We start from the raw sequence: 144,179 nt of genomic DNA, 5'->3' as shown, positions 1-144,179 counted from the left end.
ACTCATTTTTCTCAAGATGTGAACTCTTCATTTTAGATAAACCAAATAAAAACATCAAGGTTTTAAGATTTTTGGGTTACATATGCTACCTTTTACTGTTATGATGACATTAAGAAAATTTTTGTAACAGAGCAAAGACTTGCCCTTCTATATTTCAAAGTGTGCTATTAAGTTTCATTTGCTAAAAGATGAGAAGACAGATAAATGTGTGGAACAGAATAAAAAATGCACAAACACTGAACTATATGTAAAATTTTAGAAACTGATCCTGATGACATTTCATATGTGTATGAAAAGATGAATTATTTGTAAATGAAATGTCTGTCAACTGGAGAAAACTAGCTAGATTTGTATGTTACAAAAATAAGTTATTGATAGAATATGCATAAAAACTTAAATATACAAAATTAGAAAATACCAGAAGAAAACACGAATGCCTATTTATACAGATACATTTTTATGTTGACAAAGACCTTCCTATGAATGCATTGTGCAGATTGATTTAGAAAACAAAAATTAAAACTCCCCTTACATCAGAAAAAAATTAACAAAAGACAACATACTTGCAAAATATTCACATTATATACATAAATATAGACATATATTATTTGCAATGAAAAATGTATTTTCCTTTTACAGAGAACTTTTTTAAAGAAGTAGGAACTATAATTTAAAATTGGTCAAAGTACTTTTTCCAGATCTACTAGTGATCTGGAAAATCAGTAGTACTTATACCAGTGCTTAAAGTTTAAGTTGCTGTTAACTTTTTAAATAAGCAATTTGGTGGTGAACATCACTCTGAAAAAGGTATGTATTCTTCACTCATTAATTCCATTATACTAAAATATTTTCGGAAATAATTAGAGATGCATACAATTCATTTTCCTCAGCACTGCTTCCAATAGCAATGTATTAAGGAGAGGGCAAATAAAGAATTTTATAAATAAATTTCAGTGCATCCATAGGATGAAATTATATGTAACTACTGAAGGTGTCAATAGACATGGATGTATGTTGACATGGGAAGATGTACTTTGGTATATGAGGTGAGAAAAAATCCATTTGATTCTACAAACACACAAACAGAATGGTCTTGTGGTAGCTGAAAGCATACACAAAATGTGATAAAATTTTGTTATTTTGGGACATTTGTATTATAGGTGATTTATTTTCCTTTTTCTTATTGTGATATCCACAATGAGCATGTATAACAGGTTTAATGAAAGTTTATTATTACTGAAATAATCCTAGGTAAGAACAGGAATATGAATCTTGAACAGATCAAAATAAGTTCTTGCTTTCTATTAATTTTTTTTTGTGGATTGGTATCTTCTTCCAAGGTTTAGCCTCTTCAGAAATAGAGGGAATCTTTTAATCTGTGCTGGTAGATTGTACTGTGTATAGTCTTTATCATATACATGTCTTTTATTATGGATAGATTTATTACATACATGCAAACAATTATAATTTAATAATTTTATTTTAGTGGTGTCCTTATGAAAATAAAAAATAGCAAATATAAATAATTTCTATTGCACAAATGTTACTTATCTTTATGAGTTTTCTGTAAAAATATTGAACTCCTCAAATATATTTATGCAGTCTTTTAATCCATTTATTCATCAAATGTGACCTGAATACCCACTGTGTATTCTACTCTCTCTCAGGACCTTTCCAAGCTTAAAAACTTTATGTTTACGTGCCCAGTCTGAGCAAGTTGAGAGAATTAAAATTGGACTATTAGGACTTAATCTAAGTTGAAGCTTTTCCTCCCTCCTTTCAAACAAAAGCATTTCTGAAGGTAGAAAGTTGTAAAAGATAACCTTTAAACTACCCTTTTGAAAATTTATAACAGTGTTTTTCTTTTCTTAATTTCAACTTTTATTTGAGATACAGAGGGCACATATGCAGATATCATACATGGGAACACTGAATGATGGTGAAGTTTGGAGGACAGATCGCATCACTCTCGCCATGAGCATAGTACCTGATAGTAGTAATTTAACCCACTCCCTTATAACAGTCTTAAAGACTAATATTAATCATTGATAATATCTGATTTACATATATCATATAAATCAAAATATTGAATAAAATGAGCCATGCTTATTCATTTGAATTTTGATGTTTCTTTGGCTTAAAGTTTTCTGAAATCCAAGTAAGAATAGTTTTTTGGTAAAAATATGTCATTGTTATCTCAGCCGTTTTTTTTCGCTGTTCTTTTTTGGGTTGTCTTCCTATTTTTTATTTCTATGGGTACATAGCAAGTGTACATAATATATTTATGGGTACATGAGGTATTTTGATACAGGTATACAATGCATAATTATCATATCAGGGTAAATGGGTATATCTGTCCCCTCAAGCAGTTACCGTTCTTTGTGTTACAACATTCCAAATATACTTTTTGGCTATTTTAACATGTACAATAAATTATTATTATTATTATTATTATTATTATTATTATTTTGAGATGGAGTCTCGCTCTGTCGCCCAGGCTGGAGTGCAGTGGCGCCATGTCGGCTCACTGCAAGCTCCGCCTCCCAGGTTCCCGCCACTCTCCTGCCTCAGCCTCCCGATTAACTGGGACTACAGGCGCCTACCCCAATGTCCGGCTAATTTTTTGTATTTTTTAGTAGAGACGGGATTTCACCGTATTGGGCAGGATGGTCTCTATCTCCTGACCTCATGATCTGCCCACCTTGGCCTCCCAAAGTGCTGGGATTACAGGCCTGAGCCACCGCGCCCGGCCAATAAATTATTGTTGACTGTAGTTTCCCTGTTGTGCCATCCATCGCTAAATCTTATTAATCCTATCTAAATATTTTTGTACCAGTTAACCATCCCCGCTTCCATCCTCCCCCAATCTCAATACCTTTCCCAGCCTCTCTTAAGTATTGTTCTACTGTCTATCTCCCTTAGTTCAATTGTTTCCATTTGTATCTTCCACAAACGACTGAGAACGTGCAAACTTTGTTCTTCTGTGGCTGGCTTATTTCACTTAACATAATGTCCTTCATTTCCATCCATGTTGTTGTAAATGTCAAGATCTCATTTTTTTATGCCTGAACAGTACTCCACTGTGTCTATGTAACACTTTTTCTTTACCCTTTCATCTATGGATGAACAGTTAGTTATTTCCCAAATCTTGGCTATTGGGAATAATTCTTCAATAAATATGAATATGCTCATAGTTCTTCAATATACTGATTGCCTTTCTTTGAGGTTTATACCTAGCAGTGGGATTGCTAGATCATATGGTAATTCTATTCTTAGTCTTCAGGAACTTCAAAACTATTCTCCAAGGTGGTTGTACTAATTCACTTGGGTGGTCGGGAACGTGTCTGTACTGGGGACAGATGACTGAGACTACAGGTAGTTTGTTTACCAGAAGGAGGGAAATAGCTCCTACTCTTGATCATTTGAACCCATTTTTTGGAATGGGTGCTTTCATACACGGAAGATTTCAATGTTGGAGACTGTCATTGAGTCCTAGAGGGATCTGTAAGTAGGAGCCCATAGGAAGGAAAATATTGAGATAGCAATTGGGAAAAACAGAGATACAGCTTTCAGGACTCTATTTTTCCAGCAGTCTCTCTCCTTGGGTATCAGAGCATCTGTGAAGATTCTCAAGGGCTTGCTAGTTGATGTGGACCTGAAATAGGCAGGACTTATGCAGGGAATATAATTAAAGTTTATCTTTGTTAAGGTTTTAATCTTTCTGCAAAGCATATTTCCAATAATGACATAGACACTTGTTCCTTTAACTTTTGTACATTAAGCTGTCAAGCATTTCAGACATTTCAGGGAACTGCCTACACTGTTTTAGGGTAAAGGGCAGCAATAGGGCCTACTTAAGTGGTTTCCATGCTGAAGAACCAAGACTGCCATTTTTGAGTGGCACAGATTAGCCTTTGAACAAGAGACAGGTAATGGAGAAGACACAGTGTCTCTTTCTACCTTGTTTTAAGTGATCAGTTGGTTCCAATTCAGGTAACAAAGGTTATGTCACTCATTAATTGGATATTGAATTCAGCCTTCAGGACAGACACTTCTGAAGACAAATTATTCTCAGGCTCTGCCAATATATTGCCGGTCACTATTTGTTAAGGAACTAAGGGTGAGTCTTCATTGAACATTTCACAGGTTGGGAAAGGTGAAGGCAGAAATAGGTAACTAAAATCTTTTTGAAAAAGAGGCCAATTTTAATTATATTAAGAAATATTATTTATTGTATAGATAGCTGAACTTTCCCCAGATTTTTTGTTTTTTGTTTTGGGGGGGGGTGATACCCAGAAACAAAACAAATATTTTTTTTTTTTTAGAGAAATAAACTCACTCATTTTTCTTGTATGTTTTTCTCTTTAGGCTGTCCGACGAACAGAGTTCTGGTGACTCATGGCTTTCAATAGATGATGAACTCTTTGATTCTGATACCAAGGTAAAGTGCTCTTTTGTGAAGTAAATTTTCTTGCTCTGAATCTAGTTTTGCATAGTATTTACTCTTCAACTATAGCAGCAGTCTACCTATAATTGTTTTATGGTCTTGGGGAATAGTTGGTCAGAAAAAAAATATTATAGAAATATGACTATTTGAATTTCCTTTACTTTTTTTCTTTGGAAAATGGGAAAGGGTGCTAAATACTTAGAGGAATTGGGGGCTGAAAAATGGCATGAACTGGGAAATACACTGTGACAGGAAAACTGTATGTGGAAAAGCTTTCCCACAGTAGAGGAAACTTGAAATTTTCTCAGGGTTTATTTGGTGAGTATTCTCACAGGAACTTTTCAGCCATACTATAGTGATCTTTATAATCCTTGTGCCTGAATACATTTTAATGGGTTCCATTACTCATTATAGTAACCATAAAATGTCCCCGGTGTCTTCAGTTCCAAAACTGTAAATCACATATCATACGGTTTCCTTTTACTTTCTTGGACGCTTATTGTGGGATGACACAGTTTTTAGTAGGAAACTTCTTCTCTCTTTCATCCTTGGTTCTGTAATTAGACTCGAATAACATTGTGGAAATGTAGCTGGGCATGCTGGCACATGCCTGTAGTCCCAGCTTTTTGGAAGGCTGAGGCAGTAGGATCACTTGAGTCCAGGAGTTCCAGACCAGCCTGGGCAACATAAGAAGACCTCACTTCTAGTTTTTCTTTTTTTATTATTATTATACTTTAAGTTTTAGGGTACATGTGCACAATGTGCAGGTTTGTTACATATGTATACATGTGCCATGTTGGTGTGCTGCACCCAGTAACTCGTCATTTAACACTAGGTATATCTCCAAATGCTATCCCTCCCCCTTCCCCCACCCCACAGCAGGCCCCGGTGTGTGATATTCCCCTTCCTGTGTCCATGTGTTCTCATTGTTCAATTCCCACCTATGAGTGAGAACATGTGGTGTTTGGTTTTTTGTCCTTGCGATAGTTCGCTGAGTATGATGGTTTCCAGCTTCATCCATGTCCCTACAAAGGACATGAACTCATCATGTTTTATGGCTGCATAGTATTCCATGGTGTATATGTGCCACATTTTCTTAATCCAGTCTATCGTTGTTGCACATTTGGGTTGGTTCCAACTCTTTGCTATTGTGAATAGTGCCGCAATAAACATACATGTGCATGTGTCTTTATAGCAGCATGATTTATAATCCTTTGGGTATATACCCAGTAATGGGATGGCTGGGTCAAATGGTATTTCTAGTTCTAGATCCCTAAGGAATCGCCACACTGACTTCCACAATGGTTGAACTAGTTTACAGTCCCACCAACAGTGTAAAAGTGTTCCTATTTCTCCACATCCTCTCCAACACCTGTTGTTTCCTGACTTTTTAATGATGGCCATTCTAACTGGTGTGAGATGGTATCTCATTGTGGTTTTGATTTGCATTTCTCTGATGGCCAGTGATGATGAGCATTTTTTCATGTGTCTTTTGGCTGCATAAATGTCTTCTTTTGAGAAGTGTCTGTTCATATCCTTTGCCCACTTTTTGATGGGGTTGTTTTTTTCTTGTAAATTTGTTTGAGTTCATTGTAGATTCTGGATATTAGCCCTTTGTCAGATGAGTAGATGCAAAAATTTTCTCCCATTCTGTAGGTTGCCTGTTCACTCTGATGGTAGTTTCTTTTGCTGTGCAGAAGCTCTTTAGTTTAACTAGATTCTGTTTGTCAATTTTGGCTTTTGTTGCCATAGCTTTTGGTGTTTTAGACATGAAGTCCTTGCTCATGCCATGCCTATGTCCTGAATGGTATTGCCTAGGTTTTCTTCTAGGGTTTTTATGGTTTTAGGTCTAACATGTAAGTCTTTAATCCATCTTGAATTAATTTTTGTATAAGGTGTAAGGAAGGGATCCAGTTTCAGCTTTCTACATATGGCTAGCCAGTTTTCCCAGCACCATTTATTAAATAGGGAATCCTTTCCCCATTTCTTGTTTTTGTCAGGTTTGTCAAAGATCAGATGGTTCTAGATATGCGGCATTATTTCTGAGGGCTCTGTTCTGTCCCATTGGTCTATGTCTCTGTTTTGGTACCGGTACCATGCTGTTTTGGTTACTGTAGCCTTGTAGTATAGTTTGAAATCAGGTAGCGTGATGCCTCCAGCTTTGTTCTTTTGGGTTAGGATTGACTTGGCAATGCAGGCTCTTTTTTGGTTCCATAGGAACTTTAAAGTAGTTTTTTCCAATTCTGTGAAGAAAGTCATTGGTAGCTTGATGGGGATGGCATTGAATCTATAAATTACCTTGGGCAATATGGCCATTTTCACGATCTTGATTCTTCCTACCCATGAGCATGGAATGTTCTTCCATTTGTTTGTATCCTCTTTTATTTCATTGAGCAGTAGTTTGTAGTTCTCCTTGAAGAGGTCCTTCACATCCCTTGTAAGTTGGATTCCTAGGTATTTTATTCTCTTTGAAGCAGTTGTGAATGGGAGTTCACTCATGATTTGGCACTCTGTTTGTCTGTTATTGGTGTAGAAGAATGCTTGTGATTTTTGCACATTGATTTTATATCCTGAGACTTTGCTGACGTTGCCTATCAGCTTAAGGAGATTTTGGGCTGAGACAATGGGGTTTTCTAGATATACAATCATGTCATCTGCAAACAGGGACAATTTGACTTCCTCTTTTCCTAATTGAATACCCTTTATTTCCTTCTCCTGCCTAATTGCCCTTGCCAGAACTTCCAACACTATGTTGAATAGGAGTGGTAAGAGAGGGCATCCCTGTCTTGTGCCAGTTTTCAAAGGGAATGCTTCCAGTTTTTGCCCATTCAGTATGATATTGGCTGTGGGTTTGTCAGAGATAGCTCTTATTATTTTGAGATACGTCCCATCAATACCTAATTTATTGAGAGTTTTTAGCATGAAATGTTGTTGAATTTTGTCAGAGGCCTTTTCTGCATCTATTGAGATAATCATATGGTTTTTGTTGTTGGTTCTGTTTATATGCTGGATTATATTTATTGATTTGCGTAGGTTGAACCAGCCTTGCATCCCAGGGATGAAGCTCACTTGATCATGGTGGATAAGCTTTTTGATGTGCTGCTGGATTTTGTTTGCCAGTATTTTTATTGAGGATTTTTGCATCTAGTTCATCAGGGATATTGGTCTAAAATTCTCTTTTTTTGTTGTGTCTCTGCCAGGCTTTGGTATCAGGATGATGCTGGCTTCATAAAATGAGTTAGGGAGGATTCCCTCTTTTTCTATTGATTGGAATAGTTTCAGAAGGAGTGGTACCAGCTCCTCCTTGTACCTCTGGTAGAATTCGGCTGTGAATCCATCTGGTCCTGGACTTTTTTTGGTTGGTAAGCTATTAATTATTGCCTCAATTTCAGTGCCTGTTATTGGTCTATTCAGAGATTCAACTTCTTCCTGGTTTAGTCTTGGGAGGGTGTATTTGTCAAGGAATTTATCCATTTCTTCTAGATTTTCTAGTTTATTTGCGTAGAGGTGTTTATAGTATTCTCTGATGGTAGTTTGTATTTCTGTGGGATTGGTGGTGATATCCCCTTTATCATTTTTTATTGCATCTATTTGATTCTTCTCTCTTGTCTTATTAGTCTTGCTAGTGGTCTATCAATTTTGTTGATCTTTTCAAAAAACCAGCTCCTGGATTCATTAATTTTTTGAAGGGTTTTTTGTGTCTCTATTTCCTTCAGTTCTGCTCTAATCTTAGTTATTTCTTGCCTTCTGCTAGCTTTTGAATGTGTTTGCTCTTGCTTCTCTAGTTCTTTTAATTGGGATGTTAGGGTGTAAATTTTAGATCTTTCCTGCTTTCTCTTGTGGGCATTTAGTGCTATAAATTTAGCTCTACACACTGCTTTGAATGTGTCCCAGAGATTCTGGTATGTTGTGTCTTTGTTCTTGTTGGTTTCAAAGAACATCTTTATTTCTGCCTTCATTTCGTTATGTACCCAGTAGTCATTCAGGAGCAGGTTGTTCAGTTTCCATGTAATTGAGCAGTTTTGAGTGAGTTTCTTAATCCTGAGTTCTAGTTTGATTGCACTGTGGTCTGAGAGACAGTTTGTTATAATTTCTGTTCTTTTACATTTGCTGAGGAGTGCATTACTTCCAACTATGTGGTCAGTTTTGGAATATGTGTGGTGTGGTGCTGAGAAGAATGTATATTCTGTTGATTTGGGGTGGAGAGTTCTGTACATGTCAGATGTCTATTAGGTCCACTTGGTGCAGAGCTGAGTTCAATTCCTGGGTATCCTTGTTAAGTTTCTGTCTCGATGATCTGTCTAATGTTGACAGTGGGGTGTTAAGCTCTCCCATTATTATTGTGTGGGAATCTAAGTTTCTTTCTAGGTGTCTAAGGACTTGCTTTATGAATCTGGGTGCTCCTGTATTGGCTGCATATATATTTAGGATAGTTAGCTCTTCTTGTTGAATTGATCCCTTTACCATCATGTAGTGGCCTTCTTTGTCTCTTTTGATCTTTGTTGGTTTAAAGTCTGTTTTATCAGAGACTAGGATTGCAACCCCTGCCTTTTTTTGTTTTCCATTTGCTTGGTAGATCTTCCTCCATCCCTTTATTTTGAGCCTATGTGTGTCTCTGCACGTGAGATGGTTTTCCTGAATACAGCACACTGATGGGTCTTGACTGTTTATCCAATTTGCCAGTCTGTGTCTTTTAATTGGAGCATTTAGCCCATTTACATTTAAGGTTAATATTGTTATGTATGAATTTGATCCTGTCATTATTATGTTAGATGGTTATTTTGCTCATTAGTTGATGCAGTTTCTTCCTAGCCTCAATGTTCTTTACAATTTGGCATGCTTTTGCAGTAGCTGATACCGGTTGTTCCTTTCCATGTTTAGTGCTTCCTTCAGGAGCTCTTTTAGGGCAGGCCTGGTGGTGACAAAATCTTTCAGCATTTGCTTGTGTGTAAAGGATTTTATTTCTCCTTCACTTCTGAAGCTTAGTTTGGCTGGATATGAAAGTCTGGGTTGAAAATTCTTTTCTTTAAGAATGTTGAATATTGGCCCCAACTCTCTTCTGGCTTGTAGAGTTTCTGCCAAGAGATCAGCTGTTAGTCTGATGCACTTTCCTTTGTGGATAACCCGACCTTTCTCTCTGGCTGCCCTTAACATTTTTTCCTTCATTTCAACTTTGGTAAATCTGACAATTATGTGTCTTGGAGTTGCTCTTCTCGAGGAGTATCTTTGTGGCATTCTCTGTATTTCCTGAATTTGAATGTTGGCCTGCCTTGTGCGATTAGGGAAGTTCTCCTGGATAATATCCTGCAACGTGTTTTCCAACTTGGTTCCATTCTCCCTGTCACTTTCAGGTACACCAATCAGACGTAGATTTGGTCTTTTCACATAGTTCCTTATTTCTTGGAGGCTTTGTTCATTTCTTTTTGTTCTTTTTTCTTTAAACTTATCTTCTCGCTTCATTTCATTCATTTGATCTTCCATCGCTGATACCCTTTCTTCCAGTTGATCAAATCAGCTACTGAGGCTTGTGCTTTCATCACGTAGTTCTTGTGCTTTGGTTTTCAGCTCCGTCAGGTCCTTTAAGGACTTCTCTGCATTGGTTATTCTAGTTAGCCATTCGTCTAATATTTTTTCAAGGTTTTTAACTTCTTTGTCATGGATTTGAACTTTTTCCTGTAGCTCGGAGTAGTTTGATCATCTGAAGCCTTCTTCTCTCAACTCGTCAAAGTCATTCTCCGTCCAGCTTTGTTCCATTGCTGGTGAGGAGCTGCATTCCTTTGGAGGAGGAGAGGCACTCTGATTTTTAGAGTTTCCAGTTTTTCTGCTCTGTTTCTTCCCCATCTTTGTGGTTTTATCTACCTTTGGTCTTTGATGATGGTGACGTACAGATGGGGTTTTGGTGTGGATGTCCTTTCTGTTTTTTAGTTTTCTTTCTAAGAGTCAGGACCCTCAGCTACAGGTCTGTTGGAGTTTGCTGGAGGTCCACTCCAGACTCTGTTTGCCTGGGTATCAGCAGCAGAGGCTGCAGAACAGCAGATATTGGTGAACAGCAAATGTTACTGCCTGATCATTCCTCTGGAAGTTTTGTCTCAGAGGAGTACCCGGCTGTGTGAGGTGTCAGTCCACCCCTACTGGGGGGTGCCTCCCAGTTAGGCTACTCGGGGGTCAGGGACCCACTTGAGGAGGCAGTCTATCTGTTCTCAGATCTCCAGCTGCGTGCTGGGAGAAACACTACTCACTTCAAAGCTGTCAGATGGGGACATTTAAGTCTGCAGAGGATTCTGCTGCCTTTTGTTTGGCAATGCCATGCCCCCAGAGGTGGAGTCTACAGAGGCAGGAAGGCAGGCCTCCTTGAGCTGCAGTGGGCTCCACCCAGTTCGAGCTTCCTGGCTACTTTGTTTACCTACTCAAGCCTCGGCAATGGTGGGCGCCCCTCCCCCAGCCTCATTGCCGCCTTGCAGTTTGATCTCAGACTCCTCTGCTAGCAGTGAGCGAGGCTCCGTGGGCATAGGACCCTCCAAGCCAGGCACAGGATATAATCTCCTTGTGTGCCATTTGCTAAGACCGTTGGAAAAGTGCAGTATTAGGGTGGGAGTGACCCGACCTTCCAAGTGCCATCTGTCACCCCTTTCTTTGACTAGGAAAGGGAATTCCCTGACCCCTTGTGCTTCCCAGATGAGGCCATGCCTCGCCCTGCTTCAGCTTACACTCAGTGCACTGCACCCGCTGTCCTGCACCCACTTTCCAACACTCCCCAGTGAGATGAACCCGGTACCTCAGTTGGAAATGCAGAAATCACCCATCTTCTGCGTCACTCAGGCTGGAGCTGTTCTTGGCTCTGTAGGGTCCAGCCCAACATGGTTGGTGGGTTTCTCCCTGTGTGCGGAGATGAGAGAGCATAGAAATAAAGACACAAGACAAAGAGATAAAAGAAAAGACAGCTGGGCCAGGGGGACCACTACCACCAAGACACAGAGACCGGTAGTGGCCCCGAATGCCAGGCTGCGCTGATATTTGTTGGATACAAGACAAAGGGTCAGGATAAGGAGTGTGAGCCATCAATGATAGGTAAGGCCACATGGGTCACATGTCCACTGGACAGGGGGCCGGCCCTTCCCTGCCTGTTAGCCGAGGCAGAGTGAGAGAGGAGAAGGAGAGAAACAGCTTACATTATTATTTCTACTTATCAGAGACTTTTAGTGCTTTCACTAATTTGCAACTGCTAACTAAACGACAGAGCCAGGTGTACAAGATGGAACATGAAGGTGGACTAGGAGTGTGACCACTGAAGCACAGCATCACAGGGAGACGGTTAGGCCTCCGGATAACTGCGGGTGGGCCTGACTAATGTTAGGCCCTCCACAAGAGGTAGAGGAGTAGAGTCTTCTCTAAACTCCACTGGGGTAAGGGAGACTCCCTTTCCCAGTCTGTTAAGTAGCGGGTGTTTTTCCTCGACACTAACGCTACCGCTAGACCATGGTCTGCTTGGCAACGGGCATCTTCCCAGACGCTGGCGTTACCACTAGACCAAGGAGTCCTCTGGTGGCCCTGTCTGGGCATAACAGAAGGCTTGCACTCTTGTCTTCTGGTCACTTCTCACTATGTCTCCTCAGCTCCTATCTCTGTATGGCCTGGCTTTTCCTAGGTTATGACTATAAAGCAAGGATTATTATAAAATTGGAATAAAGAGTAATTGCTACCAACTAATGATTAATGATATTCATATATAATCATATCTAAGATCTACATCTGGTAAAACTATTCTTGTTTTATATTTTATTATACTGGAACAGCTCGTATCCTCGGTTTTTACCTTGGCACCCCGGTGGCTTGCTGCCCACAGGCCCCACCCCCCTAGTTTTTCTTTTAATGTGGAAATTCAGAAATTTAAAATTTCTGTCTCAAAATCTGTATTACAAAGAGATTCCCATGTGTTTCCTAAGCCATTCTATGAAGAGTATATTTAAAACTCTTCATCTAATTGAGCATACGTGTTTTTTCTCAAGTAACAACCAGCTCCAGAAGCAGAGACTGTTAATAACCATGTGGTAAGACTTTAATTTCAAACACTTTTTGCCCTGTAGTTGTAAAAAATATTCACAGAGCATCTTTGTATCATAGTTTAAAGTTTCAAATTTCAGAAGTTTTTGTATTTCATTGTTTACATAATCATTTTAAAGGTCCTGCACTACTGTGAGCTACTGAATGTTACGAAACATATTCTTGTGTATCCTAACGTACCTAAAGTCTTGCATGTAAGAAGCATTTTAATCATTTTTGAACATGAAGAAATGAGCAGACAAGTAAATTTCTATATAATAGAATGTTATAGGTAGTATAACATCACAAGATATCTAATAATAACATCTATTGCATTTCCAAAATATGGCTTAATGTTTAGGACATAGGTTCACATGAATTATGCAAATATGTTATAAATAAGAAGGAAATAAATTAGAAATATGTCATCAGTAAGAAAGCAGATTACAGTATATTTTCTAATATCCTCTAACTGTAAGCTAAAATTTAGATTTTAGATGAAAATTTCTTAAGCTTTCTTTTAGCCCCAAACTATGCTCTTTTAAATATGTCTTTTCAGGTTGTACATTACTCTTTATAATTTTGATTTCCTATTCTTTCTCCTGGTGGAATATTGATGAAACATTTCTTTTCTCTTTTATCTCTCTGTAATAATAATGTTCCAGCTTTCATGTAATGGTAGATGACCATATTTACCCGAATGAATTTCTTATTTTGTAGAAAGAAAATTGAAGTCTTTATTACAGAAATACTTACAAAAAATTGTAAATTCTAATCAGTATTTTTAGGGCTATCCTGTGACCAAAAGTCTCCATATATATCTGTACTTCTCCAAGTACCTTACTATAGTTAACATCATAAGAATGACACTCATAAATACTACCTCCTAAGTATGTCTAATGAACAAATTTTGGAAGAAAGGGAAGAAATGTGAAATCCTTTTGTAAACTGTGAAGTGTGTATACAAGTGTAGGACAAAATGATCACAGTGGGATTCAGCGATTTAGTAAATATTGAGGATTCTTTTTGTAAACCTGATTGATGAAATGGCAGTAGTGCTGAAAAAAAAAATAGAAATTTAGAACAGGCATGTCGATTTCTACTTTGGTTTATGTTAAGTTTCAGCAGACTATGACTGGGAATATCCTAAGGGAATCTAGTGATTTGGCACTTGAGATCTTTCTGATGAGATTGTAAGTGTTTTTGACCTTGAAGGAATTTCTGTTCTTGACTACTGACTGTGTGCTAGGCAGTGAGACACTGAATGTACAAGATGAGGCTTATGATAGGGTAGTAGGAGCAGAAAATCAAGTAAAGAACAAACACTTCTAAGCCACTATAAGTGCTTCCTATAAAGAAAACAGAGAATGTTAGGTTAGGGCATATTGAAGAAGTGCGTACTTAGGATGGGGGCCGGAATGGGAGTAGAACTGTGTTCTCAGAGAAGATCTTTCTGAGTGTGACATTTAAGCTGCCAACTAGAGGACAAGAAGCAGTGAGCCATGTGAAAGTCTAGAAGGAGGATATTCTGAACGGAGAGAACAATGGGTCACATCTATTTATCATTTTGTTCTCAACATCCAAAAAGCGGGAAGTGTGGTAAGCACCCTTGTCCTCATGTGTATTATTAGAATGTGTAGAAAAGAGAATGTGTAAATAAGGGCCTGGGACTGTTTAGATGCTTCATAATAAATGTTCTTCTCCTTCCCTTTTTACTAACTCTTGCTATACTTTCTTGAAGTTATTTCTTAATAGGGAAAGAATGGCATAGTATATCTAATATTTGCTTGCTTTTATTTAAACAAGGCATAAAGAAAAGGCTTCTTACTATTTTGCCATTTTTCCTGTCAGTAAAAATTTTACCAAAAATATTTTGATTTTTCCAAGCCCTTCCTTACCTAAATAAAGCAGCTTTGACAATGTTCTGCTTACACTCAACATAACATACCCTGAAGTTACCTATCATGCCGAGTATCTTATTTTAACACTAAGATCATTTATGTAATTAGAAATATTTAAAATATGAATGTTGTAAGTATTATACCAAGTGTGTGGTTTTTTAAAATGCCTTCTTATTGTTGGTAGTGAATGCAAAGTTGAGTTAGGTATTTGAAGTTAGTTCCTTGCTGAAATATACACAAGAGCTAATATTGTATCTGTGATTATGTTTCCTTTGGCTTTCTGTGTTCAGTTTACAGAGTCAATAGCCATATGGAGATAAAAGATTTGCTTGATCTGGAGAGCATATATGAGTTTCTCTATTGAAATATTTTGGTTTTCAATACACGCTTTCCTTACTTCTAGGTCTCATTGCTTTTAAATCAGGAAATTCAGAACATGTTTAGGAAATATTGAGAAATTCGTTGTTTTTTCATTGAAACTCATTATTCATTATAATTTCAACAGGCTACCTTGGAGAATGTTCCACAGAAATATGATAGTCACTTAACTGGAGCTGATGGTCAAAGAGGAAAAATTACAATAAAGGAACAATAAGGTAAGAACTGTATTTTATTTAAAAATTTGACAGAATGTTTAAAAACATAAGCTCTGTTATGTTCTAGTAGCCAAGGAAAATAAGGTATTAAGTGCATAGTCAAAAAAAGAGAAGTGAAATAGTGATATGTTGTATATTTTGTAAGGCATTATCAACCGATTTAATTGAGAGTGCCACTAGAGGAGCTGAATCGTTAGTTCCAATTCAAGATACTCTAAGACCTGAGGAAAGTCAGAAAATAAGGAAGAAGAAAAGAGTAAATGAAGAGTGAAAAAGGCAGAGTACAGGGAGTAAATGAGGGAAAAAGAAACAGATATATGCAATGAAGGGTGAGAGAGTAAGATAATTACTTGAAGAGAATATAAAGTGAGCTTCCAGTACTGAAACTTGTCAGAGAAGTCAAGCAAAATGTTGCCACTCTTGCTGTTTTCCTTACTTTTGGGAATGCATTAAGGATGGAGGTACCTGACCACGCAGAGCTATGTTTTATCTGCGATAGAGGAATGTAATGCATGGTCAACCATGCATAAATTACATTTCTATAATTTAATGTGCTATAAAATGTTGTTACTTCATGGGACAGTATCTTAGGGGCCAAAAGAAGAACATTGGAAAGAAGAGGGTAGGATTAGTTATGGAGAGATCAAGGAAGCTATAGCCTGATAAAAAGTTCATTAGTAACCTTATGACTTGTAATACAGCTTAGATTTGGAGGACGTGATAGGGTGGAGCTTGAGGCTGGATTCCAAAAGGGCAAGTTGAGGTTGAGGAATGTGGGAGCACGCTGAATATAGATCAGAGCTTTCCAAATTTTAACAAATCAGCTGAGGACCTTGTTAGAAGTGCACATTCTGATTCCACAAGTCTGCAATTCTGCATTTCTAATAAGATCTCAGGTGATGCCAACCCTTCTTGTCCTAGGACCACACTCTGAGTAGCAAGGGTATAGCTGTGCCTTTAGAGAAATCTGAAAGAAGAGCCCTTGGATAACCACTCAAGACGTAACAGAATCAAGGGAAAGCATGATTTTCCTTTTATTTCTGAGCGTGTCTCTGGCCAGAGGGGAAGGAGAAAGAGATGAAGCAACAGCAATCATCGTTGGAAGATACCACTGCTAAATGAAGAGAAGAGAAGTCATGGGAATGGTCCATCAAAAGAAGGCAGAAGGGTCAGAATCAGGACAACAGATCTAGAGATTACTTTTGCAAAGGAAGAGGGATTGTGAGTGGAGGAGGAGGGAGGAAAGAAAGAAGTTGGCTAGTTAATTTTGGAGTTGATAATAAGGAAACTTGAGAGCTTTCACGTCTGATGGCTACAATATATTGGCACTCAAACAGAAGATTAGGTGATTGCTGTTACAGGAGTTACTGGAAGGAGGGAGTGCCAGAATGGGGGTAAACCACAGGAACTAATTTCTTCTCTTTGTAACTATCAGACATCAAAGATGCATGTTTTGTCGATATCAGTTAATCAACTGAGGTTAAGTTAAAAGTAGGCGCTTTGGCTGCTTTTTCTTTAAGGCAGCCAGTTTTTTAAATAAGATGCCTGTTTTGTAAAAGGTTATCATGGATGACATGATATGCCAACCCAAATTAAGTTTAGAAACAAAAAAAATTACAAAGTTTATTCCTCAAATACAAAAGGCATTACTTTACATAAATATTACACCCATTTTGGTATATAAAAGGTCCGTAGTAACTAATAATTGTGTAGCAATGCATTTTTTATTAATATTTCAATGTTGAAAGCATCCTATACATTATTTTTTAAAATGTTTTATATACCTTCTTGCATGAGTGGATCAAAAAATTTAAGATGGCTAAACTAGAGGATATGAGAAATGTAGACCTATCAGTAAGCCCAAGTAGGTATGGAAAAATAATGAAGATTTTTATGAACTATTTTCTGTAAGTGTGGATCCAAAGCAATCACTTCAGAACACTTTCTCTGATGAGAAATGAATTAAACATTCAAATGAACTGTCATGACAACTGTGTGCTTCCTACATTCTAGGACCAATTGAAGGACATAGTAGGTACTTGCAGTAGAATGGTATAAATGATCCTGATGTGTCACATTAAAGACACACTATAGCATTCTACCATCAGCTTGGACATTTATCTGCCCAGGGTCACGATTTGCTCTGCTGATTAAAGATCACTTTTCTCCTCCTCAGCATGTACACATGGTTGCGTGCATACTTTTCTCTTAGTTACAGATATTCGAATCAGAATCTTGCCTTTGAAATGTTAACTGCATGTTTTATTCAACCTATCTTCTTAGTTTTCTTCAGGATATTTCTGTCATGTTGTTGTCCTGACAAAAGAAATGCACCCTTAAATCTAAACTCATTATTTTTAAAGCTAAGCACTAAGATTCAGCTTGATACTAACTCTGAGTGTATGGTTAGATTTATCATATTTATATATAGTTGATTATATGTCCCTTTTGCCTTCTAGATTCTCTTGAGCAATATCATCACTTGAAGGTAATAACTTTTCTATATTTATCTTTAATTATTAACCACATAGTATATGAAATACATATTATTTATTAATCATTTTGTCTCAAAACCCTTTCGGCCTAAGGTTGAAATGAAAGAGTGTGTTTCGAACCAGTCAGTCGGAATGAAAGATGTACAAGCATGCACATCAGGTAAAAATTTTTGCAATACAAATTTAACTCTGGAAAGAAGCACATTAAAATATTTTAAATGCTAGCAGTCTTCATATTCCTGCCTTTTTTTTTCAAATTTGATGGATAGATTTGATATATATAATGCAGACATTAGTGTTGGTATCTATGTTTGAAAAACATTATATTTAGAACCATAAGATAAATTTTTGAAACATAAGCTCTATCTTAGATGTATCTTCTATTACATATTGCTACGCTGAAGTTCTCAGTTGGGAATACCTATATTCATTCGAGTTTCACAGAGGTGAATTATGAGACTACAATTTTTTCCCGTGTTTGAAATGCTTGTTGGAATTCTGATCTTTACCTGGAGGAAAGCTTTCCTTGCTAACATGTCAATTTTGTATAAAGTTTAATTACTTCATCCTAGTGTTAGACTGATTATCTGAAGCAAATTGGATGTTTTGACTTGTGTGTGTGTGTGTGTGTGTGTGTATGCAGGGAATATCTTGGAGTACAAAAATGAGGAAAGTAATCTTTTTTTCATGGCTATTTGGCAGACACACTCATTTCAAAGAATGATTCTGAAACTTTATAGGCTTAGGGTTTTTTGTACAATTAATAATTATTGCATAGAAGTAACCAACACCCTGAATTAGGTGTTTGTCATTGTCACGCACTTTTCATACGTTTTACCATATATGTGTATGGCCATAAATCATATGTAGAATTGGTGTTTCTGTCCTAAAATTTCAATCATATAAATGATTGTACATTATAAATATATTATTCAGCAGCTTTCTTTTGCTTACTCAGCATTATAGTTTTGAGATCAGTCGATATGTTTTGTTCACACCCATTGATTTGTCCAAAGAGACCCATTGCTATTTTCAGAAGTAGCTCCAGTTGAGTTTACATTTCCTATAGTATATCATGCTATGACAGTACCACATTTAATTCAACTCTCTTTTGTGGTGAGAAAAAGATAAAAACATTAAAAGATGATGGCAGATCCCAAAGAGCTGTTGTTTAAGTGGATTGTATCTATTGATATTTGCTATATCAGAAACTGAAGCTGAATGATTTAAAATATAAGCATGCACCACCATGCATTCCAATAGCCATTTAACTCTGGCCCATTAAGCACCCATGATCTTATGACACATCACGTGTCTAATGGTTAAACATAAGCCTTGTTATTAAAAGAAAGTTCATATTCCTGAAGAATCTTTATTATTAATAAACAAAGCTCTCATGGAAAACAAAATATATAATATCGCTGAGTGAATTAAAGTAAGTAACACTAAAAAATAAAAATGTCAAAGATGCTGGTTAATAAAACCTATGTGAGTGAATGGCAAGTACGGGACATGTAGAATACAATAAGCCATGCAGGAGTGGTGTGTTTCTGGGGGAGTGGAGGACATGGGACTGCTTCTGTTTTCGAAGGAATTTCTCCACGTTAGTCAAATTGTATTATAATTTACATTCTAATAATGAAAACTTTGTTTTCAGCAGATTTGGATTTTAATAGTTTGACCTTCAGTAATGAAATTCATGACAGATCTGAGAATTTGAAAGTTGGTGATCTACATCTATTTGTATCTCCACCAATGACTAAATTGTGTTGGGATCCACAGACTTGGGACAGATGAACTTAATAGATCAAGAAAAGATGACCACTGCAGGTGCGTTTCTATTTTGGAATCACACTCTCTGTGACCTGTGTTGAGTTACAGCTACTAGAAAACAAAGAGAGCAAAGAAGGTAATAAAGAAGCATAGAGAATTCGGTCCCAGCGTAGCTGTGCTTAGCTTCATAATACCATAGTTGTGACTTTCAAAGAATCATTTTGTGGCAAAGTGTGTATTGTGTTTACACCCCCCTTATATAAGCTGTAACCAAACAGTGGACCTATCAGCAGGGCATTTGTGTTCTTCCTTTAACCAAAGCAACATAAAAATAACAAAGAGAATGAGAAGGACAAGTAATTTTGTTTAGGCTAGTATTTAACATAAACTTGAATGTGAGTGCAAGGATTACATGTAGAACTTTGGGACTGGGGGGGAAATGTAGGCAAGGATGTAAAGATTGCCTCCTCAAACACAATGTGGTTTCTTTGCTTTATTTCCATAGCTCTGAATTTGTATCAGTTGTAACTAGATAAAATGTTGCCCCTAAAGCACCTTCCAAACCCCAAAATTAAGTTATTTTTGATAACTTCTGTGACTTTATGTAGTATAGAATTGTCTTTCCCAGTATGAATGGGTATCCTTGAGAATTTGCTAGATGGTGTCTTTTCGGCTGTGTTCACATAGTTTATCACCTTGTTTTAATGAATAACAATTTACTAGGAATACTAGTTTGAAGGAAGGTGGCGTCATTAAAAAGAACATGAAACTACATTTTAATTTTATTTTATTTATTTTATTTTTTATTTATTTATTTATTTTTTTGAGATGGAGTCTTGCTCTGTCACCCAGGCTGGAGTGCAGTGACGCGATCTCGGCTCACTGCAAGCTCTGCCTCCCGGGTTCACGCCATTCTCCTGCCTCAGCCTCCCCAGTAGCTGGGACTACAGGCACCCATCACCATGCCTGGCTAATTTTTTGTATTTTTAGTAGAGACGGGGTTTCACTGTGGTCTCGATCTCCTGATCTTGTGATCCACCCGCCTCGGCCTCCCAAAGTGCTGGGATTACAGGCATGAGCCACTGCACCTGGCCCTAATACATTTTAATTTTACTAGGACACATAATCTGTTGAATAACTGCATCTAATATGTGTTCTACTTTATGTCCCTGTTAAATTCATTGTCTTTAATCAGGTATATGATCAGATCTATATAGTAATAAATCATAAAATATTTTTGCACCCCAATAGTTTCATTTCCTTTCTTACACGGCAAAACCCAGTCTCTGGAAAAAATACAAAATTAGCTGAGCATGGCAGCACATGCCTGTGGTCCCAGATACTCAGAGGCTGAGGTGGGAGAATCTCTAGAGTCCGGGAGGCAGAGGTTGTAGTTAGCTGAGATCGCACCACTGTGCTCCAGCCTGGGCTACTGAGCAAGACCTTGTCTCAAAAAAATGACACAAAAGAAAAGATGATTTGAAATATTGTCCCATACAGTTTAGGACAAAAGGGATAGACATGCATAGAAAGAATGTACATTTCAGGTGGTAAAGATACACTAGGGAAATCAATGCAGTACTAAGGCAGCCCCAAGGAAAGAGACACCTGTTTATCTGAGGAAAGATAGCAAGAATCAAGGAATACTTCACACAGCAATGTGAGTGATGAAAAAGAAATGGTTAGAATAGTAGAGGAAAACATTTCTGATATCAAGAACAGGATGTACACTGGTAAAGTATAAACAGTTACAGTAATTCTGGAAATCATTGATCATAGGCATAATGTGTTGTTCAGAATGGCACTACTGGACCAGGCGCAGTGGCTCACGCCTGTAATCCCAGCATTTGGGGATGCTGAGGCAGGCAGATCACCTGAGGTCAGGAGTTCAAGATCAGCCTGGTTAACATGGTGAAACCCCATCTCTACTAAAAATACAAAATTTAGCGGCTTGAGCCACCTTACCCGGCTGAAAATTTTTTTAAGACAGGCTCTCAGTGTGTGACCCACACTGGAGTTTGAGTGAATGCAATCTTAATGGCCACAATCAATATTCTTTTTTTAGGTCACAGTCAAAATTCTTTATTGATAAAGACCTCTCATGTCTATCTCAAAAGAATCTTTAAGGATTTTCTGGGAATCACCACATGCTATTTAGGTTCTATATCTCAAAAAAAGAAAATGCTAAAATAATGTAGAACATTTAAATTCACTATTACTAATTACACAGTTTTCTGTGATTGGAAATGGTCATCAAGCCAAAGGGAAAATAGCAATTTTCATATGTTATCTTGAGTAATTTCACTTAGAGATTTCATTGAAGTTAATTCTTTGCCACTATTGTTGGTAAATTAAGAGTTTTTAGGAAGCAGTTTCTGTAATGAAATTTCAGATGTTTTGAATATTTCTGTTTTATAGTTAACTGTGTAATACTTTTATTGAGGTTTTCAAATACAATTACTGTGCAGTTAAAGAAAGCAATGTTATGTCCAGCTTTCAGTATTGCTTGTATGGGCTATCTGTAGTCCCTGGATGAAATAATGCTTGAGTAGATGAATAAAAATACATGAATGAATTATAATATTTAGACAATGAAGATTGCCTATAACCTTATTTTTAGCATAATTCCCTAAAGCTATTTGTGTTATATGTTTGAATGCATTTCAATACGAACTTGGTAACAGTCATTTCTATTTTAAGACTTCAGTGACCTGGGAGGAGAAAATAATCGGGCCTGGTAGTTATTATTACTAGATTTTCCTTTGCTTGGAATCTAGGCATGTGTCTTTCATCTTTTGGAATAAAAGCATTAAAAATAATCTGTGATATATTTTATATAATCTGATTTATTAGTAATCTAATCTGCAATATAAACTGGGTGCATTAAGCACTTGTAGTATATTAAGCCTGGGAGACTTAAGTTTCTTTTCAGTGTTCCTATTAAGTATATGATGATGGAAATTTTTCAAAATTTTTAATGGAAAATGATGTCCCAATGCACTCTTTTCTTTTTGATTTTAGATGGGAAATGTAAAGTCATAAGATCGATAGGTTGACTGTGACAACTATGTTTACTTACAGAGAGAACAGGCAATGAGAATGGGTGATATGGGTCTCCATGAAGCAATAAACATGGGAGGTAGGGATTTGAAGCAAAAGGCTTTTGTAACATCATTTTTGGGGGGACTGTATATGCTATTTGTGGTATCTACATATCAGTAAGAAACTAAAATACGGAACCAACATTTCTAAAGGTGAAATCTATTACATCCATTAAACTGGAATGCAATACAATTATATTAAAAATATATGCCTGGGAAGAAAATTCTCATTTTGTTTTTGTTTGAAGGCTAAAAGATGTGTTATACATTCATAAGCTTAATGAAAGAAGCATATAAACCAGGTTGTAATACAGCCTGAAAGTAGTTGAGTCATTGCATGGTGTAATACAGCTCTGTTTTTGCAGTTTTAAAATCAAATTTATGCCTTCTAATTGGCTTTTTTTTTTTTTTTGACAGGACCTCACTCTGTTGTGCATGCTGGAGTACAGTGGCGCAATCTCTGCTCCCTGAAACCTCGACTTCCTGGGCTCAAGAGATCCTTCCATCTTACCAAGTAGCTGGGACTACAGGCATGCGCTACCACACCTGGCTTATTTTTTGTATTTTTAGTAGAGACAGGATTTCACCATGTTGCCCAGGCCGGTCTTGAGCTCCTGGACTCAAGCAGTTTGCCGGCGTTAGCTTCCCAAAGTGCTGATATTACAGGTATGAGCCACCTCGCCTGTCCTAATTGAACATTGGAAATGGTAGTTTCTGAGTTGTGTTTTTAGGCTTTTAGAGAGCATTTTATACATTTTTATCTTAAACTAGCTTTTTGTGTAACTTTGAAGCTGTTTTCCTTCACTTTAATGAATATTGAACTTTTTTCCTTTAACCTACAGTGTTGTTCACAGAAGTGCACTCAGTCTTTGTAGACTGTGACTCGTCAAGGGAATTACATGTGTGTCGCCAATGCATGTTTTAGAGTTGACTAAGCTTTTAAGAAAGTATATTAGCAACTTTAGTATGGATTTGCTTGTATAGCCAAGTTGCAAGGGAAATAATGCCAAGTAAATAACCTGAAGGAAAAACAAGTGTGGCATATCGTAGGCCTTACTAAATTTGAAATTTGAAATGTCATACATTTAAAAGTTGGATACGGAATTAAATTTTATTAAATTAATTGTCCCACAAAAGCTGTCCCACATTAAATTGCCCCGCAAAAGGTGTTATGAAGCTAAAAATCTTTATATAACTTAAATGTACATATTGTTTTAAAGATTACACTACCATGGTAAACAATACTCTTAACATGCACACCCATTTACAAAATCAAGTATGTTCTTAGCATATATAGTCTATCAAATGAAACTTAAAACAAGTCATGTGTGGAATGAACATTTTCCATGATCAGCTTTTTTTCTTAAACTTCTGTTGCCAGTTTTTCAGTACTACTAATCAGAGGATGTAGAGTCATATATTGCTGTTTACTTGGTCACTTTTTACCAACAAGTAGTTAGTGAATATCTCTGGTATATGCAGGAAGCAAGAAACATGGCCCTTGCCCATAAAGGACTTAATTGTGAAATTACTACAGTGGATACGTGAAATAATTAATGAACCAGGAGTGTCTACATTCCAAACTATGAAGCATACTTGAGTATAATGATGTCCAAGTGGTCCAATATTTATGTCTTTTTATAGAGTAAATTCTGGGATGGTATTTAATATAATCCATGTAATTTTAAGGATTTTAGGAATAAGATTATTATAGATTATAGGCAGTTTAAAAGGCCATTATCATTATTAGAGTGACATTAACATCAAAACTAAACTTTAAAATAGTATAAAACTTAAAACCGTTTCTGATGGTATAGAGATACTCTGCAATTTTATGAGAAGAAATATAAGAATTTGCCTTTAGAGTACTTATTTAGTTAGGAATTGAGGAGAATTAAAAATTTTTGTGACATTTTATTCACCAGAGGACCTTCAATCTTCTGCATATGGCTAGTCAATTATCCCAGCACCATTTGTTGAGTAGGATGTCCTTTCTCCATTGCTTGTTTTTGTTGGCTTTGTCGAAGATCAGATGGTTGTAGCTGTGCAGCTTTATTTCTGGGTTCTTTAACCTGTCCCATTGGCCTGTGTGTCTGTTTTTGTACCAGTGCCATGCTGTTTTGCTCACTGTAGCCTTGTAGATGGTTTGAAGTCGGGTAGTGTGGCATCTCCAGCTTCATTCTTTTTGTGTAGGATTGGTTTTGCTATCCTCCACATAGTTAGTCAATCACAAGTTGTGCTAATTTTTTCTGCTGTTTCTCAAATCTGCCTCTCCTCTCAATTCTTACTACCACCCTGGTTTTTCAGGCCCTCAACATCTCTCACCTAAGCTGTGTAGTAGCCTCCTGACTGATCCCTGAGACTTCAGTGTTGCCCTCCCTCCTCACCACTGAAAGAAAGACCACCTAGAACAAAATTATCAGGAGACTTCCCTTCTTAAAATCCCTTTTTGACTCTCTATTGCCTATTAAATAATGCCTGTACTTCTTAATATACTGTGCAGGCATCTCCTGTTACTCCCTGCTCTACGTTTGTTACTGCAGTAATAGGTAAATGTTTATAATTTCCCCTGAAGACCCTCTGCTATTCAATGCTTCCATGTATTTGTTCATTACGATCTTTTTCTCTGAAACTCCCTCACCACTTTTTCTCCTGGTTTATTATTTATTGTCCTTCACGCCCAAGCTCAAGCATCGTCTTTTTCAGAAAACCTACTTTGAAGTTCCAGAGTGGACCAGTGGCCACTTTTAATGCTCCCCATAGCGTTAATCTCTGTCTTTTCACTTGAAACATACTTTTAAACCTGCTTCCTGAGTATAAAGTTTGTTATAATTTAATATTTGCATTTTTCTATGTCTTTTTCTTCCCTTTATGGTTTCTGTTGACTCCTGCTTAAGGTAGTTTGACTCTTCAACTCTTTGTTAAATTTTAGAAATAGCTCATATTTGTCTAAACTTTAACTTTGGGTATCCTGAGAGACCGGAATTGAGATGATTTGCCTGGTTTGTGCTTGGTTCTGGAAGTAGTACCAATCAGGAACCATTCTAGTTAGATTTATTGGTTTGAGGTTTCTTGGACTATGAGTATGGCGTAAATTCACATTCCAGCATAAGAGTAAAGCTGGTTAGAAAACATTAGGGAAGACTTAAAATTATTAATGTTTTAAAATCCACTGCCTGCAGACTGATTTGCTTATTGGTTCACTTGTCATATCCTTCCAACTTTTTCTTTTCTACTAAATATATAACCCATTTTGGTGCCTGGGTTTATGTGGAGGTCTCAGACTCAGTTCCCTACTTTGTCAGGTTCAAATCCTATTAGTCAGTTAGCCAGAAAAATTCTAGATCCCCAGGATTGCTGAGCAGATTCCCAGGAATGTGTCAGAGCATTTCACAGTCCCCTATTGACATCTCGTTCCCAGCTTTTTAAAAAAGAAAATACTTTGATTTTCCTATTGATTGCCACAATTCCTATTTACTACCTCAGGCGGCCACAATGTTAACTAACAAAGCTCTAGGTTTTTGGTTTTGGCACCCTTCCAGGGCATCTCTGGCTTCTGTGTTGACTGATGACTTTAGCTTCACCTCTAGATTGTGTGTGCGTGTGTATAATCATTTTGTACTTCCTTTACATTTTGTGAGTTCAGAAATATATTTAAAAGTGTATTTGGGGCTGGGCACAGTGGCTCATGCCTATAATCCCTTTGGGAGGCCAAGGCAGGAGGATAACCTGAGGTCAGGATTTCGAGACTAGCCTGGCTAACATGGCAAAACCCCGTCTCTACTAAAAATACAAAAGTTAGACGGGCATGGTGGCATGCACCTGTAATCCGAGCTGCTAGGGAGGCTGAGGCAGGAGAATCACTTGAACTTGGGAGGCAGAGGTTGGAGTGAGCCGAGATTGCACCACTGCACTGCAGTCTGGACAACAGAGCGAGACTCTGTTTCAAAAAAAATGAATACAAAATAAAAAAATAAAAGTGTATTTGGAAGTGATGTCAGTAAAAATGGCAAGCTAGGAACCTTCAAAAATTCCTCTATTCATCAAAGCAACTGGGAACAAAGGAAGCAACATTTTCAGAACTCTGGAAAATATCCAAAGGGTTGCCTCAATCTTGGGAGCATTTATTCAAGAATGTAGGCTGAATTTTGGTGAGAATACTGCGCTTTGTAGTGTTCTTACTTTATGCTCATCACATCCTCCCACCTCCATGGTAGCCTTGAAAACCAACATCCTACAGTCTTGGTGAAAAACAAGCTCCTGGGAGCCATAGAAAGGAACAAAAGGGGATTGGGACTCATTCAAAGTCTTATTCCCAGAGAAACGTCATTATGTGACCTGACTAGGAGGTCCCAGGAAGACCCCATGCACAAAACTATCTTTATCTGGCCTGACTTAGAGCTCCCCCAGCCTTTGTTCAGGGGATATTTGTTGAAGACAATCAGAGGCAATTGTTGAACGTCATGGTTACCTGCAGTACAGATAAGTTGAGATACACAATATGCTAACAAAAATGTAAACAAAGGCCGGGTGCAGTGGCTCATGCCTGTAATCCCAGCACTTTGGGAGGCCAAGGCAGGCAGGTCATAAGGTCAGGAGATTGAGACCATCCTGGCTAACATGGTGAAACCCCGTCTCTACTAAAAAAATACAAAAAAATTAGCTGGATGTGGTGGCAGGCACCTGTAGTCCCAGCTACTAGGGAAGCTGAGGCAGGAGAATGGCATGAACCCAGGAGGTGGAGCTTGCAGTGAGCCAAGATCACACCACTGCACTCCAACCTGGATGACAGAGTGAGACTCTGTCTCAAAAAAAAAAAAAAAAGTAAACAAAACAAAAGAAAACAGAAAAAAACAAATGCTGAGAGTACTAAACCTAATTGCTGTCAGAAGACATTTCTGTTCATATCTTCCACCTACAAATTTAATATCTTTTCCATCTCAACTAAGTACTTATCATGCACTGTAGCTGTAACTTTTGTAGCTTGAGGTTTGACAGCAAAACTGGCACAAATTTCTTTGTTCTTCTTCACAATTTTATAGATAAAGGATTTGTCCTTACTGTAAATCTTAGCAACCTCAGCCTATAATATTTTTCTTTTCTTATAATGTCAGAGACTTTCACCTTTTCACTTAAAGGAAGCACATTGTGGCTTCTCTCTGGCATATCCAAATTGCCAGGATAATTACCACTGCATATTGGGGCAAATATGAAGTGAAATAAAGGTTACTGGTATACAACCCCTGTGATGCCATGATAGTTGGTGTGATAATCAGGATGGCTACTAAGGGTCTAATGAGACTTATTAATCAAGAGTTCTATATGTAGCAAAAATATCCTTCAACGTTGAAGGAGAAATGTAAGACATTAAGTATCTTAAGACATTTAAGACATTCCTTGGTAAACAAAACTGAAAAAATTTGTTGCTTGAAGACATCTCTATGAGAAATACTAATGGGAGTCATTTAGGCTGAAATGAAAGACTACTACGTAGTAACTTAAATCCACATGAGGAAATCAAGAGCTGAGAAAGATAACTATATGAGTAAATATAAAAGGCAGTATAAGCATGAAGCAGTTCTCATAAATGGGTTGATGAACATAGAGCATATGAAGATATGTTTTATGTGACATTAACAGCACAATGGAAGAGAGAAGGAATGGAGCAGCACAGGAAAAAGTTTATGTATACTGTTGTAATTAAGTTGGTATTAATATGAACTACATAGTTATAAATCAACATGTTAATTGCAATATCCAGGGCAACCACTAAGAAAACAACTCAAAAATGTAGTAAAGGAAATGACAAGGAAATAAAAATTGTACACTGTAAAACTATTTAGCATAAATCTTACTTTATCAATTATCGTATTAAATGGAAATTTCTCCCCATTTAAAAGGAAGACATTTGCAGAATGAATTAAAGGACATGATCCTACTACACGCTGTCTATAAGAGACATGCTTTAGACCAAGACTCAAATAGATTAAAAGTAAAAATATAGAAAAAGATATAACAAGCAAACAGTAACCAAAAAACTAAATAAATAAATAAAGAGATGGAATCATGATACAAAATTAGAAAAAAAAACAGACTTAAAGGAAAAAAATTTTATTAACAACAAAGGAGATTTTATAATAATGAGGATCAATCCATCAAAAACACATAACAGAGCCCCAAAGTGTACATGAAAAAAAAATGACAGAATTGAAGGAAGAAACAATTCAGCAATAATAGTTGAGGACTTCAATTCCCCACTTTCATTAACAGATAGACAATTGGGCAGAAAATCAATAAGAAAATATAAGACTTGAATAATACTATAAACCAACTAGATTTAACAGATATCTATAGCATTCTCCATCTCCCAGCAACAACAGAGTATACAGTCTTTATAAGTGCACATGGAACATTCCCCAGGAAAGACCATATGCTAGGCAATAAAATAACTCTCAATAAATTTTAAAAGACTTAAATCATACAAAGCATGTTCTCAACTGCAATAAAATGAAGTTAGAATAGTAAGAGAAGGAAATTTGGGAAGTTCACAAATATATGGAAATGAAACGATGTACTCTTAATCAATTGGTCATAGAAGAAATCCAAGAGAAATCAGATCATATTTTGAGATGAATGAAAACAAATATTCCACATCTCAAAATTTATGGAATGCAGCTAATGTCATGCTTAAAGGGAAAATTATAGGTGTAAATTCTTACATTAGAATGGAAGAAAGATCTCAATCAACAATTTAACTTTCCACCTAAAGAAACTAGAAAAAGAAGAGCAAACTGAAACCAAAGCAAGTAAAGCAAGGATATAATAAATGTTAGAGTGAAAATAAATAAAATAGCAAGCAGAAAAACAATAGAGAAAATAAACAAAACCAAAAGTTATTTGAAAAGAGCAACAAAATTGATAGCTTAGCTAGCCTGATCAAGAAATAAAAGAACTTGAAAATGTGGTAAATAGGTTAGGTCAATAACAACCAAAAAGACCTTAGATAATCTAGTAAAAATTATGAAAAACCAACAGCTAACATTAAACTTAGTGGTGAAAGTCTTAAAGCTTTTCTCCTAAGATGAGGAACAAGACATGCTTTTTCTATTCAACATTGTACTGGAGATTCTAGCCAGAACAACTAGACATAAATAAATAAATAGCATCTAGATTGGAATGGAAAAAGGGAAACTCTATTTTTTGCAGATAAATAATGTTGTATATCACACTCCAGGGACTGTTGTGGGGTGGGGGGAGGGGGAGGGATAGCATTAGGAGATATACCTAATGCTAAATGACGAGTTAATGGGTGCAGCACACCAACATGGCACATGTATACATATGTAACAAACCTGCACGTCGTGCACATGTACCCTAAAACTTAAAGTATAATAATAATAAAATTTTTTAAACAAAGAAAATCTAAGGAACCCACAACAACAACAACAAACCTGCTGGAGCAACAATTGAGTTAACAAAAGATATAAGATCAGTGTGCAAAAAATCAGTTTATATTTAGAAACACTAGCTCAAAATGAAATTAAGAAAGTAATTTTATTTACAATAGCATTTAAAAAAGACTAAAACAAAAGAAATGTAAGACTACAAAACATTATTGAAAGTAATTAAGACCTAAATAAATGGATACACATTCTGTATTTATTGAATGGAAGACATTACTATTAAGATGACAGCACTCCACAAATTGATCTACATGTTCAACTCAGTTCCTATCAAAATCCTAGCTTCTCTTTTTGCAGAAGTTGACTTGCTGATCTAACATTCATTGGAAAATGCAAGGGACTCTGAATAACCAAAACAATCTTGAAGAAGAATCATGAAGTTGCAGAGTCTACACTTTATTATTTCAAAACTTACTACAAAGCTATAGTGGTTAAAGTTGTGTAGTACTAGAATAAGGATAGACATGTAGATCAATCAAATAGAATTGAGAGTCCAGAAGTAAATCCATACATTTAAGGTCAATTGATTTTCCACAAGGTACCAAGACTATTTAGTGGAAATGAACATCTCTTCAGCAAGTGGTGCTGGAAGAACGGGATATCCACATACAAATGAATGAAGTTAGATCTCTTTGTCACGTCATACAGAAAAATTACCCTCAAATGGAAGAAATATCTAAATGTAAGATCCCAAAGTATGCTCTTAGACAAAAACATAGGTGTAATTTTTTGTGATATTGAATTAATAATGATTTCTTTTTTATCCTCTCCTTTTATGTGGAACAGGAAAGCTAGAGGGGTTTAGAGTTGTCTTATTGCTTTTCCCCTATGTCAGACAAGGCCCTGATAAAGCAGTTTTTCTTTAGAGCAGGTCTTTCACACAGAGAATAGAATGCTCTGGGCATATTTCAAAATGGTTGCTGTACCCACTCACTCTCTCTATCCCCCAATTAGGGTATATTTTGAAATGGTTGCTTTTCCCTTTTCCTTGTGTAAGGAGCCTGAGGAAATTTTCTTCAGCCTTCATCATGAGAACCTGGTGGGGTTTCTGGAAGTAAAATTCATGAAAGTATAAGGGGCCCCCAAGACGGGACTCCAACAAGTTTTTAACTCTCAAGCGAGTTCACACTCAGCCACCAGTAATTTATTGATTACCATTGAAGTGTTCCTACCAATTACTAGCTCTGTGGCTTCTGTCCTCAGGTAAACTGTGATTTTCTATAGTCACCCATCTCTCTAGTTTTTGAGGAAGTGGTTTCCCTGTGACCTCTATTCTCCGACAGATCTAAGAAAAGTTGTTGATTTTCAGTTTGATTATCTTTTTTTCTGTTGTGAAGATGGGAGTGATGACTTCCAAGTTCTCTACATGTTGGAGTGGGAACTGGAAGACCTAATTAACTTCTTAAGAAACTGTCAAACTGTTTTCCAAAGTGGATCTAGCACTTTACATTCCTGGCATTGTATGAGAGTTTCAGTTTCCATCTTTGTCAACACGCCATCTTTCTAATTTTAGATATTCTAATAGTATCTAGTGGTTTCTTATTGTAGTTTTAATCTGCATTTCTCTAATAGCTAGTGATGATGACCATTTTTTCATTTGCTTATTTGCCAATTGCAAATCTTTATTAGTGAAGTATCTGTGCACATGTTTTGCCCATTTTTAAAAAGTTGGGTTGTTTTCTTACAATTGAAGTTTGTTTTTTCTTATACTCAAAATTTTAATTGACACATAATAAATTGTACATATTTATGAAGTATAATGTGATGTTTCAGTACATTTTACATTGTATAATGATCAAATCATGGTAATTACCATATCCATTACCTTAAATATTTACCATTTCTTTGATGTAAGAACATTCAAAATCCTCTCTTCTAGCTAGAATATGAGTGTATTTTAAATGTACAACTATTTGTTTTCTCACAATCCTATAAAATGATAGCTTGAGTCAATGAAGTATCCCCCCAAGTCCTATCAACCTTGTCTATTTTAGTGAAATTTAATATTGTCTAGAAAACAATAGACAAACATAGTTATTCAGAGAGGATAACTGAGCCCTCTGGTTATTCTCTCTAACCCACAAAGGAAGCTAAACACTTGATGTAAACTTCTTCATCAGAGTAAGTAAGAAGAATCCCCTCCATTACATACAAAAGAAAAAATAACTGGAGAGATAGTCTCTGCTCTGAGGTTATTATCCTGTGGTCTTTGGTTTTGGTACATTCTCCCCCACCCCATGCCCTTCTCCCTCATCTTTAATGAGTATCTGTATGTACGGCAGAACAGCATGTTTTTAAGTCTCTGCAGTCTTAGGCCAAGCTCCTTCTATTCCCCACTCTACAAGAATCACAAGAGCACCAGGATTCTGTTTGGGGTTGCCATGGACACAGAGTTCATATTACATAACTGACTTATTCTCAATACAAGGTAAAGACCTAGAGGTGAGGTCTCTGATCAAGGGAGTCCCATCCCATCCTCTGGCCTCTCTGTTGGCTAATGCTGTCCTCTCATCCTCATCAAAATCATGTAAAGTTTTGGTGGGGGAACTAGATGGTGGTCTCTGGGGCCCATAGACAGGAAAGTTTGCTTATACCCAGCTGGGGGGAAGACTAATTGACATTCCTGTCCCCTCCCAGGGACCTTACAGAGTCCCCTTACCCTCAGGGTACTGGGGGACAACCAGTGAGTGTAAGGCCAAATAGCAATAACCTTGTTACTTGCCAGGAATTGGGTCAAGATTTGATTTAACAAGCTTGGTTTTGGGAACTAAAAAATGAAAAAAGGAAAAGCCATAATCTTGAAAGGCAACAAGAGAGGAAACTGCTAACAGGATCTTGATTAAATTTCTCCCTCTTAGAGAATGTTGTACTGAAGACACAAGACCTCAGACTTGTGTTATTCTAGCAGCTGAACTGACCCCAGGCTCTTCTGACTGGCAATGGCGCTGGAAGCAGTCTGATCTATAGGTAAGCAGGTCCAGGGCTTACAGGGAGAAACTCTCAGAAATCCAGCTCTGCCTTGGGTTGCCCTGGTTCATGTCCAAAGACGTGCTTGGGCCACATCTCTGGAGCACAAGGTAGACTGAGAGCTTTGATATTTCTACTTCTACTGCAGATGAGCTGGTATAACTCCGAAGGTATGGAATTTGCTGTTGTCTGTGACCCAGCAAATAGAAATAGAAAAATAATTAGTAGAAAAATAATAGAAATAGAAAAAATTTAAAAAACAAACCAAGCCTCATTCTATGCCTGTTAATGTCCTTAAAAATATGACATTTTAGGCAGTGTGATAATATGCATATACTGGTCACTTTAATCTTTCCTATAGGGGTGCCTGGTTGCCCTAATGGTGGATGCTCTGTTCAAGGATGGTGAGCTAGTGGTCAGCTCAGGAAGCCACTCCACAGAGATGGCCACCAAAAGGGCTTCAGTGGTCCTATCTCAATTAACACCTGAAACATTGTCAATTATTACCGTGAAGGTCACAAATGGGTTTTTATTAGTGAGATTGGTGGCTTACAAAGCAGCATGATGGATGTTACAATTATATGACATTTTAAGATCTGTGAATCAACTAAAGTGTTTTGGAGACAGCCCACCCTCGCATAAACAGGATAAAGGTGTATGAGGGTGGCCTGTAGTGTATATTTAGAGGTGACACCCAAGGCTTGATCCTCATATGGTCCTATCTCCAGGAAGGTTTAGGAAGATTTTGACCTCTGGAACATTAGGAATCTGTTGAGAATGAAGCTTTCATGCTTGGAGCACCTAAAGTACAGAAAGCTTACAGAAGCTTATGTACTGTGCCTGCTTGCTACTGAATGTTTTGTTAAATGAATATCTGTATGTGTGGCAGATTTGATCGGAGACCAACTTTTCATTATAACCTGGTAGCATGATTATAAAGGTGTAGCTAACCTTCACCTGACTCAAACTTCTGTGGTTGCTCCTATCTACCAAAAAGCATTTAAGAATTCTGCATGACCACTTTAGTTTAGGACAGTTTGCAATTCTCACCTTCCTTGGAGGGCAATTTAACTAGCTACTTATTCATGTCCCATGAGGGAAGTCATTCTGTGCCCCAAAGCGGCTTATCAAAGTATTATTTCAGACTTCATGCAATACTCTCCCTGAAAGGAGTTCGGGTAACATCTGTGGATGTCTCGTGCCCTTTTTGGAGATTAGTTTCCCAAGGAACTTGCTTAGCAATCCTGGCTTGTCACCTGAATCTGGAATAATTTGAGTATCTTCCAGTTCTCTTCCTCAGTAGAGGATGTCTGAAAAATCCAGTAATCATTTAATAAGGCTGCTTATGTCAGAAACTCAAATTCTTACCTTTTTGGTGTTTTGAACATTTTCCCGTTATGATTTATTAGTGTATTCTGCATAGACAATCCAATTATTCATCCTGCTGAAAAGTAGCAGATGCCTATAGATGCCTTTCTTTTTGTAAAAGGTATTGTTTTTCCTGAGACCTGGATGAATTTCCATGAGCCATTCAAGGACATGAGAACACCCACTTAGAACTTAAAAGGTTCCCCTCATGGCCCTCAGACCAGGCTAACGAGATTTGATAATTTGAACTCTGGCTCTCCTTTCCTCACAAGCTGAAAGAATAGCACAATATTAGTGTCTATCTATGCTTAAAGGTTTGAGCTATTGATCAGAGTCCAAAATTAGTTTGTGTAGGAGAACTTTTCTTAAAGACATAAAAAGATACCATTTAATATATTGTTTCCAAAATGTGTTTCTCACACATTTCCACTGTGAGAAAGAGGTTCTGTGGTCAAATAAGTTAAGAACCTCAGCACGCTCTTAGAGAATCCCAGTTTTTATCAGCAGCAAAAAAATGTGTGTGATCAGTTTCTTAAACTTATTTAAACGTTTGAAAAGTTAGAAAATTGTGGCGAAGAGCATTAATTATTGAGTCTTGGGAGTGTATTACCTTGATGAGAATGTTTGTGTATTTGAAACTAAAAATATATATCAGTTTATATTGCCACATATTGATTTTTATGGCATAATATATGGTGTGGAGAGCAGGTTATCTAAAAACCAATATTTGCAAAATGCTGAATATTCAGCATGGTTTTATGAAGTTGACAGATGTGGAGTGTATTTTGCATGTGTCTTAACTAACAGATGAGGAAATCAAGTTGCAGAGAGATTAAATTAGCCAAGCCAGGGGTTTCGGTGCTAAGAAGTCTTGATATTGGAAAATATAGCCATATAACTTTAAAAAAATGAATCCAGACAAAAAGAAAACAAAATCATTGTAAACATATAATCTACTTTATGTTCACAAAATGTTTTAAACATAATTAAGGCTATGCTTGACTTACCTACTTGTTTATTTCCTACCAAGGATGACCAGGAACTAGCCATTGATATCGAAACATTCATTATTCTTACATTTTCTTTCTTTTTTCTGTGTCCTTTCTCTCTCTCTCTCTCTCTCTCTCACACACACACACACACACACACACACAGTCTCAGAAGTACTAGTGCTGTGTCCTGAAATTGTTTCTTTAGTTCTTGTCAAGATTCCTCTGATTTTATTTTTTGTGTGCTGAAATACTGTTGAGATTAACATCCTGATTGCCTTCCAAAATATCTGACTATTTTTTGTATGTGCTTTTTACTCTTTGGTAGAGTTATGGATTCACTAACAGATTCTACTGTATACTCTGACAACTGTGACCACAATGGGTGAGTTGACTGATCTAAGTGGTGAAGAATACTGGCAGCATCAATGGCAATAACAGCTTTCTATCAGAGACTTTAAGCATCTTTGGTAACATTGTTTTTGAACCAGAGTGGAAAAAATAAGATCAGGTCAGAAGAGGGATGCTTGGTACTCAAAGATTATTTGCGACTCTTAGTAATTAGCAGCCAAAACCTTAGGAAACTATCAGAATGCCTGTGTATGAGACTCTTTCAAGAGCAATCCAAGAGAGGAGAGAATCCTACTTGGAGAAAGAAGGTGGTAGCATTGGACAGGCAGCAGAGGAACCCTCAGCAGAAAGAAAGGAGCTAAGAGATCCTGTATCTGTCCCTCACCCTTCAGAGCTGGTGCCCCAAACTGAAAGCCGTCATCACATTGGATGGAGCCCCTGCCTCAGGTTTAGTCACTTGGTCCTATTTGAGGGGAAGCAAAGATATCTGTGACTCATGAAGAGCATGAAGGTGGTGGAGGGACTTGATAATTAGGAAATCAAAATGGGCAAGAATAATGTGTGCCTACAAATGGGACATGAATTTGAAGCAAATTTAAGTTAAAGTTGCTGTCAGACATGATGATCAGGTTCAGTAATAAAGAATTGTATTTAAATCTTGATTCATTAAACTTTTTTGAGAGTCCTAAACAATTTTTATTACCAACACATAAAGACTTCTTTCTAGAGAAAAATCAAGTACCAGGTGCCAAATAACTGATTTACATGAGAATTTTTAGGGACAACACATTGTAATTTGTAGCACAATCATAGCCAATGTGAACCAAAAAGAAAATCATGTATGCATTTATGTTGTTTCCTACTATTTACCTTTCAATCCTTTGCGCCAACCCCAATGAATTGACATCAGAAATCTGTGCTGGAGTCAACAATGAAAGGTGATGTCATAACATGTATTGGAGATGGGAGGAATTCAGGTTTATGAAATTCAGTCTCAGAATTATTCATGGGAAAATAGTTTTCTGGACACTGATTCTAAAATTCTTTCTAAAAAGTTAGGTCTTAAGTAAGCTAAGTCATATTTACCATATCTTTTAGATTCAAGGAATTTTGTTGTTCAAATAAATTGGTCATATCACCGCTCCATGTGGCAAATCTCTAATATATTTTTGCATTTGATGCTTGGAGTAAAATACAGCAACCTTACATAGAGCTTTATAATAAACTTCATGTGTTCAAATATAATTGGTACTTTTATAACTGATGCTGTTTGTGTTATACTCAGAAAGTTATTTCTTATCGTAAGATTACCAATATAGTCACAAAAATTTTTTTGTATTTTGAATTAATTTTCTAAATTTAAATAAAACAAGCGCTGTTGCTGTTGTTACTATTCCCTTTTAATGTCTCCCCAAATTAGTGTTTTATTCTGTACACTTTATGAGATGCCAGCTTAATAATACCCTTAATATGGCCCAAGGATTCTACAAAAGGAAATGCTGGTGTGTTTGTCAAAAGTGTTTTCTGGCTGGGCATCGTGGCTCAAGCCTGTAATCCCAGCACTTTGGGAGGCTGAGGCAGGTGGACCACGAGGTCAGGAGTTCAAGATCAGCCTGGCCAATATGGTAAAACCCCGTCTCTACTAAAAATACAAAAATTAGCTGGGCGTGGTGGTGCACGCCTGTAGTCCCAGCTACTCGGGAGGCTGAGGCAGAAGAATCACTTGAATCCAGGAGGTGGAGGTTGCAGTGAGCTGAGACAGCGCCACTGCACTGCAGCCTGGGTGACAGAGCGAAACTCTGTCTCAAAAAAAAAAAAAAAAAAAAAGTGTTTCCTGTGCAGATTATCTATTCACCACTTGCAGATTTGAAGTTTACTAAGCATGTGTGATATCTAAAAGTTCATTTGAAGAATAATTTTCAATGCCAAAAATGTTTAAAAGTGGGATATAGGAAGATGATGCAAAGATGGAATCTCCAAACATTTCCATTTTCACCAGGAGGACTTAATAGAATGTCTAACAGCTACTTTTAGATATTTTTGAAATGTGAGAGGGGTGAGTTAGTTAACAAAAAGTAGACTATGAGATTAAAATGTCTATTCACTCTAAAATCTCAGCATTCACTTTCTTGATTGTCAAGTTATTCATCAGACTCTTTTCAGAGACAACCTAAATGCAAGCTCTTAGAATATTACAACGTCTTTTATATGGGATGACAGGAAATAATTTCATTGCCTTTTAAAGGATAGATGAGGGATTTGAATACCACTTTCAGATTAAGTAACTCCTCTATTGAATATTACACTGTTTTATGATTCATATCTATATGGTGGTTGAGAGGTATTCCAGATTTATTCACTGACAAGTAAATATTATTCAGTTTATAATTAATATCCACTTTGGGGGGAGATACTTTCAGTCTATGTTAAAACTATCTTCAATATTCAGTATCCTGTTCCACATAAAACTTTCATGCACTAGTTTTAGCATTCATTGATTTTTATGTGAATCAGTTATAACTGTGATCATTACAAAATGGTGATTTTTTTAAAAAAAAAGTAGTTTTTCTCTGTTTAATAAGTATCATTCTAAGGAGAGCTATTCCTACCCCTATTTATTCACTATTATTATGAACTTATAAATTCTTACATTATTTCAATGAATTACAATCCTTTCTGTCATTATTTATTTTGATGTCTAAATGGTCCCATATTTGGCCAGTGGGACTCCCTAAAAGCTAGCCCCTGTGTCCTTTTGACTTGACATGTTCCCATCACTTTTTGAGCATTTCCCCAGCCCTGGAATCAGCCATTTACCCAAAGAACCTGATGCCCTTTAGAAACCAATATTTTGCATTTGGTATGCTCATTGCCATTGGCTCATTGCTACTTGTAGGCCTTTTTAATATATAGATGAGAGTACAGATATACATATTGACATATACAGATATATGCATATATGCAACAATTTTAATGTGGTTAATATACAGTATATACATTTATATGTGTTCTGTAAACTATGTATTATTGTTTTGCCTATACGTTTTTAAATTTACTTAAATGGTATTAAGATGTATCTCATTTTGTTAGTTTTTTGCTTAGTAACATAAGATTATTCTTCTTGTGCATACCTTTTGTTGTTGCTTTTAACTGGTATGAAAAATTCCATGACGTGCATCACCTAGTGAGGAACACATATATTGCTTCCTACCATTTGCCTTCACAAAGAGTGCCGCCAAATGATTATCCTTATGCCAGACCCCTATAGACCTGTTTGAGTATTTCTGTAGAAATATGAAACAGGACTTGATGGGCCATGGGATTGCATATTTTGAATTTGACTGAATACTGCCTATTGCTCTCACAATGGTTATACCAGTCTGCATCTCATCAACAATGCACGATGGTTCCTACACATACCACATTCACAACAACACTTGACATAATCAAACTTTCTAATTTATATAATCAATCTAATAGTAACATATTGCATTATGTTTTACTTTGTATTTATGTGATAACTTATGAATTTGAGCATCATTTTATGTTCTCATAGCATTTGGGATTTCTTCTGTAATGGTCCATTCACAAACTTAGCCCATTTTTCCACTAGTGTTCCTATCTTTGTCTTGTTAATTTACATGTGCTGTTTTTGAATATTTTATATTTTAGAATAAGTTAATCAAATTTCTTTTAAAATTATGTTTAATTTTCAAAGTGATTATGTTACATTTGTAAACAATATAGCAAGAATTCACTCTTTTTAGTAACATTAAAAACATGGTGCTATTGTTTGGAGGTTTGTACCCCCAAACCTCATGTTGAAATTTGATCCCCAATGTTGGAGGTGGTGCCTGATGGAAGGTGTTTGGAAGATGAATAGATTAATTCCCTCCCTGGAAGGGAGGATGAGTGAGTACTTACTCTGTTAGTTCTTGCAAGAGCTGGTGGTTTAAAAAGAGACCGGCAACTTCCCCCACGTTGCTTCCCCTCTTGCCATTTGATCTCTGCATGTGTCAGTTCCCCTTCATCTTCCACTATAAATGGGAGCAGCCTCAGAAGCAGATGTTGGCATCAGGCTTCTTGTGCAGCACACAACTGTGAGCCAAATAAACCTTTCTTCTTTATAAATTACCCAGCCTCAGGTATCCCTTATGGCAACACTAAACAGACTCAGATGCATGGAATCCCATTCAAAAGTTTTGACTATCGCTCTATGTATTCAAATCATGCTTCATGTCAGTTTTAGACATTGAAGTTATGTTCTCCAATAGGTCATCTGCCTGTTAGCTTTGGCATTGTTGTTCTTCATTCTCTTCATGACAGAACTTTTTGCCTTATTGTTTTACTTTTGAAGTTTGAAATTTTCCCACTTTCAGTCTACAAAGGTAATTTCTAATCCTCATAGTTTTAATTTACACATTTAATGCTTCAATCTACTTAGGGTTTACCCTTAAATATGGTGTTAGGTAGGGATTTGATTTCATTTCTCTCCCAATGGTAGGCTGATTTTCCAAATACCATCTATGAAACAGTTCATCCTTTTTCCTTGTTTATATAATCATCATCCATGACATATATCTACATAGGTTTATCTCTGAGCTCAATATTTTGCTCCATTGATACTTATGGCATCCCTACACCTTTTTTTATTACCATGCTTAGTTAAGTTATTGATGGAGTCTTTATATGTTGACATAGATTTTGTAGTAAGTATGTCAATATTCTAAAAATTTTGAAAAATACCTATGTGGGCCCTGTGGTGTTTGGGAGAGGGAAGGGCTTTAAATACTAGGTTGATTTCTTTGTTACTTGAGTATTCTATTTCTATATAAATATAGTTTCTTGCACTAATGTTAGTGTTTTATATTTGTCTAGGAATTTTTCCATTCCATCTAAGTTTTCACATTTATTAGCATATAATTGAATAATCTCATTTTTAAAAATTTTAGTTGTGTTATAGTTATGCTCCCTTCTTTTTTTTTTTTGAGACGGAGTCTCGCTCTGTCGCCCAGGCTGGAGTGCAGTGGCGCAATCTCGGCTCACTACAAGCTCCACCTCCCGGGTTCACGCCATTCTCCTGCCTCAGCCTCTCCGAGTAGCTGGGACTACAGGCGCCCGCCACCACGCCCGGCTAATTTTTTGTATTTTTTAGTAGAGACGGGGTTTCACTGTGGTCTCGATCTCCTGACCTCGTGATCCGCCCGCCTCGGCCTCCCAAAGTGCTGGGATTACAAGCGTGAGCCACCGCGCCCGGCTATGCTCCCTTCTTGTACATTTTATTTGGATATTCACTCTGTTCTTGATTATTATTGCCACAGGTCTATTGTAGTAATCTTTTCAAAGAGACACACTTTTGTTTTGTTAATCTTCTCCACGGTTTTTTCTTCTCCAGTTCAGTGACTTATGCTTACCTCCTTATGTTTTGCTTCCTTATTACTCCATAGACTTTGCCCTGTGCTCCTTTTCCAACCTCTCTACTTAAAAGTGTGCTCTTTGCTTTTAACCATCTTGATTTCTTATTAATGCTTATATATCAGTAAATTTTCTTCTAAATATTGCTTCATTGTATCCTACAAACTTTGTCATGTTATTATCAATCAGTTCTTAGTATTTAAAATATTTCGTGATTTCCCTTTTAACATAAGAGGTATTCAGTAATGTGTAATTTAGTTTCAAATGTGGGTTTTTTAAAAAAAGCGAATCATATTACAATATATTCAGAGAACAGCAATATGATATTGATCCTGTGGACTTTATCCTGTGGAAGTTTTCTTTATGGTACAGAGAGCTATGATGTTGGTCTGTCCTTGTGCCCTCGTAGGTCTTTTGCTCTTTCTAGAAGGTGTTAGAATTTTCTCTTTGTCTCCATTAGATACTTAAAGCTGATTTATTTCTTCTTTCTTGAATTCTGGGAAATTTATCATCATAAATTTTCACATTTTAGTTTGCATTTTTAGTTTTCATTTCTTCTTAGATTTCCATATTCTAGATGTTAGATAGCTGTTTTTATCCTCCATAACATTCATCTTTTCATTAGTATGTTCTCTTTATTCTTTTCTACTATTTTCTGGGTAAGTTTCTCAATCTAATCTTCTAACTCTAAATTAATTAGCTTTTCACATGTATCCAAACTACTATTTATCCCTCAATAATTTATATTTTTTGACAGTCATACTTTTACAGTTAAGGCTTTCTCTTTTATTTTTTCTTATGACTCCCATTCTCATTTCATGTTTCAACATCTTCCTTTGTGTCCTCTTATCCTTAAGAATATTTGTCATGCTTACTTTAAAATCTTGGTCAGTGTGTTCCAGTAGTTTTGCTACAGTTGGTATGCTGTTGTTCAGCTTGTTGTATTTCTTTTTCAGTAGTTGTATTCCTCAGGTACCTAATCATGTTGGTTTGTGAACTCAGATTTTTTGTAGCTGTTGGCTACTCTGTCTGGTCATTTGTACTGGGGAAGGACTGAAGGACAATCTCAGTCTGCTGCTGTTCTTGCAAAATAATTATTAATAGCACCCACTTTTTCCTTTCAAAAGTGTCCTGGTTTGGGCAGGAATTATATAGTCAGTCTCATTGAAATCTAGGACGTAAGCTGTGTCATTGTCAGTAAGTTTAAAATGAAGAGAAGTGATGTGCCCCAGGGTAGAGAGTCTCAGGAACCAAGAAACACTGACCAGGCAACTCCTCTGGGTTGTGAAAAGGAAAAACTTTAGACAAGGTAAATTTAACGGAGTTTAATAGTGCAAGAATGATTCGTGAGTTGGGAAGCTTTTAGAACGAGAACAAGTTCTAAGAACTGCAAGCTGGCAATGTGGCCAGACAGCATTATGGACAGAAAATGGAAGTGAGGTCCAGAAACAGCTTAGTTGGTTACAACTGGTTACAGCTGGATGTTTTGTCTTATTTGAATCAGTCAGCCACCCGCAATTGACTGAAGCTCAGCTGCTGTAATTGACTGAGACACAGCTATCTGTTACAAGTGTATATTCTATTCATAATTACGCTGTTAGTTTACACACTAGGTTAGCTTGCAGTTTGTTGCATAAGGACTCAAGTACAGAGGCAACCTCAGGGAAAATTTCGTTTAATTAAACAACTATATCACCTTGAAGCTCCTGAACAAAGCAGCATTGGAAGAGACAATCTCTCTGGTTTGTAACCTGAGCTTTGGAGATGGAGGTGGGTGGAGGAGTGAAGGCCCAAGGATTGCTCTTCAGCCCTTCCCTGTTTTCATCAGCTGGTCTAATGCTCTCCTAATTTTACCGTAACTACTCCTGGGTAGTTGCTGTTGTTGTCTATGGAGACAGGCAGGGATGGTCACTATTGTTTCCAAATGGCTAAATTGCATGTGTTTTTTTTTTTTTTTAGAACAGCTAATTTATTAGTTGTAGGGTTATTGTAGTTAATTTGAATAAAAATTGAGCCTACAAATTCACATGGTATTTGATTATGTACAACTTAGTTTAATTCTTTAGCTCTGACCCAAATGAAGTGATATCACTAACGCATGATGGAGTCCTCAGTGAAAGTGAAATATCACTAGCCTATAATGGAGTCATCAGTGAAAGGTGATGTGTGTGTGTATGTTCATAAAGATACATGCAAATGTTAAATATAGACTTTCTTGGACACTGTTTCTAAAGTACTGGTAGTTTCAGCTTCTGTAGGTAACATCCTTTTCTTTTTGGGTCTAGTTGGATACAAGATAAATAGATCACAAGAAGTCTACTTCTTCCTAGCTGAGTTGACTAGTAGCCAAAACTTTTAGAAAACTGTTGGATTGCCTGTGTATGAGATTCTACCAAGTTGGGCTATATTAGTTTCTAGGGCTGCTTTAACAAAGTATCACAAACCAAGTGGCTTAAATAAAAATTAATCATCTCATAGTCCTAGAGACTAGAAATCTGAAATTGAGGTTGTCAGTAGGGTTGGCTTTTTATGAAGGCTATAAGGAAGTATCTGTTTGATACCTCTTTGCTAGCTTTTGCTGGTTGCTGGCAATCTTTGGCATTCCTTGGCAGGTAAACTCATGTCTAGAGTAACTGCAGCTATTTGACCAAAAGTGTAAGTCCAAATTATGTTTGTATCTGAATAACATGCTTTTATAATTCTTCAGCCCACAGCCAATTGAGTTGATGGTACTAACCTATGATAGAGCCACCCATGAAATGTGAGTTAAAAACAAAGATTTATATACACATAAGTGTATATATACATATATACACATAAGTGTATATATACATATATACACATAACATACACATATGCATACACATACACACACAGAAACATAAAACAATGAAAGAGAAAGAGAAGTTGATATTTGTAAAATTCACTGTCAGGCATATTCTTGGAAATACAGACTATCTTTGACACTATGTCTAAATCTTCTCACTGTAGGATCTATAGATAACCTTCTATTGTTTTTTTCAGACCAAATTGGATAAAAGAGGACGAAGTCATGAAAGGGATGCTTCTTCCTCTTAGTATATTTGTCAGTCTAAGTTAGTAGTATCCAATCCCTCAGGAACCTCTGAGGTTTTCCATTTATGAGACTCTCCTACTACTACGGTGGGCCAAAGGGAGAGAGAATCCTATTTGGAGCAATGGGGAGGCAACAGGTGACAGGGAGGAGTGAAGCACTCAGCAAAAATAACAGAGTTCATGAAACCTTAATGGGTTCTTCACCCTCTAGAGTTCTACCACCATGTGAGGCTGGTGCCCCAAACCAAACCCAAACCCACAATCATTTTGTGGGGAGTTCCTGACTCAGGCCTACAGCTACATGGTCATATCTTCTGGGCAGGAAAGACAGCCATGATGGGTGAAAGTAAATAAGTGACAGAAGGACTTAGGAATGAAGAATTTAGATGGGGTAAGAGGCATGTTTCCTTACAGACTGCAGTTACATTAGAAATAAATGCCACTGGCCAGGCATGGTGGCTCATATCTGTAATCCCAGCACTGTGGGAGGCCAAGACAGCTAGATCACTTGAGGCCAGGAATTTGAGACCAGCCTGACCAACATGGCAAAACCCTGTCTCTACTAAAAATACAAAAATTAGCCAGGTGTGGTGGTGCATGCCTGTAATCCCATCTACTCAGGAGGCTGAGGAAGGAGAATTGCTTGAACCTGGGAGGTGGAGGTTGCAGTGAGCCAAGATCGCACCACTGCAGTCCAGCCTCGGTGAGAGTGAGACTCCGCCTAAAAAAAAAGATACTCCTAGTTCAAATTAGTGATACACACATGAATATTTAAATATCAACCCGATAGTACATTATAGAGTAACTGTAGCTGTTTCATCCAAAAAGTAAGTTTAGGATTACATGTGTGTCCAACTATCTACTTTTATATTCCTTTAGCCTGCATACAGATAAATTGACATCAATAACCTATGATAGAACCACCAATGAAATGTGAATTATAAAACATATCCACAAATATGTAAAGAAATATATATGCAGATATACTACTTCTGTCTATCTAGACACACAAACACAGGGAGAGAGAGAAAGGGAGAGAAAGAGAAAAGAGAGAGAAACAACAGAGAGAAAGATGAAGATTATGTGCTTTACTCTCAGGATCATCCATGGCCATACAGGATGTCTTTTACACTGTTTATAAATCTCCTCACTATAGGCCCTGCAGGTCCCTTACCCAACTTTTTGATTAAATTGGATAAAAAAGGAACAGGGCAAAAAAGGGAAACTTCTTGTTATTGTCTTGTCACCCTTCGTAGCAGGCACATACTTAGGAAAGTCAGGTTTCCTGTGTATGAGACACACTAGAGTGCGCCAAGAGAAGAAAATGGCATGTGCAGCAATGAGCGAGAAGCAGTGGGCAGGGAGCAGCGCAGCCCTTAGGGAAACAACACAAAACAGAGCGAATGGCCCTGGCAGGTTCCTCACACCCAGAGCTCCACCACCACGTGAGCCTAGCACTACAAGCCCACACAGTCATCACACTGTACGGAGCAGTTTCTTGACCCTGTGTGAGAGCAGAGAAGACACCTATGATGGTGAAAAGAAGGCATTGATGAAGGGATTTTAGTATCAGGAAATGAGATGAGGTCAAGGTGATTTGTACATAGAAACTGCAGCTGAATTTGAAGTAAAGTAAACCACCAAATGCTTAGTTTGTGCTTCATTCAATTGTAAAGAACTAAACATCGCTTGTGAGTAATTCAAACCAGAAAGTGAAGTCTAGGATGTCATATTGGTGTTGGACGATACACATATATATATTTAAATTCTGTAGCACTGCCAAGTCTAAATTCAAATCAGTATCCTGGAATGGAGCTATCAGTGAACTGTGAGACAGAAATAAATCAATATAGAGGCCGGGCACGGTGGCTCACACCTGTAATCCCAGCACTTTGGGAGGCCGAGGCAAGTGGATCACAAGGTCAGGAGATCGAGACCATCCTGGCTAACACGGTGAAACCCCGTCTCTACTAAAAATACAAAAAATTAGCCAGGCGTGGTAGCGGGCACCTGTAGTCCCAGCTACTCGGGAGGCTGAGGCAGGAGAATGGCGTAACCTGGGAGGCGGAGCTTGCAGTGAGCCGAGATCACGCCACCGCATTCCACCCTGGGCAACACAGCAAGACTCCATCTCAAAAAAAAAAAAAAAAGAAAGAAATCCATATAGATATAAGGATATATGAACAAGGGAGGAAACATTATATACCATTTATATATACCTATATGCATTCATATTAAATCAAGGCATGCACCCACAAGTACTGCAGAGAAACATAAAGGTTGAGATTAGGGAAGTTCCCATTCAAGGGCATTAATGGAAAAACAAAAAACTTTGACACATGTGTCTACGTGATCTCACTATAGGATATGAAGGTGACTTTATGTCTTGTCGAATGAATTTAGATAAAAGATGACCACATAAAAAGAAGAATGATTTTTCTTACTAGTCTGTTTGATACTCTGCGTAAAAATAAAAAATAATTTTCAGACTGCCTATATGTGAGTCCTTACCATAATGGCTGAGGACAGCAGAGAATCCTCTTTGGAAACAGGAAAGGACAGCAGGGACAGAGAGTAGTGAAGACCTCAGGAGAAGAGAAAAAAACTAACAACCCTAGAAATGTTTTCGACCCTGCAGAACTCTGCCACAATACAGGGTGGTACTCCAAACCCCAAATACCACCATATTGGATTGTATCCTTGACTCAGACCTGCAGTGACTTTACCCTACTTGTGGACCAAGAGAGACAATCAAGTGAAGAAGTAATGGAGGGCTTTCGAGGCAGCACATTTAGTGGAATAAGAGGGCTGACTACCTCCACACAAAAGTTTAGTTTGAAATAACTGCCACCACAAAGGCTGTCACGCATTGGGACTGAGGTCATAATAAAGAAGTTTATTTAAATCTGAAAGCATTACTATTTTCCCCAGCCTAAGATGTTGGTTGCCATCATATAAATCCTCCTTTCTAATAAAAAAATGACATTTCAGAACCAAATAGTGCTATACACATGAATAGTCAGAACTTAACTGGTTTATGTGCAGAGTAATGAAAGCTAGTTTTACCAGAAAAGTAAATTTTGAATTGTGTCTCCTGTCTGACTGTATTCTTTTGTCATCCTCTAGTCCACCCACAAATGAATTATCAGGAGTGAACCCAGAGGCACGTATGAATGAAAGGTGAGTTATGCATACGTGTGTCTTTATTTATCTAATTATAACTGAGCATAGAAGTATGCACACACACAGGCACATAAACAAATATATCCATCCATCCATCCATCCATCCATCCATCCATGCATCCATCCGTACACACTTCTCTCAAACACATCCGCTAACAAACCCATGCACACAGTGGAAACATACAACAAGGAGACAGATGGACGGACATTTGTGGAGTTTATTCTGAGAAGCCTGCGTGGCCATAGAGAGTGGTTTTTAACAGGGTTTCCAATTCTTTTCATCGCAGCCTTTGTAGGTAACATTGCATCCTTTTCTAATGGAGTCATATAAAAAGGAGCAGGTCATAGGAGAGCTGCTGCTTCCTGTTAGTGTATTTGTCACGTTAGTTCCTAGTAAGCAGCTTCTTAAAGGACTCAGATTTCCTGAGTTTGAGAGCCTACCAGATTGACAGAAGGGAGGAGAAAATCCTATTTGCAACATGGAGGAGATAGCAGCTGACAAGGGGCAGTGAAGCCCTGGGCAGAAAAGAACAGAGCTAATGGAACATGCACTTGTCCCTCACTCTCCAGAGCTCTGTCAACATATGAGGTTGGTGCTAAAACACAAACACAAGCACACCACCTCATTGGATGCAGCCCTTCCTTAGGCCCACAGCTAGTTGCCTGTGTCCCATGGACAGGAAAGACTAGCATGATGGGTGAAAGGAAAGACATGATGGAGAGACCCAGGAAGTGGGCCATAGATGGGATTAGAGGGAGGAATGCCTACACAGTAGAGTTGAATTTAAAAGAAATTCACCCACAAAAGGCTGTCGTGCATTGGCCAGCTCCAGTGGTAGAGAGTTTTGGTGAACTCTTGAGTCAGTGAGTCTTAGATAGGTGTAAAGTATGTGCTGCAATCATATAAAGTATGATGTGTAGGGTAAATGGCATGGCAGATTCCAAAGAACCAAATACACACATGACTTCTGTAAGGGTAAGGCAATTTACAGGTTGAAAAGTAGTTGGAAGGTCGGGTGCGGTGGCTCAGGCCTGTAGTCCCAGCACTTTGGGAGGCCAGGGTGGGTGGATAACGAGATCAGTAGTTCAAGGCCAGCCTGGCCAACATGGTGAAACCCCATCTCTACTAAAAATACAGAATTAGTCAGGTGTGGTGGCGGGTGCTTGTAGTCCCTGCTACTCGGAAGGCTGAGGCAGGAGAATTGCTTGAACCTGGGAGGCAGAGGTTGCAGTGAGCCGAGATCATGCCACTGCACTCCAGCTTGGGTGACAGAGTGAGACTCTGTCCCAAAAAACAACAACAACAACATCAAACAAAACAAAAAAAAAACAAAAGCAATTGGAATTATTTTGAACTGAAAATCTTAAGTCTAGGAAGTTACATGTTGTCTTACTATGTACATGTTAAGTTCTTTGGCACTGCCCTCTGTGTGAATTGAGAGTATCTTCTAGTAGGCTGGCCAATGCACTGTGTGATATCAAGGAATACAGTTGTACATGTATCTATGCATATACAAACACGTACATACATGCATTCATACACGCAAGAGAGACTGAGTAGGGCTATTGAGTGTGACAAGCATCCATGGGAACAAGGAGTTCCCTTGAAACTATTTCTAGAGTCCTCTCAGAATGAGCTTTGTATGGGATATTCTTTTGTTTTTTTGGATGGAGGTAGGAAAATGGGGAGGAACTCATAGAGGGAGGCTTTTTATGTTAGTGTTTGTCACATTACCTTTCTGTGAGAATGAGATTGTGCTAGTAGTGTGGACCAAGGGAGAAGTGAATCCTGCTTGGAGTGAGAAGGAGTTAGGAGTGGACAAAGATCAGAGAAATCCCAGCCAAAACAAAGAACAGAGCTAATACCCCTGGAATTATTTCACCCCCTCCAGAGCTCTGCCACTATGTGAGGCTGACTGCTTTGCCCATACCCACCCTCACACGGGGTGGAGCCCTTGCTTGAGGCCTCCAGCTACTTGGCCGCAACTCTTGGGCAGGAAAGACAACTAGGGTGGGTGAAAAGTGAGGAGGTGATTGGAGGTGATAGAGAATGAGGAACTCAGATGGGATTATAAGAAGGGGGACTCAGAAACTAAATTTGAACTAGAATTAAATGCTCTCCAAAAATGCTGTTACACATTGAGGTGTAGATACCCTTACTTAATCTGGATGCATCGCTATGTTCACAGCCTAAGATATTCACTGTTGGCATATAAAACCTCGTTTCTAATAAAAAAAAAGTCATACCAGGTCAATTTAGTGATATAAGTACATGTGAATATTTAAAGTGTAACCAGAGAATAACTCATAGAGTAACTGTAGCTATTTGGTGCAAAACATTTAGAATTAGGCATCGTGTCTGTTTCTGACCATAATTGTTCTTTAGTCCCCATCCAGATGAGCTGACGGCAGTCATCATTGATGGAGGAGGCATTAAGGACATGTAGTTATAAAAGATGTAGACACAAACACACACACAAACATAACTGACAGAGAGAGAAAGAAACAGACAGAGAGAGAGAGTGAGATTAGTGGGATTTAGTCTGAGGAGTGTCCACAGCAATACAGAGTGTCTTTGACACAGTTTATTTATCTTCTCACTGTAGCGGGTGTAGGTAAACGTCCACATTTTTACAGTTGTTTTGGAAAAAAGAGAAACAGACTACAGAGGGAGGCTTCTGTCTGTTAGTGTCTTGTCACCCTTAGTAAGTAGCAGGCAAACACCTTGGAAAGACAGATTTCTGTGTATGAGACATACCAGAGCAGGCCGAGGGAAGAGAGAATCCTGTTCGGAGTGAGGAGGAGGTAGGGGTACTTGGGGAACTGTGCAGCCTTCAGCAGAAAGCAACAGAGCTAAGAACCTTGGAGGTGTTCTCCACCCTCCAGAACTCTGTCACCATGGAGGCTGGTGCTCCAAACCTCAAATCACCGTCCTATTGGATTGTGCCCCTGTGTCAGACCTCTAGTTACCTGACCCTTTTTGTGGGGCAGGAGGGACCACCATGCTGGGTGAATGTAGGGAGCTAATGGAGGGCCTTCTAAGCAGGACGTTGAATGGAATAAGAGGTCTGACTACCTACAAACTGGAGTTGAGTTTGAAATAACTGCCACCACAAAGTCTGTCACACATTGGGACTGAGGTCATAATAAAGAGGTTTACTTAAATCAGGAAGCATTACTATTTTCCCCAGCCTAAGATTTTAGTTGTCACCATAGAAACCCTCACTTCTAATAAAGAAAAAAAGACATTCCAGGTTCCAATAGTGCCATACACATGAATAGTCAGAAACTAATTGATTTCTGTCTAGAGTAATGAAAGGTAATTTTTCCAAAATATAAATTCAGAATTATGTCTCCTCTCTGACTGTATTCTCTTATCATCCGCTAGTCCACAGACAAATGAATTTAAAGGAGCAACCGAGGAGGCACCTGGGAAAGAAAGGTGAGTAATAAATAGTTACATAAAGTCACCCATCAGCATAAGTGTGCATAGAACTATATACACACACAGGCACATGAGCAAATGTATCCACCCATCCATCCATCCATCCATCCATCCACACTTCTCTTCACCACACAAACTACACAAACTAATCCATGCACACGATGGAAACCTAAAACAAGGAGAAAGGAGACTGATGGACATTTGTGGAATTTACTCTCAGGATCCTGCATGGCCATATAGATTTTTTTTTTAACCGAGTTTCCAATGCGTCTCATTGTAGCATTTTTTAGTAACTTTGCATCCTTCTTTGATGGAGTTGTATAAAGAGGAGCAAGTAATAGGAGAGTTGCTTCTTCCTGTTAGTGTATTTGTCACTCTTAGTTCCTAGTAAGCAGTTTTTTTGCGGGACTCAGATTTCGTGAGTTGAGACCCTACCAGATTGGCCCAAGGCAGGAGAGAATCCTATTTGCAACACGGAGGAGATAGTGGCCAACAAGGAGCAGTGAAGCTTTGGGCTGAAAAGAACAGAACTAATGGAATGTGGACTCGTCCCTCACCCTCCAGAGCTTGGTCCACATGTGAGGCTGGTGCCCAGACCTGACCCCAAACCCACCACCTCACTGGATGCAGCCCTTTCTTAAGCCCGCAGCTACTTGCCTATGTCTCATGGACAGCAAAGACTAGCATGATAGGTGAAGGATGGAGGTGACGGAGGCGTTCAGGAAGTCGGCCCTTACTGGGATTAGCAGGCTGACCACCTGCACAGTGGAGTTGAATTGAAAAGAAATTTACCCTCAAAAGGCTGTCACACATTGGTCAGCTTCAGTGGTAGAGAATTCAGTTAAATCTTGAGTCACTGAGTCTTGGATAGATGTAAAATGTGTGCTACAATTATATAAAGTATGATGTGTAGGGAAAATGGCATGGCAGATTCTAACTAACCAAACACACCTGAATTCTGTAAGGTTCAAGCAGTTTACATGTTGAAAGTTAATTGGAACTGTTTTTCACGGAAAACATTAAGTCTGGGAGTTACGTGTTGCTTTACTATGTATGTTTTAAGTTCTTTGGCACTGCCGTGTGTGTGAATTGAAAGAGTGTCTTCTGGTAGACTGGCCAATGCAACATATGAACTACAGAAATACAATTATACACGTATAGATGTATATATGAACACACATACATGCATTCATACCCACAACATGCAGAGAGATTGAGATTCGGGCTATTGACTCTCACGAGCACCCATGTGAACAAGGAGTTCCCTTGAGACTAGTTTCAGAGTCTTTCAGGATGAGCTTTGTGAAGAATATTCTTTTGTTATTCGGATGGAGGCAGGAGAATGTGGAAGAACTCACAGAGGGAGGCTTTTTATGTTAGTGTTTGTCACTTTTTGTTTCTGTGGGAATGAGACTGTACTAGTAGTGTGGATCCAAGGGGGAAGCAAATCCTGCTTGGAGCCAGAAGGAGATAGCAGTGGACAAAAACCAGCGACTCCCTGGCAAAGAAGAGAACAGACTTAATAGCCCTGGAAGTATTCCCCACCCTCCAGAGCTCTGCCACTATGTGAGGCTGGCTGCCTGAGCCCATACCCATTATCACACGGGATGCAGCCTTGCTTGATGTCTTCTGCTACTTGGCCGTAACTCTTGGGCAGGAAAGACAACTAGGATTGGTGAAAAGTGAGGAGGTGATTGGATGTGAATGAGAATGAGGAATTCGGATGGGATCATAAGAAGAAGAACTTACAAACTAAAGTTGAACTGGAATTAAATCCCCTCAAAAAAGGCTGTTACACATTGAGGTAAAGATACAGTCACTTCACCTAGATACATCGTTATGTTCACAGCCTAAGATGTTCACTGTTGGCATATAAAACCTCGTTTCTAATAAAAAAAAAAGTCATACCAGGTCAATTTAGTGATATAAGTACATGTGAATATTTAAAGTGTAACCAGAGAATAACTTATAGAGTAACTGTAGCTATTTGGTGCAAAACATTTAGAATTAGGCATCGTGTCTGTTTCTGACCATAATTGTTCTTTAGTCCCCATCCAGATGAGCTGACGGCAGTCATCATTGATGGAGGAGGCATTAAGGACATGTAGTTATAAAAGATGTAGACACAAACACACACACAAACATAACTATGACAGAGAGAGAGAGAAACAGACAGAGAGAGAGAGAGTGAGATTAGTGGGATTTAGTCTGAGGAGTGTCCACAGCAATACAGAGTGTCTTTGACACAGTTTTTTTATCTTCTCACTGTAGCAGGTGTAGGTAAACTTCCACATTTTTACAGTTGTTTTGGAAAAAAGAGAAACAGACTACAGAGGGAGGCTTCTGTTAGTGTCTTGTCATCCTTAGTAAGTAGCAGGCAAATACCTTGGAAAGACAGATTTCTGTGTATGAGACATACCAGAGTAGGCTGAGGGAAGAGAGAATCCTGTTTGGAGTGAGGAGGAGGTAGGAGTACTTGGGGAACTGTGAAGCCTTCAGCAGAAAGCAACAGAGCTAAGAGCCTTGGAGGTGTTCTCCACCCTCCAGAACTCTGTCACCATGGAGGCTGGTGCTCCAAACCTCAAATTACCGTCCTATTGGATTGTGCCCCTGTCTCAGACATCTAGTTACCTGACCCTTTTTGTGAGGCAAGAGGAACCACTGTGCGGGGTGAATGTAAGGAGCTAATGGAGGGCCTTCTAAGCAGGACATTGAATGGAATAAGAGGGCTGACTACCTACAAACTGGAGTTGAGTTTGAAATAACTGCCACCACAAAGTCTGTCACACATTGGGACTGAGGTCATAATAAAGAGGTTTACTTAAATCAGGAAGCATTACTATTTTCCCCAGCCTAAGATTTTAGTTGTCACCATAGAAATCCTCATTCCTAAGAAAGAAAAAAAGACATTCCAGGTTCCAATAGTGCTATACACATGAATAGTCAGAAATTAATTGGTTTCTGTCTAGAGTAATGAAAGGTAATTTTTCCAAAATATAAATTCAGAATTATGTCTCCTCTCTGACTGTATTCTCTTATCATCCGCTAGTCCACAGACAAATGAATTTAAAGGAGCAACCGAGGAGGCACCTGGGAAAGAAAGGTGAGTAATAAATAGTTATATAAAGTCACCCATCAGCATAAGTGTGCATAGAACTATATACACACACAGGCACATGGGCAAATGTATTCATCCATCCATCCATCCATCCATCCATCCATCCATCCATCCACACTTCTCTTCAACACGGGTACACAAACTAATCCATGCACACGATGGAAACATAGACCAAGGAGAAAGGAGACTGATGGACGTTTGTGGAATTTACTCTCAGGAGCCTGCATGGCCATATAGATTTTTTTTTTTAACAGAGTTTCCAATGCGTCTCATTGTAGCATTTGTTAGTAACTTTGCATCGTCTTTGGTGGAGTTGTATAAAGAGGAGCAGGTCATAGGAGAGTTGCTTCTTCCTGTTAGTGTATTTGCCACGCTTAGTTCCTACTGAGCAGTTTTTTTATGGGACTGAGATTTCTGACAGAAATTAATTGGTTTCTGTCTAGAGTAATAAAAGCTAATTTTCCAAAAAAGTAAGTTTAGAATCGTGTCTCCTATCTGACTGTATTCTTTTATCATCCTCTAGCCCATACACAAGTGAATTTAAAGGAGCAGCCCTGGTGTCACCTATCAGTGAAAGGTGAGTTATAAATACATGAAGACACATGTATGCATAAGAGTGCATAGAGCTATACACACACCAAGCACATACACAAATATATCCATCCATCTTCATCCATACACACTTTTGTCAACACATTTACACAAACAAACCCATGCACAAAATGGAAACACAAAACAGGAGACAGATGGACATTTGTGGAATTTACTCTCAGGAGCCTGCATGGCCATACAGAGTGTTTCTTAACAGGGTTTGCAATTCTTCTCATTGTAGCATTTGTAGGTAACTTTGCATCCTTTTTTGATGGAGTTGTATAAGGAGGTCAGTTCGTAGGAGAGCTGCTTCTTCCTGTTAGTGTATTTGTCACCCTCAATTTCTAGTAGGCAATTTTTTAAGGGATTCAGGTTTCCTAAGTTTGAGACCCTACCATAGTGTTCCAAGAAAGGAGAGAATCCTATTTGCAACATGGAGGAGATAGCAGCCAATAAGGAGTAGTGAAGCCCTGGGAAAAAAAGAACGGAGCTAATGGAACGTGGACTTGTCCCACACCATCCAGAGCTCTGTCCACATGTGAGGTTGGTGCCTAGACCCAGCGCAAACCCACCACCTCATTGGATGCCGCTTTCCTCAGGTGCACGGGTACTTCACTGTATCTCATGGGCAGGAGAGACTAGCATGAGCAGTGAAAGGAAGGAAGTGGTGGAGGGTTTTCCCAGTCATGTGAAAACCTCTCCTGGAAATAAATCCTAAAGGTGTAAGTAATATGGAAAACCTGACTCAAGTTAATTATAGTGTAATGCTCAAGAAACCTTGCAAAGTGAATGAGATTTTACAGAAGGAATAAAAGGATTTTGTTTAATCAGTGGCTGATTAAGGAAACATCTAGGTGAGAATTCTGTAGTTGCTCATTAAGCAATAGCATGTGAGTTTTGTATGTAGTATTGATTTTTAAGCCAATAAATAAATTTTTAAAAGAATTTATTTTATAGGACGTTGGAGGCATGGGCAAATTAAAATGTATTTCTATTATTAATATTATTTTTTGAGATGAAGTCTTGCTGCTGCCCATGCTGGAGTTCAGTGGCGTGGTCTCGGCTCATGGTAACCTCCATCTCCTGGATTCAAGCGATTTTCCTGCCTCAGCCTCCTGAGTAGCTGGGACTGCAGTCACGTGCCACCATGCCCGACTAACTTTTTGTATTTTTGGTAGGCGTGGGGTTTCACTATATTGGCCAGGCTGGTCTTGAACTCCTGCCCTCATGATCCACCCACCTCAGCCTCCCAAACTGCTGGGTTTATAGTCATGAGCCACTGTGCCTGGCTAAAATGTATTTCTAATATATACATAGGTTTAATTTATATATAATTTAATTAATCTCTGATTAACTGACCATTGATAAATGAGTCTTTGTTAATTGTTGGACTTTACTTACTGGGCTTATGTGGTAGGATTTGCATACCCTCACTTATATATGTATGTATATCATATTTATGGAAAATCTACTCCTTTTGGTGCAAAAAATGTATTTGCCAATAGTGTCAAAAGAGAGAAATTCATTATATGTCTATGTACCTTTTTACTCCATCAGCACTGCCTTCATTGAAATGACAACAATAACACATGAAGGGACCTTCCACAAAATTTGAGGTTTAAGTAAATAAAAAGCTAGATGTAAACATATATATGTAAATACACACATAGACACACACAAAAGTATACATGTAGAAAAGAGAGGTTCAGATTTGGGAAGTTCATTGTCTGGAGCATCCATAACAATACAGAGTGTTTTAGACACTGTTTTCTAAAGTCTTATTACTGTAGTATCTGCAGGTACGTTTCTTTCTTCAATCTAGTTGGATAAAAGAGGAATAGGTCTTAAGAGGAATGCTTCTTATTCCTATTCCATTGGTCACTCTTATTTAGCAGCAGCACCCTGAAACCTTAGGAAAACATGAGAACGTGTGTATTGTATGACACTCTACTAGAGTGAGCCAAAAGAGGCAACAGTCCTATTTGGAGCAAGGAGGAGGTAACAGTGGGCAGGGAGCTGAGGAGCTCTCAATAGAAAAGAGCAAAGCTAATAGACCCCGGTCTCTTCGTCTGTTACCACATGAGGCTACAGCCCCAAAGGTAAACCCACCATCAGATTGTATGGAGGCCCTGCTTTGGGTCTGTAGTTACTTAACCCTCTCTGAGGGGCAGGAAAGACATCCATGATTGGTGAAGAGTTACTGGTGGTATTTGAATGTGAGAAGGCAGAAAATTACAAGGGCAAGCAAGGTGGGTATTTACAAACTGAAGTTGATTTTATGTAAATTTTGCCAGAAACAGTAACTTGGGGATTAGGTGTAGGAGTAAAGAAATGTATATAAACTTGATTCATTAAGTTTTTTTCACAGGCTGAAAAATTTCATTACAAACATTTAAAACCTCATTTCCAGAGAAAAATTAAATACCATGTTTCAAATAAATAACTGATTAATGTCCATTTTTCAGGGTAACTAGATTATAAATTGTAGAATAATTATTGCTAATTTGTATCAGAAAATTAAGTCTAGGATAACATGTGGAGTCTTGCTATGTTCATTTTTAATCCTTTAGCTATTACCCCATTGAATTAAAAAGAGTAATGTGTGGTAGAGTCATCAATGATGGGTGAGATTTCAAAATACGGAGAGAAAGAAGAGAGGGATATATTAAGATTGGTAAAATTCACCCACGAAGTAATAAAGAACTGCAGTTAAATTGTGATTCATTAGATTGTTTGTTAAGTCCCAAGAGCACCTTTACATAACATAAGGTTTTCTTCTAGGAAAATATGATATATTAATAGTAGATTACAAATCATTGATATATACATTTTCAGAGTTCAGCCAGTTTATAAATGTAGAGCAATTGTACATAACTTCAACCAGCAAAGTATGTCTCTGAAGTCACTTGACCTGATGTGTACATTTTTTTTTTTTTTTTTTTTGAGACGGAGTCTCGCTCTGTCGCCCAGGCTGGAGTGCAGTGGCGCAATCTCGGCTCACTGCAAGCTCCGCCTCCCAGGTTCACGCCATTCTCCTGCCTCAGCCTCTCCGAGTAGCTGGGACTACAGGCGCCCGCCACCACGCCCGGCTAATTTTTTGTATTTTTTTAGTAGAGACGGGGTTTCACTGTGTTAGCCAGGATGGCCTCAATCTCCTGACCTCGTGATCCTCCCGCCTCAGCCTCCCAAAGTGCTAGGATTACAAGCGTGAGCCACTGTGCCCAGCCGATGTGTACATTCTTAATCCTTAGCACTGGCCCGGATAAAATGACATCAGTAGTCTTTCACTACTTTGATATATCTTTGATATAACTCACCTTTCAATGGTGGTGTCATTGAAAACTACTGATGTTATTAATTTGGGTCAGTGCTAAAGTATATATCTACACATACACACACACACATAACACACATGTATATATGTGTGTGTATATATATATACAGATATATCTTTTAGCTATATATAGTATATATAGATATATAAATATGTATTTGTGTATATATAGATATACACATATCTATATACATATGTCTACATATGTGCATATTTAAATGTGTATACATATATCTATATATACATATCTATATATAGATATATTCTTTAGCACTGACCCAAATTAATAACATCAGTAGTCATATATATATCCTTTAATATATATATGAGCATGTGTATATATATGTAAACATATATGTATATAACCTTTAGCATATATATGTATATATACACATATAATTTATGTATACATATGTGTGTGTATATGCAGGTATATCTTGTTATATTGTGCTTTACTTTATTGCCCCTCAGATATTACTTTTTTATAAACTGAAGGTTTGTAGCAACCCTGCATTGAGCAAGTCTCCTGGTTTTATTTTTCCAACAGCATGTTCTCACTTTGTGTCTCTGTCACATTTTAATAATTCTTGCAACATTCCAAACTTTTATTATCATAGCTGTTATGGTGATCTGTGATCAGTGATCTTTGATGTTACTATTGTAATTGTTTTGGGGCAACACAAACCATGCCCATATTAAGATGACAAGCCTAATCAATGACATGTTTGTTCCGACTGCTCCACTGACTAGCCATTCCCCCATCTCTCTCCTTCTCTTTGGGCCTCCCTATTCCCTGAGACACAACAATATTGAAAGTAGCCATTTAATAAGCCTATGATGGTCTCTGAGTGTCCTAGTGAAAGGAAGAGTCACATGGCTCTCACTTTAAACCAAAAGCTAGAAATGATTGTGAGGAAGGCTAGACTTCTTGCACCAGTTCAGCCAAGTTGTGAATGTAAAACAAAAACAAAAACAAAACAAAACAGAAAAGCCAAAAAACTTCTTGAAGAAAATTAAGACTGCTACTTCAGTGAACATACAAATGATGAGAAAGCAAAGCAGTCTGATTGCTAATATGGAGAATGTTTTAGTGGTCTGGATAAAGGATCAAACCAGCCACAGCATTCCCTTAAGCCAAAGCCTAATCCAGGACAAGGCCCTCACTCTCTTCGATTCAATGAAGCCTGGGAGAGGTAAGTAAGGTGCAGAAGAAAAGCTTGAAGCTAAAAGGTTGGTTCATGAGGTTTAAGGAAAGAAGCCATCTCCATAACATAAAAGTGCGAGGTAAACAGCAAGTGCCAATGCAGAAGCAGCAGCAAGTTATCCAGAAGATCTAGCTGAGATAACTGATGAAGGTGGCCAAACTAAACAACAGATTTTCAGTGTAGACAAGATAGCCTTTTATTGGAAGAAGACGCCATCTAGCACTTTTATATTTAGAGAGGAGATGTCAATGCATGGTTTCAAATCTTCAAAGCACAGGCCAATTCTTTTCTTAGGGGCTAATGAAGCTGGTGACTTTAAGTTGAAGCCAACAATCATTGACTATTCTGAAAATCCTAGGGCCCTTACGAATTATGCTAAATCAAGCAAGATGGGTGACTAGAGATGCCTGGTGCTCATCTCCCTTACAAGAAAGAACCTAGGCAAGAAATACATATCTAAGATTTGATTAGAGTATCAAAGGGATAGTCCTGGAGTGCAGCAAAGGAGTGGAAACACATCTGTGGTGACTGGAAGTCGCCACAGCATGGAAGCACTCAGCCTGTGCAGCCCCTTCTCCCCCATCTGGATTGAATTGGCCCAGAGACAGGAGGGACTTCTCATTGCAGGGTGAAGGTAAGCAGAAGATCCCTATCACCCCACTGCCATCACAAACACAAAGTCTTTACAACAGGAGAATCTCACAGTCTTTGCAAGCCCTGAGGCCAGTTTGGAGTACTGCCAAGAATTGACACAGCTGCATGTCCTGGACTAGGAGTACAAGGTGAAGACTTCCCATCCCCAGAGACCTAAGCTGCAGCAACACAGCACCATCTTGAGACCAGAGTCATCTCTTGAGTGTGCCCTTCTCTGGGGGCCAGTAGCCACTGTGCCTCTCCAGCACTGGAGCTTTATCTTCAGTACACCAAGCCCACATGGGTGGCTTAAAGCCACAATCCCAGCTGTGTGGAGGTTGGTCCCAGGACTGGCTGTAACTCAAGTAATGCAGAGCAGGGAAATCAACCCCCACCACCACACTTCCAGACAGAGGAACAATCTGCAGTCCCATCCAGGGTAAACTCACTCTTAAGACAGCCAAACCACTACATGCCCTCTCCCAAGTGGGAGAGGCCCCTAAGCCTCTGAGCAGTTGATACACCCCCAGGTCAACAGAGTGACTATGAGCCCATGTCCAGGACCTGAGAAACAGCCTTGCAGGCCCCATCCACCACAGACATGCTCCAGGCCTGCCCAGGAACCCTCTGCCTTTAATAAGGGCCTGAGAAATAGTCCCATAGGCTGCCCCCAGCAGGCTCACCACCGAGTGGGTCTTGCACCTGTGTCTCAGACCTGAGAGACAAGCAGCTGTGTATGCCCAAGTCTCAGGGCCGAGAAACAACCCTGGGAGCTTACTCTGGCCAGCATACCCTCAGGCCAACTAAGCAGCCACATACCTATGTCCCAGGTGGAGGAACATCCCTTTAGGCCACCCCCCACAGAAACACTCCCAGGCCAACTAAGCAGCTGTGCAACCTTGCATGAGCCTGAGAAATAGTCCTGTATCCATTCCCAGCAGATGCATCTCCAGACCAGCCAATCAGCCATGAATGCCCATGTCCTGGACCTAAGAAAGAGATTCATGGGCTGCTCCCAGAAGACATGCCCCTAGGCCAGCCGAGCAGCCTCGTGTCCACATCCTGGGTCATAGAAGCAGTTCCCTGGGCTTCCCCTGGCAGGCACCATCCAGGCCAGCTGAGCAGCAGTGTGCCCACATCCTGAGCTAGAATAGCTCTATGGAGTACCCCCAGCAGACACACATCCAGGACAGCTGAGAAGTCATTTGACTACATCCCAGGCCTGAGAAACACTTCCTCTTGGCCAGCTCTGGCAAAGATACCTTCAGTCCAGCTTAGCAGCTATGCAGCTCTGTATTTGGCCCATGAGTTTTCCCCAGCAGACTGGCCCCAGGCCAGATGAGCAGCTGTGTACCCACATACCAGGTTTGGGAAACAGCCCTTCAGGCCACTCCTGGAGTGCATGCTTCCAGGCCAGGCAAACAGCTGTGTGCCTGCATCCTGGGCCTGAGAAACTGTCCTGAGAAGCACATCTGGCAGTCATGCCCTGGTTGAGCAACTGCATCCCCATGCTCCTGGCTAGAGTGACAGCACCATGGCCAGCTGCATAAAGCCATACTCCAAGTTTTCTGACCCATTGTATGCCTGCACACACCTCTCCCCTGAGAAACAGCCCAGTGAGCCCACCCCCGGCAAGGCTGCACCACCATCACCACAAACTTGCTTAGCCTAGGCCACTGAGTAACTTACAAATGTTACTAGTGTGGATCACAGCTGAATAAACTACATGGAGACTACACTTACTGCATCCATGTAGAACCAAGGCCAGTATACCCCAATGAACTGACATCCAAGACCCATTCATACAAATAAATTCATACAAGTAAACCTACTCCATAAAATTGGAAAAGGTGACTTTTTCACCAGATGCATAGAAATCAATTTAGAAACACAGCAACCATGAAAATGCAAGAAAACATGTCACCTACAAAGGGAAATAATAATTATCCAGTAATAGAACCCAATCATAAACATATGAAATGACAGAAAAAATAATAATCTTAAGGAAACTCCGTGAGATATAAGGTAATACAGATAGACAAGTCAATGAAATCAGGAAAACATGATTTTGAAAGAGAAATTCAGTAAAGATACAGATATCATAAAAATAACCAAACAGAAGCCGTAAGAGCTAAACAGTTCAATGGATGAAATGAAAAAAATACAATCAATGGCTTTACAGACAAGAACAAGCAGAAGAAATAATTTCTGAACTTGAAGACAAGTCTTTTGAAATTACACAGGCAGGCAAAAAAGGATAAAAAAGAATGAAAAAAGCCTACAGGATTTATGGGACACCATTAATTTGATCAAATATTCATATTATGGGCATCCCAGAAGGAAAAGTGAAAAGAAAATATGAGGAAAACATATTTAATAAAATGAGAGCATAAAACTTCCTAATTCTTGAGAGAGAGCTAGACATCTAGTTCCAGGAACATCAAAGAACCCCAAATACATTAAACCCAGATATTATAGTCAAATTGTGAAAAATCAAAGACAAAGATTTTTTAAAATAGCAAGAGAAAAGTAACACACTTATAATGGAATCCCCATTAGACTAACAGCTGATTTCCCAGCAGAAACCTTAGGCTAGAAGAGAATGGGATGATATATTCGAAGTTCTGAAAGAAAAACAAATCTTTTAGTCAAGAATATTACACCCAGCACAGCTATCCTTTACAAATGAAGAAGACATAAAATCTGTCATAGATAAACAGAAACCAAGATAATTCATCACCACTAGACCAGCCTTACAAGAAATGCCCAAGGGAGTCTTACATCTGGAAGTAAAAAGATAATAACCACCATCACAAAAACATGCAAAACTTTAAAAGTCACTGTTAGAGTCAATACATAAAGGAGAAAGAGAAAGGAATGAAACCTTATCACTACAGAAAACTACCCAACTTCAAAAGTAAACAGGAAGAAAGGAATAAAACATATACAAAACAACCAGAAAACAATAAAACGCTGGAAGTAACTCCTCACCTACCAATAATAACTTTTAATGTTAATAGATTAAATACCCCATGAAGGATATAGACTTACTGAGTGGATTAAAAAATAAGACCCAACTATATTTTATCTAAAAGAAACTCACCTTACCGGTAAAGAAACACATAGACTGATAATGAAGGGATGGAAAAAGATATTCTATGCAAATGGAAGCCAAAAGTGAGCAGGAATAGCTATACTTGTATCAGACAAAACAGAGTTCAAGTTAAAAACCATAAAAATTGACAAACAAGATTATTATGTAATAATTAAGGGTTCAATTCAGCAAGAAATATAATTGTAATATGTGTATAATTGTAAATATATATGCACTCAAACACCAGCGCACCTAGATATATAAAGCGAATATTACTAGATCTAAAGAGGGAGATAGACCCCATTACAGTATGAGCTGGGCACTTCCATATCCCACTCTCAGCATTGGACAAATCATCTAGACAGAAAATCAACAAAGAAACATCAGACTTAAACTCCACCGTAGACCAAATGGACATAAATAACAAACATATACAGAACATCTCACCTAACAGCTGCAGAATGCACATTCTTTTCATCAGCACGTGAAACATTAGCCAAGATAGACCATATGTTAGGCTACAAAACAAGTCTCAACAAATTTTTAAAAATTGAAATTCTATCAGGTATCTTATCTTACCACAATGGAATAAAACTAGACATTCATAACAAGAGGAACATTCAAAACTATACAGACATATGGAAATTAAACAACATGCCTTGAGTTACAATGAGTGAAGAAAGAAATTAAGAATGAAATTTAAGAATTCCTTGAAACAAATGTAACTAGAAACACAATATACCAAAACAGGGAACACAGCAAAAGCAGTTATTAAGAAGTATGTTTTTAGCTTCATCCATGTCCCTACAAAGGACATGAACTCATCATTTTTTCAGCAAACTATTGCAAGGACAAAACACCAAACATCGCATGTTCTCACTCACAGGTGGGAATTGAACAATGAGAACACTCGGACACAGCATCTGATACTATGATTATAGTATCATACAGAGTATCTGATAGATCTGAATCATAGATTCACTCTGATCAGTCAGCAGCCATGAACATGGAGGCAACGCCCTCCACCAGCAAAACGACTATGACTTTTACTTGCTAAAAGCTCAGGTGATCATTAGCATTTTTTAGCCAATAAAGTAGTTTTTAATTAAGGTATGTACGTAAGTTTTTTGAACATAACGCCATTGCAAACTTAACAGGCTACAGTGTAGGGTAAGCATAACTTTTATATGCACAGGGGAACCAAAACATTTGTGTGAGCTGCTTAATGCAGTTTTTGCTTTATTGCAGTGGTCTGGAATGAAACCCACAATGTCTTCGAGATATGTCTATACACATATTATTTATATATTATATATCTGTACACATATTCTTTTATATATCTTTATATACATATATATAGAAAGAGACAGAGAGAGAAAAGAAGATAAAAATATGCAAAATTCAGTGTTGGGAGTATCCATGAGGAAAGAGTTTCTGGTTAATGATTGTAATTTTCTTTCTTAAATATTAGGTCTTCCAGTGAGCTAAGTCATGTTTACTATATCCTTTAGATTCATGGGATTCTTGTTATTCAAACATATTTTTCATCACTGTTTTGTGTAGCAAATATCTAATGATATATTTTTGCTTTTTTTTTGGTGGCTAAAGTGTGTTAGAACGACTTTCCAAGTTTGAAGTTGAAGATGCTGAAAATGTTGCTTCATATGAGTAAGTCAGTTTGCAGTTTGAAAGGAGGGAGCCATTGATGGATCTCTTACCTTTAGTGAAACAGGGCTTCTGCTGAGGCAAGAAGGAAAAAGGGAAACTATGGAAAGATATCAAAATGTTTGGGTGGGAGGGTACACCGTATTTACTCCAGTTGAATTCTTAGACAAGTATTATTTTGAAAAAAAATTCCATCCATTAAGAAATAAATGTTCTTCTAGCTTGAAAATGTAAAAAGTATTCTTAGAGGAAATTAATTCCATTAAAAAATTTTTTTAAAAAAAAACAGGAATGCAGAATGCTACTTAACTCATCAATAGTGAACATTTCTCATTTTTACTGGATATGGTGTGATTCCCAATTTTGTAGATTTTGCCTATGAGCAAATGGTATTGATAGCAAAAGCAAACATGTTTTGCTGACTAAAGACCTCTTTATGCTCATTGGGATTTTATTCTTATTTGTTTCTAATCTCACTAGACTATTTCCTGTTGCACTTACCTGAAGGCATTTTATCATGTACTCACTGAAATGAAACAATACATTCTTAAACTGGCTTGTGTCTGAACTGCAGACATATTCAGCAGATTTTTCTTCTGCTTCTTTCTTGCCCAGTTGTATAACCATTCACCAGCTTGTGTCAATGCTGGAGAGGAAGTACTGCCATAGAGGAAGTTAATTCACCATGGTTGTAAGCTGTTGGTGTCTAAACAAAGACTGGAAACAAAGAGGGCAAATACGAATAGTTCTTCAAATTACCCTGGATTTGCCACTGAATTAAACTGTGTGTCTGCAAATTAGCTATACATTTTCTGTAATGGAGCTGCCCAGGGCTGAAACAAAATTAGACAGATTAAGCAAGGCAAGCATTTCCTTCTTTCCCCACTCCAAACAAAATAAAGCAGGTTTTCATTTTATTTTATTTTTAAATTACAAAGTCTCATTACATAGATATAGGAGGAATTTTCAGTAGTCCCTGTGAGAAATGCTGGTGTTTCATACCAGGGGGATGATACTGGATTTATAGTAAAAGCTGGAATCAGTGCTTGGCTTTGACACCATATATTCATTCACCTGATACTCAGCAAGTCACTAACCCTCTTTAACTTTTGGATTATTCAAATGTAAACTGGCTATAATGCAATCTATGTACTGGATATTGTATTGTAAAAAATTAGTAATAAAACAAAAATAACATGCAAAAATACTTTGAAAGCTCTGTAGTTCTGTAAATAGGTTTTATTCTAAAAACTGAAAATAACATAAGAGTTCATTAAAGGAAAATTAGAAAATACAATCAACAAATCTACCCACATATAGTCATTCTTAAACTTTGATGCATGCGCTTCTAAGTTCTTTAAGCATATACTTTTTTTGTTTACAGATATGAGAACATACTTATTCTTTTGTAAATAACCTTATTACTTAATGACATCATGACTATATTTTTTTGTTAATATATATTCATGTACACTTACAACATTATTTGTAACAGTTGTGTAATATTTCATGGTGTGGATGTGCTATAATTCATTTAATAGTCAGATATTGCTGAACAATTAAGTTTTTTACAAGTTTTTAACTGTTACAAAAATAAATATATTTGAGGCTAAATCTCTGTATATTGTTGGTTATTTGCTTATTATAAATTCTCAGAAGTGGAAATTCTGTGTCAAAGGAAATGATTGTGACGCTATTGATATTGATGTGTGCTTTAACATCAAGATGCAAAGTGTACATTTCTCCCCTCTCACATTTAACACTAGCCATCACTGATTTCTCTGATATTAGTAAATATATTTGTTCTGATGCACATTCTTTGACACACCTTCATTTATCCTTTTCTGTCTTTGGACTGAAAAGTTAAATCTATTCATCCTTTTTCTATTTTATGTAAGATAAGCAATTTCTCCCAGGTTGTCTTGCTTTTCACTATATAAAAGCATTTAATCCTCATGTAATCAAATGTATCTGTACTGTTCTTTGTGATTTTGCCTTTAATGTTATTCTCAGAAAGTCCTTCTTACCCCAAGATTTTAAATATATTCACCAAAATTTCTGTTTTGAACTTATTTTCTTCATTTAAATAAAATATCTGCCCTGAATTTACTTTGTCTTAAGGTATAAAGTGTAGAAATTCACTTTTCTCCTAAGTGACTCGTAGTTTTCTCAGCATGAAAGTGTCATCCCCCTGTATTGTCCTTACCCTGTTTTAGTGATCTAGAGTGAGCAGGAAGACTAGAGTCACTGCAGTGTTTTTCGTGCTTTACATTGTGGCCATCTCCCTACCCCCCGAGTCTGTACCAGAGAAAAATGTGTCCAGTGGGAGAGATAGCACCTGCCTTCAATACAAATCCCATTTCATTAAACACGGTCTTGTTAGTGTCATGTAGCTTCCACCTTCTATTGATAAAAAATGAGTCATGTTCATAGTTAATATTTGTGCTTTTAATTCAACTTTGATATTAATATTGGAACTTTTAGTGTTTTAAGGTTTAGTATCTCATATCTTTTTCTATCTCTTTTTTTTTTTTTTTTTTTTTTTTGGAGCTGGAGTCTCATCCTGTCACCAGGCTGGAGTGCAGTGGCGCCACTCAGCTCACTGCAACCTGCGCCTCCCAGGTTCAAGCGATTCTCCTGCCTCAGCCTCCTGAGTAGCTGGGACTACAGTCACGCACCACCACGCCCAGCTAATTTTTTGTATTTTTAGTAGAGATGGAGTTTCACCATGTTGGCCAGGATGGTCTCGATCTCCTGACCTCATGATCCGCCCGCCTTGGCCACCCAAAGTGCTGGGATTACAGGCATGAGCCACTGTGCCTGGCCTCTATCTCTTTTATTTTTGAATTGTCATTTAAATTTAGTTTTTGTCTCTCGTGTGTAGCATGTAATGCCTTTAATTTCAAAGTTATCTGAGAGTATTTCTCAATATGCAATATGAGAGTAATATGTTTGTATTTATGATTTCTGGTATGTTTGGTTTTATTTATCATCTTTTTCTTTATTAAAGATACTTTGATATTTTCTTTATAAATTTGTATATATTTTGCTATTAATTGATTTGTTTTTATCCCTTGCATTTTTTATTGATATGCAAGTCAGAAGCCCGTTTCTAGTCTATCAATGTTTATATTTAAATGTTTAGAAAACATAATTATACCATTTTTTCCATCAATATCGAGAATAAAACTGGACTTGTACTTGTGAAAGATAAAAAATGCAACCTGCCTTTACTTCTATCTTCTTCCACACCTTGAATCCTAGTGTAAGAATGCCTAAAAATTCAAATCAATACTATTATTCATGATTTTATATTATTTTTTACTTTTAGAATCATTTATTTACATTTTCACCTGCTACATTATTTTTATTATTATACTTTAAGTTCTAGGGTACATGTGCACAATGTGCAGGTTTGTTACATATGTATGCATGTGCTATGTTGGTGTGCTCTACCCATTAATTCGTCATTTACATTAGGTATATCTCCTAATGCTATCCCTCCCCCAACCCCCCACCCCATGACAGGCCCCGGAGTGTGATGTTCCCCCCCTTCCTGTGTCCATGTGTTCTCATTGTTCAATTCCCACCTATGAGTGAGAATATGCAGTGTTTGGTTTTCTGACCTTGTGATAGTTTGCTGAGAATGATGGTTTCCAGCTTCATCCATGTCCCTACAAAGGACATGAACTCATCCTTTTTTATGGCTGCATAGTATTCCATGGTGTATATGTGCCATATTTTCTTAATCCAGTCTATCATTGATGGCCATTTGGGTTGGTTCCAAGTCTTTGCTATTGTGAATAGTGCCGCAATAAACATACGTGTGCATGTGTCTTTATAGCAGCATGATTTATAGTCCTTTGGGTATATACCCAGTAATGGGACGGCTGGGTCAAATGGTATTTCTAGTTTTAGATCCTTGAGGAATCGCCACACTGTCTTCCACAATGGTTGAACTAGTGTACAGTCCCACCAACAGTGTAAAAGTGTTCAATTTCTCCCCATCCTCTCCAGCACCTGTTGTTTCTTGACTTTTTAATGATCACCATTCTAACTGGTGTGAGATGGTATGTCATTGTGGTTTTGATTTGCATTTCTCTGATGGCCAGTGATGATGAACATTTTTTCATGTGTCTGTTGGCTGCATAAATGTCTTCTTTTGAGAAGTGTCTGTTCATATCCTTTGCCCACTTTTTGATGGGGTTGTTTGTTTTTTTCTTGTAAATTTGTTTGAGTTCTTTGTAGATTCTGGATATTAGCCCTTTGTCAGATTAGTAGATTGCAAAAATTTTCTCCTATTCTGTAGGTTGCCTGTTCACTCTGGTGGTAGTTTCTTTTGCTGTGCAGAAGCTCTTTAGTTTAATTAGATCCTGTTTGTCAATTTTGGCTTTTGTTGCTGTTGCTTTTGTTCACCTGCTACATTTTTATGCTACATTATCAATTATTATTTAGACTTACCTAATTTTGGGTTTATATTATTTACCATCTTTTCTCTGTAAGTCATCTTCCTTATTTCTGTGTTCTTCATTTTGATTCATTGCTCAGCTGACTCAAACACTTTGAGTAATTGTTTTTAGGAAAGGTACACGGAGGCTGTGCTTCGTGTTGCTTCATGTTGGAGTGTCTGCTGCTCCCGAGTGTGAACAGTACTTTTCCTGGATATGCATTTACTGAGTCATAGTTATTTCCCTGCAAACTCTGCACGTAACTGCTTGAAGCTGCATTTACATAGTACACTTTTTTTAACCAAAAAAGTCTCAATTGTGTATTTACTTGGTATAATTTCAGGGGACACTGAAACAGATTCAGGGGCTAAAGCCACCCAAGCCACTTCTTCATGGCTTTGTAATCTGTCAGACTAGGTTCTGTATGGTGACATTGTCAAGTGAGTTCAGATTTATGACATTTCCTTGATACCCAGAGATCCAGTAGACCGTGTGGGATCAGAGGTTCTTGTAGTAAGGGAATGGCAACTTGAGGAGAGAATTCACCTCTTTTGGCCAATTGATCCTCCATCTACATCAGCCTTAACTCTCCAAGCCTGGGCGGAGGTGGTGGGTCCAGGTGGAGAGGGGAAGATTAGAGAAGGATTGGGGATTTCCTTTATCTCAGGTTAACCTAACATCATTCATCAAAGGCCAATTTTGTTTTTTTTAACTTTTATTTTAGGTTTGGAGGTACACGTGAGGTTTGTTATATAGGTAAACTTGTGTCAGGGAGGTTTTTTTTTTTTTACATATTATTTCATCATCCAGGTATTAAGCTCAGTACCCAGATAGTTATCTTTTCTGCTCCTCTCTCTCCTCCTACCCTCCCCACTTAAGTAGACCCCAGTGTCTATTTCCTTCTTTGTGTTCATAAGTCCTTATGATTTATCTACCACTGATAGGTGAGAACATTCAGTATTTGGTTTTCTGTTTCTGCACTAGTTTGCTAAGGATAAGAGCCTCCAGCTCCATCCATGTTCCCACAAAATACATGATCTCATTCTTTTATTATGGCTGCATAGTGTTCCATGGTATATATGTGCCACATTTTCTTTATCCAATCTGTCATTGTTGGGTACCTAGGTTTATTCCATGTCTTTGCTATTGTAAATAGTGCTGCACTGAACATTCATATGCATGTATCTTTATAGTAGAATGATTTATATTCCTCTGGGTATCTACTCAGTAATGGGATTGCTCAGTCAAATAGTTCTGCTTTTACCTCTTCAAGGTATTGCCATACTGCTTTTTACAGTGGTTGAACTAATTTACACTCACACCAACAATGTATAAGTGTTCCCTTTTCTCTGCAACATTGCCAGCATCTGTTATTTTTTGGCTTTTTAGTAATAGCCATTCTGACTGGTGTGAAATGGTATCTCATTGTGGTTTTGATTTGCATTTCTTTAATCTGTGATATTGAGCTTTTCTTCTTATGCTTGTTGTCCACATGTATGTCTTCTTTTGAGAAATGTCTGTTCATATCAAAGGCCAATTTTGTCAGTGCCCCAGTTCTGCTCAGTATCTGCCCTCTTTGTTCTCCAGTCTTAGGCACAGGCTGTGAGCATTGTCTTAGGATTCATGGCTCTCGGGGTGGAATTTGAGTCCTATGTTAGAGGCTTCAGTAAGACAGAAACTTCCTGAAGGCTCCTCCAACACAGCAGGCTTCAGTAGGACAAAAAAAATTGTTCTTCATCAGCTACCTTGTCTCCAGCCATAAGGTAAAATGAGGCATTATTGGAGGCTCCATCAGACAGGTTCTCCTTCCTCTGAGTAATGGAAGGAGCCCAGTCTTTGGGGTGTTTGTCCTTTGAAGTATATCTTACTAAAATGTCTTACCTCTGAAGTTCATTTGCAACCTCATATGCGACTCTTGCTAATGTGTATCTGTTCACTAGGTGTCTAGTTTGAGGAGATGACAAGAGCATCATTTACTCCCTATGCTCATTCCTGAAACACCTTATTTTATTGCAGTGGAAACTGAGATCTGGCCAAAGTTTGATGACTTGCCCAGGCTGGCATTAAAATACAGTTCTCTTCTACCACTCTTTTCTGTCTTCATGCTGTACTCCTTGAGTTGATGACCACAAGTTTAAGTTTAGTATTGCCATAAAGTTGGGGTTAGGGCTTTGCATGCAATGGAAATGTTACTAAACATCCAAAGTTTACTGTCTTCTGGATAGCAAAGTAAACAAGTAAAATACTCATAGAGCAGGAAGAATAAAATTTTAGCTATTAGTAAAAAGCATTTTGTTATACAACTTCTGAATAATTTTCTTTTAAAATTATATTTATAAAGCCCTTTGTTTTTTGGTTAAATTTACAATATATGTTAGAAGAAATCTGATTAATTTTATTTTTACTTCTTTTTGCAGCAGCAAGATTAAGAAAATTGTGCGTTCAATTGTATCATCCTTTGTATTTGGGTATGTGAGACATAGAAAACACCATGTATTAAATATATCTGAGACTTGGCTGGGCGCAGTGGCTCACGCCTGTAGTCCCAGCACTCTGGGAGGCCAAGGCGGGCAGATCACATGAAGTCAGGAGTTCAGGACCAGCCTGGCTAACATGGTGAAACCCCATCTCTACTAATACAAAAATTAGCCAAGCATAATGGCGGGTGCCTGTAATCCCAGCTACTCAGGAGGATGAGGTAGAAGAATCGCTTGAACCGAGGAAGCATAGGTTGCAGTGAGCTGAAATTGCACCATTGCGCAGCAGCCTTGGCGACACAGCAAGACTCCATGTAAAAAAAAAAAAAAGAAAAAAAAATGAGTCTCATATATATCTATACATATGTAGATATATATGAGACTTAATACTTCAATGAGAAACACTGAAATAAAATAACAAAAAAGCATTTCCACTGTCCATCAGTTGCTAAGTAGCCATGTGCCCCATCTAATGTAATCTAATTTATCATGGAATTTTGGTTTAAGCTGGACATTAAGAATTGCAAATAAATGGCTTTTGCCTAAGATTAATAGTAACATATTAATATTGTTTTTCTTCCATCTGCAAAAGTAACATTAATGAAAATCAAATGTTAAAATTCTATAATTATTAGTAAAGTGTTTTATTAAGTACCTTATACATCTAGAATTACTCTTTAATTCTGGAAACAATTTACTTAGACTCTTCTCTACATAAGAGTAAGATTTCATACTATGATATAGATTTATGCAATATAATTGTTTCCTTTTGAATTAATAATATTTGAATTTAAGCTGCAAATTTTTAAAAAAGTACTTCAAAGACTAATTCATCTTCATAGATTAGGCAAATAGTCTAATCAATTTATGCAGAATGTATTTAGAATATGTAACAGCAACTGGCAGGAAGTACTTTAGAGTTCAAGACTCATGTGCCCATCACTATGCTAGAAGTATCCAGATTAATGAGGGTTTATTTTTTATGAGAAATTGGTATAAACTTCTTATGAAATTCTCAAATTTTAAGAAGAGTTTGTAAACAGACACAGGTGATTTTAATTCAGTTTTACTTTTCTCTCTTGAGGTGTTGGTCTGATGTGTCTACTATAAAAGGCCATGATAATATCTTGTGAAGTGGTTTGGTGAGAATTTTGTTTATTAAGACCTGCTTCTATTGGGTGAAAATAGTGATTTTGCTGAGATTCTAAGGCATTACAGTTTTCCCGCCACTGGGCAGATTAATACTAAATAATAACATTTTGGTACCTGATCAGTGGCTTAAATATAGTATAGCTATAGGGACAAATGCCCCTTTATCTTTGTATTTATTTATTTATTTATTTATTTATTTTAGAATATTTGGAGTTTTCCTGGTCTTACTGGATGTCACTCTCCTCCTTGCCGACCTAATTTTCACTGATAGCAAACTTTATATTCCTTTGGAGTATCGTTCTATTTCTCTAGCTATTGCCTTATTTTTTCTCATGGATGTTCTTCTTCGAGTATTTGTAGAAGGGTAAGTTTGATTATTTTTATAATGCATTAAGCTATTTTGTACTTTTATAAGAAGCACTTTGGGAGGCTGAGGTGGGAGGATCTCAAGGTCAGGATTTCGAGACAATCCTGGCCAACATGGTGAAACCCCGTCTCTACTAAAAATACAAAAATTAGCGGGGTGTGGTGGTGGTTGCCTGTAATCCCAGCTGCTTGGGAGGCTGAGGCAGGAGAATCATTTGAACCTGGGAGGCAGAAGTTGCATTGAGCCGAGATCACGCCATTGCACTCTAGCCTGGGTGATAGGGCGAGACTCCATCTCAAAAAAAAAAAAAAAGAAGCATTTTAAAATAATTAACAGGAGCATTCACCACAAACTGACTTAAGAGCCTTTGGGCCTTATGAGAACATTGGTGGTAGTCTGGCAGTAACCCCCCATGGCCTGTGTTTGAGGTGGCCATGGATTGCTGCTCCTCTGCCTTTGGACAGGGGTGGAAAGAGTGGGAGGGACTGCATCTTGTGGTTTGAGTGACAGCTCAGCCATAGCACAATAAAACACTAGGTAGACTTTTAAAGTTTTTGATCTAGGCCCTGATCACCTTTGGATCCACCTGGAGGCTAGGAGAACTTGCCATCCTGAAGGGAAGGACACAGGCCTGGCTGTTTTTACCATGTGATGACTGTAGAGCCCCAAGGCCTTCAGCAAAGTTCTGCAATAGCCAAGGAGTGGTTATAGCAGGTCTTGGGCAAGACCCAGTGCTGTGCTGGCCTCAGGTCTGACCCAATGCAGTCACAGTAGTGGTGGCCACAGGGGTGCTTGTGTCACTCAACCCCAAGCTTTAGGTGCCTCAGAACAGAGAAAGAGAGACTCTGTTTATTTGGGAGAAAGTAAGGGAAGAAAACAAGAGTCTCTTTTTGGTAATGCAGAGAATTATCCTGGATCTTGTCCAAGACCATTAAGGCAGTACCACTATGAGTCAGCAAGAACCACAGAGTTTAGGAGGCTTGGGGTGCCCCCTAAAGCAGATACAGCTTAGATCACAATACCCAAGTTCTTTCAAATATCTGGAAAGCCTTCCCAAGAAAGATGGGTACAAACAAGCCCGACAGTGAAAACTACAATAAACACAGTGAAAACTACAATAAATACCTAACTCTTCAATGCTCAGACACCAAAGAACATCTGCTAGCATCAACACTATCTAGGAAAACATGACCTCACTAAATGAACTAAATAAGACACCAGGGGCCAATCCTGTAGAAACAGAGATATGTGACCTTTTAGACAAAGAAATCAAAATAGCTGTGTTGAGGAAACTCAAAGAAATTCAAGATAACACAGAGAAGGAATTCATAATTCTATTAGATAAGTTTAACAAAGAGATTGAAATAATTTAAAAGAATCAAGCAGAAATTCTGGAGCCAAAAAATGTAATTGGCACCCCAAAGAATGCATTAGAGTCTTTTCATAGCAGAATTGATAAACCAGAAGAAAGAATTAATGAGCTTGAAGACAGGTTATTTCAAAATACATAGAGGAGACAAAGGAAAGAATAAAAAACAGTGATGCATGCCTACAGGATCTAGAAAATAGCCTCAAAAGGACAAATCTAAGTGGTATTGGCCTTAAAGAGGAGGTGGGGAGTGTAGAAAGTTTATTCAAAGGGATAGTAACAGAACGTCCCAAACCTACAGAAAGATATCAATATCCAAGTACAAGAAAGCTATAAAACACCGAGCAGATGTAACTCAAAGAAGACTACCTCAAGGAATTTAATAATCACAGTCCCAAAGATCAAGGATGAAGAAAGGATCTTAAAAGCAGCAAGAGAAAAGAAACCAATAATATACAATGGAGCTACAATATATCTGGCAGCAGACTCTTCAGTAGAAATGTTTCAGGCCAGGAGAGAGTGGCATGACATATTGAAAGTGCTGAATGAAAAAAACATTTACCCTAGGACAGTGTATCCAGTGAAAATATCCTTCAAAGTGAAGGGGAAATAAAGACTTTTCCCCACAAAAGCTGAGGGATTTTGTCAACACCAGACCTGTCCTAGAAGAAATGCTAAAGGGAGTATTTCAATCAGAAAGATAAGGACATTAATGAGCCATAAGTAACAACCTGAAGGTATAAAACTCACTGGTAACAGTTAGGTATACAGAAAAATGCAGAATGTTATAACACTGTAACTATAATGTATAAACTACTCTTATTCTAAGTAGAGAGACTAAACTATGAGCCAATCAAAAATATTAACTAAAACTTTTCAAGACATAGATGGTATAATAAGATATAAATAGAAATAACAAAAAGTTAAAAAATAGGGAGACAAAGTTAAGTTGTAGAGTTTTTATTAGTTTTCTTTTTACTTGTTTATGAAAACTGTTATTATAAGATTAAAATAATGGATTATAAGATAGTATTTACAAGCCTCATGGTAACCTCAAACCAAAAAACATAACAATGGATACATGAAAAATAAAAAACAAGAAACTAAATCGTATCACCAGAGAAAATTACCTTCACTAATGGAAGACAGGAAGGAAAGAAGGAAGAGAAGACCCCAAAACAACCAGAAAACAAATAACAAAATGGCAGGAGTAAGTCCTTACTTATCAATAATAACATTGAGTGTCAGTAGACTCAACTTTTCAATCAAAAGACAGAGTGGATGAATGGATGAAAGAACAAGACCCATCCAGGTGTGGTGGCTCATGCCTGTAATCCCAGCAGTTTGGGAGGCCAAGGCAGGCAGATCACAAGGTCAAGAGCTGGAGACCATCCTGGCAAACATGGTGAAACCCTGTCTCTACTAAAAATACAAAAATTAGCAGGGTGTGGTGGTGTGCACCTGTAGTCCCAGCTACTCAGGAGGCTGAGGCAAGAGAATCACTTGAACCTGGGAGGCAGAGGTTGCAGTGAGCCGAGATGGTGCCACTGCACTCCAGCCTGGTGACAGAGCAAGACTCCATCTCAAAAATAAATAAATAAATAAATAAATAAATAAACTAAAAAGACCCATTGATCTGTTGCCTACAGGAAACACTCTTGTCCCATAAAGACACCTGTAGGCTGGAAGTGGTGGCTCACTGCTATAATCCCAGCACTTTGGGAGGCAGAGGCGAGTGGTTTACTGGAGGTCAGGAGTTCAAGACCAGCCTGGCCAATATGGTGAAACCCCGTCTCTACTAAAAATACAAAAATTAGCTGGGTGTGGTGCCAGGTGCCTGTAATTTCAGCTACTCATGAGGCCGAGGCAGGAGAATCACTTGAACCTGGGAGGCAGACGTTGCAGTGAGCTGAGATCACACCACTGCACTCCAGCCTGGGTGACAGAGTGAGACTCAGTCTCAAAATAAATAAATAAATGAATAAAACAAGCAAACAAACAAACCCAAAAACCAAAACCAAAACCAAAAACATGCTAATATATCTGATAAATATTGATGCAAAAATCCTCAACAAGACACTAGAAAACTGAATTCAACAATAAATGGGAAAGATCATTCATCATGACAAGTGGGATGTGTCTCTGGGATGCAAGGATGGTTCAACATTTGCAAATCAATCAATGTGATACATTATATCCACACAATAAAGGATAAAAACCATAAGATCATTTCAGTTGATGCTGAAAAAGCATTTGATAAAATTCAACATCCCTTCATGGTAAACACCCTAAAAAAACTGGGTATAGAAGTAACACACCTCAACATAATAAAAACCATATATGACAGACCCACAGTCAGTACTGTACTGAATGGGGAAAAAATGAAAAGCTTTTCTCTGTGATCTAGAACACAATGAGGATGCCCACTTTTACCACTGTTGTTCAACATAGTACTGGAAGTCCTAGCTAGAGCCATTATAGAAGAGAAAGAAAGGGAACAAAAAAAGAAATACAAATTGGGATGGAAGAAGTAAAATTATCCTTGTGTTTGCAGATGATACATTTTATTTGGAAAATACTAAAGACTCCACAAAAAAAAACTATTAGAATTGATAAATTCAGTAAAGTTGCAGGATACAAAATCAATATACAAAAATCAGTAGCATTTCTATATGTCAACAGTGAACCATTTGGAAAGGACATTTAAAAAGTGGTCCTATATAAAATAGCCACAAATAAAATTAAATACCTAGAAATTAACCTAACCAAAGACGTGTAAGATCTTTATAGTGAAAATGATAAAACACTGATGAAAGAAATTGAAGAGGACACCAAAAAATGGAAAGAGATTCCATGTTCATGGATTGGAAGAATCAATATTGTTAAAATGTCCATACTATCCAAAGCAATTTACAGATTCAATGCACTCCCTGTCAAAATATGAATGACATTCTTCACAGAAGTAGAAGAAAGAATCTTAAAATTTATATGGAGCCACAAAAGACCCAGAATAGCCAAAGCTATTCTAAGCAAAAAGAACAAAGCTGTAGGAATCACATTACCTGACTTCAAATTATACTACAGAACTATATAACCAAAACACCATGGCACTGGCATAAAAACAGACACATAGACCCCTGGAACAGAATAGAGAACACAGAAACAAATCCACACACACTTACAGTGAATTCATTTTTAATAAATGTGCCAAGAACATACATTGAACAAAAGACGTCTCTTCAACAAATGGTTCTGGGAAAACTAGATATACACATACAGAAGAATGCACCTAGATCCCCTACCTCTCACCATATACAAAAATCAAATCAACATGGATCAAAGATTTAAATCTAAGAATTCAATGAAACTACTATACTACAAGAGAACATTGGGAAGAATCTCCAGGACATTGGTCTGAGCAAAAATTACTTGGGCTATACCTGACAAGCACAGGCAACCAAAGCAAAAATGGGCAAATGGGATCACATCAAGTTAAAAAGCTGCTTCATAGCAGAGGAAACAATTAGCAAAGTGAAGAGACAGCCCACAGAATGGGAGAAAATATTTGCAAACTACCCATCTGAAAAGGGATTAATAACCAGAATATGTAAGGAGCTCAAACAACTCGCTAGGAAAAAATCTAATAATCTAATTTTTTAAATGAGCATAAGATTTGAACAGGCATTTCTCAAAAGAAAACATACAGATGGTAAACAGGCATATCAAGAGATGCTTAACATCATTGATCATTAGAGAAATTCGCAGTGTAGAAAACTACTATGAGATATCATCTCACCCCAGCTAAAATGGTTTATATCCAAAAGTCAGGCAGTAACAAATCCTGACAAAGATGTGAAGAGAACCTTCATACACTGTTCATGGAAATGTAAATTAGAACCAATTGGAGAACAGTTTGGAGGTTACTCAAAAAACTAAAAATAGAACTACCATATGATCCAGCAATCCCACTGCTGGGTAGATACCCACAAGAAAGGAAATCAGTATATAGAAGAGATATCTGCATTCCCTTTTTGTTGCAGCACTGTTAATAATGGCTAAGATTTGGAAGCAACCTCAGTATCCATCAACAGATGAATGGATAAAGAAAATATAGTACATATACATAAGAGAGTATTATTTAGCCATAAAAAACAAGATCTTGGCCAAGTACAGTGGCTCATGCCTATAATCCCAGCACTTTGGGAGGCTGAGGTAGGCAGATCACCTGAGGTTGGGAGTTCGAGACCAGCCTGACCAACATGGAGAAACCCCATCTCTACTAAAAATACAAAAATTAGCTGGGTGTGGTGCCGGGCGCCTGTAATCCCAGCTACTTGTGAGGCTAAGGCAGGATAATTGCTGCCACCCGGGAGGTGGAGGTTGCAGTGAGCCGAGATCATGCCATTGCACTCCAGCCTGGGCAACAAGAGTGAAACTCCATCTCAAAAAAAAAAAAAAAAAAAAAAAAAAGAGAGAGATCCTGTCATTTGGAACAACATGGATGGAACTGGAGATCACTATGTTTGTTAAGTGAAATAAGCCAGGCACAGAAAGATAAACATCACATGTTCTCACTTATTATGGGGCTCTACAAAAAAAAAAAAAAAACAATTGAACTCATAGACCTAGAGAGTAGAACGATGGTCATCAGAGGCTGGGAATGGTAGTAAGGGCTTGGGGGTGGGGAGGTGGGGATGGTTAATGGGCACAAAAAAATAGAATGAGTAACGCCTACTATTTGATAGCACAACAGATTGACCATAGTCAACAATAACTTGATTGTATATTTTTAAATGACTGAAAGAGTGTAATTGGATTGTTTGTAACATGAATGATAAATGCTTGAGGGGATAGATACCCCATTGTCCACAATAAGGGTGGTTATTATGCATTTAGTTATATCTCTTATTATGTTTGAATTGCCATGTTGGTGTTTTAGTCACATATAAGTGTCAAATGATGAATATAATTTCATTGTTTGAAAACTTCCCACGAATGTTATATTTTTCCCTTAGTCTACTCTAGAAAATACATTTTAAATAATTCATGATAGTAGAATTCTTAATGGGGATGAGTCAATAGTTTGTGGTCTTTAAATATTCCTATCTCTTCTGGCAGGGGGGAATGAACTTATTTTTTTTGTTTTATATTACAGGAGACAGCAGTATTTTTCTGACTTATTTAACATTTTAGATACTGCCATTATTGTGATTCCTTTGCTGGTTGATGTCGTTTACATTTTTTTTGACATTAAGTTTCTTAGGAATATTCCCAGGTATGAAACATAAGACTTACCTCTCTTAAAGTTTTTCATTAATTTTAGCATTTTCTGTGGCTTTTATTCTATATAATCTTTTCAACTTCAAATGTTCTCATTCTATACCAAATACATGGCTTTAAAATGAAATGTTTAGGTAAATTCCCACATACTTTGAAACTAAAAGATTGTGATATTTAGGGACCAGTGAAGAGTATACACACTAAGTACCATTAATTGAATAAAGAAGATGCAGTACCCAAAGAAGGATTTTACTCTTGTACTAACTTTAACTTCTCTACATTTTGAAGTTCTCATCAAATTCCCATTTGTATCATTTTTTGGCCTTTTGGCTAAGATCAAGTATAATATTCTTATCAGTTTAATATCTGCTATATCAAAAAAATTTATATTGAAAACAATTCCCCTCTGTGCTTCAACTACAAATCCCTTACACATAATGTTCTGTCTGGATTTTTCCTACAGCCAAGAGGGAATTTATTTGAGCAAACTCAAAATTTGAGTGACTTCAATCATGAGTTTCTAAAAAATAGCAAACAGAAGAGAAACTAGGAGATGACACATGTAGCAACACAATAGTAGAGTTTTGCAGTATAGTTGTGGTAGAAACTTTGCTTAGGCAAAGTTAGAACTGTTAGGGGTTAGGAAACTAAAGAGTGTATGAGGCCCTGGTGACTCTTCTTCTTTTTTTACTGTGACAATGAGGAAAATGAAAGAGCAAATGTATACTGGGATGTAAATGGTGGCTTCCTAAGCTTGTTCATGGGTCAAATAGCTGATTTCTTTTTGTACCCTAGCTTCCCTGGACTGCAGCTCAGGCCCCAACTAAAAGCACGTTAAGTGATAGGCTTTTGGAATTATTTGAAAATAACCCTAGCCAATGTGGTCCTCTGACTAGAAACCTCAGCATCACTTGACAGCTTGCTAGAAATGTAAGAAGAAAAATACCTTAGCCCCCACCCTGGACCCACCGAATCAGTATCTCTGGTAACCAGCAATCTGCAGTTTAACAAGCTTTTCCAGGTGGCTCTTATTGACATGTGCCCAAATCAGAGAAGCACTAGTCCAGACCATCAGTTCTCTGCTTCGGTGGTTCTGACGGTAGGAGAGATACCAGCTAGCACACTTTGGAAGTATCTCAATCTGTTGCCTGCCTGATGTGCATTAGCAGCTGTAGTGAACATCTGTTACTCATGGGAATAACAAAGATGAACAAGAATAATCGATTTGTTTTGATGTGGAAAAATTGAAAATGCTAGTCTTAAATCCCAAAATTAAATTTACAAATGCTAAGAGTCTATCGTATCACTATTTCTCTAGACCAGAATTTCTCAGCCTCAGCATTACTGACATTTTGGGCCAGATCATTGTCATAAGAGGGCGATGAGCAGTTATATTAATTGTAGGGTGTTTAGCAAAATTCCTGGCCTCTATTCACTAGATGTAAGTAACACACAGACACACACACACACGCATGCACGCCAGTTGTGAAAACCTAAATGCCTCCAGACATTGCCAAGTATCCCCCAGGTAGGTAACTGGGGAGAGGAGGGAAAATTGCCTCTGGTTAACAACTGCTGCTCTAGACATAGTTTATATTGATAAAATTCTGTTTCTGAAGCAAAAATGGATCTTTTAAATTTATTGTTAGATGGACACATTTAGTTCGACTTCTACGACTTATTATTCTGATAAGAATTTTTCATCTGGTTCATCAAAAAAGACAACTTGAAAAGCTGATGAGAAGGCTGGTAAGTGGGCAAAACATGCTTATGATTCAGAAAAATATTGTGTGTTTTGGGACCCATTGGCAGGGGTTGATATCTATACTGTATAATGTTTTTTATTTTTATGTTGATGAATGTTTCACAAACTAATGATGATTTTAAACTCTCAGGTTTCAGAAAACAAAAGGCGATACACAAGGGATGGATTTGACCTAGACCTCACTTACATTACAGGTTTGTGACACTTAACTGTTGATTTACTTGTATTACTTCACTTTTTCTTGTAATTGTATTTTTTTTTTTTGCCTCCTCTAAGACACATTCATTCAAAATATTCTTTATTCATGAGGATATATGCCACTGTGATAGTGTGACATATTTGTGGTTTAGCCCTGGCAATGGAAGATCTGCACGTCTTCTCAATTCAGGACTACTCAGTTGCAGCATAGGAACTTGAAGGGATTTTCAGCTGACCCCATTTGAGTTTCAATTTATTAACCTCTAGTAGTTATTTCTGAGTCCCAAGAATCCCACAGAGACCTCTTCTCATCCTAGAACCCCAGAGAATGAGGTCAGTGCTTTGTAGATCTCAGGTTTTCTGAGTCAGAGGGCTGCAAAGCACCTTGGGAGTTCCCACCGTCACTGGTGCCTAGAACTCTTGGATTTTCTCTGGTATTTAAGATAAGAAATAAATTCTAAGAACAAGGGGAACTTCAGACTGAGGCCATCATAAGTACATGGCATACAGTTAGAACTAGTGGAGACTTAAGAACTCCATGCCAGTTTAATGATCATTGTGTTGGATAATTTAATATGTTATTTGATTATCCTGAGTATTAGCTCTTTTCTGTCAACCTCAATCTTAAAAGGTTTTTTTCTGTGAAAATGGAGTCTGATCATGTATAAATTAATTTTTTGTGTGTTATATGAAATCTATAATAATGTTTGTAATAGTGATGATTTTGACTTTCAGAACGTATTATTGCTATGTCATTTCCATCTTCTGGAAGGCAGTCTTTCTATAGAAATCCAATCGAGGTAAGGGTCTTTATCTGACAAATACTCATTTCTCAGTGAATGTAGACTGTGTAGTCATAAGTTTAATATTAACCCACATATGGCAGTATTCTTTTAAAAATGTACTCTTTCAAGTAAAAAAATCATAATGGATTGATACCAATTACAATTGTGCCAGTGATTACAAACCACCCCAAAACTTACTGGCTTACGACAGCAACTATTTATTTGGCTCATGATACTATGGTTTGTGAATTTGGTATGGGCTTAACTGTCCAATTCAGGTGCTTGCAGAAAGGATTTCCTGTCTCAACTAAGCTCATTCATGTATCTGTGGGCAGCTACTGGGTCATCTGAGGACTGGCTAGTCTAAAATGACTTGGCTTCCCTCAACTGACAGAGCCACTGCATGCTACATGCACCTCCCAAGGCCCAAGGCCCATCCCATCTGGCACCCACTGCTGCCAACAGCCCCACCCCCTTCACCAGCAGAGCCACCATATGCTGCATGCACTTCTAAGGCACTGAGGACTGGCCTGCCTGGTGCCCACCCTGCTGTTGGCAATACCCCACAATTAGCAAAGCCACTGCAGCTAGCATGCATATGCCTAAGGCCTGAGAACTAATCTGAATGATGGCTCTCACACCAAGAAAAGCCACACCACTGTCTCCACAAACACTCACCATCAGGCCACTGAGGCACTCACAGACACCACTGAATGCTGATTACAGCCAAAAAAGTCACCTGAAGACTATATTACTGCACCCACCCAGAACCAAAGTCAAAGCACCCTACTCAATGAACACTATAGGAGACAACTATTGGAAAAACTATTTCTCTATGAAAGCTCCCTAACACTGGAAGAGGCAACGGTTCCCCCAGATGTGCAAAAATCAGTTTAGGGCCATAAGAAACATGAAAAGCAAGGAAACATTACACCTCCAAAGAAACACAATAATTCCCCATTAACAGACCCTAAATTTAAAGAGTATATCAAATGTCTAAGAAGGAATTCAAAATAATGATCTTAAGGAAACTATGAGATACGGAGAATACAGCTAGATCAATGAAATTAGAAAAACAATTTATGATCTTATGAGAAATTCGACAGGGATATATATGTCATTAAAAACCAGACAGAGATTGTGGAGCTGAACAATTTAAGGAATAAAATAAAAATACAATCAAGAGACCAGGTGCAGTGGTTCCCACCTGTTATCCCAGCACTTTGGGAGGCCAAGGCAGTGGATCACTTGAGGCCAGGAGTTCAAGACAAGCCTGATGAACATGGCAAAATCCTGTCTCTAAAAAATACAAAAAATAGTAAAATTAGTTGGGTTTGGTGGCGCATGCCTGCAATCCAAGCTACTTGGGAGGCTGAGACATGAGAATTGCTTGAATCCAGGAGGTGGAGTTTGCAGTGAGCCAAGATTGTGCCACTGCACTCCAGCCTGGGTGGCAGAGTGATACCCCGTCTCAAAAAAAAAAAAAAAAAAAATACAATCAAGAGCTTTAAAAACAGACATGGGAGAGATATGGCCAAAATCTAGGAAGCTCAAAGGTTCTCAAATAGATTCAACCCAAAAAGGTCTTCTCTGAGGTGCATAGTAGTCAAACTGTCAAAAGTCAAAAAGAGGGAATATTCATCAGGTGTGGTGGCTCACACCTGTAATCCCAGCAATTTGGGAGGCTGAAGCGGGTGGATCACTTGAGGCCGGGAGTTCAAGGCGAGCATGGCCAACATGAAGAAACCACATTTCTATTAATAATACAAAAAAATTATCTGGGTGTGGTGGCATGAACCTGCAGTTCCAGTTACTTGGGAGGCTCAATCATGAGAATTGCTTAAACCCAGGAGGTGGAGGTTGCAGTGGGCCAAGGTCACACCACTGCACTACAGCCTGGATGACAGAGCGCGACTGTATCCAAAAAAAATAATAAAAAAAAAGAAATGTTAAAAACAGCAAGAAAAAAGCATCAAGTCACATATAAGGGAAACTCCATTTGATTAACAGTGGATTTCCCAGTGGAAACTTTACAGGTCAGTAGACCATAAGATGGGATGATATATTCAAAGTACTGAAGAAAAAAAAACTGTCAACCAAGAATACTATACCTAGTAGAGCTATCCCCTAGAAGTGAGGGAGAAATAAAGTATTTCCTAGACAAGCAAAAACTGAAGGAATTCATTCCCACTAGACTGACCTTACAAGGACTGCTTAAGGTGGTTCTACATCTGGAAGCAAGAGGATGATTACCATTGTCAAAACACACAAAAGTATAAAACTCACTGGTAGTGCAGATATACACATGAGAAAGAGAAAGGAATCAAACTTTTTCACTACAGAAAATTACCAAACCACAAAGATTAAAAAAAAAAATAGGTGGAGAACAAAGGATATACAAAACAACCAGAAAAAAAATGAACAAAATGACAGGATAAAACCTCATCTATTAATAGTAATCTTGAATGTAATGTAAACAGATCAAATTCCCAATTAAAAGATATAGAGTTGGCTGCCTAGATTTAAAAAAAAAAAAAAAAAAAAAAAAAAAAAAGACCCAACTGTATGCTGCCTACAAGAAACTAACTTCACCTGTAAAGGTTCATACAGACTGGAAGTGAAGGGATAGAAGAAAATATTCCAGGCAAACAGAAACCAAAAGCGAGCAGAGGTAGCCATACTTATCAGATAAAAACAGACTTTAAGTCAAACTGTATGAAGAGACAAAGAAGGTCATTTTACAATAATAAAGAGATCAACTTAGCAATAAGATATAATAATTGTCAATATATATATACCCAAAACTAGAGCACTCAGATAAACAAGGCAAATATTTTTAGGTCTAAAGGGAAAGATAGGCTCCAATGCAGTAACAGTTGGGGCCTTTAACACCGCACTCTTACCATTGGACACATCATCTAGACAGAAAATCAACAAAAAAATATCAGATTTAAGCTTACAGATAGGAATAAGTTCTAGTGTTCTGTAGTGCCGCAGGGTGTCTACAGTTAACAACAATTTATTGTATATTTTTAAATAGAGAGGATGTTGAGTGTTCCCAACACAAGAATGGTAAATATTTGAGGTGATAGATATGCTGATTATCCTGATTTGATCATTACACATTGTATACAAGTATTGAGATATCCCTCTCTACCTTATAAATATGAACAAATATTATATGTCAATTAAAAATATTTTTAAAGAATGAAGGGAACAGATTTTTTAAATGAAAGAAAATTACCTGACTTGGCTGAATGGCCCCATGTGGTCTCTCATTCTCCAGTAGGCTACTTCAGGCCTGTTCACATGATGGCAGAGGCAAGAGTCCCAGGAAGTGGCAACAAAACAATGCAAATCCTCTTCAGGCCCAGGCTCAAAATTATATATTACTTCTACCCCATTTTGTTGGACAATGCAAATTACACTACCAGTCTGGGTTCAAGGAGTAGAAAATAAACTCCAACTCTTGATGGAAGGAATTATAAATAATTGTGGCCGTTTTTGATAGTCTACCATAGGGAAGAAAGATGGGGATGCTATAACCCAAAATGTGTGTTCTTAGATTGAGATCCTAAATTATAGTCAGGGCATATTGCTTTAGGCTCTGTGGATGACTAAATTAATTTCAAACATATAATGCTGTTTACTGTGAAATGCCAACTGAAAGGATCATTGTTTAATTTTATGTAATTTACAATACTTATTATACCTCAATAAAAATGTAATTATCGAGGGCTGGCATCAGCTGCTGAGAGGTGAAAGGAGTACCTCTCTGCAGTGTGTTAGCTCAGTTCCGAACAGGACAGGCCTGCAAGTTCAGCTACTTCCCAGAAAATTCCCTGGATCCCTGGCCTGAGCCATCATCCCATGACTAGAGAACATGGACGGATTATTTTATCAATAAACTGGTGATAAACCAAGGGCTATAGGAATTAAGAACTAGGGCTAAAAAAGAAATGTTTAGAGTGATGCAAGATGGCCAATTAGAAGCAGCTGCACTCTGCAGCGCTCACAAAGAGGAATGAAAAGGGGCGAGGGAATTCAGCACCTTCAACTGAGATAACCAGGTTCTCACATTGGGACTGACTGGATGAACAGGTCGACCAATGGAGAATGAAGACAAGCAGGTAGAGGGTGCGATGGCCCAGCCGGGGGCGGCATGGAGCCAAAGGAACCCCCACTCCCAGCCAAGGGAAGCAGTGAGTGTGCAGTCCTGCCCAGGAAACCGTGCTTCTCCCATGGATCTTTGCAAGCCATGGATCAAGAGATCCCCTTGTGAGCCCATGCCACCAGGGCTGTGGGTCTGATACACAGACCTGTATGGAGTCTCGGCACTTCAGCTGCTCAGGCACACACAGAAACCCAGGAGTTTTACACACTGTAGCACCAGGGATCTTCAGCACAGTGGGAAATCTGTCCATATGTATCTCTGGGAAGGGGGCTAAATCCAGGGAGACAGGCAGCATCATTCTGCAGGCCCCATTTCCATGGCACCGCACGAGTTAAGACCCACTGGCTTGGAATCCTAGCCTGCCAACAGCAGCAGGTTGGAATCCACCTCAGATGGGTCTGAGTTCCCAGGGAGGTGGGGAGAGGCAGCCAGCATCACTGTGGTTCATAGACTCAGCCACTCCAGCCTGCCAGCTGTGGAGAATACAGCCAGTCTGGACAAGGAAGAGTTCCCCACAACACAGCACAGCTGGCTTGCCAGATCATGACCAGACTGCTTCTTTAAGCAGGACCCCAATCCATTCCTCCTCACTGGGCAGGAATCCCTGCGGGGGCTTTAACCACTCCAGCAACGGTTCTATGGACAGAGCTTTGATCTCTCCCTGAAATGGAGCTCCTGGCAGGAGGGGCAGCTGCCATCTCTGCAGTTTGGTCAACTCAGCCACTCCAACCTGCTGGCTTTGGAGAACACAGGTGGTCCGGAGGAGGAAGGATCCCCCACAGTGCAGCACACCTGCTCTACCCCAAAGCAGCCAGACTGCTTCTTTGGATGGGTCCCTGATCCCATGCCTCCTGACTGGGTGAGAATGCCCAACAGGGGTCTCCAGCCACCTCCTGCAGGTATGTGCGGGCTGGCTACAGGTCAGTATCCCCCTGGGATGGAGCTTCCAAAGGAAGGAGCTGGCTGCCATCTTTGCTGTTTCTCAGCCTTCACTGGTAATACCCCATTCAGAGTCTATGAGGAACTTAAATTTACAAGAAAAAAACAACCCCATTAAAAAGTGGGCAAAGGATCTGAACAGACACTTCCCAAAAGAGACATGCATGCAGTCAACAAAAATATGAAAAAAAAGCTCAACATCACTAATCATTAAAGAAATGCAAACAAAACCACAATGAGATACCATCTCATGCCAGTCAGAATGGCTTTTATTAAAAAGCCGAAAAATAACAGATGCTGGGAAGGTTGCAGAGAAAAAGGAATGCTTTTACACTGTTGGTGGGTGTGTACATTAGTTCAACCCATGTGGAAGACAGTGTGACAATTCCTCAAAGACCTAGAGGCAGAAATACCATCAGATCCAGTAATCCCATTATGCGGTGTATACCCAAAGGAATATAAATCATTGTCTTATAAAGATACATGCATGCACACATATGTTCATTGCAGCAGTATTCACAATAGCAAAGACATGGAATCAACCTAAATGCCAGTCAATGATAGATTAGATAAATAAAATATGGTACATAGAGCAAGACATCTGGCTTATGAGTGGGAACCTTTGTAATGCCAGTGATGAAAGAGAGAATTAAATATGGGTGATGTTGAGAAAGGCAAGAAAATTTTTGTTCAGAAGTGTGCCCAGTGCCACACCGTGGAAAAGGGAGGCAAGCACAAGACTGGGCCTAATCTCCATGGTCTCTTCAGGTGGAAGACAGGTCAGGCCATTGGATTATCTTAACATAGAGACTGATAAGAACAAAGGCATCACCTGGGGAGAGGATACACTGATAGAGTATTTTGAGAATCCCAGGAAGTACATTCCTGGAACAAAAATGATCTTTGCTGGCATTAAGAACAATGCAGAAAGGGCAGACTTGATAACTTATCTCAAAAAAGCTACTAGTCAGGAGATCGAGGCCATCCTGGCTAACACGGTGAAACCGCGTCTCTACTAAAAAATACAAAAAATTACCTGGGCGTGGTGGCGGCTGCCTGTAGTGCCAGCTACTTGGGAGGCTGAGGCAGGAGAATGGCGTGAACCTGGGAGGCGGAGCTTGCAGTGAGCTGAGATCGCGCCACTGCACTCCAGCCTGGGCGACGGAGCAAGACTCCGTCTCAAAAAAAAAGAAAAAAAGCTACTAGTGAGTAATAATTGGCCAATGCCTTATATTGCAAAACAGAAATGTCTCATGACTTTTTATGTGTACCATAATTTAATAGATCTCATACACCAAAATTCAGATTATGAATGACTGTCAGAATATTTTGTTGGGCAGTCCTGATTTAAAACTAAGACTGGCTTGTGGTTAAATGAATAAGTTTGGTTTTTGAATATTAATAGTAATTCCAATTCAGTAAATGCTATTACTGTTTACTCCTTCTAAAGATATGATTAGATTTTGTTAATAATGTTCAACTTTTCACAAAGATGGTGAGTACCATCTTAAAACTTATTGAAGATTGGTTTTATATTTATATTTATATTGGTTTATATTTAGATTTATATGACTGGTTATGTGAATATATTTAAATACTGGGGAAATTCCTTCACTGTCTCAGAACCAAGCAAGATTCACCTGTATTTTTTGTTTATTTGCCTCTTAAAGGCAAGGGTTGAAGATAAGGTAGCAATGTCTACTTTGTATTTTTGGCCTTAACTATGCCAATGTAATTAGAATTCCCTGGATTTAAGATGGTTCCTTTTACTTATTCAAAGGCATTTTGTGCGGTTTATGTGTAATATCAAATAAAGATTATTTAACACTTAAAAAAGAACAACAAAAAAAGAAAATGTGGTACATAAATGCCATGGAAAACTGTGCAGCCATAAAAAGGAACAAGATTACATCCTTTGCAGGGACACAGATGGAGCTGGAAGCTGATATCCTCAGCAAACTAACACAGGAACAGAAAACCAAACACTGCATATTCTCACTTATATGTGGGAGCTGACAATGAGAACACATGGGTACACGATGGGGAACAACACACACTGGGGCCTGTGGGGAGGGAGGGGATGGGGGAAGGTGAGCATCAGCAAGAATAGCTAATGGATGCTGGGCTTAATACCTAGGGATGGGATGATCTGTGCAGCAAACCACCATGGCACACATTTACCTGTGTAACAACACACCTGCGCATCCTCCACATGTACCCCTGAACCTAAAATAAAAGTTGAAGTAAATTATCTGTATATACATATGCCACGATGTAAGTATACATTATATATGCATGCATCTATAACCACATTTTTACTGAGGTATGACACATATGGTAGGTTGCACTAATCAAGTATATATCTTGATGATATTATACCTAAGTATATATGCATGTAACCAACACCTCTATCAATATATTGGTCTATGACTGACCTCCAGTTAATTGTTGTAAAGATATACAGTATCAAGGTTCATGTTTTTCACACAGCTCTCAATTCCTCCTGTACCATTTATTGTAAAGAGCATGATTTCCCCCAATGAATTGCAGAGGTGCGTTTATTGCAAACAAAGTGAACATATATGTATAGGTCTGTTTCTGGGCTTTTTGTCCTTTCATTATGACTATCTATACTTAAGTCCAGACCATAGTTTTAATTATTATGGCTTTATAGTGACTCTTGAGAACTTGTGTGTAAGTCCTCCAACTTTGTACTTCTTTGTTTAAAAACTATCTTGGCTCTCCTAGATTTTTTGAATTTCCATATAAATTTTAGAATCATCTTGGCAATTTACACACACACACACACACACTCAAACCCACACAAACACACCCCCACACCCTGTTAGTATTTTGACTTGGGCATTGACTACACAGCTAAATTTGGAGAGAATTGACATCTAAAAATATTGAGATTTCCAACTCACAAACATAATACAATTCTCTACTGATGTCTTCTTTGATTTCTTTTAGCAAAGTTTGTAGTGTACAGGTTTTACACCTTTTGTTAGTTTTATTTCTATGTAGTTGATAAGTTTTTGTTCTATTTTAAATATTTGAAGATCTTCATTTTCTAAATATTTGCTATTGGTATGTAGGAACTTAACTAATTTTTGTATATTGACTTTTGTTTATTTGTTTGTCTTAAGACAGGGCCTTGCTCTGTCACCACAGGCTGGAGTGCAGTGGCACCTGGGCTCAAGCATTTCTCCCACCTCAGTCTCCCACATAGCTGGGACTACAAGCAGGCATCACCACACTTGGCTAATTTTTTAAATTAATTTTTGTAGAGAAGGAGCCTCTCTGGTCTCACTGACCCAAGCTGGTCTTGAACTCCTGGATTCAAGCAACCCTCCCACCTCAGCCTCCCAAAGTGCTGGGATTACAGGGGTGAGCCACCACACCTGGCCTTGTATGTTGACTTTACATCTAGCATCCTTCATAAATTCACATATTCATTTTAATAATGAATGTGTAGATTCCCTGGGATTTTTTAAATGTATACGATCATATAAAGTTACTACTTTCTTCCCACTTTTTATACTTTTTTGTTTCTTTATTGAATTATCTAGGACTTTCATGATAATATTGAATAGAAATGGTAAGAGGAGGCAGCCTTGCCCTGTTCCCAAACTCAGGTGGAAAGAATTTCATGCTTCACTATTTGAAATGATGTTTGCTATAGGCTTTTGTAGTCATTCTTCACTAGATTAAGACAGTCCATTTTATTTCTAGTTTTCTAACAGTTTTGAATCATGAATTGGTGTTGAATATATCAGATATTTTTTTCTGCATCTATCAAGGTAATCAAAATGTTTTTCTGTTATTCCATTAATGAGATTTTCAAATGTTAAACCAACTTTTTTATTTTTGGAATAAACTCCTTTTGGTCTTAATGTATTATCTTTTTTATGTATCACTAGATTCCATTTGCTAATATTTTATTTAGAACTTTTCATCTGTGTTCATGAGGGATATGTAGTTTTCTTTCCTTGAAATGTCTTTATCAGCTGGTCTACAATTACCTTAGCTTAGGTGTCTTGGGTAACTCCTGTTTGCTCAACTCATCTTCATCCTCCATCAGGATGAATATGATGGGTATGTTTCTAGGTAATGGCAAAAGGAAAGAGCTAGAGTTGAATCTTACAAATGCTTTTGCAAGCCTCTCCTTTGTGGCATCCCAGTGACCAAATCAACTCACATAATGGAACACAAAATTAGAGTGAAAGGGCACTACGACGTGAAATGTGAGGGCTTGGATTCAGGAAAAGTTGAAGAATTGAGACCGTTGATGGAATGATTCTACCTTATTCTCAGGCAGGGAAGCATTTTTATACACGCAGATAGTTCACAAGAAATAACTACTATATAGTCAGAGACTGAAGACTTCAGCAATTGTATAAAAATACATTTGTAAATACCTAAAGACCTTGAAGAGAAGGGTCTGAACCACATCTCACCCAGGTTATGCTATTCATGGCTAAGACATGACTCTACCACTCCCTTGGCCAATTTTGAAAATTATTTCAAACTATTTATTTGAGGTGGAAGTACTTTTTGTCACTCCTAATGGGCGCAGTCATGGAGTAATGTGACCAGGGTCCACTGGATGGGTCATGGCACTTGAGGGCAGCCATCCCAAAATTTCCAAATTCCATCTTTATGGGGAAAACATCTCTTGATTGCTAATATTGTTTTTTAAAGCAGGTTAAGTTAATAATTGTGAGTTAATTATAGCATGTCTAAATTGAGCCCATTTTCTTTTAGTAGATTTGGTGGTGACTAATAAATATTTGGCAACACTTAATATTAGCTGGGATGTTTTTAAAAAGCCAAAAACATTTAGCATGTAAATCAAAACAAAGACATTACTATTTTTTTCTGGGGTGATCTCTAGACTCTTGGTTTCTATCAGTTATTAAACTGTTATCTCCTTGGGGCATTGACAAAGTACTAATAAGTCATTGATTCCTTTACCATTTTTAATCAGAGTATCCCAAAAGGAGGTAATCATGTGTTTTAATAAATTCCATAAATCACAAACCACCCAAAAAGCAAATCTACCATCCATATTAATATTTAATCTTTCATCTTTGCCAGAGTGCAGCCCCAAATCTAAGCTACTAGTTCAGCTACCTGGGCAGGCTGGGAATCAGGCCATGGAGCCCTTCAGTGATTGCATGTTCAGTGATAACAGCATGTCCTGCACTGGGAGTGTCTCTGGCATATTTGAGAAGCATCTACAAAGTATATTAAATCAAGGTTGACTAAAAGGGAGAAGATTCAAATCCAGGCATACTTAACTCCTGAGAGGATGCTAAACAGTCATGTGATTCCCCTTTATCCTTAAAAGGGAATAAAGTTGCAGGGTTACATTTTGAACAACAGCGAATAAGCAAAGCAGACATTACAATTTCATAAGTGGTAAATTTGCTAGTGGAGAAATGTCAGATGCTGCCTTGAAGTAGCAAAAACTTTAGAGATGCAGGACCCCTAGAGTTAGTGGAGAAACAAGCACTATGATGGAAGCATCAACAAGTTTGGCCACTGCTACCACCTCATGCAAGTACAGAAGGTATACATTTGCCTCCAAATCAAGGAATGTACTAAGATAGGCAGAGAGAAGACTATGGTAGATTTAGAAAAACCCGAAGGTGGAGGTTGTTGCAAGAGGCTTTCAAAGAGGAGACAGCATTTTCCACTTTTGCATCACAAGGAAGAGTTTCAGAAATTATAAACTTAGTAATCCCATGCAAAGGCTGAGCTATTGAGAAAAATCAGGTATACAATTACCTACATTCCTACAATCTTCTTAGCCATCTTTTAATTTCTGTTCTTGGTAGAATTGAATGCGCTTTATTCTGGCTGAAAACAGAAACTGTCCATCTGGTGACAGATTGTGACCAGAAAAATGTAGATTCTTGGCAGAGTTGAATTTTTTCTAGATTGTTCATGTCCTTTTTCACCTAATTTGGATAAGAGGTATTTGGAGTCTTCGGTAAACTACTTAGATCAGAAAACACAGCAGTAAATCATCTAAATGTTGAGTTGCTATATATGTATGATTATAAAAATGATATTTATATATCATTTTTTAGACGTTGAGAGAACTAGGAAGTAGATTTGGAAAAATCCCTAAAGCTTAACTGTCCAGGTATATTTGTTTTCCCATGAAAAAGCAAATATTGACTGTTTTTCTATATATATATACTAAGGAAGGCTGCACATAAATTACCAGTGTGAGATATTTACTTGTCGAGAGAATGAAGGACAGGGATGGGCACGGTGGCTCACACCTGTAATTCCAGCACTTTGGGAGGCCGAGGAGGGTGGATCACCTGAGGTCAGGAGTTCAAAACCAGCCTGGCCAGCATGGTGAAACCCCGTCTCTACTAAAAATACAAAAAATTATCCAGGTGTGGTGGCAGGCGCCTGTAATCCCAGCTACTCAGAAGGCTGAGGCAGGAGAATTGCTTGAACCTGGGAGGCAGAGGTTGCAGTGAGCTGATATTGCACCATTGCACTCCAGCCTGGGCAACAAGAGTGAAACTCCATCTCAAAATAAAATAAAATAAATAAAATATGAAGGACAGGACAGTATTCTAATGGTTGCATGATATTTCATTAGTGCTATGATTAACCTCTAATGTTGGACATTTAAGTGTCGCTATAATCAATAATACAGAAACAGATATCTTTGCACATGAGGCTTTTTCTGTATAGATTGCTAGGAGTGAAATTACCTAGCTAAGAGTATGAATATTTTTAGGGTTCTTAATATATATTGCCAAATCCAAGAGCAATTGTATTCTTGTATCAACAATAAATCAAAGTTTTAAATTTCATGCCTTATTTTGCCAGCATTGGATTTTCTCATTAAAAGAGAAAGGGCTAATTTCATGGGTGCAAATGGCATTTCATTGTTGTTTTGACTTCGTTATTGGTGACACTGAATGTTTACGTAGGTTGTTAATCAGTTAGATTTTCTCTTTTATGGATTGTTTATGTCCTTGGCCCATTTATCTATAAGGTGAGTAATATTTAAGTTGTTGTCAATGAATTATTAATTTATCATATTAGGCATAGTCCCCATTCAGTCAATTTTTCTGAAAAATCATTTCCCCTGTTATTCATTATAGCATTTTTAAGCAGAAATTTCAGATTTTTATGAAGTCAAACCTAAGCCTATTGATCTTCCATTGATTCAACACCTTTAGTTCTTCCTCATCCAAAGAATTGATTAAAATTTGCTTAAATTTTTCATAGATATTTATAGTTTTTATATGTGATTTCTAAACCCATATGGATTTTATGTAAGAAATTCCATGAATTCTGAAGTATATAAAACTATTTATCCTTGCCTCCCCCACTATGCAGATTCAGAATGTTCATCTTTTTGACTTATTATTTCCTCCTAACAGAGATAGCCAGTTTAATAAATGGATGACTTTGATACCTTCATTTTATTTTTCTCAATATTAAGCCAGTAAACATTGCTCTGAGGGTAACATACTAATCAGTTTTGAAATTTTTTGTCATTTTTGTTGTTGCACAGAGATATATACATATGTGTGTGTATGTTTCAGAAAGATATATTTACTGAAAGTTGGATTCATGTAGTGGTATTGATTGTATTTTAAATAATAACTACTATTTGTTTTTCATTTTAAAGGTTATACATATATACATATATATATATATACACACTTATAGGTACACATATACCTTCATTTAAAAAAATAAAGAAAATAAATGAGCCAAAAAAGTCTCCATATTGTTACCAGTTATTTAAAATTTGATATGTTCATCTTTTTCTATCACACATACACACAATCACACTATATAATTTTTGCATTTATTTGTTTACATAGTGCTTAGATAGACTGTAATATGCAGATCACTCTCTAAAGATGTATCCATTCAGAATTAAATTTAAATAAGAACCAATATGAATTAGATTTAAACAAGAACCACATTAACTGTAAATTAATGATTTAGAACAAATTACTTAAAATTAGTTAACCAGCTAATTTACTTATCTGATAGCTTTAAACAGTGTGTATTTACAATAGATACTCATCTGAGTAGCCAAACACACTTTGTGGACTATTTGAAAAATCACAGTGGATTAGAACTTGAAATTTGCATACCCTCTTATTCCCTGAACCTCCCCTAGAAGATGCTAGTGAGAGACAAATTAATGAAAGTAATAACCATTTTAGGTTCCACCTGAGAAATAGCTTATGTTGGTGCCATGTAAATATGTAAGATATGTGTTTGTCTTTTTTAGGAAGTTGTGCGGTTTCTAGACGAAAAGCATCCAAGCCACTATCGAGTCTACAATCTATGCAGTATGTACATTACTCTATATTTTGCTGCTGTAGATAGAAAACAGATTACTGCACGTAAGAAGATGATTTTGTTTTTTAGATTGCATTTAATCATAAGTATTTGGTAGTGGCAAGGGATGAATTTAAAAATCCCCATCTTGGACTGGCCCCATTTAGTAGAAGGAGTTAGCCCAGCAGCATACAGTACCCTATGAAGGATGCGGCTTTGGCAGGACCAATGAGGCTGGAGTGGAAGCAAACCATTTTAGGGAAGATCTGTTCTAGCAATATTAGGTTTAGGAAAATCTTTCTGTTTTTCCTGCCAGATTGTGTTATGAGGACATAGACAATTTAACAAATGAGTCTTCTGACCCATCAGCAGTGGCATGTGATGAGAGCAAGGCTCTAGATGGGAAAAAAGCAAAAAACTCTGTAGAAAATAGGTTGTAACCCAGTTTAATACTCTGTCTCTCTTGATTTTTTCCTCTACCTGTATACTCAATAGACATTTTCAGGGGGCAAACATTTTGGTCCAGCTACATTTGCCCCTTGTGTGGTTTCTAACTACCCTGCAATAATAAAATGAATAGTCTGCTAGAAAGGTAAAAATTATACCTATTAAACAAAAATAAGTTGAGTTTAGGTTACATGAGATGGATAAACCACTACCATCCTTACATTTTTGAAACGCTTGCGTTTATTTTAGAGCCGCAGGAGCAACTTGGAAAGCTCTTTTTGAAGATAGATAAGGAATTCTAATAAGATACGTTAACTTATTCATAACTCCATCATTTATTATGTTATTCCCTATAGAGGTATGACATACATATTATTTATTTTAGGTGAAAGAGCTTATGATCCTAAGCACTTCCATAATAGGGTCAGTAGAATCATGATTGATGATCATAATGTCCCCACTCTACAGTAAGTTTTATGCTAAGTTGACTATCAGAAGAGGGCTAAATATATTGGGCTTGATTTTTTGAAAATATTTTAACTAAAAATCTTAAACTTGAAATCAGTGAGATGGTGGTTTTCACCAAGGAAGTAAATGAGTGGATGGCTCAAGATCTTGCAAACATCGTAGCGATTCACTGCAATGGAGGCAAAGGTAATAACATTTTCCTTTTTATTTCTCCCTTTCTAAAGACATGTAAATATAGATAAAGTACAAGAACAAGATACGTATTGCTATTAATATGTATTAATAATTGTTAGCATTTTTAAATATTAGCTCCAAGACTGAAAGAAGGGAAGGAGAAAGGAAAGAGGAGAGGAGGATGGGTAGGAGATAGGGAGAGGATAAGGAAGGGAAGAAAGTAGGAAAAAAGAACTAAGGAAGGTTGAGCATATTTTCCCTTGTTTTCCCAGTATTTAGATTTCGTTATTTTCGGTTCGCCAGTTTATATCTCTCAAAATACAGTCTTTAATTTTAGAATATCAGAGTACTTTTATTTTATTTAAGGCTGATCTTTTTTATTTTTAAATTAACAAATAAAAAATCAATATATTTATGGTGTACAACATGATGTTTTGATATACGTAAACATTGTGAAATGGCTAAATCAAGCTAATTAACATATGCATTACTCCACATATTTTTGTGTGAGAACATTTAAAATCTACTGTCTCAGCAATTTTCAAGTATACATTATTATTAACTGTGGTCACTATGTTGTACAATAAATTTCCTGAACTTATTCTTCCTAACTGAAATTTTGCATCCTTTAATCAACATCTCAGGCTGGGCACAGTGGCTGACACCTGTAATCCCAGCACTTTGGGAGGCTGAGGCAGGTGGATCACATGGTGAAGCCCCATCTCTACTAAAAATACGAAAAATTAGTCGGGTGTGGTGGCATGCACCTGTAATCCCAGCTACTCGGGAGGCTGAGGCAGAAGAATCGCTTGAACCTGGGAGGCAGAGGTTGCAGTGAGCTGAGATCGCACCATTGCACTCCAGCCTGAGCAACAAGAACAAAACTCCATCTAAAAAATTAATAGTAATAAAGTAAAAACCAACATCTCCACAGTCCCCCCACTTTTGTCCCCCCAGCCCCTGGTAACCACCATTCTACTCTCTGCTTCCATGAATTTGACTTTTTTAGATTCCACAAATAAGCGAGACATGCAGTATTTGTCTTTCTATGCCTGGCTTATTTCACTTAGCATAATGTTCTCCAGGTTCATCCATATTATCTCAAGTGACAGGATATCCTCTAAGGCTGAATTGTATGCCTTTATTTATATGTACCACATATTCTTTATCCATTCATCCATTGATGACATTTAGATTGACTGCATAGCTTGGGTATTACGAATAATGCTGCAGTGAACACGGGAGTGCAGATTTCACGTCTTTGGATATATACCCAGAAGTGGAATCTCCAAATCATATGGTAGTTCTATTTTTGGTTTTTTGAGGAATCTCAGTGCTGTTTTCCACAATAACTACTAATTTACATTCACACCGACAGTGTACAAGGGGGATCCCTTTTCTCTTCATCCTCACCAACTCTTCTTTTGTCTTTTTTGTTAATGACCATCCTAACAGGTGTGAGGATATCTGTTTGTGGTTTTAATTTGCTTTTCCCTGATGATTAATGATGTTTAGCATTTTCTCATTATACCTCTTGGCCATTTGTGTGTCTTCTGTTGGGAAATATCTTTTCATGTTCTTTGCCCATTTTCTAGAGAAGTAACTTGTTCTCTTGCTATTGTGTTGTCTGAGTTGCTTTTTTAAAAAATCTGTTAACCTATTATCGAATGTATGCTTTGCAGATATTTTCTCCCATTCTGTAGGTTGTCTCTTTACTCTATAAATGTTTCCTTTGCTGTGCAAAAGCATTTTAGTTTGATACAGTATCATTTGTCTACTTTTTCTTTTGTTGCCTATGCTTTTCAGTCATATCCAAAAATATCTTGGCCCAGACTAATGTCAAGAAGATTTTCACCTCTCTTGTCTTCTAGTAGTTTTCCAATTTCACGTTTCACAGTTAAGCATTTACTTTGAGTTGATTTTGGTATATTGGGTGAGATAGGTTGCAATTTCATTCTTCTGCAAGTGGATATTCAGTTTCCCCAGTATCGTTTATTGAAGAGACTGTCCTTTCCCCATCTTTGATTCTTGGCACCTTTGTTGAACATCAGCTGAGTATAAATGCATGGATTTTTTCTGGGCTTTCTATTCTGTTCCATTGGTCTATATGTGCTTTTGTTCCAGTAATACTTAAGCTTGTTCTTAAACTTTGTGAGAACCTTTTAGATTAAGGGAGCCAACAGAGATGCTATTTCAAAAATTATACTGGAATTTTTATAGTGTAATGATATGAAGAAGTTGATATTGGTGGTGTTAAAATGGGGGAAAAAAGCCATTTGTAAATCCAACCAATTTAAGTTTAGTTAGATTTTCTCTCATTCATGTTTAGGATTTAAATAATCATCTAAGCATATTTCACAAATTTTGACAAACATAAATAATTACATTTTTAGTGGCCTCAAAATCAATTTTTATATCAAATTCCAGGAAAACATAACACCATAAGCTGACTTATATAATTCAGTAAAATCAAGTTTTAGTCTTATTGACTAGTTTCAAGCCCCTTAGTTAATATACAGGTTCTCTGTTTAGCTGTATATTAGTTAATATACAGGTTCTGTGTTTAGCTCTACAGCTTGGAATATTGTATATAAACTGGCAATTTACAATACCATAGTTAAGAATATAGAGGTTGAATCATTTGAAATTGCCAGTTTTTAACCATCCGTTGCTTTAAAAATGGCCATTTCACATTGCCCAACCTAAAATGTTATTAAAGAAGTTAGCATCAGTTTTCTATTAACTAATGCTAATTCCTTGCTTGAAGGAAAACATTCCTTTCAAATTTGACTTTTTTCTTTTTTGCTGAGAGGGGGTTTACATTATTCTGTGTTCACATAATATTTTGTTGATTTTGTTAAAGGTTGTTTAGAGGGCTAATATTCAGCTGGTATGTACCAAAGCAGCCTCTTCTTTATGTGTTCATTCATATTAGTCTTGCTGTCTTCTGGTTGGTTGCTGCCTGCAGGTTACCAGTAGTATCATGATAGTAAAAATATTTTATATCGACTTATAGGAGTTCTTTAAAGAATCTGAATGCCAATTTTTCTTAGTATTGCAATTATATTCTCCCCATATGTTGCCTTTTAAATTTGATTGTGATTTATTTTGTTGTACAAAAGTTTTGTTGTACAAAAGTAAATTTTTGTTTTGTTTTGAGACATGATCTCGCTCTGTCACTCAGCTGGAGTGCAGTGGCACGATCTCAGCTCATTGCAGCCTGAACCTCCTGGGGCTCAAGCGATCCTCCCATCTCAGCCCCTCTGAGTAAGTGGGACTACAGGTGAGCATCACCATGCCTGGCTAATTTTTGTATTTTTTATAGAGACAGGGTCTCACTGTGTTGCCCAAACTGGTCTCGAACTCCTGGACTCAAGTGATCCACCCATCTCAGCTTCCCAAATTGCTGGGATTACAGGCATGAGCCATCATGCCCGGATAGAAGTTTGTAATTTTTTTTCTTTTCTTTTTTTTTTATTATTATTATACTTTAAGTTTTAGGGTACATGTGCACAGTGTGCAGGTTTGTTACATATGTATCCATGTAATTTTGAATATAGTAAAATTTGTTTTTCTATGTTTGTGTATATATTTCATGCTTTTCTGTCATGTTTATGAAATTCACCCCATACTGATGTAGTAAAGATATTCCACATTTCTTCAAAAATATTCAAGTTCTATTTTTAATATTTGGGTCTTTAATCTAATTGGAAGTTGGGGGAAGTATTTTTTTTCATATTGATAGCCAATTGTCCTAACACCATCAATTGCATGCTATTTTGTTCTCCATTAATTTGTAATCCCTCTCAGTAATATACCAAGTTTCTATAAATATTCAAAACTGTTCCTAAGTTCTCTCTACCACACTTTTGTAATTATTGTAGCTTTATAATGTGGTTTGATAAAGGCAGAATTGTCTTGCTCTTCTTGGAACTTTATTATTACATTCAATTTTAAAATCATTTTCTGAAGTGCCATAATAAAACACTTTTAGGATTTTTATTGGAACTACATCGAATTTATAGATTAACTTGAGAGAACTGACAACTTTGCGATATTGAGTTATACATGTGAATCATCTTGTTCATTCTTTAATAATATTTTATACTTTTTTTCGTCATGTCTTTGCACATCTTTTCAAAAATTCATTCCTACACAAACTGTGACTGAAAATGGAATCTCTTTTTTTCTGTTACATTTGGGTTGTTTCCAATTTTTATTGTGATAAATTATGTTTTTTGTTTTGAGGTAAGGTCTCACTCTGTCACCCAGGCTGGAGTGCAGTAACATGATCTCAGTTCATTGCAACCTCTGCCTCCTGGGTTCAAGCAATTCTCGTGCCTGAGCCTCCAGAGTAGCTGGGATTACAGGTGTCCACCACCACACCCAGCTAATTTTGTATTTTTAGTAGAGATGGGGTTTTGCCATGTTGTCCAGGCCGGTCTCAAATTCCTGACCTCAAGTGATGCGCCTGCCTCTGCCTCCCAAAGTGCTGGGATTACAGGCATGAGCCACCGCACCTAGCCCAATAATACTGCTTTTAAAAATACATGTTTCTTGTTGCACATGTGGCCACATTTTTGTTGAGTGTATACCTCACACTAAAATTGTTCTGTCTTAGGGTAATGAATCTTGAACTTTCCTTGATAATGTCTCCTGTTTTCTAAAACAGTTGTACCAATTTGTACTCCACTGGTATTATACACTTCAAGCATTCCATATCTTCCCCAATACTTGCAATTCTGAGTATTTTTATTTTTAGTCTTTGGGTGTTTGTGTGATGGCATCTTATGGTGGTGATCATTTGCATTTCTATAATTACTAATAAGATTGAGGAAGTTTTTTTAAGATTATTATTTGGATATCTTTTTTGTAAAGTAACTTTTTAATTTTCTTAACCATTTTTCTCCTGGATTATTCATCTTTTTTCTCCTGATTGTAGGAGTTCTTTATGTATTCTGATTTCAATTCTGTTATTGGTCATAAATGTATTTCAAGAAAGCTTTTCTGCTCTGTGATTTGCCTTTTCTCTCTCTCAGGAGTATCTTTTGGTTAACAGAAGTTCTTAGTTGAATTACCATCATATGTATCATGCTTTCCCTTTATAAAGTTTGTGTTTTTGTGTCCTGATTAAGAAAATTTTCCTTGAGTTTAAAGGACATTTTACTACTATATTTTCTTCAAGAAGGTTCATTCCTTTTAAAATTGATTTATGTGTGTGGTGTGAGGAAGGCATCAGGTTTCATCTTTTTCCATGTATGGCTATCCAGTTATTCCAGCACACTGGTTCAGAAGATTTTCATTTCTTTACTACCCTGAAGAACATGAATCTGTTTCTGATCTTTCTATTCTGTTCATTGATTTTTCATCTGTGTGCCAATAGCACAACTATCTTACTGTAGCTTTCTAATACGTCCTCATCATTTCTTTTTCTTCACAATTGTTTGGGTATTTTAGGTCATCTATATTTCCATATAAATTTGGGAATCAACTAGTCAAATTTCACACACTGGATAGAAATTTGTTTGGAATTGCATTGAATTTATAGACTGGGGAGAATTGAATCTTTACAATATTGACTCATCCAACCCATGAACAGAGGTATTCTCTCATTTAGTTAGGTCCTCTTCAATTTCTCTTTACAATGCTTTCTCATTTTCTATATAGAAAGCTTGCATATTTTTGGTGAGATTTATTCTAGTTTTTTTGTGGTTATTTAAATGATATCCCTTTAAAATGTTTATTTTCTAAATTTTTTTGTTGTTTAAAATGCAGTTCATTTTATTTATTAATCTTGCAATTAGCAACTTTCCTAAACTCACTTTTTTTTTTTTTTTTTTTTTGAGGTAGGGTCTCATTCTGTCACCCAGGCTGGAGTGCAGTGGCATGATCATGGCTCACTACAGCCTCAACCTCCCTGGGCTCAGGTGATCCTCCTATATCAGCCTCTTGAGTAGCTAGCACCGCAGGCAGGTGCCACCATGCCCAGCTAATTTTTTCACTTTTTTTGTAGAGATGGGGTTTTGCTATGCTTCCCAGGTTGGTCTCAAACTCCTGTGCTCAGGTGATCTGCCAGCCTCAGCCTCCACCTCCCAAAGTGCTAGGACTGCAGGCCTGAGCTACCGTGCCCAGCCTAAACTCGCTTATTAGTTCTACTAATTTATCTATAGATTCTTTTGGATTTCATGGTACATGATTACATCATATGAAAATAATAAATTGTATTTTTTCCATTTCAGCATTTATCTCCCCTAGCACTGGCTAGAACCTTCAGTACAGTGTAGAATTAGAAGTGGCAATAGCAGCCATCAACATACAGTTCCATTCTCAAAGGAAAAGCTTTCAACATCTCTCCAATTGCTTTATGACTGTGTGTGTGTGTGTGTGTGTGTGTGTGTGTGTGTGTGTGTGTGTGTATTAGCTACCATTTATCGATTAAGAAATTCCTTGGCTGGGTGCCATGGCTTACACCTGTAATCCCAGCACTTTCGGAGGCCCAGTGGGGGCAGATCACTTGAGGCCAGGAGTTTAAGACCAGCCTAGGCAACATGGTGAAACCCTGTCTCTACTAAAAAATACAAAAATTTGCCAGGTGTGGCACATGCCTGTAATGCCAGCTACTCCGGCTGAGGCACAAGAATCACTTGAAACCAGGAGGCAGAGGTTGCAGTGAGCCAAGATCGCACCACTGCTCTCCAGCCTGGATGACAGAGTGAGACTCTGTCTCAAAAAACAAAAAACAAAAAAAAAAGAAAGAAAGAAAAAAGAAATTCCTTTAGCTTGCTAAGAGTTTTTTTAAAAAATCATGAATGAATGTTGAATTCTTAAAGATTTTTCTGAATCTTTGAGATGATAATTTTTCTACTTTATCCTACAAATAAATGTGGTTAATTACATTGATTAAGTGGTAAACCAACATGTTTCTGGAATAAACGTAATTTGGTTGTGCTGTATTATTTTGTTAAATACTTACTAAATTATTTTATTATTAAATTGCCAGATTCTGTCTGTTAATATTTTGTTTAGGATTTTCAAATTCATGTCATCTGGGCGATTGGTTATAATTTTCCTTTCTCATAGTGTTTTCAAATCTTGGCTTCGTAAAATGAGTTAGATTTCATTTTCTCTGTTTTTATTCTCTGGGTAAATTTATGCATGCTGATTTTTTTCCTTCTTAAGTGTAAAGTGAAATTCACCAGTGAACGCACATTGGCCTAGAGTTTTCTCTGGAGAGAAGTCTTTAAATTATGGCTCAATTCCCTACATAGAATGTTTTTATAATTTTATTTCTTTTGCCCATTTTGGTAGATTATAGTTTCCCTAGCATTTGTTTATTTAATCTAACTTTGCAAATGTCTTGACATCAAATTTTTCACAATATCATTTCACCATTTTAATGTCTGCAGAGATGTTCCCTTTTTTATTCCTGACATTGCTTTCTTGGTGCCTTTTCCCCTTTTTTCTTTTGATTAGTCTCACCAGGGATTTATCAATTTTACTAGTCTTTTAAAAGTACCAAATTTTTGGCTTTATTGGTGGTCTTTATTTTTTACTTATTTTTTATTTCATCAGTTACTATTATATTTAGTATTTTCTTCTGTACTCCTTGGGTTAATTTGTTCTTTTCCTGACTTCTTGACATGGATAATTCTTAGAGTGTCGACCACTCTCTTTTCTATTTACCATTTAATGCTACAAGTTTTCCTCTAAGAATTGCTTTAGCTTCATCCCATAAATTTTTATTTGTAGTGTTTTTATTTTACTTAGTTCAAACTATTTTCCAACTTTGTGCTTGTTTGTTTTTTTTTGACCCATGAGTTATGTAGAAGTATACATCCTTATTTCCAAACATATGAGAATTTTGTATTTATCTTTAAATTTTTGATTTCTGATTATATTGTGTTGTGGACACAGAACATACTATGTATTTTTTTCTTTCAGTTCTTTGAAATTTGCTTAGACTTGCTTTATGGCCCAGAATTTGGTCGATATTGTCAAATGCTTTCTGTACATTTGAAAAGAACATGTATTATGCATTGTTGAGAACAGCGTTCTATGTACATCTATTTTATTTAACTCTTCTATTTTCCTACTGACATTCTGTTTTCATTCGATTGAATTTTAATAATATAATTCTTTCCTTCTCACCCTCTGTCATTACCTTGGAGGTCATACACTCCCTTTCTATGTTTTTAGTAATTGCTGTAAAGATTTCAACCTGCATCCTTGACTTAGCTATTAATTTTTGTCTATGTTGAGCCTGCATCTAGAAATCTTCCTGAACTCTCTCATTAGATTAAGGAGTTTTTCTATAGATTTACTTACTACACTGACTTTCTACACTGGTTAGGCTCTGCAGTATACTGTTAAATGGAAGCAGTGAAGAGAGGGCATTTTTGTTTAATTCCAGGCTTTAAAGAAAATGCTGTCAATATTATGTCATTAATATGATGTTCCTGGTAGGTATTTTGGTAGATTCTCTTTGTTGAGTTAAGGAAATTTCCTAGTTGTTGTTAATTTTTAAAGTCACAGGTGCAGGCTAAATTTTAGTGAATGCTTTTTCCTGCATTAATTGAGATAATTGTAAGGTGTGTCTTCTTTAATCAATGAATATGATCAATTGCATTAATACAGATTTCTGATATAGGATGATTCTTGTATTTTTTATTATTTGTATTTTAATGGGCAAAAGACTTTTTTTTCTTTTTGAGCTTAGATTTTTGGTATAAATTAACTTTTAGATGTGGAAGTACATATGCAGGTTTATTGGTAATATTGTGTGATGCTGAGGTTTGGGGTATGATTGATCGCATCACCCAGGTACTGAGCACAGGACCCAATAGTTAGTTTTTCAACCTGTGCCCTTTTCTGCTGTGTCCCCTCTAGAACTCCCCAGTGTCCATTATTGCCATCTTGATGTCCATCAGCACCCATTGTTTAGCTTTCACTTATGAGTGAGAACATATGGTATTTGGTTTTTTGTTCCTGCATTAATTTGCTCAGGATAATGACTTCCAGCTGCATCCACGATGCTGCAAAGGAAATGATTTCTTTTTTTTTTTTTTTTTTTTTTTGAGATGGAGTTTCGCTCTTGTTGCCCAGGCTAGAGTGCAATGGCGCAGTCTTGGCTCACTGCAACCTCCACCTCCCAGGTTCAAGCAATTCTCCTGGCTCGGCCTCCCAAGTAGCTGGGATTACAAGCGCCTGCGACCATGCCTAGCTAATTTTTGTATTTTTAGTAGAGATAGGGTTTCACCAAGTTGGCCAGGCTGCTCTCAAACCCCTGACCTCAGGTGATCCACCCACCTCAGCCTCCCAAAGTGCTGGGATTACAGTCATGAGCCACCGCACCCAGCCTGTTTTTTTGTTTGTTTGTTTTTTGTTTTTGTGTTTGTTTGTTTGTTTTTTTTTGAGATGGAGTCTTGCTCTGTCACCCAGACTGGAATGGAGTGGTGCAATCTCGGTCACTGCAACCTCCGCCTCCTGGGTTCAAGCGATTCTCCTGCCTCAGCCTTCTGAGTCACTGGGATTACAGGTGTGCACCACCATGCCCGGCTAATTTTTGTATTTTTAGTAAAGACAGAGTTTCACTATGTTGGCCAGGCTGGTCTTGAACTCCTGACCTCAAGTGATCTGCCTGCCTTGGCCTCCCAAAGTGCTGGGATTACAGATGTGAGCCACTGCACCTGGCCCATGGCTCTATTTTGAAGTATGTTCCTTTGATTCCTAGTTTCTTGAGTATTTTTTTTTATCAAGAAAGATGTTGAATTTTATCAAAAGCTTTTTTTTCTGCATCTATTGAGATGATCATGTGGTTTCTGTTTAATTCTGTTTGTGTGGTGAATCACATTTACTGGTTTGCATATGCTGAACCTTGTATTCTTGAAATGAAGCTTACTTGATCGTGAACTTTTTGATGTGCTGTTTGATTTGGCCGTAATCCTGATAGGGCTACCTTTGTATGTGATCTGGCCTTTTTCTCCAGTGCCTTTAGGGCTTTTTCTTTGACAGTGGCCTTGGACAGTCTGGTGAGTATATGCCTTGGTAATGTTCATTTTTTATAGTATCTTGCAGGTGCTGTCTGGCTTTATTGTACTTAGATGTCTATCTAGCAAGATTCAAGAAATTTTCTTGAATTATTCCATCAAATATGTTTTCCAGGTTGTTTTCTTTTTCTCTTTCTCTCTAGGGCATGCCAGTAATTCATAGGTTTGGTCACTTTACATCTATTTCTGACTTTCTTCACTTTTAAAAAATCTTTTTTCTTTATTTTTGTCTGACTGGATTAGTTCAAAAGACCAGTCTTCAGGCTCTGAAATTATGTTTTCTACTTTGTCCAGTGTATTGATAAGGCTTTCAGTTGTATTTTGAAATTCCTTGAGTTTTTTTAATTCCAGAAGTTCTGACTGATTTCTTATTAAGATGTTTATCTCTTCCTTCATTTCCTGGATTGATGTAGAAGTTTCTTTCTGTTGATTTCAACCTTGAATCTCATTGAGCTTCCTTGCAACCCAAGCTTTGAATTGTTTATTGTCATCTCTGAGTTTTCATTTTGGTAGGAAGCATTGCCAGAGAGCTAGTGTGGTCCTTTGGTAGTGTCACTACATTCAGATTTCTCATGGTGCCAGAATTCTTGCGTGGGTCCTTCTCATCTGGAGATGCTAGCACTTCTAATTTGTGTAATTATTTTTGTTTGGGTAGGATTTTTTCTTTTTCTTTCCTTTCCTATAATATTATTGTTATTTTTGGCTGGTCGCGGTGGCTCACGCCTGTAATCCCAGCACTTTGGGAGGCCGAGGCGGGCGGATCACGAGGTCAGGAGATCGAGACCATCCTAGCTGACACGGTGAAACCCCATCTCTACTAAAAATACAAAAAATTAGCCGGGCGAGGTGGCGGGCACCTGTAGTCCCAGCTACGTGGGAGGCTGAGGCAGGAGAATGGCGCAGAGCCTGCAGTGAGCGGAGATCGCGCCACTGCACTCCAGCCTGGGCGACAGCGAGACTCCGTTTCAAAAAAATATATATATATATATATATTATTGTTATTTTTTTCTTCTTTCCCTTTCCCTGCTCCCTAGGGGGGTGACTGTAGAGCCTGCTAGGTAGGGTCTTTTGGCTTTGCTTCTGTAGACCTATGCCCTTCTGTCAGCAGGTTTTATATTGGGTGTGTGGTTTGACCTACAAGCCAGTAGATGGCGCCATGGGTAAGAGCTGGCTGTTGCCAGTGCTGCTGGCTATGTTCTTGATCCTTGTTTATTGGGAGGAGCTCTCTGTTGCCCCAGGCAATGGGCTGATTTCCTGAGTACACATTAATCTGAGCTCCCTCAGCCCTAGGGGTATGGGGATTGGGGGCACAAGATGGGTGAAGCCAGATAGGAAAGATCCCCCAGTGTTGTCCTGCTCCCAGTCCAGGTTTGGGAAAATGCCGGCAGGTTTCCCTGTGTGTTTCCCCCACAAAGTCTCCAAGTCTCTCCTCAAATGAGCTCCAAGGCTTGGGAGAAACAATCTCTTCCTCTGCCCGGGTTGCGTGGATCTCCAGTGGAAAGGTGAGACAGAGGCATGCTGTCTGCCTCTCTCACAGACTGAGGCTTCACTCACTTTTATCAGTCGAATGCTTCCTGAGGGCTGCTTGCCTGCATTGTCCTCCCCAGGATCTGGGATGTCCTTCATAATTCCGGGGAATTGCCATTTTCTTTCTTGAATTAAAGCTCGCAGAGTTGGTCTTTATGTACTTGCTTGCTATTTCCAAATGACTGAGGCATGCTAAAAGCCTGTAATCTGCCATCTTGGAAAAAACATCCTTGCATCCTTAAGAGAAATGGCACTTGGTGTTGATACATGGTGTTTCTACATTGCTGAATTCACTTTGAAAATATATGTATATTTTTAAATCTACATTTATATGTGAGACTGGTGTAAAAATATCTTTTCTTCTACTGTATATGTGCAATTTTGGAATCAGTTATATTAATGTACTAAATGAGTTGGGAATTTTTCTTTTTTACTATTATCCAAAAAAAGTTATAAAAGACATGAATTGTTGCTTTCTTATAGATTTAGTAAAAACCTCATCGTGTCCTTTTGTGGAGAGATGGTGAGAGATATTTTTACTGTAAATGTAATTTGCGTATTTTTCACCTGTGAGGCGGAGGTTGCAATGAGCCAAGATTGTGCCACTGCACTCCAGCCTGCGTGACACAGCAAGACCCTGTCTCAAAAAAAAAGAAAGAAAATCAACTTAAAATACACTCCTTGAATATTTCTGAGTGTATTTGTATACCATGTATGTTCCTCGAACTAACTTCTTTTCTTTTCTAGGAAGAACCGGCACTATGGTTTGCGCTTTCCTTATTGCCTCTGAAATATTTTTAACTGCAGAGGTATGAAAGATGTTCTACAAACTTTGTCTTATGATGATTGAGTTTGCTAGTTCTGAAACATCACTGGTAGGACATTAAGATGATTAGTTTAGTCATGGTGCTTAGTAAAATTGTAATTAGAGAAGCAGTCTTTAGTAAGTCTGTTTTTGATACTTTCTTGTTTAACGTGCACTAGTTAGTAGCTGACTTCAGAATCTCTTTGGGCCAGGACTAGAGTGAGGTCAATGAGGTGCAAAATTTAAGGGAATGCTAAAAAGTGTAATAATTAAAATAAATAATTTTAATGCAATATTTTAATAAAAATTAATGCAAAAAATCTATGATGTATATATACAATATCAACATTTTAAATAAAGACAAGACCTGATGGGGCAGGATTAAGGTGAGAGGAGTAAAGCCATGTTACACAGATAAAAAAAATTCAGTGATCAAGATGCTTCCCTCACTTCACCTGGCCCTGCTGTTACTCCTGCCAGTCCCATGACTTCTTCCTTCCTCGTGAGAATAGTATCAAGCTTAATTAGATAAATTCTCCAGAGCCTTGCCCAACCTCCCAACTCTTAGGTAGATAAAAAGCAACATTTTGCAACTCAAAACAAAGCCTCTCCTGAATGTAAATATCTTTGCTTAGTCAATACATGTGGAGTCTGTGACCTCTAGAAATTTCTGGTAAGACAAGGTGGGCTGTTTCTACTTAAAGCAGAGTTCTCATTCATTTTTCTTTCTGCCATTTTCTTGCTGAGATGCTACCATTTCCAGCAGCTCTGCTTGAGTTGTTTGGCCTACAGTCTAGGGAAGAGGTGGTGGTTATGCACAGTGCCCAGCACTCCAATTCCACCACCTTTGGTTTCTCTAATTTGAGATACACAGATTTTGAAAATGGATGTTCTAGGATAGTGTTTTTCAAGCTATGGATCATGATTTATCAGTGAGTTGTAAAATAAAGTTACTGGGTTGTAACTGACATCTTTTAAAAATAAAATGGAATAGAACAGAATAGAAAATATCAAAAGGTTTAAATATTGTGTGTGTGTGTGTGTGTGTGTGTGTGTGTGTGTGTGTGTCCTAGGTTTATTAATGTGGACTGCAGCTTAAAAAACAAAAGGTTTGAAAGTCGTTGACAGCCATTGATCCAGAGACCTAGACTGAGACCCAGGGACCTGTATGCCAGGCCTGTGCCGCTTCTAACTGGCTGCAGCATTTCCATGGCAGATTGCTTGGTTTTCTTTTGGTCTCAGTTTTGTCATTTGTAATATGGAAAGAAGGGTTGGACCAAGATGCTTTGTAAGGTTTTTCCAGGTCTAAAATTTTATGAATGTATGAATCCTTGAATGAAAGAAGTCCTAATTTTGTTATTTTCCGTAGCCTCTGCCCAAAGATCACTGCGGCCAGGCACGGGTGGCTCACGCCTGTAATCCCAGCACTTTGGGAGGCTGAGGCAGGCAGATCTCTTGAGGTCAGGAGTTTGAGAGCAGCCTGGCCAACATGGTGAAACCCCTATCTCTACTAAAAATACAAAAAATTAGCTGGGCATGATGGTACACACCTGTAGTTCCAGCTACTCAGAAGGCTGAGGCAGTAGAATCACTTGAACCCAGGAGGCAGAGGTTGCAGTGAGCTTAGATCCTGCCACTGTACTCCAGTCTGGGTTGCAGAGCAAGACTCTACCAAAAAACAAACAAACAAACAAACAAAATCACTGACTTTAGGAAAGAAGGTGGGCATAGAAACACTAAGGGTACCTAATATAGGAAAGGAAAGAGTGCAGATGAACCATAGTTGGATTGTACTCTTTTTTGTAGGAAAGCCTGTATTATTTTGGAGAAAGGCGAACAGATAAAACCCACAGCAGTAAATTTCAGGGAGTAGAAACTCCTTCTCAGGTAAGTTTTCTTTTTAAAAATGGGAGTTTTTTTAGGGGAGTGGGTTAAGATTGCCACCTGTTATTTGGTTTCATTTTAGACTCTTCTCTTTTGGTGATCAGGCAGCAGCAGTTGGGTGCCCTGCAGCAGGCCTTGGTCCCTCCCTGAGTCTGAAGGTCACGCTTCAGGTGCTGCCCACATGCTGGGGACTCTGGCTTCTCCTCAGAGAATCCTGCTTTCTATTCTGTACTGGTTATTGTTTACGGAGCTCAGGAGTTGATTATTTTCCCGAAGTAGGAAGGTCCAGTACCCAAGGCTCCAGGACCCTGAAGTGTGTCTAAAATCACCAGCCTTTGATTTCAATGTAAAAAAGATCCAAGTCTTTCACAAACCCTTACTAGGGCAATTCAACCCTTGCAGAACATCACAAAGACTGTTTTTGGATGACTGCTGGTGTGTGTGTGTGTGTGTGTGTGTGTGTGTGTGTGTGTCTTTTCTGTGTGTTATGGGGGAGGTGTATTTTAAAAGAGAAAATAAAAGGGGAAATAAACTTTTCAAAACCCCTTCTGTATACCAGATGGTATTGCACTTTTACATATCTCATTTAATACCCATAATACCTATATGAAATATACACTGTTACTCTGTTTTTTCTTTTAGAAACATTTTGTTATGGAAAATTTTAATCATATGCAAAAGTCCAGAGAATCATACAATATATCCTCATATAGTCATCACATTGCTGCAACAGTCATTTCAGCCTGTAGCCAGCCACGTTTCATCCATTCTTTTCCCACTCCACTCACACCCCCCAACCCCACTCTCCACTCTTGCTTTCCCTAAATCTGAGTTATTTTAAAGGAAATTTCAGTCATCAGATCATTTTATCTCACAGCATTTTAGTATGACATTTAAGTACTCTTAACAACAGAAAACCTTAACACTTTTTATCATATCTAAAAATATTATACCTTAAAAATCCTTAATATCAAATTTGTAGTCCACGTTTGTTTCCAAAATTGTCTTAAAATCTTTGAAAATTTAGTTTGTTTAATCAGAATTCAAACAAAGTCCACACATTTCATTTGGTTGCTGTGTCTCCTAAGTCTCTTTTAAGAATCTAAGTTCATAGATTTCTCACCATTTTTTATTACTTGTAATTTGTTTATTGCAGAAACCAGGATGTTTATCCTATAGCATTTACAACATTCTAGACGTTGCTGAACTATTCTAAGAGTTCTATATTCACTATTCTATTTAATATTCTCAGTAACTCTATGAGTAGACACTACTATGATTCTCATCTTACAAATTAGAAAATTGAGGTTTAGAGAAAGTAACTTTTGAACCAAAGACTGAAATCTAGATGTGAGTCTCTGAAGCCCTTGCTGTGCACGTTTTCTCATTTATATTGCCTTTTCTATATTGCCCCTGAAACTGAAGTGAGAGCGGGTTGGGAATTCCTAAACGGATTCGGATGTGGCTGTAAATGAGTTTTTCTTTAAGTGGTGGGAGCTGAGTAAGTACTCTTGGCCCCGTTAGAAGAACACTCTAACTACTGGCCCTAAACCTTTAGTTTGGGCCAGAAGAACTCAGCCTTATCTACTGATACTTTTCTCCCACACCCAAGCCCAAAACAAAACAAAACAAAACGAAGATAGTCATAGACCCTAAGCTAAAAGTGATAGGTGAATTTACTGAAGTGCAGCCCTACTCATGCCATTCCCATGCTCAAAATCCATACTATGTCCCCACTGCCAATGGCAATAAACTAAACGTTTCAACCTGGCACTCAAGAGCCACAGTTTGACTTTTCCAACCTTCTCTTCCGCTATGTGCATGCACACATCCCATACTCCAACACATTTAGACTGTGTGCTCTTTCCCAGCCTGTGGACACTTGATACCCTCATGCCATTGCTCGTGCCCCTTTTCCTAGAGTCCCTTTCCCTTCTCAGCCTGAAGTAGTCTCTTGCTTTTTCAATTCTTAGAGCCCTTTGTGTTTCTTTTAGGGACTACGTCACTTTGCATCATTCTCTAGTTATTTGAAGTAGTGACTTCTGTATCCCCTTTAAAGGCAAAGCCCATGGCTTACCCATCTTTCCACCCTTTTCTCATGATATCTTTTTGTTTGTAGTGAGTGCCTCCTATATGTTGGTTGTATTAATTTCTACTACAAGTCCATGTTGTTATAAGTTGTAGGAGAAGGAAGCGTGGGAGCACAAGCAGCTTGAGGGCCCTGGTGGTTTACAGCCCTTAGGGAAAGGTGGAGAATCTAGTGGCAGAAGCTAAGGGGATGCTAGATGGAGCTCCTTCAACAACTCTCCCCACAAATCTCCCCATCCCCATTCCTTCTGCAGTCGTGCAGTTTCCCTAACTTTAGTCCAGAACTAGCACATCAAAGGCTGCAGCTGAATCTCTTCTGATTCACCGAAAAAGCAACACAGGGACTCAGCTGCACATTTGAGAGTTGTGTTGGCGAGACGTCAGGACAGAGTGCCCTCTGTGTCTGGTGGCGATTCTCAGACACCATCACATTCTGACCCTGCGTTGTGGGCCATTCTACCGACTACATCTACTCCTAAGTTAAGAACTTTCATGAGCCTGTCTCATGACTGGCCCTTTCTAAAGAGAAGTATGGCAGTTAGTTACTTTAATGAACATTTCCCAATGGGTAAGGAACAGTCTGTGAACTTATGAGTTTTGTTTTGTTTTGTTTTGTTTTTAATTTTTGAGACAGAGTCTCGCTCTGTCGCCCAGACTAGAGTGCAGTGGTGCGATCTCAGCTCACTGCAACCTCAACCTCTTGGGTTCAAGCAATTCTCCTGCCTCAGCCTCCCGAGTGGCTGGGATTATAGGTGCCCATCACCACGCATGGCCTATTTTTGTAATTTTAGTAGAGACAGGGTTTCACCCTGTTGGCGAGGCTGGTCTCAAACTCCTGACGCCCGGTGATCTGCCCACCTCAGCCTCTCGAAGTGCTGGGATTACAGGTGGGAGCCATCATGATGGCCAACTTTTAAATTCTGAACCAGTTGATTCAGTACCAGAGCTCTTCAATACCTTGAAGAAAGATTCAGGGGAGAGCCGTTGTGAACAGCTTGCCCCAGGGAAAGGACAAGGCTAAGAGAATTCCAGGGCTTCCTTGAGAAAACAGAATTGAGGAAATGCAAAGTGAAGAAATTCTAGCTGTCAGGAACAAGAGAAGAATGCCGGGAAAGCTGCTACTGAGGTTTGGAGGTATTCCTCTGGAGTTTTCACTTACACCATTCTCTCATGCCCAGGAAGCTGCTCTTCACCAAACCACAAGCCTTTCCCCTAACTCAGTCACAACTAAGCTTCTATCTGGACACTGATGATGCTGTAACTGTTTTGTTGTGCTTCTGATTAGTTGCCATCTCAACCATAAGCAGCCTATAAACAGGGCCTGGCTCCATCCTTGTTACTTCCCCATTGCACTGAATTCAGTATTTTTCCCTCAAGGTAGATAGTTGTGGGGCAGCATCCCTAAAAATGTCTAGTTATATAATGGCATCCAGTAAATGTTTTCTTAATTACTTACCTCCATTAACAAGCTTTATGCAAAATAAAAACAAAAAGGAATGCTGACTTTAGACATTTCATCTCCACTTAAAGAAGATTTCTGTTGCTTTTCAGAATAGATATGTTGGATATTTTGCACAAGTGAAACATCTCTACAACTGGAATCTCCCTCCAAGACAGATACTCTTTATAAAAAGATTCATTATTTATTCTTTTTGTGGTAAGTGCTTTATGTATAATTGAAGAACTGGGCAGGAGGGCCAATGTCCCCACTCTGGGAGGGTTTTGCTCATAGTTGTATATACAAATGAGCCTAACTCATCCCTGTCTTTTTACATATCCTCACACAGGAACTGCTCCTTACGTATGCCCCTCCTCCTGCAATTGCCCATTGATTGCCAGCCCTTGGATGTTCTTCACTTTTTCTTTTCCATCACCAATTTGGGGGACTTCATCCCCTTCCCATCTCTCCTGTTCTCATTGCTCCTCTGGTCTCAACCCAGGGTGGACTTTTCCAGGCAGAGGGAGCCTCTGATGAGGGAGGAGGAGGACCCATGTGCCCTCAAGCCTCCTTATTTCTCAGAACCACCTCTAGTTCAGAGTTTGCCTTGGTGGAGGTGTCTCCGTATCGTATCATTTTCTCACCTTCTTTTAGAGGCATATTTTTTTCTCCTCACCCTGGGCTCCCCTTTCCCCTCTCTCCTCCATCTGTAACCCTCTCACTCCCAGCTTACACTCAGGGGAGGCGGGAAAGCAGGATGTGTCTGTGTGGAAGGGATGGGGCCTCACCACTCCCACTGCCAGAGAGGTAGCAGGGAGGCGATGCTTCAGAACCCCTAAAGCAAACCTCTTCTAGCAGCCAGCTTGTGGACCTGAGATGGTGCCAGTGCTGGGTGCTATAGGTGCCCTGGGGCCAGGATGCTGGTGTCCACACAGACAGCCTACTATTTTTAGCCTTCTGAGTTTAGTTCTACGTTTCACTGATTTCTGGTAGACATCAATAGAAAGAAGTTCTGTACCTGGAACGGGAAAGAGGGAACTGAGGCAAGAAACTGTGATTTCTAATGACAAATGAATATCATGGTGTTAGTGAAAACAAAATTAAATGAAAAGAAAACAAACAGCATATGAGATGAGCAATCAAAGATAATAATACACTAGTTTATTAAAATATTTGTTTCAATTTTCTACCTTTAGTTTTGTACATATTTGAATTAAAATTAATGTAGAGTTGAGAGAAAAGCAATAAAAAAATTAATTGGCTGAGAAACCAAGTCTTTGAGGAAACGCTAAGGGGAGTGAGTCATTTGAATTGGAAAAAAAGGAACAAAAAAGCCTTTGTCTGTAAATATATACTGAACACCACGGGAATTTTTGGATATAACTATCCTATGTTTTTATAGAGATTGCATCAGGAACTGGCCTTAAAGTAGGGCCCAAGTAGTTAAACTACAGTATTTATTATTAAGACTCATAATGATTAGAAGTCTGAAGAAAGCAACATGTTAGCAAGAAAGGTTGCAAGTCACCTTCCCTGAATTTTCTTTTTCTTTTGTTTTGGAGACAGTGTCTTGTTCTGTCGCCCAGGCTGGACTGCAGTGGTGTGATCTCGGCTCACTGTAACTTCTGCCTCCCCGGTTCAAGCAATTCTCCTGTCTCAGCCTCCTGAGTAGCTAGGATTACAGGCATGTGCCACCACGCCTGGCTAATTTTTATATTTTTGGTAGAGATGTGGTTTCACCATCTTGGCCAGGCTGGTTTAGAATTCCTGACCTCAAGTAATCCTCCACCCACCTCAGCCTCCCAAAGTGCTAGGCATGAGCCACCATGCCCAGCCTACGTTCCCTAAATATTTTTTCTGGAAAGATAAAGTGATGGGATTCTAAGTCTTTGAAGCTGAACTATATATATATATTTTTTCTCTTCTCTAGTCTTATAAAATCTGCTTTAGGAGACAGAACTAGGCTTGAAGCCTTGTCTTTCAAAGACAAAATCCATGCAAGACCAAATAAGTAACTACTGATACATTGTTAGCTTGGATAATTTTTTCTCTTTTTAATCCATGATGTTAATTGGTGAGACATATTGATCTTCACGCTAACCAACCTAACTTTTTAATTTCATTTTGTTGGAACAGGTGATGTATGTGATCTAAAATTCCAAATAGTAATGGAGAAAAAGGTTGTCTTTTCCAGTACTTCATTAGGAAATTGTTCGGTAAGAGAAAACATGTGAATTGAAAAACTCTAATGTTTGTTTTAAGGCTGACTGTCAAACCAGCAATGTTCACCTCCCTAAACTATCACTCACCATAAAGAGATTCCATAACGCTTTCTGGTTACCATCCAACTTGGTGTCACTGGGTTTGGATGCAAACCAGAGATAAATTAACCTGTTTGTTCAAAACAGTTTTTTCAGGGTGCTTTCCAGGATTTATTTCTGGTCAGCGTTGCTTTGCCTTTCACACTTCCACAAATGCTGCGCGTGTTCCCAGGAATGTATTAAGGATTTTAATTTACATATCTGGTCATTTTCAGCCATATTCTCTTCTTCTCAGTCATTTGATCTTTTATTATATAGCACTGATTCTAAAAGTTTAGGGTGCATGAAAACCACTGAGGAGCTTGTAAAGATTTACATTCCTAGGTTGTACCCCCAAAGTATGATTCGGGAAATCTGGAATGGGGCCCAGGAATCTATAGACTTAGCAATGTCCCAAGTGATTCTAAGTCAGGGATTCTGTGGGATGACCCTGTGAGAAACAATGCAAGAGTGGATGAACTGGGGAGGAACCTCTTTATCCAAAGCAAAAGGGACCTGGTAGTCAATGTTTTGCTACAATGAAGAAATGCCTAAAACTATATACCTTTTCTGAAACAATAAGAAAGCATCCTTCATGGTCTAATAACCATAAGCTTTTAGAATTCCTACCCAGGCCTTTGTCTCAAATTCTCCTATTACTAACCCTATTCCCTGCCAGCCCCTCTCCACTCCGCCCCCAGCTTTTTTGGCCTCTCCCAACTGAGGGCATTCACCCAGGCCTGACCCTTTTTGGCTTTCTGTTCTTAGCAAATGCTTTATTCTTAGTTAAAGAATGACCCATTCCCCTTACTTCAACTATGATTTGTTCATTTGCTGAGCAGCTATTTATGAGCACCCACTGAGTGGTAGATGCAGGAGCTGCGACATGAACAATTTCCTCTCCAACTCAAAGGCATTAGCCAGTCTGAGTTATCAAGGAGCTTTCTCTCTGCTTCTGCAAATGGCACCAGCATTCTTCCACTCACGCCTTGGGCTTTGATTCTCTTTGCCTCGGCCCCCTAAATCCAGTTAGTCATCAATCTCTGTTGATTATGCCTTTGACAGTTTTCTATGTTCTCTTTCCGTTCTGTTCTCACTGCCAATAATTGTCCAGAATCTCCTTTGCTCATGCCTAGATTTCTGCAGTGGTCTCCTTACCCTTTCTTTCTCCTTATATAATGCAATGTATAGAATCCTGAAATATTGCTCTCATTGTGAAAAATTGTAGGTAGAGCAGAAGACACTCCGTGTGCCTGTGGTCAGAGCCAGTTAACACCTTTGGCTCAACATCCTTATCTGTAAAATAAATATCACATCCAAGTGTAATGGGAATTAAATTAGATAATATATATAAAGTTTCTTCGTAAACTATAAATCACTAAATAAGTGTTATATGTGATAATTATCAGGCCTCTTTGTCACATAGGAAATGCTCCACCATATTTTTCAACAACTTCTCTCTTATTTCCTTGGCTCTTGAGCTCTTAAGATGTAATAGCCCTAACGTAATACCTGAGCTTTTTTCCATCAGTAGCTTGACCAGCAGACTTCATTCCAAATAAACTGGGTCATCCCTTTTGGCTCTTGGAACACAACTCTAATTTAGTTAGTTAGTTGGTTATTTCTTTCTTTCCTTCTTTTCTTCCTTTCCTTTTTCTTTTTCTTGAGCCAGGGTCTCATTCTGTCACCCAGGCTGTAGCACAGTGGCATGATCATGGCTCACTGTAGCCTCAACCTCTTGAGCTCAAGCAATCCCCCAATTTTTTTTTTTTTTTTTTATGTTTTGAAGAGGCTGGGACTTGCTATGTTGCCCAGGCTGGTCTCAGAGTCCTGGGCTCAAGCAATCTGTCCTCCTCAGCCTCACAATGTGCTGGGATTATAAACATGAGCCACACTGCCTGACATTGTTTGTTGTTGTTTTTCCAATTTTCTTTTCTTTTTTTTTTTTTTTTTTTGAGACAGAGTTTTGCTCTTGTTGCCCAGGCTGGAGTGCATTGGCAAAATCTCGGCTCACCACAACCTCTGCCTCCTGGGTTCAAGCGATTCTCCTGCCTCAGCCTCCCAAGTAGCCGGGATTACAGGCATGCACTACCACGCCTGGCTAATTTTGTATTTTTAGTAGAGACGGGGTTTCTCTGTGTTGGTCAGGCTTGTGGGGAAAAGAAAGAGAGATCAGACTGTTACTGTGTCAGTGTAGAAAGAAGTAGACATAAGAGACTCCATTTTGTTCTGTACTAAGAAAAATTCTTCTGCCTTGAGATGCTGTGCTCCCAGAAACATGTGCCGTGTTGACTCAAGGTTTAATGGATTTAGGGCTATGCAGGATGTGCTTTGTTAAACAAATGCTTGAAGGCAGCATGCTTGTTGAAAGTCATCACCACTCCCTCATCTCAAGTACCCAGGGACACAAAACACTGAGGAAGGCTGCCAGAACCTCTGCCTAGGAAAGCCAGGACTTGTCCAAGGTTTCTCCCCAGGTGAAAGTCTGAAATATGGCCTCATGAGAAGGGAAAGATCTGACTGTCCCCCAGCCCGACACCCATAAATGGTCTGTGCTGAGGAGGATTAGTAAAAGAGGAAGGCCTCTTTGCAGTTGAGATAAGAGGAAGGCATCTGTCTCCTGCTCCTCCCTGGGCAATGGAATGTCTCGGTGTAAAACCCGATTGCATATTCCATCTACTGAGATAGGAGAAAACTGCCTTAGGGCTGGAGTTGAGACATGCTGGCAGCAATACTGCTCTTTAATGCACCCAGATGTTTATGTATGTGCACATCAAAGCACAACACCTTTTTCTTAACCTTGTTTATGATACAGAGACATTTGTTCACATGTTTTCCTGCTGACCCTCTCCCCACTATTACCCTATTGTCCTGCCACATCCCCTTCTCTGAGATGGTAGAGATAATGATCAATAAATACTGAGGGAACTCAGAGACTGGTGCCAGCGTGGGTCCTCCCTTTGCTGAGCGCTGGTCCCCTGGGCCCACTTTTCTTTCTCTATACTTTGTCTTTGTGTCTCTTTCTTTTCTCAGTCTCTCATCCCACCCAAAGAGAAACACCCACGGGTGTGGAGGGGCAGGCCACCCCTTCAAGGCTGGTCTCAAACTCCCGACCTCAGGTGATCTGCCCACCTCAGCCTCCCAAAGTGCTAGGATTACAGGCGTGAGCCACCGTGCCTGGCCCATTTTTCTAATTTCTCCTTTGTGTTATTGCTGGTCTTTTTCCCTCCGTTTGGACTAGAGTCTATTTTCAGAGCTCTTCTTCCTTTATCTAAACGGCTTCATGCCCAATTCAATTTCTACCTCCTTTATGACATTTTTGCATTCTGTACCTTCTGTTAACTAGCCCCCAGTAGTGTGTAACAGCACACCCAGTCTTTATCATACAGATTAAGTTATGTTCCATTCTACTATTGTTTCTTATGTGTACAACTCCCAAAAGGGGCCAGCTGAGTCTGCGCCCCGTTTTGTGTTTTCCACAGGGCCTAGCATAGACCTTTCTTATTGTGGGTGCCTTTATTTATATGAGAGTGAGTCAAAGAAATAGTATAGCGTCAAAGTCATTCATACCAAAACTTGAGCTATCTTTGGTCACTCCATCCAGCAGCCTGCATTGGTCAAGTTCAAAGATCCCATTGACAAACACAAGAGTTCTGATAAAACATGATGAGCAGGGGGACCCCACTCTCCCTCTCCCTTGGGAGGGGTATGCAGGCCCAACCCCCAAGTGTTACAGACTCCTGTTGTTATTTTTTAAATTTAGAAAATAAAAAACCATGATGAGTTACACATTGCTTTTTGAATGTCAATGCTAGCTTTAAAATTGAGCTTCTTAATATATTCTCAAAAAAGGCCCTAACACATGAAAATCAAATGACACACATTAAATGATAATATTTAATTGATTCAAGTCTAATAGAAAATTCAATAGTTTTTAAAAGTGCCTCATGGCCGAGCACGGTGGCTCACGCCTGTAATCCCAGTGCTTTGGGAGGCTGAGGCGGGTGGATCACAAGGTCAAGAGATCGAGACCATCCTGGCCAACATGGTGAAACCCTGTCTCTACTAAAAATACAAAAATTAGTTGGGCGTGGTGGCATGTGCCTGTAGTCCCAGCTACTTGGGAGGCTGAGGCTGGAGAATCAATTGAACCTGGGAGGCGGAAGTTGCAGTGAGCTGAGATCACGCCACTACACTTCAGCCTGGGTGACAGTGAGACTCTGTCTCAAAAAACAAAAAACAAATGAAAACACACACACACACACACACACATAAACAACAGTATTGCAACTAGAAAAGATTCTTAATAATTATTTATGCATGTAGTGATTGGGCTGCGAGACGAAAAGTACTTGATAAATATAGGAAGTCATGATAAGTGAAAAGGACCTTTTGTTATCGTTATCTAGGTTTCTAGTTCTCAATGCCATGTGTTCATTCACAGATACTGCATGACATTGAAACAGCTGGCATATTAATTAATGTATGTGACAGTCCACCTCTGTATGATGATGTGAAAGTGCAATTTTTCTCTTCGGTGAGTAATCACAAAATAGCCTCTGCCATTGTTCCGTCTGGTCTAATGATTTTATTTAAGATTTGCTTTACTACAATTCCCAACAAGGGAGGGGGAGGGAGAGGAAAACAATAAATCCGATCTATAACAAATTTTTTTAAAAGAACATATGTAATTTGAATAATTTTTGTTCATTTGTTTTTTTCTAAATTGTAAATTTTCTAAATTTTTCTAAATTTACATGTATTCTCAAATACAAAAAATACAAAATAAACACAAAAAAAGTAAAAGCCAAGATGCTAAAAAAAAAAAAAAAAAAAAACCCAAAGGTACGTTTTACTGCATAGCAATGATTACATTTTGTTTTGCATCTTTTTTAAAAAATTAAGAAGTTGAGACAGGGTCTCACTCTGTCGCCCAGGCTGGAGTGCAGTGGCGTGATCATAGCTAAATGTAGCTTCAACCTCCTGGGCTCAAGCAATCCTCCCACCTCAGCCTCCCGAGTAGCTGGGAGCACTGACTGGAAAGAGAGTTAGGTTTGGGTGACTCAGTTGGGTGAAACAGAGAAGGCAGCACAATACAACACATGAACTAACCAAAGCAGTTTTTTATTAATTCCAGAGAGAAGAGGGCAGCACACTTCGCAGGGCCAACTGGAAGGGGGAGCCATCCAGGAGACCTGTGCTTGACTGATGGGTGGGAGCAATAGCGAGAGGGAGGGAGGGACCTGAGAGTGGAAGCCTTCATTGGGATGTAAGGTGCTACCTGAGCAGGTTTCCTGCGGGGAGGTCTAATTTGGTTTAACACAAGCAGCCATGAGTCTCTGCTGTGACTGAGAGGTGGTCACTGATACATCCACATGGTCCCTGCAGAGTGTGGGGGTCTGTGGGGTGAGTCAAGTAGGTTATATCTAGCTGTCCCATAATGAAGTGGTCACCAGGAGAAGGTTGTATAAGGCAGATATCAGGATCAGTCACGTGGAGAAACTGGGAGGAGGTGAACTGGAAACTGCAGAGGGTGACTGAACCCCGCTTCTGATATCACAAAGTCCAATTTATATTTAAAAGGGATGCTGAGGCAACAAAAAAATTATAAGAATTCACTACAATCTAGTTGGGTATATATAGGCATAGGTCCTTAGTAGAGTCTGTTTGGCACTATCTAAACCAGATTCAAATAGCATCATTTAAATTAAATACCTATCATGGAAAAAATACTATTCCTTGAAAATTTTGATAGAAACAGCAAGAAGAATGCAATAGCGTTTTCTTAAAGCCTCCTCCTTTGTGTCTTGAGTGTATTGTTATAGATTGCAGAGTGCTACCTATTTAATGGTTATAACTGTTTGATAAATATAAAAAGGAATAAAGGAAGGAACTTTAATTTCTTTGGAATGATTAGTTCTTGGTATCAGTTTTACTTTGAAATTTTTTTTTCTTTTTAGAATCTTCCTAAATACTATGACAATTGTTCATTTTTCTTCTGGTTCAACACATCTTTTATTCAAAATAACAGGTATGAATATAATATAAACCCATAGAAACAGCCTAATCTTCAATGTCTATATATAAGGCATAATGGCAAGTCTTTTGCTGGTTGTCATAAACTTAATTTCTAGAAAGCAAAAAATCCTTGAGCCAACATTGTTCCTTGCCTTACTCCTCTTTCTTTGGTTATTTTAAAAATACATTTGTTCTTGAGACCCACTGTTGCAGTACCCTCAGGGTCCATGCCATAGGACTGTGTTATGAGTTCAAAAGTATTATCATCAGATCTTAAGTGTGGTAGTAAATTCCTCCCAGAGAAGTTCAATATGAGGCTGCTCAGCACCTTCAATATGTCAGGTCCCTGTCAGTAGGTGCTGATTTACCAATGACGAACCACCACCAACTTTTGTGCTAAAGTAAGGCAGGACCTAGGGAGGCTTCAGCTAGCTGAAAAGCTGACTGACACACTTATATCTAGGAGAAGTTACAAGACACAGTATTAAGGAATACAGCTAAAAAATATCATTAAGTAATGGTCTATTTAAATAGCCATTTAAATGTGGCTTTCTAATAACTGAATTGGGAAACCTTTCTGAAAAATTATTAATTGGGTTTGGAGATTATTGTTCCAAAAAAACCTTCTGCCATATTTGGAAACTCATTTCTCAGTCTAGAAGTTCTCCACTATAAGTAGCATTTGTTTTGTGATGGTGAAAAATTGAGAGTTTTTTTGTATCAACCATACTCTTCAATACGAAAGGACAAAATATTTTTTAAATGATTTAGGTCAGAGTTGAAGCAGTGGCTATGATTATATGTGGCATGAATTGATAGTTATTGTTACATCCAGTCCTAATCTTTTCTTCAAATGTGAACTGGATCGAATAACTCCTTAAGTCCAGCAAGGCAACAGGAAATTAAACCTCTGGTATACACAATTGCAGTGCAAAACATTTAATAGATTTTGATAGAGTGAACTTCAGATTTGACGGAAATTTTTACAAGTTTTTTTTTTTTTGGATGCATACAAACAATAAGCTTTTTCTTTTTCTTTTTCTTTTTTTGAGACAGAGTCTCGCTGTTGCCCAGGCTGGAGTGCAGTGGCGCGATCTCGGCTCACTGCAGGCTCCGCCCCCCCGGGGTTCACGCCATTCTCCTGCCTCAGCCTCCCGAGTAGCTGGGACTACAGGCGCCCACCACCTCGCCCGGCTAATTTTTTGTATTTTTAGTAGAGACAGGGTTTCACTGTGTTAGCCAGGGTGGTCTCGATCTCCTGACCTCGTGATCCACCCACCTCGGCCTCCCAAAGTGCTGGGATTACAGGCATGAGCCACCGTGCCCGGCCAAGCTTTTTCTTCTAACATGAGCAAAGTCCCTCAACAAGTGAGACCTGGGTGGAGCTTCATTTGATGCTGCTCCTCAAAAGTGGTTCTTGCTAAAGGATACCATTTTTTTTCCTTTAAAACACTGTTCATTTTGGAGAAGTGATAAGCTAGATCACTTTTATTCTTACTTTTATATAAATTTCTAAAGATTTCTGTAACATTTAAATTTACATACTACTTGGTAAAGCTGTTTTTGTTAGTTATGAGATTGTTGTTTAGCCAAAAATGCTAACTTCTATCATTTAGAACACTAGGCATAAATGGGTTAACCAATTTATGCCTAGTGTTCCATTATTGGAACGCTAAGCATATGGGAGTTATATCCTACTGCTCAAGGTCATTTCCAAGGTCTGATTGTAAAAATTCAAAAAATTGCAACCTCACACGTAAATTAAAAGAGATATAGTATTTTATTACTGGGTTTTCATTCATATCTATCCTGACTGATTTCTGTCACAGAGAGAAATTTGGATATTTTATTAGACTGGGATGTCATTAATTCCATATCCATTAGCAATGCTAAGAGAGTCAGCATGTGTTACTGATGTGTTGCTGAAGATTAAAGTATTTTTAAGTCTCACTAAAAAGGTGGAAGGAGCCAACTAAGACACAAAAAAGGGGCTGAGGTTCTATTCATGATGAGGTTCTTTTTTTTGTTTCTTCCAGCTCTAACATGGGTACCCAGCTGCGTGGCTTTTCGGTTAGCCCCAGTATAAAATGTAATAATTTTTTTTCTATTCTTAGGCTTTATCTACCAAGAAATGAATTGGATAATCCACATAAACAAAAAGCATGGAAAATTTATCTGCCAGAATTTGCGGTGGAGATACTTTTTGGTGAGAAATGACTTACAATGACATTGTAGCTGGATCTGATTAAGTATAGTTCCCCCTTCCCCTTCTGGGAAAGAATTGTGTTCTTTCCAACCCTGCCACATATTCATATATCCTAAATCTTCCTTGATGATCTATCTATATTTATATATGTTCTTCATAAATCTATTAAATATATATAGATAAAATATCAGTGTTTTTTTTTCTTTTTTGAAGGCACATACTTCACAGTTTCCATCTCTTATTTACATAAATTTGGAACACAGTATGCAGGAACATCAGGCATCATTTTGAAGAACTTTGAAATAGAACTTTCATATCAAAAACTTGAGATATTTAAAAATTGTGACTCCCCAACACCCACTTACTTACATATTTTTGGTCAAGTATTTATTCCCTGCTTTGGTTCACATTTGTAATTTCAGATTTATTAGAAAGCTAATTTATATTTTTTTCTTCCACTTCATTTACAAACTGTCTGTTAACAGATTGGCAACAAAGACTAAGTTTTAAATCCAGAAGAGAGAAATGTTTCACACAAGCAGTCCCCCAACTCCCAACACACTCTCTCATTCCAAGCATTAAATAGGTAGCTTACGCCGGGCGCGGTGGCTCACGCCTGTAATCCCAGCACTTTGGGAGGCCGAGACGGGCGGATCACGAGGTCAGGAGATCAAGAACATCTTGGCTAACACGGTGAAACCCCGTTTCTACTAAAAATACAAAAAATTAGCCAGGCGTGTTGGCGGGTGCCTGTAGTCCCAGCTACTCGGGAGGCTGAGGCAGGAGAATGGCGTGAACCCAGGAGGCGGAGCTTGCGGTGAGCTGAGATCGCACCACTGCACTCCAACCTGGGGGACACAGTGAGACTCCGTCTCAAAAAAAAAAAAAATAGTTAGCTTACTTGACAAGCTTCCTTTAATTACACACAGACATGGGGGTTGGGGTAAGAAGATTGTGGTAAATATGAAGATAAGTAATCTTTGGTAACTTCTGCTTTTGTTTAAAATTGTAAGTGAAGTCAAAAGAAATATTATTCTTAGAGTAATCTAGGTGTATCATTTTGAAATTCACTACTCCTGCTCCCAACCAACTTCACCTAAGCTTGGGGGAACTCTGAAGGGAGGTTATCTTTGCATTATAAACACTGGTTAGCCTTATGTCTACAGGAAATCATTATTGTTTCCTCTTTGGTGCTGGGTGCTACCTTTTTTTTTTTTTTAACAGATTTTTTATTTGAATTTTTTATTTCTTGAGACAGCATCTCACTCTGGTTGTCGAGACTGGAGTGCAGTGGTGTGATCTTTGTTCACTGCAGCCTCAACCTCCCAGGCTCAGGTGATTCTCCCACCTCAGCCTCCCCAGTAGCTGGGACTATAGGCACATGCCAGCACACCCGGCTAATTTTTTGTATTTTTAGTAGAGACGAGGTTTTGCCGTTGTTGCCCAGGCTGAGCTCAAATTCCTGAACTCAAGCAATCTGCCTGCCTCAGCACTCCCAAAGTGCTGGTATTAAGGCATGAGCCACCATGCCCAGTCCGTGGGTGTTACTTCATTCAAAATACCTTTATTGCCACTGTATCTTCAGGCCATGATTGTCCTTGAAAACGTTCTATCTTGGCCTTATTGAAATTATTCTTATTTGAATGATTTTCCTTTTATTGGCAAGGCCCTCAACAATCTAGACCAAGATGAGTTCATCAGGAAATGAAAGGTAACAACTAATAAGACAAGTGTCACTGCTAAAACACGATATACTCATTCCTGAAAAACCTGGCACTCTACAGAAAGGACTAAAAAAAGAAGCAGTTCATGAAAATGCAGGATTTGAGAGTCCAGGGCAAACCTGTCCGGCATAGCAACTTTCTAACCAACACACTAACCGCTCGGACCACCCACATCAGCAGCTCAATGTTGGGAATTTGCCATAGAGCTTCTTAATTTTTGAGTGGAAATAGAAAAATACTTGCTATAAGGGCTGTGGGTACCAGAGTGGCACAGATGAGAGTAGAGCCGTGAGCCATGGTGGGCATGGAAGGCAGCAACCTGCCAGGAGCCAAGAGCCCCACTAGGCTGGTGAGCCGCCTCGCTGCAGGTGATTTTTTTCTCCTCTAAATAGTCCAAAAAAGCTTCCAACTGCCAGTGCAGCAGCCCAACTGAATGCCTTTTTCCTTTACTCCCCCGATCTGGCTCCCTCTTTGAGGGAAAGATCATAGAACATGCTTTCAAATTCCTTTCGTGTTAATATTATGCCCTGCCATTCATATGACAGAAACGTGTAGGCACAACATAGTTTATACTATTTCCTTTAAAATTCACACAGCAATAATCTACAGAGGGCAGATTGTGTCCTGGGTTTAGGTGAATAGGGAGGAAAATACTTAGCTGGCTCAGTGAAGATTAATATCTGTCTTTTTCAATACTAGAAATACAGGAAGGAAGGAAACCCCCTTTTTTATTTTAAGAATTTCCCTTTTTGAAATAAGGAGATTACCATTAAGATTTCTCTTCCCCAGACCTCCAAGACCCACCAAAATTTCTGGAAATTATGAGTTGTCACACTGTTCTGCTTTTGCTTATTCAAAGAAACCTCATTTAAGGCCTCTCTGGATATTGCTTTCTTAGAATGCAAAATGAATGATTCTTTCAACAACTCAAGAAACTTAGATCAGAATGATACTCATGTCTTAAAATTTTAGCTTTAATTTTAAATATGGGGGTATGTGTGCAAGTTTGTTACATCAGTATACTGTGCCCTGGTAGTGAGCATAGTACCCAATAGGTAGTTTTTCAACCTGCACCCCTCTCCCTCCATCCCCCTCTAGTAGTCCACAGTGTCCATTGTTCCCATCCTTATGTCCAAGGGTACCTGTTGTTTAGCTCTCATAAGCGAGAATATGTGGTATTTGGTTTTCTGTTCCTGCATTAATTTGCTTAGGATAATGGCCTCCAGCTCCATCTATGTTGCTGCAAAAGGCACGATTTCACTCATTTTTACGGCTGTGTAGAATTCCATCGTGTATATGTACCACATTTTCTTTATCCAATCCACCACTGATGGGCACCTAGGTTGATTCCATATCTTTGCTATTGTGAATAGCACAGCAATGAACATATCAGTGTGTGTGTCTTTTGGTAGAATGGTCTTTTTTCCATTGGGTATATATCCAATAATGGGATTACTGGGTCAAATGGTAGCTGTTTTAAGTTCTTTGAGAAATCTCCAGACTGCTTTCCACAGTGGCTGAACTAATTTACACTCCCACCAACAATGTATAAACGTTCCCTTTTCTCTGCAGCCTTGCCAGCATCTGTTGTTTTTGACTTTTTATTAATAGCCATTCTGACTAGTGTGAGAGGGTATCTCATTGTGGTTTTGATTTGCACTTCTCTGACAATTCGTGATGTGAAGCATTTTTTCAGATGCTCATTGGTCACTTGTATGTCTTCTTTTGAGAAGTATGTGTCATGTTCTTTCCACATTTTTAATGTGGTTATTTGGTTTCTGCATGTGGATTTGTGTAAGTTCCTTATAGATTCTGGATATTAGACCTTTATTGGATGCATAGTTTGCAAATGTTTCCTTCTGTTCTGTGGGTTATCTGTTTGCTCTGTCGATCATTTCTCTTGCTGTGCCAAAGCACTTTAGCTTTATTAGGTCCCACTTGTCAATCTTTGTTGTTATTGCAATTGCTTTTGGGGACTTAGTTAAAAATTCTTTCCCAAGGCCAATGTCAAGAAGGGTATTTCTGAGGTTTTCTTCTAGGATTTTTATCACTTGAGGTCTTACATTTAAATCTTTAATCTATCTCCAGTTAATTTTTGTATATGATGAAAGGTATGGGTCCAGTGTCATTATTCTGCATATTGCTAGCCAGTTACTCCAACACCATTTATTGAATAGGGAGTTCTTCTCCCATTGCTTGTTTTGGTCAGCCTTGCAATATCAGATGGTTGTTAAGTGTAAGGCTTTATTCTGGGTTTTCTATTCTGTTCCATTGGTCTATATGTCTGCTTTTGTACCAGTACCATGCTGTTTTGGATACTATAGCCTTATAGTTTGAAGCCTCTGCCTTTGCCCTTTTGCTTAGATTTGCTTAGGCTGTTGAGGTCCTCTTTTGGTTTCATATGAATTTTAGAATACTTTTTTCTAATTCTGTGAGGAATGACATTGGTAGTTTGATAGAAACCGCACTGAATCTGTCAATTGCTTTGGGCAGTATGGCCATTTGAATGATACTGATTCTTCCAATCCATGAGCATGGAATGTTTTTCCATTTAATTGTGTTATCTCTGATTTCCTTCTGCAGTGTTTTGTAGTTCTTGTAGGGATCTTTCGCATCCTTTGTTAGCTGTATTCCTAGTTATTTCATTTTCTTTGTCGCTACTGTAAATGGGATTCTGTTCTCAGCCTGGACATTATTGGTGTATAGAAATGCTGTTGATTTTTATACATTGATTTTTTATCCTGAAACTTTGCTAAAGTTGTTTATCAGTTCTAGTAGCCTTTTGGCAGAGTCTTTGGTTTTCTGGATATAGAATCATATCATCAGCAAAGAGGGATAGTTTGACTTCTTCTTTTCCTATTTGGATGCCTATTCTTTCTTTCTTTCTCCTGCCTGAGTTCTCTAGGTAGGACTTCCAGTGCTATGTTGAATAGGAGTGGTGAGAGTGGACATCATTGTCTTGTTCCATTTCTCATGGGGATTGGTTCCAACTTTTGCCCATTCAGTAGGTTGGTGGCTGTGAGTTTGTCATAGATGGCTCTTATTATTTTGAGGTATGTTCCCTTGATGCCTGGTCTGTTGAGGTTTTTAATGTGAAGGGATGTTGTGTTTTATCAAAAGCTGTTTCTGCATCTATTGAGATGATGATACGGTTTTTGCTTTTAGTTCTGTTTATGTGGTGAATCACATTTATTGATTTGCGTATGTTGAACCAGCCTTGCATCCTTGTACTGAAGCCTTCTTGATTGCGGTGTATTAACTTACTGATGTGCTGCTGGATTCTGTTTCCTGGTATTTGGTTAAGAATTTTTGTGTCTATGTTAATCAGAGTAATTGGCCTGAAAGTTTTCTTTTTGTGTGTTTCTCTGCCAGATTTTGGTATTAGGCTGATGCTGGCTTCATAGACTGAGTTAGGGAGGAGCCCCTCATCCTCAGTTCTTTGGAATAGGTTCAATAGAACTAGTACCAGTTCTTTGCACATTTTGTAGAATTCAGCTGTTGCTTCATCTGGTCCAGGGCTTTTCCTTGTTGGTAGATTTTATATTAATGATTTGATTTTGGAACTCGGTATTTGTCTATTTAAGGTTTCAATCTCTTTCTAGTTCAATCTTGGGAGATTGTATGTTTCCAGGAATTTATCCATTTCCTCTAGATTATCTAATTTGTGTGCATAGAGTTGTTTATAGTATTCTCTGAGGATCTTTTGTATTTCTGTGGGATTGGTTGTAATGTCATCTTTGTCATTTATGGTTGTATTTATTTGGCTCTTTTTTCTTTGTTTAGCTATCAGGCTATCCATCTTGTTTATTTTTTGAAAAACTAATTATTGGTTTCATTGATCTTTTGTGTGGATTTTTGCATCTAGTCTAAAAAAAAACAGCACCTTAAAAAGCACTTCATTCAGTGCTTCTCTAATTTTAGTTATTTCTCTTCTGCCAGCTTTGGAGTTAGTTTATTCTTTTTTTCTAGTTCCCTTAAAGTGCAAAGTAGGAACATTAATTTGAGATATTTCTAACTTCTTGATGAAGGCATTTAGTGCTATAAACTTTCCTCTTAACACTGCTTTAGCTACATCCCAGAGATTCTGGTATGTTGTGTCCCTATTTTCATTAATTGCAAAGAATTTTTTTATTTCTTCCTTAATTTAGATTTTCACCCAGCAGTTATTCAGGAGCAAATTATGTAATTTCCATGTATTTATGTAGTTTTGAGAGATCTTCTTGATACTGATTTCTATTTTTGTCTCACTGTGGTCAGAGTGTGTGCTTGGTATGATTTCAAACTTTTTGAATTTATTGAGGCTTGCTTTATGGCCAAGCATGTAGTTGATCTTAGAATATGTTCTGTGTGCACATGAGAATGTATCTTCTGTGTTTGCTGGGCAAAGTGTTCTGTAGATGTCTATCGGGTCCAGTAGGTCAACTGTCAAGTGCAAGTATGGAGTTTGTTAGTTTTCTACCTCAATGATCTGTCTATTGCTGTCAGTGGGTTGCTGAAGTCTCCTGCTGTTATTGGGTGTCTAAATCTTTTTGTAGGCCAAGAAAATCTTGTTTTATGAATTTGGGTGCTCCAATGTTGGGTGTGTACATATTTAGGCTAAGTCTTCTGGTTGAATTGTGCTGTTTATCATTCTATAAGGAATGTCCTTCTTTGTCCTTAATTTTTATTAGTTAAAAATGTTTTATTTGGCCAGGTGCAGTGGCTCATGCCTGTAATCCCAGCACTTTGGGAGGCTGAGGCAGGTGGATCATGAGGTCAGGAGTTCGAGGCCAACCTGTCTGTACTAAAAATACAAAAATTAGCCAGGTGTGGTAGTGCAACCCTGTAATCCCACTTACTCGGGAGGCTGAGGCAGGAGAATTGCTTGAACCCGGGAGGCAGAGGTTGCAGTGAGCTGAGACTGTGCTACTGCACTCCAGACTGGGCAAGAGAGTGAGATGCCATATTTAAAAAAAAAAAATCAACCACTTAGAATAGTACACACATTAAGTAGATCCTACATCTAGAATGGGTTAAGCAACCATTTATAAGCATCTTCATGAGAAATAATCACCTCTGGGTTTTTCTGGTAATATTTGAAATAAACATGGAAACAAACTGTATTTCCCTCAACACATAACTGTCCAAATTGCATGTGCAAGTAGAGATTTATGTAAAAGCCCTGACAGAACTGTACTCGTCTTTTGAATTAGGTGCATAAGGTTACTGACCACTCTCTATTTTACCAAGGGAAAGAGCAGTGACTTCTCTATTTCAGTACAATTATGGGCAGAAATGAGATGATGCAAAATAGAGGTTCTTCCATACAATTTAAGATATAGGGTATAAGAGAAGACAAAAAAGCAAAATTCCCAAGAAATCAGAATAACTTCACGCTGGTCTTGTACTACAAGAAACCCTGAGATGAACTGTAGTCCTCAAACACCTGTGCTTGGCTCAGGCCCTCCAAGACACTTCAGTATGCTTCCAGCTGGCTCATTATCAACTTCCTGGTATATTCTTAGGCCAAAAAGAGTGCTTCATTGTCAGGGAATGCTCGAATCATAGTAGGTTTCAGTCCAGAATATGAGGCCATTATTCCTAGAAGATAAAAGGGCAATCAAAGACTGCAACAATCCCTCCTTTGAGGACACCCATGCAGCTGCATAGCACAGGTATATTTACACATGCAAATCCAAGAGTGCTAAAAACCAACAAGTCATGGAAGGATGCGTTCCCAGCTTTCCCTAAATAGACCAACAGAAACAAGAATAAGTATCAGGTCTCCTGGCAAAACTGACTGATGCTCAGGTAACATACCCCAATTCCATGCTTGGTTAACTCTTAGTATATGGATGGGGCAGAGTTGAGGCCTGAGACGGCCAGACAGATGCAACCATGGAGACAGAGGTGGCCACAGCTTTGCAGCTTCACCTGGGCAGTGGCAAGAGCACCAACCTTGAGGTTGGAGACTGGTTTATAGTATTAGTACTGCCCAGGGTGGTTATGAAGATTGAATTAGATAAGGGAGGTATAAGTACTTTGTAAAACTTTACATGTTACACAAATTTAAGGGAGGATTACTATGAGTAATAGACAGGGTATCTGTGCTCTATTTGGGACACAAAGTTTCTGTGTTACTGTTCTCTTTCTTTTTACAATCAAAACAGAGAAGTTCATATCTCAGATTTTAAGGTATATACTAGATGCTGGAAAAACAGGTGTTTACTCACCTTCATTTTTCACAACATTTATAAAGGTTCTGATAAATCCTGCCTGTTTTCCAGACATGGAAAGAACTTGAATTCTGGATTTGATACAATCCACTGGTTACACCCCAAGCCAGAGGCAAATCCCGCTGACTCCCTCCACCACTTAACATCAAAGGGACAGGGCCCAGAGGAAAAAAAAATAGCAAATGGTATTTTATCTCAAGAACAGCTGATGTGACATTTCCAGAGGTCAATGTAGTAATGGCTGCAGGTAGGTGAAAATAAAAATGCTAATGCTGCAGAATAGAGTTCTTTGTGGAAACTGTCAAAGCTCTTGTTCCCAGGCTCTAAGAACACAAGGTAGCCCAGGTCTACCCCTGGGTCTTGCCAAGTACAAGAAGCCCTAGTAAGGGTTGTATTTCATTTGGTCACTGAGGTGTTGAGGGCTGGCCCACACGAACCAGCAGGCCTCCAGCTGAGTGGCAACCCCTTACGGTGGGGAGAAGACAGGCCAAACACAATCTACGTCTTTTTTCAACTTTCTCACTCTTAAGTATTTTAATAGCCCCGATTCTTCCTTTACCATTAAAAGCCAAAATTGTTTTTATTAAACATAGCAGATAAGTCTGGGAGCTTGTCTAACCCCAGAATAGATTCAACATGCTGAGGGAGATGGTAAGAATAGGTAAACGCATTTGCATTAAGTAGGGTGTGATGGTGTTTGCTCCCTGCAGGTATGGTTTCTGTGGATTCTCTGCTCTTTGTGCTCTCCTCCCCACATTGGTGGCTCCATCTGGCACAGGGAAGCTTCTGGATGCCAGAAGGTAACACGGTGGCAGGCAGTTGATAGCACCCCACCCTCCAGGCTTGATAATTTCCTTAGGACAGGGGCTGAAGCAGTACATCCCAAACTTTCTTACTGGAATAAAGTTTGTTAATTTTTCTGACTTCTTGGGCAATTGTATCCAGTCCCAAGCCTTTTAAAAAAACAAGCTATACCCATCCTGGTGGAATTCCTGCCTATAAAAGGGGACACCTTCAGACCTCCAGGCACCTCCAGAGAACACTGCTATGCACAAGGAACCGAATTCAGTTGTGTGGGACCTGCAGCTGCAATTGGGTTTCAAACTCCTATTGCTGATGATCAAGTTAAAATATGAATGTGCTGGATTAAATGCTTTATTCAGTTTATCTGCATCTAGGTTATCTAAATTACACACCCACTTAAAACATTCTGTCACCTCTTCTCTTGGAATAATTATTTTAATGTAATTCAGATCTCATTTTATCCTAGCTCAGCAGTACCTAGGAGAGAATGACTCTGAATTAATCATAGTAAAATCATATTAAATTATATTCCACTAATTCAAAATTGCAGATAATTTGGCAATTAAAGGGAGAAGTGTGTCATTCCTCTCCTGGAAGAAATGAACAGTAATGATGAGATCACAGAGATCGTACATACAAGGGCCCAATACACACATGCCCACCAGCAAATGGCTTACATACCAGGCTCCCAACCATACTGTTATAATTTCTATCTTTCAAACTAACTGTAAATTACAAATGTGGTACCCAAATACCTGTATGCACATACATAGGAAAAGGTAAACTCTTTTTTTTTTTTTTTTTTTTTTTAGGTGGATTCTCACTCTGTTACCCAGGCTGGAGTGTAATGGCACAATCTTTGCTCACTTCAACCTCTGCCTTCTGGGTTCCAGCAATTCTCCTGCCTCAGCCTCCCGAGTAACTGGCATTACAGGCGTGTACCACCACATCTGGCTAATTTTTGTATTTTTAGTAGAGACGAGATTTCACCATATTGGCCAGGCTGGTCTTGAACTCCTGACCTCAAGTGATCCACCTGCCTTGGCCTCCCAAAGTGCTGAGATTACAGGCATGAGCAACCTTGCCCAGCCAAAAGTAAACTTTTTAACTCTATCACAATATGTTCTAGATCTTTGACAGACTAACTCAAAGACATAAAATGTCAAAAGGTGAGACTCTCTCATGTGGCTAAACACCCTCCTACTGCAGAGACAGAACAGAGCCCAAGAGCATTCACGTACTGGTGAGAGGTGGCCAGGTGCAGGCAGATGGTTGCACCATTCGCAGAGTCAGCATCCTCCCCAGTGTGGCATGGGGGAGTGGAGGGGGAATGGGGCCTGGGAGGCTGTAGCCTAAAGGCACACAGTGGGCAAGAGACTACTGGGCGGGCCCCTGCCAGCCTTCAGTTCCCTGAGCATCTGATGCCAGGATGCTTCTAGTGGGCTCTGCCCTGGGAGAAGTGCCAGTAAAAGATTTGGCTGAAGGCAGCTGAATTCTCTTAAAAGCTTAGGGCGTAGATACATAAGAATGTAGAGGAGTTTATCTAAATAGCTTGTTTACTCATGTGATCCTAAAACCTTTGATCATTTGCAGGTGTGTGACTGCTCTCTACTCAGGAGGTCAGCAATGTTAATTACCCTCTAGTTGTGTTTACCTGAGACCTTTGTCATTAAATCTGTACTGAATAAATGCCTGGAGCCCCAGTCTGTTTCTCTCTCCTTCCCACTGTACCAACTTGATTAGGTACCTTCAGAATATCTGAGAGTCCCCCATGAAACTGGCATATATTCAGTTGTGTCACGTAAACGAGGAACAACTTGGTAGAATAAGCATATCGAGTCAAGTCTGTGTCCACTAAATGGTGTCAAATATTTGAAACTGTTGAATATTCAAATCTATTCAACACTCAGAAAAATTCTGATTGTTCATTAATATTAATTAGCTACTTCCTCATTTGTTCTGTCATCTGCTAGAACTTCTTAGTGAACAAGTAGCAACATACACCAAAGTTCTTCAGAAAATTCTATGGGGAAACTTAATATTTTGACAATTCTCTCCCTGTTCGTGATTTTTCCCTGTGAACTGGGAAAGGGCCGTCAGTATAGCGTGGTGGTGAAGAGCTGGGTTTGAGTCCTGACTCTGCAATCACATGATATTGGCCATGTGATACTGTGTGGCTTTCATTCAACACTGGGAATCTGAGTTTCCTCAATTATGAGAATAACATGAGGTCCTGTGAGTTTGTGGTGGAAATCAACAAAGCTTATAAATTTAACGTGCTTACTAGTCCCTGGTACACAGTAGGCACTCAATAAGTGTTCGTTGAATGTCATGATAGAATGAACATACTAAATAAGAATCATGCCCAAAGTGGTTAAAAGACCAATGTTTCCTAGTAAATATTCATCTACTTATAGTTATTAACTGCTGAAAACAACAAAACTGGCTTTGAATATTTTCACTGATTGAGCTGGCCTCCTTTAGTCCAGTGGCCTCTACACTTTTTGGTTCACATTTCACTAGTAAGAAAATCTTGTGCCTACACCCCCATGTAATGTGCTCCTGCATCAATGTTACATACATCTTGAAATAGAAAATATAGAAAAAAGTTTCAAATATGCAATAAATAGGAAATAAAAAATATTTAATTACATGTGTGCACTAAGGGAAAAAAGTCAATCCATTATGCATCAGGAAAAACAACATTTAAATAAGTTATTTGTATCTGTAATTTTCATCCTTAAAAAGTTTTAAGGTAGTCCGTGATAATTTTTCTCAAATTTCTAAAACTTCTATAAATAACAGTTTCTAGTTACATAAACATCTTAAAAATCAACTGTTTTTAAAGGATATGGATATGAATGTGCCATAATTGACTAACCCTAGAGGTTATTTCTAAATTTTCATTATTGTAAACAGTGCTGTGATGACTATTCTCATGTACACATCCTTGTGCACTTATCCAATTATTTTCTTAGTAGTGGAAAGGGAGGTTCAATGGTTATTCATTATTTATTTTAATTCATAATTTTTAAAAATTTTGGGGTTTTTTTGTAGATATGGGGTCTTGCTATGTTGACCAGGCTGGTCTTGAACTCCTGGCCTCAAGTGAGTTTCTTCCACCTCAGCCTCCCAAAGTGCTGGTTTACAGGCATGAGCCACCATGTCCAGCTTACAATTTTATTTAGTTTTTAATAAATAGTAAATTCACACTGTAGAATATCTAAAAAATAAAATAATGACATGTTAACTTCTTCCCCACTGTTGTCCCCAGTTCCTCTCTGCAGAGGCATCTGCTGTCACTTGCTCCTCGCGAATCCTGCTAGAGCTACACTATGCGTAGACACATGGCAGCGTGCTCCTCAGCCTCTTCCGTGCCGGCCTTTCCACTGAATGTATCTTGGCAATTGTTCCTCATCATTACATATAGAGCTGCCTCATTATCTACAGTAGCTGGGATGCACATTTCACATGTTTATGTACATTGACTTCCACAAGGTTGCACTCACAGTATCTGAGTTTCTAAAAAGGAGAGACCATGTTGGCAGTTCTCCGTACAAAAGACAAACTGAGAAGGGAGAGCAGGCACGAATTACTCATCTGTCCACAGAGATGGTGAGACAGCTCAGTGTGGGAAGATGTATAAGGGAAGTATATACAATTCTACCTGAATTGGAAGTAAACAGGGACATTGCATTTCTGGTATTCAGCTGGAGTTGAACACGCTTCATAGATGAGGCTCACTATGGCCAAGTCCCAGTGCTGAGGTCCAGGGAGGGGCAGGCTGAGTCAGCCCATCAATTCATCAACAGAGGGAACAGGGGAGGACAGGGGCAGGCCAGCCTGGAACCTAGAGCCTTTGGATTTCTATTTTTACTTCTTACAACAAGGTGGTTTAAAAAAAGAGGAGGGGGCCAGGCGTGGTGGTTCATGCCTGTATTCCCAGCGTTTTGGGAGGCTGAGTCAGGCGGATGACATGAGGTCAGGAGTTTAACACCAGTCTGGCCAACATGGCAAAAACCTCGTCTCCACTAAAAGTACAAAAATTAGCCAGGCGTGGTGGCAGGCACCTGTAATCCCAGCTACTCAGGAGGCTGAGGCAGGAGAATTGCTTGAACTCGGGAGGCGGAGGTTGCAGTGAGCCGAGTTCGCACCACTGCACTGCAGCCTGGGCAATAGTGTGAGACTCCATCCAAAAAAAAAGAAAAAAAGAAGAAGAGGTTAGACTTAACTGTTTCCAAGATTTCATCCAGTTGTGAAATCCTGAACTGCCAGGCCTACAAGTTCAATTCAAGAGATGGAATGTAGCTTCCTGCAGCCTTTAAATGAACAAAACAAACAGCACAAGCTACACTGCGAAGATGAGTCTGCACTGCATGTCTTTCTTTCTGCCCCCAGGAACTGGCTCACCAGCATATCACCCCAGCGTTGACACACTGGTGAGTGACGACAGTGCGCTTTTTGCAAATCCTGTGCACTATGACTTTTCTCCTTCAAGAATATATATGGCTGGTCTGAAATTCTATTTTCATATTTTGCTGTGCTCTAGTAATATCCTGCTTCACAGGACATGTGGGTCCTGCAGTTCAGGGAATAGGGAGAGGACAGGGCTGGGCCTCCTCCGCCTCTCGGGGCCCAGCCTCCCAACCGGCCAAGTCACGGTCTCTCCTGATGAGCTTCGAGTAGCTCACTCACTCTCTCCTGCTGCTAATCTCTGTTTCCTCTTCTAACCATGACCCTGTTGTTCCCTGAATGCACGATGTTTTATCATACTGTAGTTTATGACATTTGGAAATACCTGAGAATTTAATGAAAAGGAAAATTTTCCATCATTTTCCTTAATGTCAGTTTGTAGCTTTTTCTTCTGCTACTGAGGTAAGTACTTCACTTTCAAACAGAAGATACAATTTGCAAAGATTCCCATCATCATCCTGTAGGAAAAAAGTTTTTAAGGACTCTCTCTTAAGTAAATATGACAGTGAATTTAGAATTGTTATACATACAAACTGTGGAAAAATTAGGCATTACCTTAAGAAATATTGTAATCATGTTGTAAATTGTACACATCATAAAAATTGAATATCCTAGCTTGCAATATGTGTGTTGGTTTAAGAATCATTTCTAGCTTTTATGGCTGATATTACAACACCCAAAATCCCTTTGTACAGGCTTATAATATGCATCTTAATAAAAACATGACAGATTTCAGTTACAGATTGAGTGTGTGACTCAAGAACATAGAAGCATTTATTTCTAAATTAGAAATTAACATTATGTGATAGTGAAACCATGGGTTTTTGTATATAATTCTATGCATTCAAAAAGACTCATTATGTGGGTTTCTGTTAAGACATTCTGGAGAAAAACCGAACAATTGGTAATAAAAATATACAACTATGTTTAAATGGAATATGTATATGTGTATATACACATATATATTCTGCATTTGGGTGTTTTTGGGAGGGAGACGGAGTCTCACTCTGACACCCAGGCTGGAGTACAGCCGCGCGATGTCAGCTCGTTGCAACCTCCGCCTCCCGGTTCAAGTGATTCTCCTGCCTCAGCCTCCAGCGTAGCTGGGATTACAGGCGCCCACCACCATGCCTGGCTAATTTTTTTCTATTTTTACTAGAAATGGGTTTTCGTCATGTTGCCCAAGCTGGTATTTGTCCATTTTTAGAAGCAAGGAGTCACGTCTAACAGGCTCCCTCAAAGAAAGTTGCCCTTTGGAGATAGCGGTTCCCAAGTCCCGTGTCGGTTTGGGGGTCGCGGTTCCGGGTCCCTTGTCAGTTTGGGGATCGCGGTTCCGGGTTCAGTGTTAGTTTGGGGATCGCGGTTCTGCATGCTTTATCAGTTTGACGATAACTCGCACCCGGAGAGTGCAGCGTCCCTAGCAGGGACCGTCGCCAGAAGGCATCTAGAATTGGGTCCCTCCAGGTGGGGAGCGGGACCCGACCTCAGGCGGGGTTTGTCTTTTCAGCCTGAGGGAGTTCAGGGCTTTGTTTCAGTTTCACATTTCAGGAGGGACTTGGCCAATGAGGGTAAATCCAAAGCTCGGCTTTGGGAGAGGTGGGTGGATGGTGCTGTCCTTTAACAGAGAAATGGAAGGAATTCACAAGGGCGGGAAAGAAGAAAATTTCGTGGAAACAGGAGAGTGAGGTAATAAATTTACTTTAAGCCTTGCTGAGTTTGAAATTCGTGATAGTGTTTGTAACTAGTTGGAAATATATTTATCTGCCATTCAAGAGAGGCGGGGGCTGGAGATACAGATCTGAGATTCACTGAAATGGGAATAAAGCAATGGGGAAGAGTCAGATTTTTAGGATACTGAATAAAATGAGAATAGAAAGGGTAGAGTAGAGAATACAGTGGATAAGGTATGGCTTTGAATCCTGACTCCACAATTTATTACCAAGGGGATTGGGGACACCATAATTTACCAAGTTTCATCATTACAACCTACTCTATAGGGTTGTCTAAGAAACAACAAGAGATTTTGGGGGAGGAGAGAGACTCTGGTTTCCAGAGTTACCACATTATAATGCTCAAAATGTCCAATCTTCAACAAAAAATTATGAGGCATGCAAAAAAAAAAAAAAGAAAGAAACATGAAAAAATGGCCAAATCAAAGGAAAAAAATAAATGAACAGAAACTGTCCCTGAGCCGAGGAAGCGCAGATATAGGAATTATAAGACAAATACTTTAAATGACCTGTCTTAAACATGAACAAAAAGTGAAAAGCAACATAGAAAAAGAATAGAAAGAAACAACCAGGAGAACAAGGTCTCAAAAAACAAATACAGAATATGCAAAAGAATATACAAATGGTCAACAAACATGAAAAAAGCTCAACATCACTAATCATCAGAGAAGTGCAAATCAAAACTACAATGAGATACCATCAGAACAGTTATTATTAAAAAGTCAAGGAACAACATATGCTGGCAAGGGTGCAGAGAAAAGGAAATGCTTATACACTGTCAGTGGGAATGTAAATTAGCTCAACCACTGTGGAAAGCAGTTTGGAGATTTCTCAAAGAGCTGAAAACAGAACTGCCATTCGACCCAGCTATCCCATTACTGGGTACACATCCAAAAGAAAAGAACTCATTCTACCAAAAAGACACATGCACTAGTATGTTCATCACAGCACCATTCACAATAGCAAAGACACGGAATCAACTCAGGTGCCCATCAACAATGGACTGGATAAAGAAAATATGGTACATATGCACCATGGGATACTATGAAGCCATAAAAAGAATGAAATCATGTCCTTTGCAGCAACATGGATGCAACTGGAGGCCATTGTCCTAAGCGAATTAATAAAGGAACAGAAAAACCAAATACTGCATGTTCAAATTTGTAAATGGGAGCTAAACACTGGGTACTCATGGACATAAAGATGGCAACAATAGACACTGGAGACTACTAAACGGGGAGGGAGGGAAAAGGGCAAAGGTTGAAAAAACTATTGGCACAATGCTCAGTATCTGGGTGAGGGGATCAATCATACCCCAAACGTCAGGACCACAAATTATACCTAGGTAACAAACCTGCACATGTACCCTCTGAATCTAAAATAAAAGTTGAAATTATTTAAAAAATAAAGATTATTAATAGATAGAAATTATAAAAGGAACCAAACAGAAATTATGGAACTGAAAAGAACCAAAAAAATTGTATCGTTAAAAAGTACAATAGGATGAAGCATGATGGCTCATGCCTGTAAACCTACCATCTTGGGAGGCCAAGGCGAGAGGATCACTTGAGGCTAAGAGTTTGCCTTGGCAACATAGCGAGACCCCATCTTTACAAAAAAATTAAAAAATTAACTGGGCATGGTGGTACATGTCTGTGGCCGTAGCTACTCAGGAGGCTAAGGCAGGAGGATCACTTGAGCCCAGGAGTTCATGACTGCAGTGAGCTATGATTGCACTCCTGCACTCCAGCCTGGGTAACAGAGCAACACCTTGTCTCATTAAAAAAAAAAAAAAAAAAAAAAAAAAATTCACAAGTGACACTCAACAGATTTGAGCAGGTTAAAGAAGGAATGAGCAAACTTGAAAACAATTGAAATTAAGTCTAAGGAGCAGAAAGTAAAAGAATGAAGAACAAAGTCCAAAAGATTTGTGGACACCATCAAGTGTACCAGCATATGCATAATGGGAGTCCCAGAAATAAATAAGAGGGTAAAAAGGGCAGGAAGAGTGACTGAAGAAAAAGTGGCCCCAAAGTCCCAATTTGATAAAAGACATAATGTAACACTTCTAATGAGCTCAATGAACTTCAAGTATGATAAATTCAAAGAGTTCACAATAGCATTATATTAATAATCAAACTGTTGAAAGCCAAAGACAGAGAAGCTTAAAAGCAGCTTGAGAGAAATTATCACTACATACAAAGGACCTTCCATAGGATTAACAGCCAATTTATTACCATGGAGGCCAGAAGGCAGTGGGATGATATAAAGTGCTGAAAGAAAACAAACAAACTGGCAACCATGAATTCTGTATCTGTCAAAGCTATCCTGTAGAAATGATGGAGACGACAGGCACAGTAACTCATTCCTGTAGTCCCAACACTTTGGGAAGCTGAGGCAGGTGGATTGCTTGAGCTCAGGAGTTCAAGAAGAGCCTGGGCAACATGGCAAAACCCCATCTCTACAAAAAACAAAAATTAGCTGGATGTGGTGGCACATGCATGTGGTCCCAGCTTCCTAGGAGGCTGAGGCAGGAGGAACACTTGAGCCCTGGAGGTTGAGGCTACAGTGAGTTGTGATTATGCCACTGCCCTCCAGCCTGGGTGATAGAGTCACCCCATCTAAAAAAAAATGTGTAATAAAAACCTACAGAATGCTTGAAAAACCGTCAAACTACTATGTAATTGTTACTATTTTTAAAGAAAGCAAAAATACAGGTGTGAAAACTATTATGGTATTGCTCTGCAGTTATTACATCAAAGATTCAAGCTAGAAATCCTTTACAGTCTATTCAACATCATTGGTCAGGCATTCTGGAGTGTAGTGGATGTGATAATCCCTTTGTTGTACACAACCATTAGGTTTCCAGGATCTTTTGTTGTAAGTCCAATACACCAGCAATAGATTTAACTATATCAAAATGCCAAGATTAAAAAAAGTCTCTTTGCACCCAATATTGTTGTTAGAATCTTCTTTACTGGCCAGGTGTGGTGGCTTACACCTGTAATCCCAGCACTTTGGGAGGCCGAGGTGGGCGGATCACCTGAGGTCAGGAATTCGAGACCAGCCTGACCAACATGGAGAAACCCTATCTCTACTAAAAATACAAAATTAGCCAGGCATGGTGGTGTGTGCCTATAGTCCCAGCTACTCAGGAGGCTGAGGCAGGAGAATCACTTGAACTCAGGAGGTGGAGGCTGCAGTGAGCCAAGATCACGCCACTGGACTCCAGCCTGGGCAACAAGAGCGAAACTCCGTCTCAAAAATAAGAAACTTCTTTACTGAAGTAATTCTAGAAATCTATTTCAGGCCTTGGTGAAGACCTCCTTCACTCTTCCTGCAGGTGAAGGAGGGTGTGGTTTTTCTTGGGTTTGCCTAGAGGCCAGACACATGCATCTCCCCAACCTGCTGGAGTTCCCCTTTCTAGCCCGGATCACCTGGGCTTGGGGATCTGCTAGGTCTGTCCTGCAGACTCTGGCTGAGCAACAGATGAAAGGAGTACTCAGACACAGGTATGCAGTGTTTAAGAGCAGCTAGGGGACTGCCGGGCACTAGTGGCTGAAGCGTGAGTAGTCTTCAACAGCTGGAGCTGCCTGTTTTTATTCAACAGACATAATGCTGAAAGCCTGGAGGAAACACAATCTTCAGGTAATTAACATTATTGTTCCCCCTTCAGGGAAGGGGTCACGTGTGTGAATGATCAACGGTCAGTTCCTGGTCAACGTAAGTAAACAAGCCTGTTGTTAGTATTCAATTTAAGCTTCTGAGGTCTTACTGACTGGGATGTTAGTACATATCCAAGATATTTCCAAGGAGAGGACAGCTGTACCTTTTCAGGTGCTATGATTAAGCCTGTTAACTGTGTATTCTTTTGACAGAAGCATATAAATTCAAAAGTATTGGCTCCACTGGGGCTGCCAGTAAGATGTCATCCATATAATGGATTATCTTGCAATTAGAGAATTCTTTTCTACTGGGGAGCAAAGCCAGATTTACATGATACTGACACATAGTAGGACTGTTCAGCATTCCTTGAGGAAGTACTTTCCAATGAAATCGGGGAGCTGGCCTTTCATTATTGATAGCTGGTATTGTAAATGTAAATTTTTCTCTGTCCTGTTTTGCAAGGAGAATAGTATGAAAGCAGTCTTCTAAGTCAATAATGACTTAAAACTCAAGGAATCACTGTGGGGGAAGGGAGCCCCTGTTGAAGGGGCCCCATAGGTTGCAAATTAGCATTGATAGCATGTAAGTCATGCAAAAGTCTCCATTTACCAGATTTTTTGGGA

General features: G+C 38.5%; 2 protein-coding genes, 1 non-coding gene and 2 pseudogenes across 3 annotated transcripts; all 5 read left to right on the top strand.

The window, feature by feature from the left end:
• The first annotated feature begins 4,366 nt into the window (after positions 1–4,366).
• On the top strand, positions 4,367–17,472 carry LOC105739756. Its single transcript, XR_004030133.1, has 3 exons — positions 4,367–4,441; positions 14,894–14,984; positions 17,444–17,472. It is a non-coding gene; the product is annotated as an uncharacterized LOC105739756 (transcript).
• A 15,194-nt stretch (positions 17,473–32,666) lies between these two features.
• On the top strand, positions 32,667–72,307 carry LOC115835052 (phosphatidylinositol 3,4,5-trisphosphate 3-phosphatase TPTE2-like). Its single transcript, XM_030812451.1, has 10 exons — positions 32,667–32,783; positions 35,469–35,525; positions 47,108–47,161; positions 49,551–49,607; positions 50,553–50,606; positions 52,657–52,713; positions 53,659–53,712; positions 54,251–54,304; positions 71,115–71,165; positions 72,259–72,307. Exons 2-10 carry the CDS (start codon positions 35,473–35,475, stop codon positions 72,305–72,307), a joined length of 483 nt encoding a protein of 160 aa, XP_030668311.1. The 5' UTR covers positions 32,667–32,783; positions 35,469–35,472.
• Positions 72,308–72,528: 221 nt separating this feature from the next.
• Positions 72,529–125,065, top strand: LOC115830415 (phosphatidylinositol 3,4,5-trisphosphate 3-phosphatase TPTE2-like). Its single transcript, XM_030813232.1, is given in 16 exon segments — positions 72,529–72,690; positions 79,218–79,337; positions 80,992–81,091; positions 81,238–81,301; positions 82,041–82,105; positions 95,494–95,554; positions 96,376–96,457; positions 96,556–96,644; positions 108,953–109,014; positions 110,817–110,897; positions 114,534–114,639; positions 116,557–116,636; positions 121,165–121,257; positions 122,681–122,751; positions 124,853–124,947; positions 124,950–125,065. Coding segments are annotated over 16 exon segments (1,239 nt in total). The 5' UTR covers positions 72,529–72,658; the 3' UTR covers positions 124,988–125,065.
• On the top strand, positions 79,653–79,749 carry LOC115835356 (annotated as a pseudogene).
• On the top strand, positions 87,859–92,624 carry LOC115835141 (annotated as a pseudogene).
• Positions 125,066–144,179: the final 19,114 nt, after the last annotated feature.

This window comes from Nomascus leucogenys, chromosome 5, assembly GCF_006542625.1.
Source record: "Nomascus leucogenys isolate Asia chromosome 5, Asia_NLE_v1, whole genome shotgun sequence".
NCBI classification, from domain to species: domain Eukaryota; kingdom Metazoa; phylum Chordata; class Mammalia; order Primates; family Hylobatidae; genus Nomascus; species Nomascus leucogenys.
Note: the sequence above shows the minus strand (reverse complement) of the source record. Positions and strands in the feature narration are given on the sequence as shown.

Bases quoted from the DNA above. Each gene is read 5' to 3' on its own strand.
- LOC115835052 (XM_030812451.1), top strand. From the start codon at position 35,473: ATGGATTCACTAACAGATTCTACTGTATACTCTGACAACTGTGACCAC. The intron at 47,162-49,550 runs GTGAGTTATGCA...ATTGTTCTTTAG, and splicing joins GAGGCACGTATGAATGAAAG to TCCCCATCCAGATGAGCTGA. The intron at 50,607-52,656 runs GTGAGTAATAAA...ATTGTTCTTTAG, and splicing joins GAGGCACCTGGGAAAGAAAG to TCCCCATCCAGATGAGCTGA.